The following is a 121,896-nucleotide window of genomic DNA, read 5'->3' as shown; positions in this document are numbered from 1 at the left end:
CCTGATATTTAAAGTGGATCTGTCAAGTCTCCTATGCTAACCTATTTGAGAGCAGCTAAAAAATTGAGATGCTGTCTTGAGGACATATAATTCTCACAGTATATTCATGTAAACACAATGTTGCCAGGGCTCCTAAAAACATCCTGTAAATCCTGCTTGCCTCTATAAGTTTATATGTAGGGAGAAATGTCAATCACTCCATATGGGTAGGGGATAGCAGGACACACATAGTTTTTATCACTTCTGGAAGCATCTGTATAGAAATACTAAGTCAGATCATAAAAACTATAATTCTCCAAATTCAGCTTCACACGCCGTTCTTTTTTTTTCACCCTTTAAATGACAGATCGGCTTTTAGGACATCATTATAGAATGGGAATAGATAAAAATGCATTCAAATAACTTCCTAATCTCTGTGTAATGACAGGGGCACCGGCCGGACACAGTTGAATTGTTGTGCTTCCACGACACATCAGACTATCAGTAACGTCCAACCAGGTATAGATAAGATTCCTTACACATAGTTGATCATTTCTAATAATGAATTGCACTTATGTATTTCTAGATGGGTCCACACCCTGACAATCAGCGCACACTGTCCTCTGTCACGGATTGTCGCTGTCAGTGAGTTGTGTCATGGTGTACAATACGCTCTCTGTTCTCCTTGCGAGTACATGTCACATTATGAGAGGCATTTAACCATTACGGTGATACGGTGGTTTCTGGTACACAAAGGGTTGAGGTTGGCCGCCGGTGACAGCTGTGGTGAGCACTCCACCTCCCAGTGTGTGAGGAAGGTCTGGTAACAGGAGCTGCCTGCACTATCAGCTGTCACTGTGTATTGTGCTTGTTTGCCCTTTAGTGCTGCCTGCATGCTCCGAATCCCTGGTCAACTTCTCTAAGGGTGTGCCTGTATGACCTGTTGTGTGTCAGGAAACTTCCACATCTGAATTTACCTCGATGACCATTCTAATAATAAAATAAACAATCTAAAAGAAGAAAACATAAACAAAACATCAATGTAGAAAAAAAATCAGTGCATGAAAAAAAAACACTTAAAAAAATACTTTGCTTGTGCTATTTAAGGGTCCCATGCTTAAGGTAAAATAAAAAAAAAAAAGAAAAGAAAATAGTGTTTGGTCAGTTTTACATATTCTGAGACTTTTAATACCACTAGAAGTTGCTAAAGAGCCAAAATGAATATAAACCCCGGATGAAACTCTCAGACAGTGTTTGGCATTGAAGATGTTAATAATTATGAACGATTGTTACGACAAGGCCCCACCTTCGTGCTGGGAGGGTGTTGTCGCTGACTGCTACATGCGTATGTCCAGGTAAGCAGCTAAAGGATCAAGTATGAATGCTGCCTGACAAGTCGAGTAGGAAACTCCACGTGAGATGACCTGGAGAAAAAACAACGCAAGAGAGTTTCTTGGCAACATGACAGTGGTCAGTGCAGGTGTTCAGAGATCGAGGCATTAAGAAAGACTGGGAAGTTGTCTATTAGGCTGAGTGAAGGGCAGACACTTGTGTCCTGAGGATTACTGGTCGAGGACATCTACAGCAGCAGGAAAGGGGTGGAGAGGAATTAACAGGACTTCCACTGATCACTGCGAAAATCCTTTCTCAGACAGTCTCTGAAACTCTTGGACATATTTACAGATGTGAGGAGTGACTGAGCAGCTACGAAGATACAAGAATCAGACATTCGGGTCACTCTTGGACTATCTGGATTTAAACAAGATGATGCGATATAAAACAGCGTCAACTGTGACGACCTCAGAGACTTCCCAGAAATCAGTGAGTATAGATGAATTGAGATACACATTCTGTAAAGCCCTGGATTACATAATAATCATATTTATTCCTCAGTTAACAGTCATTAATAGGGCACTGTTTAAAAGATGTGACAGCATGTCATAACACTCTATCAGGAATTAATGCAGAGCAAATACATACACACACATATATAAACATATATATATATATATGTATTTATGTTACTTATATGGCATCAACATAGTCCACAGTACGAATACTGTCATCACTCTTATCGGTCTCTGTCCCAAAATAGTTCTCACAAGCTAATTATTAATCTCAGAAACACACAAGATCAATTTTATTTAATCAAAATTAGCAAATGTATTTTTGGAGTATTTTAGGAAACCAGAGTATTAGGAGAAAACCTACCCAAACACTGGGAGAACTTTCAAACTCTAAGCAAGAACCCAGAGCTGCAAGGCAAGAGTGTCAACCACTGAGCCACCATGCTGCCCATAGAGTTGTATACACTTAAATTCTGTCCATGGACACACAGAATGTCATCAGATGGCAGCACTGTCCCCCTAATCCTCATACACTCACCTGATGATTAGGCTGTTACAGAATGGCGTCAGATCTTTTAAGTGAATTAGCAACTTTTTTTCTATAAACTATTTGAACGTTTAATTGCACATTGCCAACATTGAGGAAGTCTGCCACACAAAAAGCCCACTATATAAACCAGAGATGAGAGTCTCTGTGAAAAGCTGTGGTGGACTCAGTGTAGCCATGTATTATATTGTCATCCATCGATTTCCATGGATGCCACTTACTGCTACATTCTGTCGACAGAGACAACATTGAGCTATCCATGGGGTTACAGCCGATCGCTGGGGATGAAAGAAGCTGGGTCAAAGTGCTCAGCTGCTTCAGCCTAAGAAAAGATTGTCCAAATGGTCTACAAATAATGTGTTACATTGATGTTTAACTCCTTACTTTCATCTTTTAAATATACAATAGATAATAATTTGATAATTATGCAATAATGTAGCCATTCTATGGTGGCTATGGTGGCTCATAGGTCTCAAGGCAAAATCTATTTTTGAATCTCCCCTCCTTACCATGTGCTGGCTACATTACTGGTGTTTTCTTTGTATACCTTAAAGAAGCCCTGCCATGAAGATTTTTTTTAATTAAATCTTTGTATGTAATGTAGTGTGTATGTGTTATTCTACTCATCTACTGGTGCTCTAGCAGGGATCCACCGCCGTTCTGCTCCTCTTCTCAGTGACATCACCGCTCTTCAGACTCTCCTACTCACTCTATGCGTGAGCTGGAAGTCTGTGCTACAATGCAAGCCTATGGGTCTTCTTTCTGACGCTCCATAGACTTACATTGTAAAAGTCACTTCCAGGTCACTCAGAGCGCAGTGTGACCCGGACAGTTTGAAGAGCGGTGACATCACTGAGAAGAGGAGCAGAACGGTGCTGGATCCCGGAGAAGATGGCATTAGGTGAGTATAATAACACATACACACTACATTACATACACATATGCACAGATTAAGTAAAAAAAATTTCATAGGAGGGCTTCTTTAAGACATGGCTATCCATAAAATATTAGTACGGTGTTTTTCTAACACATCCCACACTACATTCACCATTGTTATTGTTTTTTAAATTACTATATTGTACTGAGAACTTGGGCTTTTTTCGTTGCTCACTATCATAGAAAGTAATATGTTATGTATGTTACTAAAATTATTAATTTGTTAATTGCTTTATATATTGCTCTAAATCCCTACAGTGATGTAACTTTAGTTCAGAAGAAACTTGTAGGGTCCAGGTGTTGGGCCTATAAAGCAGACACTTAGGCTATGTGCACAAGATCAGTAATCGCTGCGGATTCGACGCAGCACACTTGCGCTGCGTGCAAACCGCAGAGGCCAGAAGTTACAGCAAAGTGGAAGGGATTTCAAGAAATCCTATGTCCACTTTGAGTCTGCGGCACACCCGTGGAAACTGACATGTGGCGCTTCTTTCCAGAACGCAGCATGTCAATTTCTCCGGCGGGTCCGCTAGTGGGCTTTCCCCATTGACCTAACCTCTATGAGGAAAGTCCGCATTTGGAAAAAAAATGGTGCCACTCATTAGCATATTTAGCGGAAGCTGCCGGCGGCTTCTCTGCAGCGTTGAGGCCGCAGCAGGCTCTGGATGGAGGGAACGTAGCCTCAAATGAAATCTTATCACAGGAACACAATGAGGAGACTTACTAAAGCAATGACACCAGTTTTCTGTTCTGTACGATTTATAATTTGATGCGTATTTTGTAGTAATTAAGTCACCTCCACAGACTGAAAAAAGGATACCATGCAATATCCATTCTCTATAAATATGACACATATGCTTCTGCTATTTCAGATGAAAAAAATGTCATCAGTTTTTAAAAAAGTGCCCCTATGTCTCCTTCTACAGTTCAGCTTTCTTGAAATAGCTCATAGGGATCTTGATAAATCCTGGCTGGGACAGCTTTTTTCCTCCTCTTGTAAAGTGTCCTACCACCTGATAAATACCTGTCAAGCATGCATATTTAATTTAGGAATGTGGGATTGCTGCATCGCAGTGTAGACAATCACTCTGATGACTCAAATTATGAGCAAATTACGTGTACAAAACTCACATGTAAATGTCCAAATTAAGACACATGAATATGAAATTTACCATCTGTGTTGATTCATTTTTACAATGTCAATGGAATTATATTTGAGTTTTTATTTGTGTATGATTACTTCAGAACATAGTATATTACATGTCAATTAATATTTATAAAATGTACACATATTGTTCACGCTCAGATATACATTTTGAAAAGGTATAAAATCTCTATGTATGGCTCTGTGTATTACAAATAAAATGTCATCTGTGCTACATGTAGCCAATGTTCCCTATTTTTAGGCTGATTGGATTATGAAAACTCATTGTCAAATACAATATTAGGGAACCTGGAGTTATTAAAGTAGAGTATCTTGTTTCGGACCCTCAATTCTTAGTAAAAGCAGAGACCTGCACAAAGAACACTCATGGCAAATCTGCGCACCGTTGACATCCTCTCCTTCAATGGTCCAATAAGCGACATTACCATGACCATTGAGTTCACACATAATATGTGTTATTAGTGGGGCCCTATCAGCAGGTCACTCTGTTATCTGCTTATAGGCTAGCAAATAGTTATAGTCTTAAATAGATACCTTCGCTTATGTTACCCACGATGTCCACATAATACCTATAATTCTGCCCATAGAACACAAACAATACTGTCAACTTGTCCACTGATCCCTGTTCACATTGCATCAGCCATTGTTCAGCTATGACAGCTGCAGTCTTTACATAATACCAGCCATACTGCATAGAAAATTCCATTTGCAGTGCCACAAATTACCAGCCATAATGCCACAAAATGCAAGTCACAGTAAATCATCTATAGTACATATATATTACTAGCAATTGCCCACAGAATATCAGCCATATTGATCACACAGAACCAATTATTGCCTAAATCAGGGATGTCAAACTCTAACACAGAGGACCAAAATGAAAAACTTGGAAAAAGTCGCTGGCCAACCAGTATACAGTATAATGGACCCCACATAGTCCTCCATACAGAATAATGGGCACCACATAGTCCTCCATACAGAATAATGGGCACCACATAGTCCTCCATACAGAATAATGGGCACCACATAGTCCTCCATACAGAATAATGGCCCCACATAGGGGTGGTGGTTCTGGTGTCGTGGGCCAAATATAATCACCGCACGGGCCAGATTTAGCCAATGGGCCAGAGTTTGACATGTATGGCCTAAATCTAATACCTGCCAAAGTGAACACATATTGGCTATACGACTTTCATAATGCTAGCCATACTGCAAAAATGAATACACATGACACCAACCAACCCATAAGGGCTGATGCGTAATAAAAACATAATTGACAGATTTGATTTTCTTAATATGGCCTTACACATTAAATAGCTGACGGTTGGATAATCACTTGGCCGATATCTATAGCTCCAGCTCCCATAATCAGGATCCACTCCTGTGTTCTCTATTATTGAGTCCTATAATCAAGCTGGCAGTGGCTTATCTCCAAGCAGAGAACAAAAGGATCAGCTGTTGGAAATGAAACAGGTTGAATCCTTCTATTTCCTGACATTATTTGTCTGGAGAGATTTGTGGGGTTACCATAAACTTTTAAATTCTCTGAAATCGACAGGCTTGGTGACCCTTATCTAATGTGTATTGGAGTCTTTAGAGTAGTGTTAAGGCCCCTTCACACTTAGCGACGCTGCAACGATCCCGACAACGATACGACCTGTCAGGGATCATTGCTGCGTCGCTATGTGGTCGCTGGTGAGCTGTCAAACAGGCAGGTTCACCAACGATCAGGGGAGCAGCGACATCGTGGAAAGAATCTTTCCACGATGTCCTGCTCCTGGTTACCAGCCTGCTGAAGCAGGAGCAGGCTGGTAACCATGGTAAACATCGGGTTACTAGGGGCACACGCGCACCTAGTAACCCGTTGTTTATCATGGTTACCACTCTGCTACAGTGAGCGGGAGGTTACCGCTCACTTTAGCAGGCTCGTAACCATGATAAACAGCGGGTTACTAAGTGCGTGTGTGCCCCTAGTATCTCGCTGTTTATCATGGTTACCAGCCTGATCGCTGCTCCCGCTGGTCACACACAGTGATGTGTGCTGACCAGCGGGAGGGCAACGACCAAAAAATGGTCCAGGACACTTTGCAGCGATCAGTGACCTCACAGCAGGGGCCTGATCGCTGCAAAGTGTCACACATAGCGACATCGCTGGTGAGGTCGCTGTTGCGTCACCAAAACCGTGACACAGCAGCGATCTCACTAGCGATCTCGCTATGTGAGACGGGGGATTTACTCAACTCAAATCCTCAAAGCCCTCTGCTAAGTCATGATTTGAAGATATGTTAAATATGCAATTTTCTGATGCTTTGCTAATAGATCCATCACTTATGCAATACTAAGGAAATCCTGAAAATGTGACCTGTTAGAGGGCCTTGAGTCAAGACTCACTACGTTAGAGGATAACTCCAACCAAACAATTTTAATAAACGTTATATGTTCAAGCCAAAATTGGGAATGGATACAAACAACTACACTCCACCCTCACTGAAACAGAAACATGCATGATATAAAGTAATGTACAAAAGTTTTAGGCTGGTGTATAAAAAATACTGCAAAGTTAGAATACTTTCAAAATAGAAGTGTTAATAGTTAATTTGTATTAATTAACAAAATGCAAAGTGAAAGAACAGAAGAAAATTCTAAATCAAGCCAACATTTGGCGTGACCATCCTTTGCCATCAAAACTACATCAATTTGTCTTGGTACACTTTTTTCAAGGAACTCAGCAGAGAGGATGTTCCAAACATCTTGGAGAACTAATCACAGATCTTCTGTTGAAGTAGGCTGGCGCAGAACCTTCTGTCTCTTCATTTAATCCCAGACAGACTCGATGAAGTTGAAAACAGGGCTCTGTGGGGGTCATAACATCACTTCTTGGACTCATTGTTCTTTTTTATGGCTGTATACTTGGACTTATTGTCCTACTGCAGAATACATTTTTGCTAAACAGACACCTACGTTATGGTATTGCATAATGGATAAGTATCTGCTTGTATTTTTCTCTTGGCCATTCATCTTCACCAAATCTCCAGCTCTATTTTCTCAAATCCAGTCCCAAATTTGCAAGAAACCTCCATACCCAACTGTTGCTTCTAGAAACTCATTACTGTACAGCTCTCCAGCCCTTTAGCTGTAACAAAAGGCAGCTTTTTTGCCAAATATTTACAAGTTGACTTTTCAGTCCAGAGCACCTGCTGCCCTTTTCTCCACCCCAGTTCCTATGTTTTCGTGCATGGCTTTTGGCCACAATTCCACCATGAACACAACTTCTGTCCAAACATTAGATTGATTTAGCTGGGTCCCACTGGATACTGCCAGTTCTGAGCTGGTGGCACTGCTGGGCTTCTTCTGATTTGAAGGGGTAAAGCATGATGTGTGTCTGATCTGTTGCACTAAGTTTCCGAATCCTTAGCCAAGCACTGCAACTGCGGTGCTCAGCGTTGCCCATTTCTTGGTGGCTTCAATGCTGAGAAATACAGGCAGCTGTTTATCCATGATGCAATGCCATCAGGGAAGCATTTTATTGGCTCTCAATTTATTCTGCAGCAGGACAATGACCCCAAACATACAGCTAATGTCATTAAGAACTATCTTCAGCATAAAAAAGAACAAGGACTCTTGGAAGTAATTAAATGACTACCACATAGCCCTGATCTCAACATCATCACGTCTGTCTGGGATTACATGCAGCTACAAAAAATTTGCACAAGCCAACATCCACGGAAGATCTGTAGTTAATTCTCCAAGATGTTTGGAAAATCCTCCCTGATAAGTTCCTTCAAAAACCGTGTGCAAGTGTACCTAGAAGAATTGATGCTGTTTTGAAGGCAATGGGCGGTCACACAAAAGATTGATTTGATTTAGATTTCTCTTTTATTAATTCACTTTACATTTTGCTAATTAAAAAAAATATATAATATTAACATTTCTTTTTTTGAAAGCATTGTTATTTTGCAGCTTTTTTTCCACACCTGCTTAAAACTTTTGTGTAGTACTGCATATGTATCTTGACTAGTTTCAAACTAGCATTTTTTTTATACAACTGAGCCAAACTGATTGGAAACACTCTAAGCTTTTGGAATTTGGTGTTGTTTGAAGAAGCCACAAATGTAGATTGTGTTCTGTGCACAATGCTTTTTTCTATTTTCTATATTTTCTGTAAAAAATAATAATTAGTTTGCATTTTGACAAAATATATGTAAAAAAAAATAATAATCAGAACAAATGGCAGTAAGCACCTAGCACAATTTTAAGCCTCTAGGCTAATAAGTTTGACAAGAGTTCATGAAGAGCATAAGCAGGAGGATAAATATTGACTTGAAGCTTTCTAAAACTACACACTCACACACTTGTACTTTATTTTTCTTTAGAATTTCATGTAAGTGATATGTAAATATAAATTGACAGTCTACACAATCTTATTACATTCAAGTTGACTTGTAATTCTAAGCAATTCTTTATTTCACAAGTGTTTTTAGTGCCTTCCATCAATTCTTAGTTAAACTATTCTCTACTTAAATTAAATTTTTAACATACTGTACTTCTAATTTTTGCGTATATGAGAACTATTTTTGCACTCCTTGATCTTACAGCCCCTATCCACATTGGATTAAAAGTTTTTTTTAATCTCATTTCAATATGTACTAGGTGTAATATTACTAATTACCTCCAGTTAGCTAATCTTTATAGTTTGTTCTTTTCTATTGCTATAGAGTTCCTGGCCGTGCTTGCGCAGTTAGTAAGAAGTTTCTCTTACTCTTGCCGGGTTCTTGAGACCATACATAAATTAGAGCCTGCGCAGTAGCTCCCTGCCCGGCCCCCTCACTCTGGCGTTTTAGAACTGCTGTAGCACAAGCGCATGCGCTACAGCAGTTCTAATACGCCGGAGTGAGGGGGCCGGGCAGGGAGCTACTGCGCAATCTCTAACTATGCGCGCTTCCGAGAGCCCAGACATTGATAAAGACAAACTCCAACGCATGTGCAGCAGGAGTGGTGGCCGGGCAGGGAGCTACTGCACAGGCTCTAATTTATGTGTGCTCCGGAGAACCCTGCAATTGATAAGAGAAACTCCTTTCTAAATGCGCAACTGCAGTCAGGAACGCCATAGTGGCCATAACCTTGGATAACCTGAGTGACTGTGTTACAGTGGATATGGTGTAAGCAATAAAAAAACAAAAACTATAAAGATTATCTAATTGGAGGTAATTAGTAATATTAGTAATATTACACCCAGTACATATTGAAATGGGATCTTTAATATGGGAAAACCCCTTAGTTAGATTAACCTGTTGAACTGTGTATAGGGCCTCCTGACACAAATAAATGTTAGAGGAGAGAAGGAGCGGACTGTTTGAATTCAAATTTGGCAGCAGCTACAAGAGTAGACAGAGTTATATTAGTATTATAGAATACTATTCTTTACCTTCTTCAGCAACTGGCAGGCAGATGTCTGTAGAATCTTATGTATTTAAAGGGAATCTGTGAGTAGGATCAACCTTCCTAAGCCGTCTGTATGGGCATGCAGGTCATAGGAAGCTGAATAAAATGATATCTTGACATCTGCGATCCGAAGTCTTATTCCAGAGAAATCCACGTTTTTCTTATATGTAAATGAGCTGTTCAGGACAATGGGCCGGATACTGATGTGTATGAGAATCTGCCTCCAGAGCTTATTTTTAATAAAAGGAGGCATTTTTTACATGCTGTGAAAATTCTCCGGTGCTGGGAGTGGCAGGCGCATGACCGCAAGTATGCAACTTGAATACATGAGGCCATGGGCCGACTAGACGTGCAAGTGTATTGAGTGAGGCTGGACACGTCTATTCGGAATGCAACCGGAAGTACGCAGTTTGCATACTGTTCCTGACACCGGAGAATTCTTACAGCGCGTAGTACGCAATATGTGAGGATTCAAAGGTCTGCAGTCACATAGAGTGACTGCAGACTTGTGGCCAACTTCTTTAATGTTTAAGTCCTGAATAGTTCCGTTAATGGGTTGTACCAGTAAAAAGATATTGAAAGACGCATGTCAGGGTACATGAGAGAAACAGCTTGACCATGTAGCACTATGTAAAATGAACATATTTCAAAATTTCCAGTTTTGTGTGAGGCCTCAGAAGGGATTGAGACGAGAAGCATTGGTAGATAGGAAAGAATAGGTTACATTCTTATTGAAGCATTCTGTAAAGCATATAGGGGTCATGTAAAAAGTTCTCAGTTCTCATGACTTTGACTTTGCAGCATCTTGTCTACTGCTGTAACTAATAACTTTATTACAAGCCATGTCGCTCAATAGTAATCGAGCTTCAAAAGATGCAAATTACCAGTAAACTTACCCTTTTGGGTTAATTTCCTCAATTACTTTCAAAGCTTAGGAAATAAAACTTTTTATGATTTAAAATCTGCAAAGTATGTAATCATAACTGATGGAGAGATTAAAGCAGACTGTGATGGTAAATCAAGTGATTGTACAGACGTCAGCTGCCGTGATCATCTGCTCTGTGCTGTGCTCAATGCCGGGGGAGGACAGAGGCTCAGTGAATGTCTTAATGAATATTTCAATTGTCTACAATTTTATTTGTTACAGAAGTAATAAGATTCCTGTCACAAGACGAAATAATCAACATGTATTTTATGCTTCAATGAAATCAGAATTTAAATGGTCAGCGTGCTATAATTAATGTCAAAAACAAGATAGAGCACTCATTACAAAAAATACAAAAACGTATATGCTCTAATTTGTTTCAAAAAGGAGAATATCAGCAGATGCTACAGCAAAGCATTGCCTAATCCCAATACATTACAAGTGAATTATATATATTTTCTCCAAATAAAAATTAGAAATCCAAGATGGTGCCTGTGATCTTAGCTGGGATTTGCCTTCCACTATTATGCAGAATCCTCAATGTGGCTAGAAAGGCAGGTCGCCTAATGTATAGGATATGTTCTTCTGATGTTTATAGGGGTATGTCTGGAGAAAAAATGATCAGGAAACTTGACTTGGAAACTTGTGGGATCCTCTGTTCTCAAAATAATTGAGTCACTGTCTGAAGTCTCTGGCAGCGGATTATTCCATTTTCCCCACTCAGAGCACAGAAATGAGTATGTATGTATATAGAAAAAGCATTATAAAGGGGGACATTATATACGGGATACCTCGCTCAGGACTCCGCTTATCAGCCAAAGTGGATAGTTGTTGCAAACAGTAGCTCTCTCTCTGGCAAACATCACCCATCTATGTGTTACATAAATGGACATTCGCCTGAACGATGGGCATGTAACACTACATTTTCCGTGTACATGTATGGTTAAAATTGTTCCTTGTCCCTAATTTAAAAATGTAAACCTACAAAATGGAAGTACTAATGTGTGCAGTTTACATATTGATAAATCAATGCCTTTTAAGAAGTTAATTTATTTTTTTTCTATGGTTTGATGGGGTATGGATCCTGAGACACCAACTAGTGTCTAGAAAAAAGGGGGCACAAGTTACTTTTTGCTCTGCTCAGCAAATGTCAGATCTAATAAGAGAAGTAAAGTCTATTGTATTTAATCTAAATGTATTTTCTTCAGTCTGTCCTCAGCTTTCTTAAAGAGCACAGCTCTAGGGAAAGTAATTGTTCTGCTGCATGTAGCGATTAGTGGAGGTCTCTGCACTCGGACCACAACAACCAAGACTTTGACCCTTTCAGTCTTGAAAAGAAATGTGTTCAGCTCCAGTCATCAGCATGTGAATAATGATTCAGTTCTGCATGGAGCCTATAGAAGGTATACACATGGACACATGTATTAGGTACTGTTGTGTGTGAACATGGGTGAACTACCAAATATTCAGAATAGGGCTTAGATCTGACTATCTTCTGGTTGTGTTAGTGCATTTCTGCGTAGCTTTAACTTCAGGTTCGGGATTGTTGTTGTATTACAAAATAATCCTTCCCCCAAATGTTAGTTCAGATGGAGACTACAGCAGGCTTTCCTCCAGGATTTCCCTGTATTTTCCTGTATTCATTTCATATAGTAGTTTCCCAAGCTTTCTGGGAGAAGGAACTACAGGTCGTGCTGGGTGTGAGAGTTAGGACTGATAAGATGTTAAACTCATTCTCCTATTTAACAATATCAACCTTTGGGCCTCTGGACCTTTGGGGTTCCCCATGGTTTCTGAGTTTAGCGTAATCCTGCAAGATCATAAAAAGGATTTGCTTTTTATTTCTTGACACAGTGTCACTCCTGCCCATAAATTGTCTTTTATTGCTTTTCAGCGGTACTCAGTAGACAATGCTGACCTGCGGTACCAAACACAGCCCATAGACTAATTTGCCACAGTTTCCGTAAAAGGTAAACTAAACACTAAATATTCTGTAGATAATGTCCAATAAATAAAGAGATCGTTTCTATGTGACCCTAGAAATCTGCCCGCTCCCCACTATCCTGAGTATGGCTGTGAACTGGCTGTAGTAGAAGCCTCCCCTGTCCTGTTTGCAGTAAGACACAAAACACAACTAAACTCTACACCATTAACTAAGCCTCACACTTGAAGCATTTACCAGCCAAAAATGGAACTGATCGGAACCTGTCAATAGGTTTTCCCAATATAATCTAAAGTCATCAACTTTAACCCCACTTGTGTCACAAGCCAGAAATCTCTATATAAGCCTCTAACTCCCCCTGCATGTCCAAAAAATGCCTTTTATAATTCTACCATGCAATATGATAACTGGTGCTGTGTGGCCCAATGGGCGTTGCTGGTCTTTGCCCAGCGCCTCCTATGTCCACGCAATTGCATCCTCCTGACTTGGTTTGATGTGAATGACAGGTCCTACGTCATCCACACAGCACTGTAAGTCTCACGCCTGCAAAGTTGAAGCACCGGCCTGCGCAGGTGCGGTGTGCTCTGCCAAGGGGTGTACATAGAAATCATGGGGCCCCATAGCAGAAGTTCTAATTGCTCCCCCCCCCAAAAAAAATTAAACAATTGTCGAAGTCACAAAAGAGCAAATCTCACAACATTCCAGCCTTTACATAGTAATGTTCCTCCTGCTGAAGTCCTAGATTCCTCTTTCATTGCCCCATAAAGTATTATGCAAACAAAAGTGCCCCCCAACACAGTATGATACCACCATGGTGAATTCCACCACATGCACAGTATAATGACCCTACTGTACCCCACGTCAACTCCCAAGGCAAAGTATGGTGACCCCAACACAGTATAATCCCCCAACTGTGACCCACACACAGCCCTCCATACAGTATAATGGGCCTACATACAGTATATGCATGGCCCCCACACCTCACCATACAGTATAATGGCCTGCACTAGCCCTCCAAACAGTATAATCACCCCCACACAGTATGAAGGACCCCACACAAACCTTTACACTGTATAATTGCTTGCATACAGTACAACCGACCCCCACATATTATAATGGCCCCACATAGAATTCCATATAGTATAATGCACCCTCCATATAGTATAATGTACTCCACATAATCCTTCATAAAGTATAATCCACACCCCATAATCCTCCATATAGTATAATGCACTCCCCATAATCCTCCATATAGTATAATGCACACCCCATAGTCCTCCGTAGAATATAATGCACTCCCCATGGTCCTCCATAGAATATAATGCATTCCCCATGTTCCTCCACGCAATATAATGCGTGCACCATGATCCTCCATACAGTATAATGCACCCCCATGGTCCTCCACACAGTATAATGAGCCCACCATGGTCCTCCATACAGTATAATGCACTCTCGTGGTCCTCCATGCCGTATAATGCACCCCGTGGTCTTCCATACAGTATAATGCTCTCCCCATAGTCCTCCATACAGTATACTGCACTCCCCATAGTCCTCCATATAGTATACTGCACTCCCCATAGTCCTCCATGCAATATACTGCACTCCCCATAGTCCTTTATACAGTATACTGCACTACCCTTAGTCCTCCATACAGTATACTGCACTCTCCATAGTCCTCCATACAGTATACTGCACTCCCCATAGTTCTCCATGCAGTATAATGCATCCCCATGGTCCTCCATGTAGTATAATGCACCCCCATGGTCCTCCATGTAGTATAATGCAGCCTCATGGTTCTCCATCCAGTATAATGCACCCCCCATGGTCCTCCATGCAGTATAATTCACTCCTCATACTGTATTATGGCCACTGGTCACTGATTTAAAAAAAAAATACAATACTCACCTCTCCTGGTTTCAGCCGATGCTCCAGTCCCCTCAGCGTGTAGTGTGAAGCGCCGGACATCTCAGAGCATCAAGAGGCCTGTAATAACATCATACGTCGAGTAAGAATGATGGGATTGGAAACGTCTTCTGACGCTCCCTCCTCCATCATCATTGCTCGCACTGGGCCCCCCCTCCAGCTATCAGCATGAGCGTCAGAAAACATTTCCATTCCCATCAATCTACGCGGGCGAGCGGCCGGGCAGTGCGGGTGCTAACGGGTGGAAGCGGGGCCCAGTGCGGTGCGGGTCACGGGTCCCATAGCAGTGGCGTGGCCTGCCGCCATTGGCGGTACACCACTGCATATATGCACATATATATGTATATATACACACACATACGCATGCACATACAGTACAGACCAAAAGTTTGGACACACCTTCTCATTTAAAGATTTTTCTGTATTTTCATGACTATGAAAATTGTACATTCACACTGAAGGCATCAAAACTATGAATTAACACATGTGGAATTATATACTTAACAAAAAAGTGAGAAACAACTGAAAATATGTCTTATATTCTAGGTTCTTCAAAGTAGCCACCTTTTGCTTTGATGACTGCTTTGCACACTCTTGGCATTCTCTTGATGAGCTTCAAGAGGTAGTCACCAGAAATGGTCTTCCAACAATCTTGAAGGAGTTCCCAGAGATGCTTAGCACTTGTTGGCCCTTTTGCCTTCACTCTGCGGTCTCGATTGGGTTCAGGTCTGGTGACTGTGGAGGCCAGGTCATCTAGCGTAGCACCCCATCACTCTCCTTCTTGGTCAAATAGCCCTTACACAGCCTGGAGGTGTATTTGGGGTCATTGCCCTGTTGAAAAATAAATGATGGTCCAACTAAACGCAAACCGGATGGAATAGCATGCCGCTGCAAGATGCTGTGGTAGCCATGCTGGTTCAGTATGCCTTCAATTCTGAATAAATCCCCAGCAGTGTCACCAGGAAAGCACCCCACACCATCACACCTCCTCCTCCATGCTTCACGGTGGGAACCAGGCATGTAGAGTTCATCCGTTCACATTTTCTGCGTCGCACAAAGACACGGTGGTTGGAACCAAAGATCTCAAATTTGGACTCATCAGACCAAAGCACAGATTTCCACTGGTCTAATGTCTATTCCTTGTGTTCTTTAGCCCAAAAAAGTCTCTTCTGCTTGTTGCCTGTCCTTAGCAGTGGTTTCCTAGCAGCTATTTTACCATGAAGGCCTGCTTCACAAAGTCTCCTCTTAACAATTGTTGAAGAGATGTGTCTGCTGCTAGAAATCTGTGTGGCATTGACCTGGTCTCTAACCTGAGCTGCTGTTAACCTGCGATTTCTGAGGCTGGTGACTCTGATAAACTTATCCTCAGAAGCAGAGGTGACTCTTGGTCTTCCTTTCCTGGAGCGGTCCTCATGTGAGCCAGTTTCTTTGTAGCGCTTGATGGTTTTTGCAACTGCACTTAGGGACACTTTCAAAGTTTTCCCAATTTTTCGCACTGACTGACCTTCATTTCTTAAAGTAATGATGGCCACTTTTTCTTTACTTAGAATTTGTATTATGGCAAGAAAAAAGCAGCTAACAGTCTATTCAGTAGGGTTATCAGCTGTGTATCCACCAGACTTCTGCACAACACAACTGATGGGCCCAACCCCATTTATAAGGCAAGAAATCCCACTTATTAAACCTGACAGGGCACACCTGTAAAGCGAAAACCATTTCTGGTGACTACCTCTTGAAGCTCATCAAGAGAATGCCAAGAGTGTGCAAAGCAGTCATCCAAGCAAAAGGTGGCTACTTTGAAGTACCTAGAATATAAGACATATTTTCAGTTGTTTCACAATTTTTTGTTAAGTATATAATTCCACATGTGGTAATTCAGAATTTTGATGCCTTTAGTGTGAATGTACAATCTTCATAGTCATGAAAATACAGAAAAATCTTTAAATGAGAAGGTGTGTCCAAACTTTTGGTCTGTACTGTATATGCACACACACACATATATACACACACATATATGCATACACACACATACACATGGTCTTACCCTCTCTGCAGATAATTCTACATGATGCATTTCTCTGGTGCAGCCTCCCATCTCCCAGGGCCCGACTGCAGAGTGTTCTTGCAAATTGCAGGGCTGAAGGCAGGAGGGTGAGAGCGGAGCAGTAAGATACCTACAGAGCAGGGGAGGCAAGGAGAGTAGGGGCCATGCTGGGAGCAGCCCCTCCTCTGGGACTACAGGCAGGAGTTGGGGGGCGGAGCCTCATCTCCTGCACTTACCGGACAGGACACAGTGCAGCCAGAGGTGAAGAGGTGAGTCCTGACTCCATCCCACTGAACCTCTGGAGGTTCTGAACGAGCCTGTTTGTTTTCAACAGTATCTGCATCCTTAGGATGATTGTGATACGGGATGGAGGGGTCTGATGTTGTTTCACATCGGGTCCCCCTGTCTACATAGCAGCTGCATGGGCTGCCTCTATGTACGATACGCCCCTGGCTCTGCCCTACTAAGGACAGAGGAAAGTCCTATAATGCATATCCACATGCACTTGTAGTGACAAAGCAAAGCACACCTGCGCGTGCCTGTGCTTCAACTGCACAGACGTGAGATATACAGTGCTGTAAGGATGACAAAGGATGCGACATCCACATCAATCAAGACAGGAACATGCGATTGATTTGATAGAGGCAGGCAAGTACCAGCGACACCCACTGGACCGGACTGTGCCAATTAGCATATGATGTGGAAAAATTATTATTTTTTAGATGCAGGGTGATTTGGGGAGTAAAAGGTGGTGGCTTTAGTTTATAATGGGAAAATCTGCTGATCGGTTCCCTTAATCCCTGATTTCTTTACAAGTGTTGTTTTGGAAACAAGTAGAAAATTGCAGAAAGATGCTTGAGAAAAGCTAATGTTGTAGCTGAAATGTAGGACTACTACACTTGTTTGCAAAAAGCTTGGAGTGCTGCCTCCTTCTTGTAATATTTTTGCTCTTATGTGGTGGTCTGTCTTGGATTATCCACCATGAAGCGTGCCCATCGATTGATAGATTGGAGTTCTGTTCGTACTGCTATCTTTATTGAACTAAATAGGATAGGTCACCCCGAGAATAGGTAATAAATATAAAAAGTAGTGGACAATGTTAGGTGTCGGGCTGGATCTGAAATGGGTTCAGAATCATCAGTGGATTTTGTGGTCTCCCATTCCAGTCCAGCCAGGGCAGATGCTGCTCAGCATCACCATTGGTCCCAATGCCTAGCTAGTGCACAAGATGTACAAGATGTCTCTTGGGTCTTTGTTCCTAGCAATGTGAAGCATAGGTTGCAGAGGGAAACAGGGCTACCACAGCCTAAACCAGGATGCACTGCACTGAGCATGCCCGTGGGGGGGCACAAGGATTTCCTGTACATAAACAGTCAGGATCAAAGTGTGTGAGCTGCTCAGTAAGATGAAGCGTACAGCTGTGCTACTTTATATATCTGTATTTATTCTTCCTAGAATATACAGTATATCAGCAATTATCTCTATTATATTCAGTTTTAATTCATCTATGTGAATTTACAATACAAACCTCCCCGATGTCACGGCAAATATAGATGTTCGATTCTACTTGCTGAAGTAATTACTGTAAAAGAGAGAGTAAACTGATTTGAGGGGTATGAAATATTAATAATGTTTAGTACTATATGTTTGTATACAGCGGTGGGCAAAAGTTTTGAGACCGACACAAAGTTTGTTTTTTACAAAGTTTGTTGCTTCTGTGTTGTTTGATCTTTTAGTCAAATGTTTTTATGGTTACTGGCGTACAATTATCAGATTTCATAAGTTTTTAAACTTTTATTGACTAATACATTAAATTTATACAGAGACTCAATATTTACAGTGTTGACCCTTATTTTTCAAGATTTCTGCAATTCTCCCTGGCATGCTGAATATTAGTTTCTGGGCCAGGTCCATTCTTGCCTAATCAGTGCTTGCAGTTTATCGATTCCTGTGTTTTTTCACCCACCTTTTGAAAATTAGCCACAGGTTCTCAATGGGATTGGATCTGGGGAGTTTCAGTGTTATTCTGCTCCCTTAGCCAATTAGTTATCTCTTTTGCCTTGTGACAAGGTGCTCCATCGTGCTGGAAAAAGAATTGTCCATCACCAAATTGCTCCTCGATCATTGGGAGAAGTTGCTCTTAGGGAATATTTAAATACCATTCTTTATTCGTGGCAGTGTTCTTATTAAAAATTGTGAGTGAGACAACTTCCTTGGATGAAAAGTAACCCCACACATGAATGGTCTCAGGATGCTTTACTGTTGGTATGACACAGGACTCATGGTACCGCTCACCTTTTTCTTCTTTGAACAATCACTCTTCAAGATGTCCCAACAGTTTGAAAGGGACTTCATCATAGAAAATAACATTCCCCAGTCCTTTATAGTTCAATCCCTGTAATTGCTGAAAAATATCAGTCTGTCATTTATATTTTCTTGGAGATAAGTGGCTTCTTTGCTGCCCTTCTTAACACCAGGCCAACCTCAAACTGCCTTCATCTATCTGAGCTTGCAGATGCCCTGACACCTGCCTGCTGCCAGTCCAGGGCAAACTCTGCATTGGTGTTGAACTGATTCCATAGCTGGAATCACTTTAGGAGATGGTCTTGGGACTTTCTTGAGCACCCTGAAGCCTTCTTTGCAGCAAATAAGCCTCTTTTTGAAGCTCTCAATTATTCAACAAATGGTTGATTTAGACTTGCAATTAATCTAATCACTCTTCATAGCAATTTAGAGAATGAAAATTGCTAATATAACAATTAAAGTTGCAAACTTTGTGAAAACCCAAATTGTATCCATCTAAAAACTTTTGGCCACGACTATATTGTTCTACTTGATTGTAAGTACTTTCCACATTTATTATATCATTTTACACCATTATTATAGACATCGCAAAGGACACTTGATTAACTGAAAAGTAAAGTTGTTAGAAACCTCTACATATAGTTACATAGTATGGTTGAAATACATACCCATCCGATTCAACAGAGGAATGAGAGAGTTTATAGGGAAGGGGTACAGAAACTACCATAATGCGTGAACCAACTTTTCTCGCCCAAACTTATTTTCACTGCAACAGGGTCAGTGGTAACCATAGCAAAAAATAAAGGCTTTCATACCCCATAAAATTGAAAAAGGATCCATGTAATTTTTAGCTTGTTTTTAAGAGGGTGGCATATTCATATTCAACTCTCTAACATCAAGATCACTACTTTGTCACACATCTTCAGTCCCAAAGGTAATTATATACATTAATCCATTGGTGCTATTTGAGGTATATGTCCATTATTAGCATATGTCACTTTGCGTTCTATGATGGATATGTATGTCATGCTGATCGCATAATACAGCTTCTGTACCGGTGTGATCGGTGGCAGGAGATTGATGTGCTCACTGATACCAGCAGTTTAACTCCTGATATGCCACTGTCAATAGTGACAGCGGTACATCGCTGGTTTGATAGAGGGAGAACACTCTCACTGTCAGCCCATTAGCACCCCCACAAAAAATGAAATAAAAAGTGATTCGAAAGTTATACATGTGCTAAAATGGTACCAATAAATACTACAGCTTTTAAGCTAAAGACAAGCAATATACATTTTTTAAAGTTATAGCTTTCACAACATAATTCAAATATATATATTTGTTAAAAAGTAATTTTTTTGTGCAAAAGTAGTAAAATGTAAAATAATATACTTTGGATATCACTATAATCGGTTCAACCTGTAGTGTAAAACAATATCATTATTTATTGCATAAGGAGAACACTGTAAGAAAAAACAGAATTACTGTTTTTTCACATCCAGCCCCCTAGAAGTTGAAATAAAAAGTGATAATAAAGTCATGTGCACCCAAAAATGGCACCCGTGAAAACAAAAGTATTAGTGGTGGATCTTCTCTGATTATTCACATACCCTGAAATGGGTAATAGTTTAGTGTTTAGCACTGGGGTTATGGGTTCAAATCCAACCAACAACAGTTTTTACTATGCTTGCTCCTACATGTAAAAAAGGAGGGGATATTGGTTCTCAGTGAGTATGACATAAGGGAATTAGACACATGAGCCCCTTTGCTGTACAGGATATGAATGATGAAAGTCCTTGAATAGGGTAATATGCTGGTGCTGTATAAGCACTTGGAAATAAAGGATTATGAATGAGATGGATTCGACCTTCTATCTTTCATTAGCAAACAATATACACATCTATTGGTTTCTCTCAGTTTTGCTTATGAGACTATGTTGGGAATATTCCCTGTGTTGGAGACAATGTTGTACACTGTCACTACTAGAATTTGCATTAGGTAAACTCTTCCATCATGAGCTTCTACGTGTCATATGTAAAAGAAAATATCTGAGCACGTATACAGTACCTCCAGACCCAAGATGAGAAACATGGACACGTCAAGATATTTTAACCCCTTACAAGCATATGACTTACTGGTATGTCATATGCCAGCTCCCTGACTTTGATGCAGGCTCGCACACCGAGCCCGTATCTTTCCCGGCACGTGACAGCTGATCATGTGCCTCTAACAGCTGCACCTAGAGTGGAGCTCCACCCGTGGCTGTTAACCTGTTAAATCCCACTGTCAATTTCTGACAGCGGCATTTAACATGTGACGAAGAAGGGCGCGTCATTCCACACACCCATTGGCGCGCCTGTGATGTGATTGCGGGGTGCCGATGCGTTGTCATGACAGCTGGGGGTCTGCTGAAGATCCACGTTCCTGTTATTACAATCCTCCTGTGAAAGCCAGCCCGTGGCTGGCATTCATAAGAGACTGTTATTTTAGCTATACATAGCAGTGCTCATGCTCTGCTTTGTATAGTACAAGTGATCAGATGATCGCAGCTTTAAGTCCCTTAAGGGGACTTTTAAATGAGGTAAAAAAGTTTGAAAAAAAGTTTTTAAAAATATGAAAAAAAAACACAAGTTGAAATCACCCTCATTTGCCCCATTAAAAATGAAACAATAATAAAAAAATACACATTTTTATTGCTGCATTTGTAAAATGGTGTATTGTAATGGTTTATTGGTAAATGGCGTAATTAGAAAAAAATCGAAAGCCAGAATTACATTTTTTGGCTACTTCAACACTGCACTAAAATGCAATAAGAGGCGATCAAAACATTGTATCTACCCCAAAATGGTATCAATAAAAACACCAGCTTGGGGCACACAAAATAAGACAGCACACAGCTCCATATTCCAAAAAATGAAAACATGACAGGTCTCGGAAAATAGTGACACTAGAAAGTTTTTTCTTTTTACGAATTTCCGAATTTGTTTTAACCACTTAAAAAAAGAAAAAACTATACATATTTGGTATTTGCGTATGTCTACTGACCTGGAAATCATATTGCCAGGTCCGTTTTACAATGTAGTGAACAAGGTAAATAAAAAAAAAAAACAACTGTGAAATTGCACTTTTTTTGTAATTCCAAAGCACTTGGAATTTTTTTCCTGCTTTCCAATGCATCGCATGATAAAATGAATGGTGTCATTTAAAAATACAACTTGTCCCGCAGTAAAACAAGCTGTCATATGGCTTTATTGACGGAAAAATAAAAAAGTTATGGCTCTTAGAAGGTGGGGAGGAAAAATCGAAACTTAAAAAATGGAAAATGGCCATGGTGTGCAGGGGTTAATATAGTTCTCCATAAAATCTGTACCAGTCTTTTGCCAACTCTTGCTATGAAACCAGAAGATAGAAAGTTATACATAAATACTAAGAATAATTACAACACGTCATTTATTTATATATATATATATATATATTATTTTATTTTTTTGCTGACGTATCATCTTCATTCAATACAATATTTTAATATCTCAAACCCAGTAGAAACAGTAGATCATCTGCTTCATTATATTATATAACTAAATGATTAACTGTAAGTACTTTACTAAAGGTAAAATGTATGTGAACATTGAACTATGTGTCATCCCTGGGAGATTTGCAAGTCAAAGTGCGGGGCTGGGATCTGTTTGTTACTGGAACATTACAAATACAGAAACCGCGTTCTGCGAAATGTGGCTCATTGTGACCATGACAAGTATGTGTTATGGAATATTTCAAGTCTTTCTCATTTTAGACCACAAATATTATTTTTCTTTTTAACATTCAGTATCTGCTGATACAATCTTCCTTAAGCTTGATACTATTGTGTCTCTTGAATGCCGGCCCTGGAATTAAATATTTTGGGTGTGTATTTGTTTTTTAAACAGCAATATTTACATTTTTTTTAAAGAAATGGAAAATTATAATGTTGTAGAAATATCCATTGAAAATATGTTTGTATAAAGTTAATTGGAAAACATGTATAAAGTATATTTTACTCCTTTTCCAGCTTGCACTTTATGCCCATAGAAACAGATTATATACTCAGAAGCCAGTTTGTCTAAGGTAAACCTGATTAATGCAAATATCAATCCTGCAGCAGCAACTAAGATATAATGTATATAGGACACAGACATAGTCATGGACTGGATGCTGCCTGACAATGTGGTTCAGTATCTCACATACTGACTATAGGCTTGTGCGCACAATGTCTTAGAAGTGACCTGACACGTTTTTTAGGAGGAAGATGCTTCAGGACACCATGACGTCTTTTGTCCTGCAGCGTCTTTTTTGGTGTCTTTTTGGTCATTTTTGGCAACATCATTGGTCGCTGACTTTTTTTTTTATAAACAGGTATTAAATAAACCAGTGAAGCTACTTGAAGAATGGTCAGGTCACTTCTTTTAATGACTTCTCGTCTTTGGGAACCTGAAGCGGATAAACTAAGCTCAAAAGATGGAAGACATGCACAGCAAGTCATTTTTACATTACAATTAGTGTTGAGCGAGGGTGCTCATTTAACCCTTTAATCGAGCACGCTTGGGTGTTCGCAGAGTATTTTTGGCGTGCTTGGCATCTAGGTTTGAGCCGCCGCGGATGCATGTGTCACGACTTAGGCCATGGCCCCACTATCAGTATTTGGTCAGTATTTTTTCTCAGGAGTGGGAGTCAAAATCAGGAGTGGGTGATAAATGCAGAATTGGTGACTTGTTTCTATTATACCTTTTCTCTGATTGTTCCTCACCTGGTTTTGGCTCCCACTCCTGAGAAAAAATACTGATCAAATACTGATAGTGGGGCTGTGGCCATAGGGACCTGTCCTTGATCCATTGAGTCTCCAGTTGGGGTCCCAGAGATGAAACCCACCAGTATCTATATGCCAAAACATTACCAGACTGAAATACCACATATGATACAGACATTTAGATGACATTTGAGAACTTTCTATCTGCATTGCTATCATCTCTACAGAAGTCAGTGAAGCCTGAAAGATATGGAAGCTCTAATTTTGCTCCACACCTGTAGCAGTATTTAATGAACTTTTTGTTTGTGGGAAAACCCCTTTAAATAAAGACAGACACTTCTATATTCCATGTTCCTATTTATCTACATATTCTGATATCTCCAAATGCAGAGGCCCTATTCTTATCTCACTTCCTTTATGGAATTTATTATATGATTACAACTTCTAGGGTAGACCATACTTCCATAACTCCTTAGCGCACTGTGAACATACTGGCATTGTTTCTGTTTGCATCATTCCATTATCTTATATTAAAATAAATTTAAATATTATAAATTACAGCGCCATAAGCTTCAAATGTTGAAACATGCTGGAATAGATAACTATACTGAGCCCAACTGAATATCCCTTCCTGCCTGTGACTGCTATGCTATATATATTTGTGCCTGGGTTATAGGAAGGCACAACTAAGGCGTTTTTTCCTTGTTAATCTGCTTTGTATGTGATCAGATCAAAGCCTGTGGTCCGCAAAATGTCACCGTTCTACTTTAAGGCAACATTTACAGCTTTATTGAAACCTTTATGTGAGAATGTCCTGCAACGATTCAATTGACTAGTAAAGTACAAAATCTCCAGTCAACCAAATACGACCAAGAACTTCTTACTTTTAGTCTTCACATAATAACTCATTGATGTACAATTACAACTGTGAATTCCAGATTCCAATAAGAAAAGGGCAAAGGAATGATGTCACCTAAAACAGAAATACTGTGTTTGGTTGACTGAATTAACAGATTTTTGTGTTTTTGGTAAAATTATCATACTGTTATGTACTGACATGGAAATTTGGAAACGATAGAGTGCGGGCATCCATGGATAGTTTTTATACTAGCTACTTCGCTTAGCAGTTTCCAGGGAACTCTATGGTGCTCATCTTTTCACCTCTGTACAAGGATCTGGCCTTCGTTGTGAATCAGAAAATACAGCATCAGGAGATTAGCTGGGGTCAAAACCAGAGACAGAATGAGATGCAAAGTCAACAGGCAAAGGATGGGTTAATCAGTCCAATGTCAATTCCAGGAACCAGTCCAAAGGTAATCTAGTGGTTACGATCCGGTCAGAAATCAGAGTAGCTTAGCAGCATTCACACCAGGAGCAATATGAATGCAATTAAGCCAGTTTCACACATCTGGGTTTCACAGTCCAAGTACTGACCACAATATGGAGCCACTCACTGTGCCTTCGAAGCAGTATTCTTCACCTCACATTGAATTGCACCACTTTAGTAATTAGGATGTATATAGTCAAAGTTTGCCCTTCAAAAACTGTCAGCCACTTGTTAATTACTGTGTACACACTCCATGTCTGCTCTCCATCGGATAGCCTGTTTCAATTACCTGTTCACAGCAGGGGTGCAGGCAGAGATCCAGGGCCCCCAGCCTTTGATCTGTATAATTATAGCTCCATATATGACATATCTATGAATCTGTTGAGTTTGGGTTAAGAGACTTGGGGTCAGTCTTTACATAGTGGTCCATACTCGGAAACCATTTGCGAAACCAGCACTACTGGCAGGGAATGAATGTCAGTGGCAATTTAAAACAGAGTGATGGTCTTTGGTCAATGGTATTTACAACTAGTACCCATTGTGAGGCAGTGACCGGGATCGTATACGAGGGACGTTATATATCCCCCAGAATGTGTACAGAGACCTATTAAATCCATTGGAGTGCATTGCAGTCACACACACAGCTGCGGCTGCAATGCAGGAATGAAGGTGAGCATTGATCTGGTCAGACTATCTGGCTAAGGCAGATTAAGTAAAACTTAACAGGGCCTTCATTTCTGGGAGGAGGTCACAGGAGGAAGTGGGGCGGCCTCCTCCCTCCAACCCGGGTTTTCCAGTGGCTCTTGTCACAGATCCTTTAAAAGCCCTGCACTAAGGATTAGTGTTGTTCTGTATTGGAACCTGCTAGGAGCTTAGCAGGAAAGCTCAGCAGGATTGAGTGTGGCTGAACCCACGCCCTGGGAAGGCTCTGCACCTGTCAGGCTCTGAGCGGCCCGGCGTGGCCGTTGCCCACGGCAACCATTGTTTAAGGACTCGTGTTAACCCGGCTGCGAACCGGAAGACTTTTCTGTTTACCCGTGAGTCACTGAATAAAGCTGTTTATGTTGGACTTGCTTGGGTCACTGCCTCAGTTACTGAACGGTGTGAATACCGCCGCCTTACAGCTTGGTGGAGAATGCGGGCATAGTGACTGAGGCATACCCCACCGGCAGCTGCATGACTACAATCCGGCCGGCCACCTTTCAGCCTAACCCCGTGGACAAAATGGAGGAGCTGTTAAAGCAGCTGGTACTTACCCAGCAGCAGCAGTCTCAGCGGCAACAGCAGGAGCAGCATCAGAGTCTCCAACAGCAACAGCAGGAGCAGCACCAGAGTCTCCAACGGCAACAGTAGGAGTGGGAACAGCAGCATAATCAGCAGCAGCTACTGTACCAGCAGCAGCAAAAAAAAAAAGAATTGTTGCTGCAACAGATTGCGGCCCTGCGGGTGACGCCGACAGCACCAGCCTCAGAACGTCGCGAGGCCCGGGACAAGGTTCGCTCAGCGTTGAGGAAGATGGGACCGGAGGACGATGTGGAAGCCTTCCAGACCATTTATGAGCGCACAGCAGAGCGGGAAAACCTACAGGCCGGCCAGTGGGCAGAAGTGGTGGCTCCGTTTCTGGTCAGCGATGCCCAAAAGGCATACTTTAACCTCAGTCAGGAGGACGCCCAGGACTACCAGAGGCTCAAAGGTGAGATCCTTGCCCGACTGGGGGTCAATACATACGTGAGGGCTCAGCGCGTATTTTCATGGGCCTATGTGGAGACCGACCCGCCCAGTCTCAGGCTTATGACCTCCTGCAGCTGGTAAAGAGGTGGCTCCAGCCTGAGACTTTGTCTCCAGCCCAGATGGTGGAGAGGGTGGTAGTTGACCGGCTGGTGAGGACTCTGCCAGCCGCTATCCAACGTTGGGTGGGGCAAAGGGACCCCGGCACACTCGATCAGGTGGTAAGCCTGATCGAGCGCTACTCGGCCACTCAGGACTTTATCCGGGACTCTGCCCCCTCGCGGCTGTCATGCCGATCACTTCTAACCCAGGAACCGGGAAAGGGGTCGCGTCCCTCTGCTGAGGACAGTCAGCACCATACCCGTGCTGAAGGGGTACCCCGGAATGAGAGTGGCAGGAGACCGGTTCTCTCCCAAACGGTCATAAGACCTAACAGTACCTCCACCATTAGGTGCTGGCGGTGTCAGGGGCCGGGACATGTGGTTGCTAACTGCCCCCTGACTACGGACCCATGGACTGCGGGTATAACTGCCGGGTCTCAATGTACGCCCAGACCGTCAGCACTGCAAGCGCCGACCCCCCCGGACAGTGAACCCCAACTGTGCCAGGTACTGGTTAATGGGTACCCCGCGGAGGCCCTCCTAGATTCGGGGAGCCTAGTGACTTTGGTACATGGGTCGCTGGTGGCAGGAGACAACCCCAGTAGATGGACAGTCGGGGTTGTGTGTATCCATGGGGACCTCTGAGAGTACCCAACCGCGGAGGTAGTTTTGTCCACGCCATGTGGAGACATAAAACATGTGGTGGGGGTGGTAAAAACTCTTCCCTATGGGACTGTGTAGGGAAGAGACTTGCCCCTGTTCTGGACTCTGTGGAAAAACAAAATCCACTCTCCCCCGGTAAAATGTGTTACAGGCGCTGTGCCCGACAAACCTGAGTCAGGAGTACCTGCCGTAGGGGTGTCCAACCTAGGGACAGAGTGTGACCCCGATAGGTTTCCCCTAGAGGTGCTGGCAGGAGAGGTCGAGGAGACCCCATAGATCCCCGAGCCGGAAGTGTCCCGGGGCACGTTTGGGACCGCTCAGCTACAGGATCCCACTCTGACTCGGGCGCAGGAAAGGGTAAATGGCGTAGCTCAACAGCCCGGTGCAGATACTGTATTTCCACGCATGGTAGTCAACGGTGAGTTGCTCTATAAGGTAGACAAAATCAGGGACGAGGTCGTGGAACAGTTAGTGGTACCTCAGTCATACCGTCGATCGGTTCTGGAGTTGGCACACACACACCTGCTGGGTGGACACTTAGGGGTTAAAAAGACTCAAGAGCGTATCTTGCAGCGGTTCTTTTGGCCGGGGATTTACACAGAGCTCCAAAAGTACTGCGAATCCTGCCCCGAATGTCAGTTGACCACACCCACCACAAGTTTCCGTAGCCCATTGGTACCTCTGCCAGTGATAGAGGTACCTTTTGAATGGATTGCAATGGACTTGGTAGGGCCCATTGTAAAATCCGCTCGTGGCCACCAACATATACTGGTGGTCGTTGACTATGCCACCCGCTACCCGGAGGCTATACCGCTACGCCACACCTCGGCGAAACTGGTTGCACGGGAGCTGTTTGCCATGTTCTGTTGCCTTGGACTACCTAAAGAGATACTGACGGATCGGGGGACCCCTTTTATGTCCAAAGTGACAAAGGAACTGTGCAAACTGCTAAAAGTAAAACAATTGCGCACCTCGGTGTACCACCCTCAAACCGACGGGCTAGTAGAACTGTTCAATAAAACCCTCAAGTCCATGTTAAAAAAAGGTGATTTCTAAGGACGGAAGGGATTGGGACATGTTGCTACCCTATTTGATGTTCGCCGTCCATGAGGTACCCCAGGCTTCCACAGGGTTCTCTCCCTTTGAGTTATTGTACGGCAGACACCCTAGGGGTCTGTTGGACGTAGCCAAAGAGACGGGGGAACAAGAGCCGACTCCACATAGGTGTATAATTGAACATTGGAGTGCATTGCAGTCACAAACTCACCTGCAGCTGCAATGCAGGAATGAAGGTGAGCATTGATCTGGTCAGACTATCTGGCTAAGGCAGATTAAGTAAAACTTAACAGGGCCTTCATTTCTTGGGGGAAGCTACAGGAAGGCAGTGGGGCGGCCTCCTCCCTCCAACCCGGGTTTTCCAGTGGCTCTTGTCACAGATCCTTTAAAAGCCCTGCACTAAGGATTAGTGTTGTTCTGTATTGGAACCTGCTAGGAGCTTAGCAGGAAAGCTCAGCAGGATTGAGTGTGGCTGAACACACGCCTGTGAAGGCTCTGCACCTGTCAGGCTCTGAGCGGCCCGGCGCGGCCGTTGCCCTCGGCAACCGTTGTTTAAGGACTCGTGTTAACCCGCCTGCGAACCGGAGGACTTTTCTGTTTACCCGTGAGTCACTGAATAAAGCTGTTTATGTTGGACTTGCTTGGGTCACTGCCTCAGTTACTGCACGGTGTAAACACCGTCACCTTATACCATGCAATCAATTCGTTTTGTACAGTACATCACTGCCATGTTATTGTATTTATATTCAGTAGCTTTTGAACCTTTTAATTAATGTCAATACAACCATAGCTGTAAGGCTATGTTCACACACGTTGGGTTTTGCAGCGTATTTTGCTGCAGATTTTAAAATTTTCAGCTGTGTTTTGCAGTACCAGCAAAGTCTATGAGAAACCAGAATTCTCTGTTCACACATGTTGTTTTTTTTTTTTTTTGCTGCGTATTTTGTGACTTGGTTGTGTTTTTGGGAAACCGAGCATGTCACTTCTTTCAGTGTTTTTGCATCAGAAAACGGACCCGCGTTTTTTTAGCGTTTTTTCACCTACGGGAAGTAATGGGTGGTCAAAAAAACGCAGCAAAAACGCATCAAAAAACACAACAAAACCTGCCAGAGAAAAGTTAGCAGCAGATTTGCAGCAGAAAAAAACACAATGTGTGTGAACATAGCCTAAATGTAATGAACAAACCTGCACTCTCAGAACATTTAGGTTTTCATGAGTATACCGTAACAGTATAACTTTTACTGCAATAGATTGGATACATTTAAAACATTGATCAAAACATTTTCAGCAGTAGTACCTTTTCAAAAGGTGGCAAATTTTAACCAAATCATAAAGCAGGCTATGCACTAAACATTTTAAACTACGAAAAAAAGCAGTTTTACACCCTTTTCTGCCTGTTGACTGCTGGTGGCTTTCCTGATATAACCTACATTACAGAAGCTTGACCAAACACAGATATCTGTGTAAAAGTAGATTTTATTGTCTGTTGTAGTCTACGGAAAGTCATTCATACCAAATGACAGATCTGCAGCCCATCAATGGAAGCTTAGACTCAACCACAAATGAAGAAAGAGATAAATCATTGATTTGTCATTTTAATTTATTGCGTTGTTGTAGAAAAAAGGCAACCTTCATGGACTGAGCATGAACATTAAGTTGTTTGGAAAAAGACTATCTGAAAATGTCTGATGACCTTTAAAATTTGGTTTAACATAGATAACAACATTATATCCAGCCCAATATGAATCATCTCTGTGATCAGCATTATATGGAGTTGAACATTATGCTGTTAGCAATACACCAAACAAGAACATTTTAAATAGCTCAACCCAACTAATAGAACAAGTGGTTTCTTCAAATGCAATACACAGTATCACTTTTTATGACTATTGCCATCTCAGAATGATTTAACCGCCTCACAGCAAGCAACTTTAGTATTTAGTAGACTACATTTGGCTGTTATGACCCACCGCAAATGAGATGCATAGCCAGACACCAGCATTTGGTAGTGTTATGGAAGAATCTTTGCACAGTTCATCATGGGCAATACCTCCAGTACACGAATATACTAGGGTTTGCAAGCTGCAACCGCATTCCTCAAATCCCACCAAAGATTTTCTATGGGGTTCAAGGCTTGCAACTGTGATAGTCACTCCCTAATATTGCAGGACTTCTGAAACCAAGCGTTAGCAGACCTTGAGGTATGCTTGTGACCAGTGTCCTGTTGAAAGGTCCAATGAAACCCATTCTTCAGCTTCCTCAAAGAACGCATGATGTTTTCTCTTAGGATTTCCTGATTGATTACATCTTGACCACCATATACTGCAAGTTTTCAATGCCAGAGGAAGCAAAGCAGACCAAAACTATCACCAAGCCACTGCCATGTTTCACTGTAGGCAGGAAGCTCTTTTCAGCATATGCTTCATTCTTCCTCCTCTAGACATACCGCTGGTCGGTAGACCTGAAAATTTTCATTATTGTTTCATCACTCCACAAAACAGAATTCCCAAAATCCTTTGACATCTATATGTTTTTTTTTGCATAATAGAACTAATTTTTCTTGTGCTTTTGAGTCCATCTTGGAGTTTGGGCATGGAGCACTTCAGCATTTACTATGCGCCTAACTGTGCTAACAAAAACCTCAGTGCCTGCTGCCACCAAATCTTGCTTCTGATCTTTTACAGTCATTCTAGTTTTTGATCAACTACATCCTCCGGGATCTGGTGGCAGACAATGATATATTCCTTTTTCTTCCCCCTCCAAGTAGTGTAGCCAGTATTTCTTAAACTTTGAACTTAAAAACTAAGCTTCCATCTGCATCTCTAGGAAATTCAATGTCTTTGTTATGTTTTTGTATCCTTTACCTTGTTTGTGCAGGGCAATGATTTTTTTCTTAACTTTTTGGACCACTCTCTTAAAGAGGTTGTCCACTACTTTATCATTGATGACCTATCCTCAGGATAGGCCATCAATGTCTGATTGGTTGTGGTCCGACACCCGGCATCCCTGCCGATCAGTTGTTCTTGGTGTCAGCAGGAAGGGCTCAATTGCGAAGCTGCTCCACCTTCTAATAGTGGCCGCGGCAGGGTATTGCATGTCTGCACCCTATTCAAATCAATAGGAGGCGGATGTGCAATACCCTGCCACACCCACTATCAGAAGATGGAGCAGCTCCATAATTGAGCACTTCCGGCCAGCAGCTGTCGCCGCCCAGAGCCGCTGATCGGCGGGGATGGACTCTGGCTGATCAGACATAGATGGCCTATCCTAAGGATATTCCATCAGTGTTAAAGTGGTGGACAACCTCTTTAACTTAGCCATATTGCTAACATGCAATCAAATGTCACAGTCCACAAACCTCTAACCTGTCCAGGTATTTGTTGTGTTTTATGTCAAATACACCTGCTGCAACTAATAAAGCCATTGATTACTTACATAAGGTGTTCTTGAGAAACACCTGATTGGTAAATGTGTGCTTTTATAAGACATTGCACTCAGGGGGTGAATCATTCTGAGACTGCAGTAGTCAGTAAAGATGCCATTTTGTGTTGAATTTAGAGAAACCAGATATAATAGTTGCTGTATGGAGCTATGTATAATGTTCTTGTTTGATTGGTTAATGCAAACGGAAGATAGTTTGTACATTTTGCTTATAAAACTAATTTTCAAGGGGGGGGGGGGTTGAATAATTTTGATTGCAACTGTACCTCAAGTAAGATATGTTTATCAAAGGGATTGCTTTTGTAGGCTTTCTAGGTATGACCTATTAATAACAATGGACTGGTTTAGGCAGGACTATAATGAAGGTCTTACAACTAGAAAACACTTCATGTAATTACCGTAACTCTAACAAAAGGGAAAACTATGAGTAATGTTGTAATGCCTTTAGATTAAGTTCATTCATTCTCTTAGCCTCTGATGTAGAATTTTAATTGACCAAGCTAAACCCTTAACGCGGTATTTACTAAGCCAATAAAGCCAAATAAATTGATTGTAGTTTAATATTGTTATAGAGAGGAATGTGTTCACTTGGGGAAATTCTTTTTTATTAGCATTGTATATAGATGTGAGAAGTTTAGAGTTTACATGGCAGCTCAGCTATCATTATACAATATCAGGAGCTCTTTTATATTTGCAGCCATAGGAAGGTAAATGATGGATCTAACCCTTGGTAACTGCTACCCGAAAAAAAAAAGCTGCTTTGTTCCGGCAACATCTGACAACTTCCGTCCGGCACCGGTAACCGTTGATCTTGAGGATGTCGGGTGTCACACTCCCACTGATCAGATATTAATGGCCTATTGTACGGATATGCCAGCAATAAACAAGCAGTGGTCAAACCCTTTAAATACATTACAAGGAACTCCAGCAACTTTCTTGCAAAACATGACATTGAGTTTGTGATATACTGTAAGATAGGCTGAAAAAATGAAAGAGTGAAGCCTAATAGACCATTTACACCTAGTATTAATATACAGGGAGTACAATCGATCATTCCTGCTTCTGTCATTGTTTATATCAGTGGATGTGCTCTCAATCGTTGGCAATTTTTAGGCTTGCATAAAAAAATGCGATCAACTTCACATTCTTTGCTCGTTTGTGGGCAGATTGCCAGATATGTTTACAAGAGCAATAATCAGGAACAAGTCCTTATTGGCATTCATATGGCTGATCATCACAGCAAAGAATGCTGTGAGATTCCAGCTCTGAAGCCTGAAAACTTGTAAATGTATCTCTGAACTCAGAATAGGTGCAAAATAAATAAGGCAATAAAGGGAAGAACAAAATTAGGATTATAGGCTTACAAAAACAGCTAGCACAGGGGCAGCACAATGTTTCACTAGTTAGTACCGTAACCTTGCAGCGCTGGGGTCCTGGGTTTATATCTTACCAAGGACAACATCTGAAAGGAGTTTGTATGTTCTCCCCGTGTTTGTGTGGGTTTCCTCCCAGTTCCTCCCACACTCCAAAGACATACTGATAGGGAAATTAGATTGTGAGCTCCAATGGGGACAGTGATGATGTCTGTAAAGCACTGGGGAAATTAATGGCGCTATATAAGTGATTAAAATAAACAGAAGCCGACTGGCGGTCTTCTAATTGTTCTGTGGCACTTCCATGCACACACAACGATTTGTAATACATTGCGTGCACTTAGGATATCAATGTTCTTGGCAGCGCATGTCCTGTTAATACAGGACGAGGTGCTACTGAGAACAATGATTTTTAAGCAAACCTGAAAATCATTACACCCAATGAATGACCTTTTTCTCATTTGTTGGGTGATTGTCAATCTGTTTACACTGGCCAGTTATGGGGAAACTAGCGATCCTATAATTGGCTAGTGTAAATGCACAGTTACACTGATGCGCAGTATTAATGAATCTGAATAGCTTCTAGGCCGCCAACATGTTGTACGACTGATAATATCACATTCCACTGTGTTTTTTTCTATCAAACGTACCTTGCCAGACCTGTCGTGCGCTATATTAATCATGTGTGGCATGTGGCTCTTGGAGCGCAGTGCACACCCTGGAATGTCCCTGATGCATATTTGTACTTGTGGTAGACTTTACCTTCCTTCATTTGATAAATCTCAGCTTTGTTTTTTTCCCAAACCGCACACAGTAGACAGAGGCTTCTGTGTCAGTCACCCGCAGTAAGCTGGGCAAGAGGATTATATTCTTTGAAATGCTGCTTGTTTGCGGAGTCGTTATAAGTTGTGCCCTGTCTCCAGCTGAAACCATATTGTTTGTCAGTAAAGAACGATAATAACTGGACACTGTGAAAATTATTTATTTCTATACACAGGTAGGACTAACGATAGTCTGACGACAGTATAAAAAATGAAACAGTTTTAATTCATCTGCTTCATTGTGTGTTCTGACAAATACAAGCTCCCGACAAACCTCGCATCAATGTGTTTGCATAACCAAGGTATCCCTAGATAATTAACATGTTCCCCCTATGCGTCTATAATTGTTAATGTAGTGAGGATAGCGTCAGACATGTAGAAGACCGCGTTCTATGCAATGAGCAATATACTGTAGACAATAGCAATGAGTATATGCTGGATGGACTGACTACACCGGTCTCAATCCGAGTCACTCTCTGGATGTGATGCTTGTTTGCAGACTATTCACAGTCTATAGTACGTGCAGGTCTAAATGAATCACTAATACATTTTACGTGGAGATTCCCATTCGCTAGATGCATACAGAGTGCTGACATATTTTTAATCATCATAAACATCCTGATTCCTGAATAATTGGGATGGTCCCAGTACTAAGAGTTGAGTGTCATAATCTTGTGGAAGAACAGATCCTGCCTGAATTTTTTTTTTTAACTAGTAAGCAAAACTCAAGGCAAGCGTGATGCAATGCTACGGGAGAATATATATGTTCAATATCACATCCGATGGAGCATGTCATGATTTTATTTCCCATGAATTCCATTTCAACTTATAAAAAGAAAAATTGGAGGCACGCTGAGTAGAGGCCAATAGCAGTACCAGATGCATGCAACATCCCTGAATAATATCTTATTAATAGGTGAAGCAAATATGTAATTCTGATTAGATGGTTTATGGGATCATTAAAATGGCTGCCCATAATAATAATAATAGTAGGAACCAAGACTTTTGTTTTGATGTTTGCCACAGTTTTTTTTTGTCCTTTATTAAATTTCAGTATTTGCATCAATTACATATACATACAGGAAAAATATTATTGTATTATTACTAGTTTTATTATTATTATCATCATATGCGGGAATGTAATGTAAGCTACCATTCTGTGATCTACAGGGGAATATCTGTCGGCTACGTCTCACGCTACCTGTCGAAGGAACATCAAAAACGGAACAGAATGATTTGATCAAGGAGAATCAATTACATGTAAGTAAACTGTTAATGATGATCCAATAAAGTCGCTGGCAGAAATGAGCAACAGACCATAGAATGTGAGTAAATGAATTTTAGGCTTAACATATTTTTTGTTTTAACTATAGTTAAATTTCAATTAAATTAAGTGGATATTAAAGAAGTTGTCCACTACTTTATATGAACCCCCCAATGTATCCCACCAGGGCCCAGAAGTGTTTTTGTAAACACCTTGCGGTACCTTTTCTGCCTGTGAGCGGCGCTATCGCTGGCCGCTCAGAGGCATCACGTGACCCTTCACTGATGTCACGTCAAGTGAGGCGTGACATTAGTGATGATCTCCCCCGCACTTTTCCAGTGAATGAGGAGAGGGAGATCGCGCGGTGGATGCCGGGTGAGACGCGTGGGGTAACCCCGCCCACAGCCCAGCAGCCACCGGTGGAACGCAGTAGTCAGTACCCTGTGCTGCAGCCGAAACTTAACATGACGTCAGCGGATGTCAGAGTCGGCTGCAGCCGGGGGTCACGTGATGCCTGAGAGCGGCCAGTGATAGCACCGCTCACAGGCAAGAACAGCAGCACAAGGTATTTACAAAGACACTTATGGGCCCTGGGGGAATACATTGGGGGATCATATAAAGTAGTGGACAACCCCTTTTAAAGTGGCAACTGCAGTTTGAATTGCTGATATAAAAGGTGAAAGGGCAATTCCTAATTTCCAAGCTCTTTGAACAACACGCTCCTCCATCCCATACGAACATGAAGGAATATGGTTCTTTGATATTCTGGCATTTATGCACAAAATCAATTCAGAGATTCAAAACACACTTCATAACAAAGAATTGGAGTGAAACACTGACAAACCATGCCGACTCACTCAACGTCAATTCTGAGCTCAACACAAAAAATGTTTACAAGGTCAAAACACATTCCTCAACCAAGTTAGCAGCTCTTTAATTGTCTGTGGTCATCAAGAATGTAATAATATAACTCAAGCTTCCTTGTGCTCTTGGCAATGTTGGAAGTGTAACGGTGTGGGTAATTTTTAATTTATATTTTAAGGGGTTGTCCTAGGAACATTACTCTCAGAATACATACTGTATTTAAAATGGTGGAAGCCAGCCAAAAAAATAGTGAGTCCCATTGAGTTTATACTTCTGCCCCTGATGCTCAGAGGCCTCATGGAGATATAAGCCAAAGGGCACTGTCCAGTGTTGTGCTTGACCTTGCAGCCATCTAGCAAAATGACATCATTGCATTGTCCATCAACTTTTTGCATTATCTGCTCATGCACATAAAGCCTAAGAATCATTACATAAAGCAGTCAGGTGATGACCTCACATAGAGGTATTGATGTAATATAACAAAAAAACTGTAGCAGGGGTAGAAACTTATATTATCATTTTATAGAAAGAGGAGTTGTCCACCTTTAAAACTATTTTTTTCTTAAATGCTTGTATTTTTGGCTAAAAATGTCTTTTGTAATTTGGTTTCATTTAAAATGTTGCACTGTTTGCCTTCTATAGCCTCTGTGTTACATTTCTACAACCTCTGGGTTGCCATCTATTGCTGACTGCAGAATGAGCTAACTGAGAATCCATTGGTGAACTTGTTCTGAAGGTCCAATGGGAGAGTTTTGACAAAATTATGTCTTTTTTTTAGTTCTTATCAGCTGATTTATTAACACAGAGCACATCAAAATTGCATGTGCAGGGAAACAAAAAGCCTGTAAAAGCCAAACAGTGCAATTTTTTTTTAACAAATCCAAATAGAAAAAGAAAAGATTTTTAGCCCAAAATACATGCAGGCAGAAAAAAAATCTTTCCAAAGGTGGAAAACTCTCTAGGAGGGATTGTTTTTTCTTCTACCGATTTCTTGTTGACATTCTAAAAAAGAGTGAATTGGAATTAAAAAGTCCCTTATTATTGTATTGACTATTGGGGAATGATTTCAGTGTTTCAATAAATTATTATTCTTTATTTTAACAGTTTTGGCCAAGATTACAAATTTTAGGAGGCTCATAGCTATAGTAATACATGGTATCAGAATTATCAGCATTGGCATTGTATAACCTACAATTGTGTTATGTAAAACAAGACACATACAAGTCGCTCTTTGTTTCTTTATTGGCAATCTGCTCCTGTTTGCTTTTCTGCACAGTTTTCTTCCGGTATAATATTTATGTGTCCTTGCCGTTCTGTTTGTTAGTTTTGGCATTAATTATGTACAACACTTTACCACAAAGACAATAGGATAAATACAAAGCAATGGACAATGCTGAAGCCTATGAATCTGGAGGGGGCTGGCCGTCCCTGTAATGACACTACACTGCCTATTAGCCACATGTCATTTTAATGGATTAGTAATTTATTCACATACAGTGGTGGCCAAAAGTATTGGCACCCCTGCAATTCTGTCAGATAATACTCAGTTTCTTCCTGAAAATGATTGCAATCACAAATTCTTTGGTATTATTATCTTCATTTAATTTGTCTTCAATGAAAAAACACAAAAAGAATTGTCCTAAAGTCAAATTGGATATAATTCCACACCAAACCTAAAAAAGGGGGTGGACAAAAGTATTGGCACTGTTTGAAAAATCATGTGATGCTTCTCTAATTCGTGTAATTAACAGCACCTATAACTTGCACACACCTGTTAGGTGCCACAGGTAATAACTAAATCACACTTGCAGCCAGTTAACATGGATTAAAGTTGACTCAACCTCTGTCCTGTGTCCTTGTGTGTACCACATTGAGCATGGAGAAAAGAAAGAAGACCAAAGAACTGTCTGAGGACTTGAGAAACCAAATTGTGAGGAAGCATGAGCAATCTCAAGGCTACAAGTCCATCTCCAAAGACCTGAATGTTCCTGTGTCTTCCGTGCGCAGTGTCATCAAGAAGTTTAAAGCACATGGCACTGTGGCTAACCTCCCTAGATGTGGACGGAAAAGAAACATTGACGAGAGATTTCAACGCAAGATTGTGTGGATGGTGGATAAAGAACCTCGACTAACATCCAAACAAGTTCAAGCTGCCCTGTAGTCCGAGGGTACAACAGTGTCAACCTGTACTATCCGTCGGCGTCTGAATGAAAAGGGACTGTATGGTAGGATACCCAGCAAGACCCCACTTCTTACCCCGAGACATATAAAAGCCAGGCTGGAGTTTGCAAAAACTTACCTGAGAAAGCCTAAAACGTTTTGGAAGAATGTTCTCTGGTCAGATGAGACAAAAGTAGAGCTTTTTGGGAAAAAGCATCAACATAGAGTGTACAGGAAAAAAAAGAGGCACTCAAAGAAAAGAACACGGTCCCTACAGTCAAACATGGCGGAGGTTCCCTGATGTTTTGGGGTTGCTTTGCTGCCTCTGGCACTGGACTGCTTGACCGTGTGCATGGCATAATGAAGTCTGAAGACTACCAACAAATTTTGCAGCATAATGTAGGGCCCAGTGTGAGAAAGCTGGGTCTCCCTTAGAGGTCATGGGTCTTCCAGCAGGACAATGACCCAAAACACACTTCCAAAAGCACTATAAAATGGTTTGAGAGAAAGCACTGGAGACTTCTAAGGTGGCCAGCAATGAGTCCAGACCTGAATCCCATAGAACACCTGTGGAGAGATCTCAAAATGGCAGTTTGGAGAAGGCACCCTTCAAATATCAGGGACCTGGAGCACTTTGCCAAAGAAGAATGGTATACAATTCCAGCAGAGCATTGTAAGAAACTCATTGATGGTTACCGGAAGCGGTTGTTCGCAGTTATTTTGGCTAAAGGTTGTGCAACCAAATATTAGGCTGAGAGTGCCAATACTTTTGTCTGGCCCATTTTTGGAGTTTTGTGTGAAATGATCAATGATTTGATTTTTGCTTCATTCTCTTTTGTGTTTTTTCCTTGCAAGCAAATTAAATGAAGAGAATAATACCAAAGAATTTGTGATTGCAATCATTTTCAGGAAGAAACGGAGTATTATCTGACAGAATTGCAGGGGTGCCAATACTTTTGGCCACCACTGTAAATACTAAAGTTAATCCAGCCATGAAGACATATACACATCCGTACTCACCAAGACTGATACAGTCTGAAAAAAATATTTATTACAAGAATACTGTTTTCTTCTTTTCTCTTATCAAAAGGTGACGTATAATTGTATAGAATTGTATAAGTAATACCCTTATTAAGAAAAAAACAGCACTTTAGAATTGGGGAAAGTAGTAACATAACTGAATAATAAAAATAAATGAACAATTACACACAACAGTAAGACATCATATGATATATCTGTTTTTCTAGAGGAGGAGGCTGGTCACAGGTTCCTCCACCAGCCACCATTTTATAGATATAACTGTTGGTCAGTTTGAGAAGAAAGCTGCACTAATAAGACAAAGTGGCAACCTCTTTATCTGAGAATCTGTCAGTGAGCTCGTCCTGACATCTGTAACTCTTTTATCTGTCTTTTTCTGAGCTCCTCTCACATGATTTATGGCCCCCTGCTAAATTAAATTGAATCTGCAGGGAAACAAAAAACCTGTAAGAGCCAAATGGTGCAAAGTTTATAATGAAATCCAATGTCAAAAAATATTTTTAGCCCAAAATAAATGCATTTAAGTAAAAATAAAATTCCCAAAATGTGGTTAACTCCTTTAAATATAAAGATTTTAAACTATTTCCTAGCACAGTGACATATTACCACAATGCCGCTGACTTGTATTTATCTGTGAATCAGAGCTCATGTTCCCAGGGGAAGCAGGGAAAACACGTCACCAGAAAGCTCTTATCAGTATAGCTGCCTCTAACTACGAGATGAAGGCCAAATATATGGACCATTTATCAACATTTTATCAGAACGTTAAAGATCTTTTCAGTGTGGGAATCTACAGTGATTTAGGTCATGAGTTGGTGAGCAGGATAAATTTATTTATATTAATAATGGCATCACTTCTACAATTTCTTAAAGGGAACCCGTCATGTGAAAAAATGCTATTAACCTGCAGATATGGGGTTAATCTGCAGGTTAATAACGTTCTGAAGCTGCCCAGCGCCTGCACTTAAAGCCCCACTGCCGGGAGGAAATGAGAGAGCAGCCGCTGTAACCGTACCCCCAGACACTGACTGACAGCAGGATCAGCATTAGTCAGTGTCAGGGGTGCGGTCACAGCCATGGCTCTCTATATACAGAGCGGTGACTGAATCTGCATCAGCACCACCCCTGTGATTAAAATTTGAACGCTGTGGGGAGGAATAAAGTTAATTTCCTCCCGGCAGAGGGACTCCAAGTGCAGGCGCTGGGCAGGTTCAGAACATTATTAACCTGCAGATTAACTCTGCAGTTTTCACGTGACAGGTTCCCTTTAAGTTATTGTTACAGCTATACAAACAGACTGAACTATCCTGGAAAGTTTTAGAATATTTTTTCAAAGAAATAGCAACACATGACTAGAATATGTGAAGTAAAATTAGCACTATAGCACTATCAGCAGTATAGCAGTATGCTATATAATAATAATTATACAGTGCATATAATAATGCTATCTACTAAATACTATCTATTACAAATACAAACTAGAAATTTCTCCTTCTGCCTTCATCTGCCCATAGGTATTATGATCCACTAAAATAAACCAGAATTTGTTCCCATGCTTTTAAGACAATTTCTGAGGCAGTCACTTATATTGTCTGTTATTTCACCTCGTGATTACAGACTAGCAATAATCTTCAGGAAGTTTTGGGTGCTGCTGTATTTCACTGCACTGTTCTGCTTTGTAATGAGTGTATATGTGCGCACGTTAAGTATTTGCAGCAACTCTTTCTGCTGAAAAAAAGTGTTGGCAACAAAAAAGCTGCATAAAATATGTATGTTTTTGCCACATTATTAGGCATATTTACGTCTGTTTTTCTTGATTCTTTTGAAAGGGTGAAAAATGCTGCAAAAATGTTGAAAGAATTGACATTCTGCAGATTTGAAAAAAGGCTTTAATGGTTCAAATCCGCAAGGAAAAAATAAGCTGAGATGTCAGAAATATCATTCACTTTGCTGGTACTGTAAAACGTTGCATTTTTTTCCGCAGCAAAAACAGGCAGAAAAACATGGCAAAAATGCAACTTTTTTGTCTCACTGACACCGTACTGCAAAATTTCTGTCTCATTCTAGCAAAACATTTAGGTAATCTCATCCATACTCTGCAAAAAAAACATTCTGCGTGGAAATTTACACTTAGTGCAACAGATTTTTTTTTCTATCACATATAAATGTAGCCATAAGAGTATGTTCACATAAAAGACTTTTTCCGTCATTTTGCAAGGATCTATACACAATATGATTTTTAACTTGCAGGTTTTGTTACAGATTAAAATTCACATTGCAGGTCAAATTCCATGATTCCTTTTTTTGCAGTGTGTTTGTTTTACTGTGATTTTCTACAACTTTTGTGTACGCAAGTCTGTGCAGAAAGATCCACAGCATATCCACTATGTGTGACCATACTCTAAGGTATATTTGGGAAGAGGAGGTCCAGACAGAGAGAACCGCTCTATGAAGTACATAGAAACGACATACTTTGCATTCATTCTCCTGACAATGTTCAACTTCCTTCTGGTTAAGTGGGTTAGAAGTTAAACAAGAAGCAATGAGTGGAATGTAAAGAGCGCTGACGTCCAGGCAAGGAATCTTCCTTAGAAGTGGATATCATACAGTCATATTAGGAAGAGAGACTGAAGCACAACAGGCTCCATGATTAATACTTTATTTAAGATTATTTCAATTAAACCACCTATAAGCACTTTTCACTTAAATTTCCATGTGCACTGTAATTTAAGGGAGGTAGAATCAGTACCAATACAGCCATATGACAACCCCTTCATAAATACTATACTACACTCAACTCCCACATCAGTGCCGTTATACTGATGCCATTGCCAGCGCTGGGTTTCTCAAGGCTTGCATGACATTATTATTCTACGTGAGTACTGCAGCCAGATAGCAGTTGGTAATAGGCTGCAGTTCTCACACACATCTTTCGGATGTCCGAGTTTCATCCAAAGGAAGTGAGAACACAGCAGGTCTACAGTGTCCATTTTAGGAAAAGATCAGATATCAAAATCAAACATCAGAATGATGTCAGTTTGAGGCTAAATACCCTGACAAGTGATTCTGACAAGTGACTTTTACAAGTGACTTTTAGAACTGTAATAATAATAAGAAAATGTCACTGTTCGCTGATGGGACTTGAACCCAAAATTCTGTGTCCAGAAGCCAGTGCACTAACCACTGAGCTATAAACTCAGTTGGAAAAACCTAGGCGTTCTATTTGGTTATATGATTTTCAGTGCAAACCTGTCTGAAACTGATTGGGACTTATGCACAGACTGCAAGCAAGCCAAATTCAAATCATGTGTGAGTCTGATGTGTGACTTTCTTCAAACATCAGAATCAGAATCACAATGACTTTTAGTCACCCTGAGTATTTTCATGTTTGATCTCATAAGACAAGAAAAGCTCACAGGCAGTATTACTTGACTGTATAGTGCAATGGTAAGGCATCAGCCTCTGAAACTACAATGTCTGGGTTCAAATCCCATTGGGAATGAACACTGTACAGCTCAATAGCTGATTGGCTTAACCATGTCACACAAATCTCGAGAGATTGGGCGCCGATATTGCTGGAATGCCACCAGTATAGGAGGTGAATATAGGGTATTTTTTTTTCTTTACATGAGCTAATATAGTATTTAATAATGGGTTGTTCAGGTCAGCCTCCAATAGATATCAACCACAGTGTGTATTCAGTATGTGGTGCGGCAAAGCAGGATTGCATGAAAACGCTCCGAGAATATTTTCTACTGTTGGATTTTAACATGAGCTAATAGAGTCAGTCTTTTTTAACCCTTTTGGCAAGTGCCAGTACTACACTGCATTAAAAGGGACCTGGCTTTTCAGTAAACGCGTTTTCCCTACATTTTGCAGATTGATGGGACTCACAGATTATACAAAACGCTACTCCAAAAGCAGAAATAATGCATACTGGCTAGAGAAAGAATATGTCATATCTCCCCATCTAGTCAAAATGGACAACAACATGCAGTGGGTCACCTAACATAACACCTATGCTTGGAAAAGAAATTTTCCAAATACCACTTCCGAGTAAAAAATACCAATTTTATTAACAACAAATAGCGATTAAAAGATCATAAACAGATAATCACATAGAATTTTTTTTTAAATATTGTCATGAGGAAAAGGATGAGACAAAAAATTTATCAAGCGCACAGAGACAGAATGGACATAAATATTCTGAATTACAGTAGATGGTAACAGTAATATCTCCCATACTAAATAATGGAGCAAGCCATATGGTGCAATTTGTAACTAGAATAATGTCCACAAGTGTCCATGGATCACAAATAATTCAGACTAGTATGAAGAGAGTAACAGAAAAGTACTAGCATAGTTGCAAGCACCTAACCTAAATCATTATGCTTACCCATCAGGAGTATGGATAGGTTCTGTCTTGTGCCACCGATAACGCCCCGACGTGCGTTTCGCACACCCTGTGCTTTCTCAAGGGGACTCACAGATTATGACTAATAGGTAGGCCATTATGCTTTACATACAATAATCTTTCATATGTTTAATAGGCCATTATGCTTTACATACAATAATCTTTCATATGTTTAATTGGCCATTATGCTTTACATACAATAATCTTTCATATGTTTAATAGGCCATTATGCTTTACATACAATAATCTTTCAAACGCTTAGAAAACCATTGGATGTTAACAGCAAGTGCAGAATAGATCCATAGAGCTACAGTGTGATAAAGATGTATCTTGTGTGAGATGTAGCTAAAATACATATAAATATTTGTCTGTTCCTAAATATTTATAACATGGCAAACAATGATTCCTATTATTGATGTAGCTTATGTAGCTCAAAATTATTGGAAAGCAAGCTTAACGATATTTCTGTTACTAGAGTGCAGGTTATTGTGGGAGCTTAGATGACAATTACAAGGCCAAAACCACGTTAATACACAAGGTTTACAGGGGAATGGAGCTAAACCACTGTCTTTTTCTACTGGGCAACTAGCAGAATTATAAACAGCAGATACTGGAATGGTGGTGCCAAAGTCGCAGTTGTGAAAGGATCAATGTGCATGTCTGACCAACACTTCAATCACTTCTATGTGCCTGATGGCGGTAGCCATTCTGTCCGTTCCCATAGAAGTAAAAGTATTGGTGGTCACCCATGCACATAGCTCCATTCAGATAGGAAATGTTGGCATCCCTGTTCTGGGACTGGTTGGCTGCCCAGTGATCATACATTTACCCCCTATTGTTAGATGATCAATATATTTAGTGGTAAACCCCTTTAAATAACCGAACAGCAAAAAAAATAAAAATAATAACAACTCACATTTACTATAAGGCTAATATTTATATTACAGGATTTTTAACTTCTATATAAATATTTGTTATTTTTACAATGCATTACATATCACATTTCAAAGAAAATCAGTACAGCAGCTACAATAGCCATGGCTACCCCTGGGGCTATTACGGGCTTTTAGTAATGGGAATGACTTCTACGGCAGGTAGCTCCATTGTAACTTTATAAGACAAAATTACTACCTGTCAGGAATAGCTTTCAGGCTTTACAATCATACTACATTATTTTATGCTTTTACCATTTGATGGCATGCAAACAATCTGAAAAATAACATTTTAAACATTTTTTAAAAAGCAGGTCAACAAGAAAAAATGCTTTGCTCTTAAAAAAGGGAAGAAAATCCTGAAGATACTCAACTACGTATATGCGTAAAAAAATCCAAATAATAAATATTTCCTACAAAATTAGAGTCATGGATCTCCAAACTTTAATAAAAGTATTCATTTTTATTAGCATACTATATAAAAATACGAGCTCAATAAGAAGTGAATAAGTAATAAGTAAATAGCAACCAAAAGAACAAAATTATAACACAATGAAAGGTGGTATAAAATACACAGTGAAGATCCCAAAGAAAAGGGAGGAAGCAGGGACGTACATAGAAATCATGGGGCCCCATAGCAGAAGTTATAATTGGAAACCCCCCACCCCCCAAAAAAAAGAAATTAAACAATTGTCAGGGTCACAAAAGAGCAGATCTCACAACTTTCCAGCTTTTACATAGTAATTTTCATCCTGCTCAAGTCCGAGATTCCTCTTTCATTGCCCCCTTAAAGTATTATGCAAACAAAAGTGCCCCCCAAACACGGTATGATTCCCCCATGGTGAATTCCTCCACATGCACAGTATAATGACCCTACTGTACCCCACCTCACTCCCAAGGCAAAGTATGGTGACCCCAACTGTGACCCCCACACAGCCCTCCACGCACTATAATGGGCCTACATACAGGATAATGGCCGGCACTAGCCCTCCAAACAGTATAATGGCGCCTACACAGTATGATGGACCCCAAACAAACCTTCACACTGTATAATTGCTTGCATACAGTATAATGGAACCCCACATATTATAATGGCCTCACATAGCCTTCCATATAGTATAATGCGCCCCCATAACCCTCCATGTAATATAATGCATTCCCCATAGTCCTCCATAGAATATAATGCACTCACCATGGTCCTCCATAAAATATAATGCACTCCCCATGGTCCTTCATATAATAAAATGCTCTCCCCATGATCCTCCACCCAATATAATGTACAACCTATGGTCCTCTATACAAGTATAATGAACCCCCCATGGTCCTCCATACAGTATAATGCACCCCCATTGTCCTTCACGCAATATAATGCGCCGACCATGATCCTTCATACTGTAAAATGCAACCCCATGGTTCTTCATACAGTATAATGCACCCCCATGGTCCTCCATACAGTATAATGCACCCCCATGGTCCTCCATACACTGTAATGAACTCCCCATGGTCCTCCATACAGTATAATGCACTCCCCATGGTCCTCCATACAGTATAATGCACCCCCATTGTCCTTCACACAATATAATGCGCCGACCATGATCCTTCATACTGTAAAATGCAATGCCATGGTTCTCCATACAGTATAATGCACCCCCATGGTCCTCCATACAGTATAATGAACTCCCCATGGTCCTCCATACAGTATAATGCACTCCCCATGGTCCTCCATACAGTATAATGCACCCTTATGGTCCTCCATACAGCATAATGCACCCCCATAGTCCTCCATACAAGATAATGTACCCCCATGGTCCTCCATACAGTATAATGCACCCCCATGGTTCTCCACACAATATAATGCACCCCCCATACTGTATTATGGCCACCGGTCCTGGTTCCACCTGATGCTCCAGTCTCCTCAGCGTCTAGTGTGAAGTGCCGGACTTCTCCTACCAGCAGGTGCCCTGTAATGATGTCACCGCGCCTGTTGCACTGAGACGTCAGACGCCAAGGAAGAATGATGGGGGTGGAAGCATCTGCTGATGCTCCCTCCTGCATCATCATTGCTTGCACCGGGCCCCCCCTCCAGCTGTCAGCACGGGCAATGATGAAGGAGGAGGTAGCATCAGCAGACTCTTCCACCCCCATCATTCTGTGCGGACGGCCAGGCACTGTGGGTGCTAACAGGCTCCATAGCCGTGGCGTGGCCTGCCACCATTGGCGGTACAACACTGCATATATGCCCACACACATATACAGTATAGACCAAAAGTTTGGACACACCTTCTCATTTAAAGATTTTTCTGTATTTTCATGACTATGAAAATTGTACATTCACATTGAAAGCATCAAAACTATGAATTAACACATGTGGAATTATATACTTAACAAAAAAGTGTGAAACAACTGAAAATATGTCTTATATTCTAGGTTCTTCCAAGTAGCCACCTTTTGCTTTGATGACTGCTTTGCACACTCTTGGCATTCTCTTGATGAGCTTCAAGAGGTAGCCACTGGAAATGGTTTTCACTTCACAGGTGTGCCCTGTCAGGCTTAATAAGTGGGATTTCTTACCTTATAAATGGGGTTGGGACCATCAGTTGTGTTGTGCAGAAGTAAGGTGGATACACAGCTGATAGTCCTACTGAATAGACTGTTAAAATTTGTATTATGGCAAGAAAAAAGCAGCTATGTAAAGAAAAACGAGTGGCCATCATTACTTTAAGAAATGAAGGTCAGTCAGTCCGAAAAATTGGGCAAACTTTGAATGTGTCCCCAAGTGAAGTTGCAAAAACCATCAAGCGCTACAAAAAAATGGGCTCACATGAGGACTGCCCCAGGAAAGGAAGACCAAGAGTCACCTCTGCTTCTGAGGATAAGTTTATCCGAGTCACCAGCCTCAGAAATCGCAGGATAACAGCAGCTCAAATTAGAGACCAGGTCAATGCCACACAGAGTTCTAGCAGCAGACACATCTCTACAACAACTGTTAAGATGAGACTTTGTGTAGCAAGACTTCATGGTAAAATAGCTGCTAGGAAACCACTGCTAAGGACAGGCAACAAGCAGAAGAGACTTGTTTGGGCTAAAGAACACAAGGAATGGACATTAGACCAGTGGAAATCTGTACTTTGGTCTGATGATTCCAAATTTGAGATCTTTGGTTCCAACCACTGTGTCTTTGTGCGACGCAGAAAAGGTGAACGGATGGACTCTACATGCCTGGTTCCCACCGTGAAGCATGGAGGAGGAGGTGTGATGGTGTGGGGTTGCTTTGCTGGTGACACTGCTGGGGATTTATTCAAAATTGAAGGCATACTGAACTAGCATGGCCAACAAAGCATCTTGCAGCGGCATGCTATTCCATCCGATTTGCGTTTAGTTGGACCATCTTTTATTTTTCAACAGGACAATGACCCAAAACACACGTCCAGGTTGTGTAAGGGCTATTTGACCAAGAAGCAGAGTGATGGGGTGCTACGCCAGATGACCTGGCCTCCACAGTCACCAGACTTGAACCCAATCGAGATGGTTTGGGGTGAGCTAGATCGCAGAGTGAAGGCAAAAGGGCCAACAAGTGCTAAGCATCTCTGGGAACTCCTTCAAGATTGTTGGAAGACCATTTCCGGTGACTACCTCTTGAAGCTCATCAAGAGAATGCCAAGAGTGTGCAAAGCAGTCATCAAAGCAAAAGGTGGCTACTTTGAAGAACCTAGAATATAAGACATAATTTCAATTGTTTCACACTTTTTTGTTAAGTATATCATTCCACATGTGTTAATTCATAGTTTTGATGCCTTCAGTGTGAATGTACAATGTTCATAGTCATGAAAATACAGAAAAATCTTTAAATGAGAAGGTGTGTCCAAACTTTTGGTCTGTACTGTATATGCACACACACATATATATATACACATACACATATACAGTACAGACCAAAAGTTTGAACACACCTTCTCATTTAAAGATTTTTCTGTATTTTCATGACTATGAAAATTGTACATTCACACTGAAGGCATCAAAACTATGAATTAACACATGTGGAATTATATACTTAAAAAAAAAGTGTGAAACAACTGAAAATATGTCTTATATTCTAGGTTCTTCAAAGTAGCCACCTTTTGCTTTGATGACTGCTTTGCACACTCTTGGCATTCTCTTGATGAGCTTCAAGAGGTAGTCACCGGAAATGGTCTTCCAACAATCTTGAAGGAGTTCCCAGAGATGCTTAGCACTTGTTGGCCCTTTTGCCAGCTCACCCCAAACCATCTCGATTGGTTCAGGTCTGGTGACTGTGGAGGCCAGGTCATCTGGCGTAGCACCCCATCACTCTCCTTCTTGGTCAAATAGCCCTTACACAGCCTGGAGGTGTGTTTGAGGTCATTGTCCTGTTGAAAAATAAATGATGGTCCAACTAAACGCAAACTGGATCGAATAGCATGCCGCTGCAAGATGCTGTGGTAGCCATGCTGGTTCAGTATGCCTTCAATTTTGAATAAATCCCCAACAGTATCACAAGCAAAGCACCCCCACACCATCACACCTCCTCCTTAATGCTTCACGGTGGGAACCAGGCATGTAGAGTCCATCCGTTCACCTTTTCTGCGTCGCACAAAGACACGGTGGTTGGAACCAAAGATCTCAAATTTGGACTCATCAGACCAAAGCACAGATTTCCACTGGTCTAATGTCCATTCCTTGTGTTCTTTAGCCCAAACAAGTCTCTTCTGCTTGTTGCCTGTTGTGAGCAGTGGTTTCCTAGCAGCTATTTTACCATGAAGGCCAGCTGCACAAAGTCTCCTCTTAACAGTTGTTGTAGAGATGTGTCTGCTGCTAGAACTCTGTGTGGCATTGACCTGGTCTCTAATCTGAGCTGCTGTTAACCTGTGATTTCTGAGGCTGGTGACTCGGATAAACTTATCCTCAGAAGCAGAAGCAGAATTTGTATTATGGCAAGAAAAAGCAGCTAAGTAAAGAAAAACAAGTGGCCATCATTACTTTAAGAAATGAAGGTCAGTCAGTCCGAAAAATTGGGAAAACTTTGAAAGTGTCCCCAAGTGCAGTTGCAAAAACCATCAAGCGCTACAAAGAAACTGGCTCACATGAGGACCGCCCCAGGAAAGGAAGACCAAGAGTCACCTCTGCTTCTGAGGATAAGTTTATACGAGTCACCAGCCTCAGAAATTGCAGGTTAACAGCAGCTCAGCTTAGAGACCAGGTCAATGCCACATAGAGTTGTAGCAGCAGACACATCTCTTCAACAACTGTTAAGAGGAGAGTTTGTGCAGCAGGCCTTCATGGTATAATAGCTGCTAGGAAACCACTGCTAAGGACAGGCAACAAGGAATGGACATTAGACCAGTGGAAATCTGTGCTTTGGTCTGATGAGTCCAAATTTGAGATCTTTGGTTCCAACCACCGTGTCTTTGTGCGACGCAGAAAAGGTGAACGGATGGACTCTACATGCCTGGTTGCCACTGTGAAGCATGGAGGAGGAGGTGTGATGGTGTGGGGGTGCTTTGTTGGTGACACTGTTGGGGATTTGGACCATCATTTATTATTCAACAGGGCAATGACCCCAAACACACCTCCAGGCTGTGTAAGGGCTATTTGACCAAGGAGGCGAGTGATGGGGTGCTACGCTAGATGACCTGGCCTCCACAGTCACCAGACCTGAACCCAATCGAGATGGTTTGGGGTGAGCTGGACTGCAGAGTGAAGGCAAAAGGGCCAACAAGTGCTAAGCATCTCTGGGAACTCCTTCAAGATTGTTGGAAGGCCATTTCCGGTGACTACCTCTTGAAGCTCATCAAGAGAATGCCAAGAGTGTGCAAAGCAGTCATCAAGGCAAAAGGTGGCTACTTTGAAGAACCTAGAATATAAGACATATTTTCAGTTGTGTCACACTTTTTTGTTAAGTATATAATTCCACATGTGTTAATTCATAGTTTTGATGCCTTCAGTATGAATGTACAATTTTCACAGTCATGAAAATACAGAAAATTCTTTAAATGAGAAGGTATGTCCAAACTTTTGGTCTCTACTGTATATGCACACACACACATATATACACATATATGCACACATACATATATGCACACACATTACACATGGACCTACCCTCTCTGCAGATGATTGAATATGATGCATTTCTCTCTGGTGCAGCCTCCCATCCCTTAGGGTCAGACTGCAGAGCTTTCTTGCTAATTGCATGGCTGAAGGCAGGAGGGGGAGAGCAGAGCAGTACAATAAAGAGCAGGGGAGGCTGCCAGTAGAGCAAGAACCATGTTGTAAGCAGCTGCTCTGCTCTGCTGGAGCCCGAAGTAGGTGGGCAGAGCCTCCTCTCCTGCTCTAAATGGAGCAGACATCGAGTCATCCTCTGCACGACCAACATAGTGCAGTCAGAGGTGAAGAGGTGGGTCCTTCTCCTGACTCCGGGCCCACCAAATCCTAGCCTGGTTGTTTTTAACTGTATCTGCATTCCTGAGGATGCAGACACTGTTGAAATTGTGATGCGCGATGGAGGGATCCGATGCTGTTTCACACCGGGCTCCCCTGTCTCACGGGCCCCATAGCGGCTGCGTGGGCTGCCGCTATGGACGGTACACCCCTGGGAGGAAGGACAAAAAGACACTGCTATATGGATAAAGAAATATATATATATATAAAAAAAATTGTCTACAGGCAGATAGTCTCGTGACACTTATCAAACACATACATGTACATACATGTATAATAACAACGTAAATACATGCATGAATGAATCACAAGTACCCAATCAGTGCCTTGTAAATAGTATATACTGTCTATGGAAACCCAGAAAATTTAGCTAACAATAGTGTTAAAGAGGAACAACCTAAGGTATACTGGAGTGAAGATTCCTAAGTAACCAAAAAGACAATAAGAATGAATAAAAAGAGTAATTACCCATAATACGTGTGTCAGGATAAGCACTTCCTGCACCAGGAAGAACAACCTTTATTAGGCTATGTTCACACATCATGTTTTTTTCAGAGTTTTTTTTTCTGCAGAAAAATCTGATCTCTTGGCAGGAGGTTGTTCAGGATTTTTCTTGCATTTTTGCTTATTTTTTGGTGCGTTTTTTCAGCATTTTTTTCACTGTTCTTTTGTCTCTTATATGCATATACATAAAGTTGAGGGAAAAAAAATCTCATTCTGGTTTTGGCACAAAAAACGCTGAAAAACTTTACACCTGCATTTTTGGTGTTTTTTTTCATAGTTTCTTTCACCACCCATTACTTCCAATGGGTGAAAAAATGCTGAAAAAACGTTGAAAGAATTAACATGCTCTATTTTGCAAAAAAACATGCAAAGCACAAAGTCCTGAACAAAAAAAACTATGATGTGTGCATGAGATTTCTGGAATCTCGTAGACTGCTGGTACGGCAAAAAGCAGCTGAAAATTTGCATTAAAAACACGCATCAAAAAACGCTGAAACTTCACATATTCTGGGAATGTCCAAAACTTAAGAGAGATGTCTTTTTACTATTGAATAAAATCAATGAATCTCCAGTAAAAAAAATTCTCCCCAATTGGTTCTCCTTTTTCTGGAAGCAGATGACCTCCCTCAAAAACTTAGAGCAAATTGGAGCACAGTTTCTTTACATATTATTTCTCTTATAAAAACTCGTATTGCGTCAAAGTGAAATCTCCTTAGCTTTAAGGAATAACTCTCTACCTAAATATAATTCCAAATGGTCCTCTTGAAATGCAATTTTTCCTCCAAGCAAGAGAAGCCTCTTTATATGATTTTTTATTACTTTGCCAGAATTCTTTTAATCTATACTTCATTCTATGTTGTTTTTTTGCACTTGGTATGTTAACTTTGTGGTGTGTTTTTTTTCTCTCTCCTCTTCCTCCCTACCCCATTTTCTCTTTTCCTTTATTTGGTTGCCTTTCCTTTCTCTGCATCCCTTTCCTGACCCCTTGTCCCCTACACTGTAAAAATCTCCTAATAAAAAGAATTTTGGAAAAAACGTTGAAAAAACCATGATGCGTGAACATAGCCTTACTATTGTTAGCTACATTTTCCGAGTTTCCGTAGACACTACATACTGTTTTCAGTGCATTGATTGGGTACCTAAAGCACTGGAAACAAAATGGGTTAAACTCCGTTGCTGTCAAAAAATGATGAGAAGACAGGAATCAATTTTTGCGGTTTATTGGTCAGCGCGTTTCAAAGTTTCACACTTCTTCATCAGGACAAGACCATGGTATTACCGTGGTTTTGTCCTGATGAAGAAGCTTGGAAGATCTAAATACGTTGCCCAATAAACCGCAGAAATTGATTCCTGTTCTCATCAGCGCTTGACAGCTGCGCAATTTAACCCATTTTGTTTCCAGTGCTTTTGATTCCTACTCGTGGGTCTGCAGCAGCCTAAGTCTGTTTCAGTGGTTATGTGCACACAACCCGATCAGGTGAGCAGGATAGTGCATATTCGTTCAAAAACATCTACCCAGATAAGATCCTATTGCGCTTTTTGTCCCTTCCAGGTTTTTCTCCTCTCTGATTGGATACTTGTGATTTATTCATGTATGTCTTTACTTTGCTATTCTGCAGGTATCCGTTTGACAAGTGTCTCGAGACTATCTGCCTGTAGACAATTGTTTTTCAATATATTCCTTTACCCATGCACCAGTGCCTTTTGTCCCCCCCCCCTTTTGTTTGGGATCTACACTGTGTATCTCATACCACCTTTCATTATATTATAATTTTGTTCTTTTGGTTGCATTTACTTATTACTTCTTCACTCCTTATTGGAGATCGTGTTTTTATATTGTATACTAATAAAAATTAATGTTTATATAAATGTTTGTTCTTAAAAATTAGCAATTGGGCAAATACACAGTGTCAGTGTAATTGCATGACACAACTAAACATCATTTTTATTGAAATTTTTCTCAGTAAATCTAAAGAGTTTTCATCGGAATATTTGATGTGCACAACATATGCCTCCATTTAAGAACCCAGGTCCGATGGTAGCGATATTTTTGGTAAATCCTGCGTTCTGCTCACAATGGGTGCTGTGTGTCCACTATACAGATGTAGCTAAGGATTTCATGACTCACAACGCACCATCTTAATAACTTGTCGCAGAAGGTTGTAATCACTTAAGAGGATTGAGATAAGTAAACAATGAAAAACCCATTGGCCAATGTCAAGTTAGGTGTCAAATTTCACTTTTGTGCCCTTAGATCCCAGTGCCATGTTATCTGAGTCAATGTAACCTTTGCTAAATCTGTATGCATTAGAAACTTTAGGGATATGCAGTACTGTTTCTAACATGTCAGCCATATGTTATATAGCTCAAACACCATAATCGTCTCACTGCTCATTTATACCAATGTTATACAGTCTGTTTACCCATGGCTGGTATTATACCATTTCATATCTTATCAATATACAAACAAAGTATGTTCCCTGGTATACAACAACGAAGCAGGGACTGGAGACCGCCCAGCCCAGCTCCTGGGCATGTATCAACTTTGTGTGGTTTAATAAGTTTAATATCTTTTTTATTTTTAGTGTTTTGGATAATGTATCGGAAAAGAAAATAATAACCCAACATTATATCTTTGCGTTTTATCTGGTAATATTGGTAGCAGTGATATTAGTAGCAAATCTAGAAATAATGATAGTATTGACAAAAAACATAATTCTACTTATGGAGGTTTTGAATTGATTGATTGATTTAGCCATACAGATTCTAATTGTTCCACCACATGGCGGTGAGATGGACTATGGCTTTGTTTGCCTGGTCAGATTACTTTATTGTCACTTTGTAAAGTAGTGAGAAGAATTTTGTACTATGGTGCTCGTCTATCAGTTCATCTATAATTTCGTAGAAACTCCACTTCTGAATACTTTAGTAAGATGGCTATTTGGTTCAGATTGTACTGTAATATTTCTCAACATATTTGATAGTGATATCCATACTTGGAATATACCACTTGCATGTCCTCTGCCTGAGGTCTGGAACCTTTAACCACACATTAGATATTTGTTGTCTGATCCAATTTTTGTAAGCTCTCATCACAGTCTTGTGTCTATGGCCCATCGTAGACATTTAATTACATCAGATCCCACCGAAATTATATATTCGTAGATTGCGTTACATCGCTATGAGAAAAAAATCCAGTTCATGACAGAATTAAAGGGAATGTGTCACTTTGGAAAATGCTATTTATCTGCAGATATAGGGTTAACCTGCAGGTAAACAGGGTGATCTGCAGTGAAAGTGCGGCTACAGGGAGAAAATAAACTTATTTCCTACTCGGAGCCACCGGCTGTCAGTTGTAGGGGCAGTGCACGAAGCAATTATAGTCATCACTCACAGCACTTCTCACTATACTGTAAGCGGTGGATGTAAGCACGCCCTGGCGCTTTGATTAACAGCTCGCTGTATACAAATGCACTGCAGTGGCAATCAAAGTGCCAGTGGCTTCGAGGAGAATATAAGTTCATTTTCTCTGAGTAGTCACACTTTCAGAAGGCAGCTGGGAAACACTGGAATGCCATTTACTTACAGATTAACCCTATGTCTGCAGGTAACCTTTTATAGGTGACCAGTTCTTCCCTTTAATTCATGATTCTCCGCCTATCTTATTGATTTCATAAGAAAATTCTGCATGGTCTGATCCTGCGACTATGCACCCTTCCATCTGTCCCCTTACGGTTAACTTACGGCACATTAGTAAAATGTAAGGGAAGGAAGTATGACTGCAGGATCAGAATATACATGGTTTGTATATGGCCTGTTACCCTGAACAAACATAGGTCTAAATATGAGCTGTAGGATCATAAGATATTTTAATGAATGTGTTGTAAAAGTGAAGGTTTTGGTTACCAGCTTGCAATAGTTCAACACAAAGCAATTCTTATCAACCTCTTCCTGTTGGAACAAATTTTTGTTTCCACATTTATTTTCTCCTTCCTGTTTTTATAAAAGTCAAAACTTTTTTTATTTTTTGTCAACTTAGTCATATCAGAATTTTTTTTTTTGCAGGAAAAGTTATAGCTTTAAATGATAATGCTGGGGTCCTGGGTTTAAATCCTACTACATCTGCAAGGAGTTTGCATATTCTGTCTATGTTTAAGTGGACTTTCTCCCACAATCCAAAGACATACTATTAGGGGATTTATTAAACCTACAAAAATCTAGAAGCTGAAGCCATCATACTTATCATAATAACAATCTTTATTTAATCAATCTAAAAAGTATATAAAAAATAATGAATAAAAGGGAACAACAAGCAGATTAAGCACCAGTAGCAGGTGATACTCATTCATTCCATCAAGGGAACTCTAACTCCATATACTGTATATCAATATATCCAATATGAGCATAAGAAATCAAATATTATGGTATAAAGTGCATTTGTGCTAAAAACATCAATATTTAGCCAGACCACATAAGCCAGTAGTGGCAGGTGTAATAATATATGGGTTTTAAGTATTGATATCTATATATTTCCAATACACATTATAAAGTGCCTCATACAGCTAGCAGCATATATAATATAGATGCCTCATTGAAAAGTGCTCATAATGGTGCAGAAATTATCTCTATCCACTGACAAATAGATATACCCCATATATGATATAAGGCAAAGTGTATAAATTGAAGAGAAGTGTGAGGAATATCTATATCTTACTTTTACATATTATAAAGTGCCCAATGCAGCTAGCAGCATATATACCCAAATTCACAAAGGCAAGTGCCTCACTGACAGAAACATATAAACATGCAGAGGTAATTACTATCCACTGATACATTGGTAACCCATGTGCAAAATATATGGCAAAGTGCATAAAGTAAAGAGTAGTATAAGGAATATCTTCTACCATATAGGACAGAGCATATATACAGTGTAAGACAGAGTGCTAGAGATGGAGGGTATGACCTATTTATGGTGTCATTGGCCCCGACGCGCGTTCCGCGGTAAGCTTCTTCCAGGGGGAAGTGTCTCCTATTCGGGGACACTATTAGGGTATTTAGACTATGAGTCCCAACAGGGACAGTGACGGTCATTTCTGCATGTATAATTTTATATATGTAAAATAATATTTTTAAAAAATTGGGAAAAAAATCCAAGTAGGGGTTAATGTGGCAGCAATTTTGGCATCTTGTTTTTTTTCCTATGTGCTCTACTATATGGGTTAAATCATTTTATAATTTGATAGTTTGGACCTTTACAGATATGGCAATTTATTTTCCCTTGGAGTGAGAAAAGGAGATTGATTTAACGTTTTCTTTTTTTTATATACTTTATTAGATTATTTTTTTAAATTTATTTTCTCTTTTTTTCAAACCCCCCTAGGGGATAAGAATCTTCTTGATTGCTTGTACAATATGCAGCAATACTTTAATATTGCTATATTTCGTCAATTTACTGATCACCTATAAAGCTCAGCCACAAACTGGGCTTCAAAAGGAGTACAAACATGTTGGCCTTGGTAACCCTATCGGCACCCCATGATTGCACTGCACGTCGGTAGTGTGGGGGTGATAGGTAGGCTATGTAACTGCCCCCATCTGCTCTAACTACTTAAATACCACTTTCACCAACCATTGTGGCATTTAAGTTGTTAAATAACAGCGACCATACCACAATCCGATCATGTGTGTAAGACGCAGGTGCCAACAATGTACTTGACATGTCTGAAAGGGATTAATTAAACACCTATTCTGATTATTCCCTAACTATACGCTTCAAGGTCATTTTGACTTACCTATGTCAGACCAGACATCTACTGGGCCTGTAAGTATTTTTAAAAATCATTACATATTATTTTTTCCAAGCCACTCTAACAGTAGTATCAAATATAGATAAAAACAAGGTGAGTGTGAAGATTAGCACAATCCTGAGATTTTATCCTGGCTATGGGCTGACAGTCCACTTTCTACTTACTCATTGGCACATTTTTATGACATGAAAGAACACCACACATCATGACAAAAGGAAGATACCTGTGAAAAAGTCAAACTGTATTTGTACTTTTTCAATTGTTGTCTGGTATTGTTGTTTTATTTAAAAAGTTGTTCTTGCCAAACAATAGTTGCGCATTACAAGTCTAACAAGAGACATCAAGGCAGGGATTGATGTGCCAACGCTCTGCAAATTTTGGTTCATTAGTTCTGTTGCACTGTAGATATCACACATCCATGGAAAATAGAGGTACAGGTAGTATCTGTTTTTATGTAACAATTATTTTGATTATTTCTCTCGTTTGATCACTGGGAGGGTAAGCATTGAGCAATGATAGGGAATAAACCTCTTTGTCCTGAACCTCTTTGACCTTAACACACGGAAACTTACGGCAGGCGAACCATGAACAAATCGTTCAGAAAGCAGCAGTGGCACATTACCTACTGTTCCTCCTAATTATAGACAATAAGAGGTGCGTCTTAATCTCCACTGCTGTCAAAAACTCTGAATAAAACTGTACAATAAAAGTGCAGGGATTATATAAGGATAACACTGATCTGGTATATTTCCTCCCATCCTAATTATAGCAATATAATCAGGGAACAGGTATAGTTTGTTTTAGGCTTGGTTGTATTGAGAAGGAAATCTGGAATTACGTCTATAAATAGAGCATAGATGTATATAATTTTGTATTACATAATATTTCACATTAGCGTAATGTATTTTTTGTACAGGATGAATTATTTGCTTACTACAAGCAGTTCCTATTCCATGTATTTATACACGATGAGTCAAGAGCTTGATGATGGCTGTTCACAGAGAAAATGTGCTAATTATCATTGTCATTTGTACTATACAATTATTATAAGATGATGTCTGTTCTTGGTACATCTGGAAGAATTCCTTTTGAGTGACAAATTATATCTGACTTTCAGTTGAGACTATTATCCACATTATCCACTTTAGGAGTGAATTAGTACTGTATATTATATATAAAGAATGTAGTATAGTGTAGAGTTACAATAGAGTTTACCTTGTTACATAGAGAATTGCTGCTCATTACAAGGAGATTTACAAACTATGACTAGTAGGTAGAGATCATAGAATCATGTTGGAGCTGGAAGGGACTTCTAGGATCATCTGGTCCAACCCCTTGCTCAATGCAGGATTCACTAAACCATCTCAGACAGATGTCTGTCCAGCCTCTAATAAGCAATTCGATTCACTAGACCCTGGTCTAGTGGCCAGTATTCCATGACCACCATACAGGAACCCCGTGATCCAACCTTGTGAGCCTATTAATCTGGAGAAATGCCAAGGATTTCAGCAGATATAAGGTAGTTCACCAGGTTCAAGACCGGTGGCCATGGAATAGTAACCTGGACTCTGGAAAAGGTTCCTGTGAATCGATTCTCTAATCTCTACTAGTAGGCAATTCAGTCAACAAAAAGGGGGATGTGGAGAGAATACTCTAACAATTGCAAGTATAAAAACACAGTTATATAAACCCAAAATGTGACTTTAAAACCAGAAACAAAACATGTACCCTTGTTATATAAGATGCGTATTTCCAATTCTACTTATAAAAGATCTGTTGTGATTGACCATTAATTTACAAAGCCATGTAATTTCAAAAAGGCATGTAGACGTTGTATAACCATAGTAGATAAAATGGAAAATTAATAATTAGGATTGCCAAATTCTGTTTTATTTTATTATGAATAGTTGAACAAAAGGACAAAGCCTGAAACGGTTAGCGGAAGAGCAGGAAATATTAAATAACTTTGGAGAGTTAGTTTGCCCACGTAGAGCACCTTCACTTTCTTTTTAATCAAAGGAGACAATATTAGGTTTTCTAGTGTAAAGTAACAATTTTTTTTAAAGTGGCTTGTCACACATTTATGGTATAAATGTGCAAAGTTCCGTCCTCAAAATAGAGATGGGTCCCAGCGCACATTAGTGGCATATTCTGTGGATAAGATGGGAATACCCCTTTAACCATAATGTCCACCACAAGCACAATACTAAAATTCCCCTACTGTAGGTCTACCCATTACTGTATGTGTACCAATGTCAGTACCCAGTTTCACTCTTCTGTTCAACGCATGTCATTTAGTATATAAGGTCAAAAATGGCATAACTGTGCTTTGTCCCACCCCCAAGGTACTTCAAAGTACAATTATGTTTCTAAAGCTATGTTCAAACATGGAAACATATTTCTGCAGGTAAGTTGTTCACAAATCTTCAGCAAAATCCTCATGTACAGAGTCTGCATTTGTATACACAAGATATAAGCTTGCCCTAAAATATATGCAGGATATTCCACCATTTGGATTGTACTGTATTTTGTTGCAGACTTTCAGTGCAACGCAGTGCAAATTTTCTACCCAGAAGATCCAAAATAAACTCACTACATCCATATATAATCTAATTAAAGAATGCATTCTAATTCTTAGTAATTATGATGAATGATAGAAACCTGAAAATACAATATATGCAAAATTCTATTGTCTGTAAATTATAGAGCATTGCAAGTCACCAAGAAGAAAGGAGCTGTAGGGACTGTATGGGTTCTGCTGAAAGCATAAGACCTTGTACCTGTCAATTAATGAGAACCTGTCACCTGATTTTCCCAATATAAACTAAAGCCACTACCTTTATCTGCTCTACTACTGGAGGGTATTGACCTGTATCTAAGCCTCGTAGTCCCCCTGTATATGCCCAAAAAAACTTTTTATACTAAGGGCAGAGGAAAGTCTTGTACTGTGCAAAAACTGAAAATCGCAAGATCATGAAGGGTTAAGAAGTGGTGTGTCAAATTTATCAATGAGCAGGAGCCGCTATTATAAATTTGGTGCCTTTTCAGACTGTTGAAAGCAATGATAGAGGAGGGAGCATCACGCTCCCTCTTCCATCACTCCCCCTCTGCGTCTGATGTTTCAGCGTCATTATAACACGCCCGCTGTACCGAGATGTGCAGAGGATCTGACGACACCATGAAGAGACAGGAGCAGTGGGAACATGGACAGAGGTGAGTATTTTTTTATGTGTGACCTATTATACTGTATGGAGGACTATGTGGGACCTATTATACTGTATGGAGGAGTATGTGGGGCCCATTATACTATATGGAGGACTATGTGGGGCCATTATACAGTATGGAGGACTATGTGGGGCTCATTATTCGGTATGGAGGACTATGTAGGGCCCATTATTCTGTATGAAGGACTATATTGGGCCATTATACTGTATGCAGGACTATGTGGGGCCATTATAAAGTATGGAGGACTATGTAAGGCCCATTATTCTGTATGGAGGACTATGTGGGGCCCATTATTCTGTATGGAGGACTATGTGGGGCCCATTATTCTGTATGGAGGACTATGTGGAACCATTATACTGTATGGAGGACTATGTGGGGTTCATTATTCTGTATGGAGGACTATGTAGGGCCCATTATTCTGTATGAAGGACTATATTGGGCGATTATAATGTATGGAGGACTATGTGGGGCTCATTATTCTGTATGGAGGACTATGTAGGGCCCATTATTCGGTATGGAGGACTATGTGGGGCCCATTATTCGGTATGGAGGACTATGTGGGGCCCATTATTCTGTATGGAGGACTATGTGGGGCCCATTATTCTGTATGGAGGACTATGTGGGGCCCATTATTCTGTATGGAGGACTATGTGGGGCCCATTATTCTGTATGGAGGACTATGTGGGGCCCATTATTCTGTATGGAGGACTATGTGGGGCCCATTATTCTGTATGGAGGACTATGTGGGGCCCATTATTCTGTATGGAGGACTATGTGGGGCTCATTATTCTGTATGGAGGACTATTTGGGGCCCATTATTCTGTATGGAGGACTACGTTAGGCTCATTATTCTGTATGGAGGACTATGCAAGGCCCATTATTCCGTATGAAGGGCTATATGGGGCCCATTATACTGTATGGAGGACTATAAGGGCCCATTATACTGTATGGAGGACTATGTGGAGCATTACACTGTATGGAAGACTATGTAGGGCCCATTATTCTGCATAAAGGACTATATGGGGCCTATTGTACTGTATGGAGGACTATGTTGGGCCATTATTCTGTATGGAGGACTATGTTGGGCCATTATTCCGCATGGAGGATTATGTGAGGCCCTTTATTCTGTGTAGAGGTCTATGTGGGGCTCATTATTCTGTGTGGAGGACTATGTGATCATTGGGGCCATATGCTTTTTACTGCTCTTACGTAACATATTTATTTTTCCAGTATGCCGGAATTTGTGATTATGTGTTTATTTTATTCTAAGATCTATTAATTAAAATGTATTTTGTTTGTGGGACAACCCATTTGTTTGTTTCCATACGAAAAGGTTCATTGCTATATTTGAAAAACTTCTTCAATTGTAGATTTTTTTTAAATAAATATCAAGGTTGGCCTGCGACTTTGTCCAGGTTTTTAATTTTGGTCCTCTATGTATTTGAGTTTTACATCCCTGGTTTAGTAAAAGTTTATATGATCTATAGATTAATCTGCCCCATTATGTCTCGGTTAAAAATACAAAATTCTTAGAGCTCCTCTCCTTTATTAGCTGGCGGCCGGGCCCTCCTCTTCCTCTCTGGGTTCGGTTGCTGGAATCTCTTGGAAATCTGTGCAATTTGACTCTGGAGTGAAAACTCTGGCAGTGGAATCTTATTTTTAAGACAGTCTCGTGTGTGTGCCAATTAGTCAGTGCTTCAAAATGGGGAAAATGAAAGAGCTGACTGAATTTGAACGTGGCATGATAATTGGCACGATCCTTTCAAGCAAGAGCGTTGCAGAGGCTGCAAAGCTGCTCGGCTTTTCACGTGCAACAGTATCTCGTGTGTATCGAGAGTGGTCCAATTCCCAAACAGATGAGGACAAACAGCAGGCTAGTGCCCCGAAGCAGGCGGCTTAGTAAATGTTCCAGCGTACCCTAATCTCCACATCATCATGCTGAACAATACAGGAACTTGAGAATCATCTAAAGTCCACTTCCTTTATCCATGGCTTACAATCTGCAATCTGTCTACCCTGATGGCCAACTATACAAGATTCATTTAACTCGATGAAGTACTCTTACATCATGTGACTGTGGACTCCTCTCGGATGCCCTTCTTGACACTTACACCGGCCTACTGGAGAGTTTGGTAAAATGTGTGCTTGCATAATTATACTATTCAGCCTGTGCACAATATTTAGTAAAGTCTTTCCATTCCCAAACCATATCAATCTAATCTGTGCAGTTGGGTCTGAAGTTTCAAGAGTGGGTTTGGCTCAGTTATTCCTTATGTTCAGATATGTGTAATTATTAGGTATTGTGGCTTCCACCCCCCCCCCCCCCCTTTAGCAGACAGTGGGCCTAAACATTCACTGCGAATTACTTCTGGCTGCAGCATTATTTCCAAATGCCAGTGATAAGTCTCTTGACTTTATGGTGCTGAGATGTATTGCAAGAATGGGGACCATGCACTTAAATTGTTGGCCTAGGAGGCTATCGCTGATGTGAAGTCTCGCACATAGTGGTAAATCTGTTACATATTTAATTTCTCCCTATGGGAAAGTCTCATGATTTTGCAGCCATTTCAAGAATTAACTAAAACAAAATGTAACTACAAGTTGGTGATATCTGAGGATTCTCACTACAAATAATGGCTGTAATTTCTCCTAACATAAGCTAAATGTCATGTTGTATTGCCTAATAATTGTGCCTGCTGGGTCCAGTGCTCAGTACATTACCCTGTAATCTCCAGTAGCCTGATGGCCAGTGTCAGGAGTGTGGGATGACTGCTATGAAGACACAGGCTTGGGATATATTCAGACACTGCCATTAACTGCACTTTCTAACTATTTCTGACAGCCCCTTAAAGGTAAAAAAAAGCTTAGTAGGGGCATTGATGTAGTGAAAACTGCAAACCGCTTGCAGTGACCCCCTCCCCATGCATCCAGTGCACAGGCCGCACCAGAAGCAATGACTACCCTATTTCTGTCACATCCACTGAGGCATTGGATGTTTCTCTGATGCACAATTCTGTCACCTGATGGCTGCAGCCAGTCAGAGGCCTTAGTGGTCCTGTGACACTAGTGATGTCATCACTTTAGTGCAAACCACTGGGGTGGTGGCCTGTCCTGGGCTCACAGGTGAGTCTTGTGCAAATATAAATCTTGCGGTCAATTTGGTTGTAATGAAGGCTGCTTCACAGTAAGCAACTACATGTGCAGGGACCATGCAGTATGGCACCACATGTTAACTGATTTGTAAGAGAACAATTTTATTTCAAGTTTTTATTTGGATTTGTTTCCATCTAAATGGTTAGATCCCTGGGTTAGTCCTGTCTTCTGCCCACTGAAATACTGGTAAACTCCTATAGCACTGGTTTTGTGTGCTTGGATGGTATATCTATGCACCTCTAGGACAGCAAGAAATGGAACGGTCTTATTACTTAAATGCTAGATCAATCGTTTTATGTGAAGTGTATTGAATTGTTTTGTTTGTGGACCAAATGCTCTTATTCTGTGTGCCATTGTAGAGCTGAATATTCCAATTTTGTTTGAAAAACTTTTTTTTGCATCCTTGACTGACATGAATAATAAAATAAAATTTCTGGAAAAAAAAAATACACAATTCTTAATACCAAGTAAAAGATATACTTGTTTGGAAAAATGCATCTTAGGAAAGATGTCTCAGTGGCTATCTAGTATAAGTGATTAACTGGCTATGGGATTAATCATTATGTAATTGATGTGCAAATTTGCTTTAGGAATTGAAGATAATAGAGGCATTTAAGATAATGTCGGCACAATGGGGTGAGCATGTGATCTGTGGCAGTATACAATGACCAGCAGATGTATTGTACTATCACTTGCAGTAAATGCAGAACACTATGACATTTGATATGGTCAATGTTAGAGATACAATGTAAGGTAGTAAAGGTTGATTGTCTGAGTAATCTAACCACACACATACTTAACATCCGAGGAAAAGTAGCATTAAAAATTAAATTTTCAGATTATTTAAGAGTACAGGAAAACAATGGTTAAAGCTAATAAATAATAATGGTAATAAATAATGGGCCAGGCCGGCGTCAGGGTTGTGCCACTGGTCAGAACTGAGCGCTCTCCTAGGCTGCTAACAGCGGTAGCTATGCCTCTGCAGCTTGGGAGAAGTGCAAGAATACTGAAGCGATCCTGCCAGCTATAAAACACAGAGCCTGCTTGCGCCGTGCTCTCTTTGCCAAGGTTACCGACCACTCTTGAGACTGCTGGGTGGATGGTAACCTAGGTAATGTGCTGTAAACTATAGAATTAAAAATTACCCTATTCTTAAGAAAGGAGAGGATTTTTCATAATATAATAATAATAATAATAGTTTTTATTTTTATAGCGCCAACATATTCCGCAGCACTTTACAAATTTTAGGGGGGACATATACAGACAATACAGAATAAGCATATCTCATATCGAAAGGAGTGAGGGCCCTGCTCGCAAGCTTACAGTCTATGAAGGAGTACATTGCAAAGTTGCTAGTTTTTACAAACACTTTGCAATTTTACCCTTTTATTTTATGAACTTGAGACAACTCCTTTAAGTATTGCGTAGCCTGGTGTAATGTAAACACTTGTATATAACCTCTGTCATATATTGTAGTAGATTGACAGTGTTTTCCCAGGCATGTAACCATGCTTCTATAAAACTAAAAGCCACCATATTATCTTTTTACACATCTGTTTAGTAAATGCTACATGGCACTCCCTAATATTTCACATCAATGTGTTGTTCTTTTCAAATGGCATAAAGCCTATCCTTTTATTATTAATAACTATGGAGACACGAGGTCTCCCGTGGGCATAATACTACTCTGACAACACAGGGTGATGGTAAAACAGTGTGGCTATATTTTATTGAACCACCAAACAAAAAATAAAGATATAGAACAGTCCCAGAAAATACCCCAGGTAGTGCAAAATTATAGGTAAGCTGCAACTTCGGAACTTCCAGGGCTAACTACCTCAACCAGTGGCACCCCGCTTTGGGCGGACACTCACAGAGAGGAGGTAGCGGCAAGCTTAGAAAGCTGACAGTCCATTGAGCTACAGGGCCTGGAGACCCGAGGGTCCCACCCTGGCCTCTCTGAACAACTCCATGGGTTCCAGGTGACCAGATGGTCCCAACCTGGCAACCCCAAACAACATAACCATGGGGCCAGGTGACCTCATTGTCCCAACCTGGTTTCCCCAAATGTATCCATGGGTTCTCTGATGGTCAATGGAGCAGATCTGTATCCTTCCAGCCAGGGCCGTGTACCCTTAGGCTGGAATCCTGTAAAATCCAAATCTGTGTCTTTCTGGTTCGAGACATGCTACCAAGCTGCTGCTTTGGAGAGTCTCTCTGATTCTCCTTGCAGCAGGATAGAAAACCCTTTTTATATTTACATATGTGGCTAAGGTCATCATTCACAGGTCAGGGGGAAAGGTTCCGGGCTCAGGTCTTATTGTTTGAGCATTTAATCAATTTACATAGTTGGTATCCCCCTGCTATGTAAATCAACAACTAGCTGGCTTAGTACAATATGTAATTAGCTTATTAACAAACACTTACGGTTCCCCAACACTAAGTTGCTGCTCTCCTTGACCAGCCAAAGAATCACACAGAATTCTAAAGTCAACACAAACACAATAGTGTATTTCTCTAGGCATAACAAATCTAGATGTCTGGCTAATTAAGATTAGAAGCTGTGTCGTCACAATAACGCTTTTTAATTCTCTTTTCAGCTTTATTTTATGTCAACTCGGAAAGGTTTTTAGCTGCATTTTCAGTCAGTTCTATGAATTTACATCATTTCCCTCAATAATATTGTACATTTTATAGATCCTTTAGAAAGTTTAGACCTCATGTGGTTATTGTTAGGCTCAAGCTATGGGGTAAATTGAATAATATGCAGTATATTCCTGTTCATATCATTTTTCTATGTTCAATGCTCAGTTATACAAATTGTCTATGTATATCTAAATCAAATGTATGAAATTTGCATTTTACATTATTGCCTCTTCGAAATACAAGGTTCCATTAATTCAATGCAAATATGATTACAAAAATGATATACAGTTGCCAAAAACCTTATTATCGAAATATGTTATGCCAAGTTCACAAAAGTAATACCAGTGCCAGATCTCTTGTATGCAGGACACCTGCAGCATCTAATGATGTCCATCAGTTTTCCGTTATGGTGTCTGGCACTTTCCTGGAAGAAATAGAACTTGAACTACATTTTTATTCTTCCCTATTAGTTCAGCTACAAATGACATGTGGCAAATGTTGTCAGTGTCTAATTTTTTGTACATTTAAGTAAATCTGTTTTGAGGAACAACTTATGATTTCGGATAATTAAGTTCTGCCATTAAAAACAAATTCCTTTCTCCGTTAAGGTGGACTCCAGACATACACCTGAGAGGAGAAGAAAACGAAATGGCTTCATTTCTGAGAAAAGCACATCAGAGCCGCAAACTTTAGTAAGGACTTTTAATTTCTATACTGCTCTCTTTCAGTAAAACTAGGACACATGTACAGTTCATGGTCAAAGAGGCCTAAAGAGTAACAAAGTAGCTAAACTTTACTTCAGTACATGTGAAGATAAGAAAGAAAAGTGTTTTTATTATCTTACAGGAAGGATATTTTATAGTTACTTCTTCTTTCCTGATCATACACACTCAAAAACTTTTCAAATCTGTCTTCATATAATTTGTTCCCTTGTTGAAGACAGATATCTGCTTCATATAGAAGTCTGTAAAGGTGGGAGAAAAAAAGAGTACTAAAAAAGAAGCAGCTGTAGAGTTTAGTGATTAGAGCCTGCAGAGGGTAACGCAGCTGAACAATAACATCCAAACATTCTCTATAAAAGCTCAATTTTTGTGCTTTAAAGACAATCTTTCACTAAATTTTTCATGTTGAACCGAACACAGAATGTATTAGTGGTTGTAGAGTGGAATAAAAAGTTTTTGTTTTTTTTAACCTTTACCTCTCCGTTCCAGAGATATTAGCCATCAAAGTATTTAGTTCCTACTGAGTTAATTTTCATTAAGTCCAAGTGGGTGCTATCAGTTTTCACCGGGGGCGTGTACTTCTTTCTCCTATATGAATCTGACCAACCGTAAGCAGGTAGCAACAGTCAAAGGAAAGAAGAAAACCCCACACAGTAGCTTAGAGTTTCTCAGTGTGTGAGATTTATAAAGTCAGACAGCCCTGAAATCCTGGTCTATCCAGCATGGGTCAGTGTGGGGAAGGGGCTGCACAGCAGAGTTCAGTTGTGTCATATTATAAATCCTTCCATCAGCTCTCCTTCTCTCGTGGCACTGTCAGCTCTACTGTACTGCCACTACTCCACACTGCCTGTCTGGAGATGTCTCAGTTATCACACGTATGTGTCTGCTGTACTCAGGAGAACTTGTAATTGCCCTGCAGTGAGATCAGGGCTGCCGTTACATCTCACACAGGAGTAACCTGCCTGTTTTACACTACTACTGTGTGAGACATGATGACAGCTCTGATCTCACTGCAGAGCAATGACAAATTACCTGAGCACTACGAAATGTAAAGAGATGTGGCTGGTAAACAATGAAGAGGTAGTGTGTGCTGGTCAGCAGCGGCCCCTTCAGTCGGCTGCTCGGTGGGGGTGCTGGGAGTTAGACCCCCACTGATCTGATATTGATGATCTATCCTAAGCAAATACAGCAAGAAGAGATCTGTAATAAGCTGAATATATTCTCAATAAACTGGAAAGATGGCTACGTTTTTATTATACAAGAATTAGCTTAATATGCATAAAAACTAATCAAACATTCATTAAACAGCTACCTACAGGTATCTGCATGGCCCCATTTTTAACAGATTAAGAGAGGCTACAGTTACAGAAAAAGAAAATATCAGGTAAATATCAGGTTAATCTGCAGGTTAATAGTGTTCTGACACCATGTGGTCACCACAATGAGAGTCCCGCTGCCGGGAGGAAATTAACTTTAGTCTCCCCAGCAGCCTCGGTCTTTCAGTCATAGGGGTGGTGCCGGCATAGTTTCAGTCACTGCTCTGTGCATAGAGAACGTTGGCTGTAAACACTGACTGACAGCCAGTTTATCATTAGGGCTGAGTGTCAGTCTGTGTGGGGGGAATGGTTATAGCCACCACTCTCTATGCCCAGAGCGGTGACTGGAATAAAGTTAATTTCCACCCAGCAGCGGGGCTCTCACCCGGCAGTGGTTTCAGGACCTTATTAACCTGCAGATTAACTCCATATCTGCAGGTTAATAGTGTTTTTTTACATGAGAGTTTCCTCTTAAGCAGTCAGGGTTTCATTTTAACTTTCAGTATAAGGTATCAAAGGTGCCATCTGTCAATAGAAAATAAATTACAAAAATTAAATGTTAATGATTTACTTAGTGCTTGGGTGTTTACATTTACTTAATTAGGAATTCCAGCTCTATGAATGCTTTAAAGAAACCGGAGGTTATATATGCGTTATACATACTCCCGGCCAGTGGGCGCGAACGTACACTTGTGTTGAGCAGCCCTGACTAGTGATGTGGCCATTTAGTGGACGCGGCCTCGCTCCATACAAGCGTATGGAGAGCGAGGCCGCGCCCACTGGCCGTGAGTATCTATAATGCATACATACCCTCCGGTTTCTGAACCGGGAACGGCAAATACCCGCAGCGCACAGTGCGCGTGTGCTGTGGGGATTTGTAAGTCTGCAGTCACACACAGTGACTGCATTCTTATAGATTTGGAACAGACAACCCCTTTAATAATAGCTGCAGGGATGGAATTGGGGCTCATTAGTTTTGGGGTTGGGGGAGGCACTGTTATGATTAAGGTCAATCACAGGAGTTTTACATCAAGACTTGGTTGATGATCTTTAGTCTTTTGAAATTCCCCCTAGATCGACTTTAGAATTATGTGAAAAAGTATTATGAAAGCAAATATTTATCCATGTACAGGTTCCATGGGTGAAGTATCAAACCATGTCTCTGTATTCTTAACTGGAGATCTATGATTGATAAAAAGGTTTAGCTGGTTCCTAACCGGTGACAAAAATGTATGTCGCAACGGGGTCCCAGTTCCCTGTGCGAAATACATTTTTGTCCTGCTGCTCCCATCAGTGCTGTAAATGCGCCTGCATAATCAGCGATAGGAGTTGGGCTGAATTACTTAGCGCTGTTCCTACCTCCTACTTGCTGATCCCAGTAGTTTAATGCTGTATATGCTGTAGCATATAGCGATCATGGATGCGAATGAGTTGCTATGGCAGCCAGTGGCCTAACAATGCCTCCCCCCATGACTGACATCTTACTACTCCTATAAGACCCTAAATCACATCAGTATTTGGTGTGACTACAATTTGCCTTCAAAACAACATCAACTCTTCTAGGTACACTTGCAAATAGTTTTTGAAGCAACTTGGCAGGTAGGTTGCTCCAAACATCCTGGAGAGCTAACCACAGCCCTTTTGTAGATGTAAAATTCTGTCCCTTCGTGTAATCCCACTCAGACTCAATGATGTTGAGATCAGGGCTCTGTGGGGGCCATATCATCACTTCCAGGACTCCTTTTTTTACTTTACACTGAAGATAGTTCTTAATTCAATTGACTGTATGTTTGTTGTTGTTGCCCTGCTGCAGAATGAATTTGGAGTTAATAAGACACCTCCCTGATGGTATTGCATGATGTCTTTCTCAGCACTAAAGACACTAAAAATGGTTAATGTTGAGGACTGTAGATATAATGCAGTGGTCAGCCAAGAAAACTTAGTACAGCAGATGAAAGATACATTGTGCTTTGAAATCAGAAGATATCCAGCTCAGAACTGGCAGCGACCAGTGGAAACCTGCTACCTCCTTATAGTGATTGTAAAAGCCTGGCCAGAAGTGGTTTTCATGAAACAATTATGGCCAAAAAACATATCTTCAACAATGAAACAAGGCCAAGTGACTCAAGCATGCATGAAAACATAGGAACTGGGGTGCATAAAAAATGGCAGTAGGAGCTCTTGTCTGATGAGTCAAAATGTGAATTATTTGGCTGTAGCAGACATGTTTGTCAAAGATCTGGAGAGTGATACAATGAAAAATGTTTGCAGGCAACGTTGAAGCATGGTGGAGGTTCCTTGCAAGTTTGGGGATGTATTTCAGCAAATGGAGTTGCAGATTTTGTCAGGATTGATGCCGCCCTAAGACTATGTTCCCACACATTGTGTTTTGCTGCGTATTTTGCAGCAGATTTTTATGCAAATTTTCAACTGGGTCTAAAGTACCAGCAAAGTCTATGTGAAACCAGAATTCTCTGTTCACACATGTTGCTTTTTGTTTGCTGCGTATTTTCTGCCTTGCTTACGTATTTGGAAAATAGAGCATGTCACTTCTTTCAGAGTTTCTGCAGCAGAAAACGCACCTTCGTTTTTGCTGCGTATTTGCTGTGTTTTTTCACCCAAAGGAAGTAATGGGGGGGGTCAAAAAAATGCAACAAAAATGCAACAAAAAACGCAACAAAGGCTGTGTGCCCACGTAGCGTTTTTCAAGCGTTTATGCTGCGGAATTTCCGCAGCGGAAACGCTTGTAAAACGCTAGGTAATCCGCACCCCATGGTCCCCAAGGGGATTCCGCATGTTCTATGCACATGCTGCGGATTTTTCCGCAGCGTTTATGCTGCGTACAAAAATCCGCAGCATGTCATTTAATTTTGCGGAAGTGCAGCGGAACTCCCGCCATTGACTTGCATTGAGACGCACAGAAACCGCGACTGTACATTTTTACAAGCGGCTTCTATGCGTCTCTATGTGCGGATGGTACCCAGTTCTGGAGGAGAGGAGACTCTCATCCAGACCTGGGTACCATTGTACCTGTAAAAAAAGAATAAAATAACAAATAAAGTTTATACTCACCTGTCCGGCGTCTTCTCTCTGAATGCCAGCAGCGCTGAAGGACCTTCGGTGACGTCACAGTCATGTGACCGCAGGCCCTTCACCGCTCTGTCTCACGATATGCCGGCAGCCGGGAACCAGACAGGAACGAGCGGTGCTGCACACACCGGGGCCTCGGGGGTGAGTATAGCTTTATTTGTTTTAATTTTTACGGTTCACACTGTATATAATCCATGCTGTTTGCATGGATTTATACAGTGTGACCTAGTTGTCAAGCACTTTCCAAGTGATGCTATCGCCTGGAAAGTGCTTGTCAATCTGCATGCGGAAACGCATGTGAACCCGCATGTGGATCCGCATGTATTCTGCAGGAAAAACGCATGCACAATCTGCATGCGTTTTTTTCTGCCAGGGAGATGCAGAAATGCTGCAGAAATTTTCTGCTTCATTTCTGCATCGTGGGCACATAGCCAAAATCTGAGTTTTTTATGCAGCTGTTTTTCTGCCAGAGAAAAGTTAGCAGCAGAAAAAAAAAACAATGTGTGTGAACATAGCCTTAATGCTGCAAAATGCAGGCAGATAATTATCCGTCATGCAATACCATCAGGGAGGCATCTGATGTGCTCCAAATTTATTCTGAAGCAGGGCAATGACCCCAAACATACCACCAATGTTAGAACCATTTCCAGTGTAAACAAAAAGGAGTCTTAGAAGTGATAATATGGCCCCAAAATAGAGACTGTCTGGATTACATGAAAGACGGAAGGATTTTCGCAAGATCTGTGGTTAGTTTTCCAAGATGATTAGAACAACCTCCCTGCTGAGTTCCTTCAAAAACTGTGTGCAAGTGTACCTAGAAGAATTAATGCTGTTTTGAAGGCAAAGGGTCGTCACAGCAAATAGTTAATGTTTCTTTTGTTCACTCAATTGCATATTGTTAATGGGTAAAAAAACTATTAACACTTCTATTTATGAAAGAATGCTTACTTTGCAGCAATTTTTTCCACACGCCTTATACCCCGTTTGAAAAGTAGATTTTAATCAATATTTCGCTGAATGCAAGAACAGCTTCCAAAATTTTGACAAGACTCAGTTTCATGGAAACATTTTTTAATCCAGAACATGAAAGTAAGGTTGATAACATAACTTTCATGACAAAATCTTACCATAGTTGATGCAAAAATGAATATACCCCACATTAAAAACAACTACATGTAGTATTTTGTATGACCTCCATGATTTTTAAAAACAGCTCTTCTAGGCATGGAATTAACAAGTTGACGACATATTGCAATATCTATTTTTTTCCATTCTTCCAGAATGACCTCTTTTAGATCCTGGATGCTGGATGGAGAGTGATGCTCAACTGGTCTCTTCAGAAGTTTACATAGGTGTTTAACTGGGTACAGATCAGAAGACTGGGCCATTGAATCATTTTCACCCTGTTCTTCTTCAGAAATGCAACACATTAATATTTTGGATCATTGTCATATCAAATAAGTGCATATCTATCAAGGGCACTATGAGAAATAATCGCACTTACCTTCGATCAATTAAGTTATTAATGGTTGCCTGAGGAATGATCTGCCACTGAAAGCACTTGGGTACGCAAATCTTCAAAATCTGCTGGCAGATCCATTTGTGATTGCCCAGATTTGTTTGATGAGAGACAAGTCCAAAGATGCTGCAGGCTATAGTTTAGACCACGCTAGGTGCTCACAGTAGCATAAGAAACATGCGACCTTGTGTTGTTGTGTTAAAAAATTGCCTCCTGTGATACATTGAAGAAATGGCCGTACCACAGGCTCCACGATAGATCTATTTTATACTGCAGATAAAATTGTAAGTCACATACCGAGCCTAAGGCATCAAACAGTGTCTATGCAAACCATCAGAAGATGTTTGCATGACACTGCATTATGAGCCAGATGTCCAGTTACAGGTGTTCCATTGACCTCATGCCATTATTTTTAAAGGCTATCATGGTGCACAACAAGACGGGAATGGAGGCTTGAATGGAGATCTATCCTCTTCAGCAATAAATCCCGCTACTGTCTTGTAGGAAATGATAGCCAGAGATTGGTGTGGAGACTACGTGGGCTATGCCCAACAAGGACAACATCTGTATGGAGTTTGTAAGATCTCCCCATGTTTGTCTGGGTTTCCTCCAGGTATTCCGGATTCCTCCCATACTCCAAAGACATACTGGTAGGGAAGTTAGATTGTGAGCCCCAATGGTGACAGTGATGAAGAGGCCTTTATGAGGGAACAGAAGCCGAATTCCCCTAGTCTTCATTCCAAGTACATTAACAACTCAATGTTAAAATGATTTGATTGTGCAACCACTGGTATGGCCATTCCTCTAAAGTGTCCCAGGAGCTGTTTTTCAACATAACAACATCAGACCTCATGTTGCTTATGTTACTGTAGGCAGCCTGCATGACCTGAACGTGCCACCTTACTCTGTCGCATCTCCGGGCTTGTCTTCGATCGACATCAATGGTCATCAATTGTAAATGGAGCTGCCAGCTGCGGATTCTGTGTTTTTTTATCTATTCCTCCCCAGAAAGATTTAGTAAAAGCTAGTGAATAATTTATAAGTATCGCAAAAATGTGCAGTTGAAAAGTACAAGAAAAAGAAGAAAAAAGGGCCAAAAAGAAAATAAAAATGGACAAAAATAATCACAACTGAAGATGCGACACTGCTGTGCATAACTGTGAATGACTACAGAGAAATTGTATCAAATTTACATGTGAATTTTTCTGAATTTTTACTTATACAATTACCATATATATAATTTTTGCTTCTTTTATTTCTTATGATTGTCTTCACAGCACCTCTATTCTGTACCCAAAGGCAATCCACCACCAGGAGCACCTTCTCATGGAGTGGTTTATGGGGTCGTACAAAGGACTGAAAATAATCATCAAAATGAGGTTGTTGTTTATGAATGGTCCTCCCATCAACTGAAAGAAGAAATGAATTACATTAAAGATGTGAGTAGAGCATAGTTGTCTATGTCAGGAACTCATATTCTGTAAGGATAAACATATGAAGTTTTTATGGAACAGGTAGGTACAGTAGCCGTTGTCCAAATTAAGACAAAAAGAGTATTAAAGGAAATTTGTGAAAATATTAGAGATTTTCACATTTCTATAGAAAACAACTGTTTCATAACAACGGGAGAGCTACAGATTGGAGATTGATTTAATGCAACAAAAATCAATTTGTGAATTAGGGAATGGGTAAGTGATACTAAGAAGTCATAATTCTTGAGATTAACTGGATTGTATTCCAATTCTTCAAGCATTTTTCTTTTCGTGACCTAATGCATATATAATTCTTTTTGCACTGTAGGTAAGAGTGACCTTGGAAAAGATAAGAGAGAGAATGTTTGGAGAATATGATGATATGAAAGAGAAAATTAAACGTCTTACTCAAGAAATGAAGGTAACTTCTAAAATGTCACATTGTACTAGAAGCATAATACTTGCTGTCACTACATGTTGAAAACTAACCAGCAATATGAATTTTTCAATCACTAAATGATGCAATGACTCGTTTATCTATATAATACCTTTGTGTTGTGATTATTGGGCTACTCTACTACTGAATCCAAGTAAGAACCCAAGTGTTCCTTCTTTTTGTACATTCAAGATTTAAAATCAAATTTAGTAATTCTAAGAGTTTTATTTTTGTAGAGCAACCAACAAATCATCAGTGGTATTAAAAAGGTTATAGGTATCTGATGTGGTTTTTGGCAGCTCGGACAGGTAAAACACATTATAACCATTTGTTTCATGTATATAAGTCATGCACAATAAAGTACACATGGCTTAGGAAAGGTAATTGGCCTCAGGCACTGCGGAGTGTGAGAATTAGCTGTTAGACAAAGTACTAATTATTATGAATAGAATTAAACAAATTAAAACTATTTTTGTTACATGTAAACAGACCTGCATGTTAAAGAGAATCTGCCAGTATATAAAGTTGTAATAAAATGATACCTGGATATCTGCAATCCGATGTCTTATTCCATAGAAATCCATGTTTTTCTTATATGTAAATGAGCTGTTCAGGACTTTGGGCCAGAAACAGATCTGCATGAGAATCTGCCTCCAGAGCTTGTTTTACATGAAAGTAGGAGTTACCAGTGTGATGTGTAACAGTTCCTAGTGTGATGTGTAATGGCAGCTCTCTGCTTTCCTGATCTCACTGCAGAGCTGTGTGTGATTATACCTGACACATCTGCAGGTTCCTCTCAGCTTCAGCTTCCATCTCACAGGCAGACAGTGTTACAATACAGCAGAGCTGTGAGAGCTGCAGCAAATGTGTTTGTAAGGAGAAAACGTTCAGTTCTACTGTTCTGTGTTAGTCACATGTCTCAGACTTGTAATTCCTCCTTTCATTTAAAATAATCTCTGGAGTCAGATTCTCATACAGATCAGTGTCCGGCCCATAGTTTTTAACAGCTTATTTATATAAAAAAAAACGTGGATTTCTCTGGAATAAGACATCGGATCGCCGATATCAAAGTATAATTTTATTTAGCTTCTTATATACACGGTTTAGGAGGGTTGACCCTACTGACAGATTCCCTATAACCAAAAGACTATCTTCACATTTACAAATATCTGTACAAAATTTCTATTCATAGAGTTTTTCCTTGTTTTAGGTCTCATCAGCTCAACAAGAACTTTTGGAAAATCACACACAGGCACAAGCTTCTGCCATTGACAATCTAGGAGACATTAATAGTTCGCTAAATAGTTCATCAATAGAATTACAGGTATTTTAAATTATAACTGGACAAAGAATTATTTAACTGTCGTAACGAGATTTTTTCATCCACAGTGTGTCAATTTACTGTATGTTGCCAAAAAATGAGGTTTTATTCTTTCCACAATGAGTCAAAATCTGTGATAATTTCAAAACTATGAGCCCAATTTGTGTTGTTTTTTTCTTTTGCTGTGAATTACCTTTTAATAAAGGTGAAGTTCTGTCCCATCATAAAACCTTGTTTAAAGGGGTTGTCCAGTCAAAAGTGATAAGTCTGCGGTCACTCTGTGTGACTGCAAACTTATGAATCCCCCCCAGTACAGGCATTGTGCGCTGCAGGGATTCGCCGGTGTGAGACCCGGAACCGGAGTGTATGTATGAGTTATACATACCCCCGTCCAGTGGGCGTGGCCTCGCTCTCCATACACTTGTATTGAGCGAGGCCGTTCCTTCTAGTCGGATGCGCCCACTGGCCGTCCACGTCACTAGACGGGGCGTGGCCTTGCTCCATACAAGTGAATGGAGAGAGGTGGCGCTGAATGGCCGGGAGTATGTATAACATATACATAGCCTCCAGTCCCGGGTCTTATACCGGTGAATTCCCACAGCGCACATTGCCTGCGCTGGGGGGATTCATAAGTCTGCCGTCACACAGAGGCTACATGGATTTTGAGTATTAACATTATAGGAGACATGCTGGTGAACTACAGCTCACTTGATAGTGAATACGTTCATTCAATGCTTGCCTTCCTGTACTGGTAGTATTATAACACTAACGTGTCATTAACATTGTTATTAGGTATACCACATCAAAAAAGGTGGGGAACCAGTGCGTGAGCTTAATTGGTGATCACTCCCATGAATGACGCTTTCAGTACAATTATCCCATGTATTCATCTTTGTTTCAGAAAACACTAGTAGATATGACCCTGGAAAACTGCAACATTAAAGACGAAGTGAAGAATCTGAAACATTCCTATAATGAATCTGTAGATAACCTGAAAGAAAAACAGCGTTTGTTGGAAGCAGCACAAGCTGAAAACCAGTTGTTAAAGGTTAAGGTAAATACATTCCCTAACCACAGTCATACTGTGCATAGCTGCTACATTCGATTTACGGTTTAGGAGTGCTAAACATAACAGGCTGAAACTCCTGCTCTATTTTACAGTTACTTTGCTGACTGCTTAATCATTTATATGCGGGTTTTATGCAGATAACATTATATATGCAAGTAATTTATTGGCTCGGGAGAGAACAGTCCATGAGATGAGGCCAGCTACTGCTGGGACCACCACTGATCATGAGAATGGGGGTCTGCAATATCCTGTATGAACTGAGCTACAGATGAACATGCTCACCTCCACTCAAGTCTGTAGGACTGCCAGAGATGGCTGAGCTCTGTATTCTGCCATCATCGGGACTGCTATAGACAATGGCATGGTGGCATGTATGCCGGACAGCCTGACCATTCACATAGGGCACGTCAGAGCCTTGTTCTAGGGATCCATCATGGGGGTCACAGAACATAGAACAGGAAACCTGTGGATAGTTAATAATTTGTTATTCTGGTACAACTCCTTTAAATAGGACCTGTCAGTTCTGAGAAAAATGCAAGAAGTTACAGTAGATGAAATGATAAGACCTTTCTCAACTACATGTTATTAGCAAATCAGTTGATTTCACTATTACAGTAAAGCAGGTTTTTATTTCATTTTAGCACAGAGAGCTCAAAATCTGGCGTCATTTTCTTCTATGGGAGGTAACAAATGTAAGAGGGGAACTGATTCAATAAAGCATCTAAATGGGGCCTTGTGTTAGGATCTGCAGGATTTAGGGTGAACTCAAGAATTCATTATTATTAAGTCACTAGTTCATTCAATTCAATAGAAGAAACAATTTACCTTTTCTTTCTATAAATTCACATAAATGTATTCACAAACATGGTGAATCGTTTCACTAATGCATTCCAATTAGAGGGAATCAGTGACACGCAAGTCAGATGGAAAAAATGTCTTCCTTTCAATCAGGAGCCTGAACTTCAATTCATACTTAGCCCCTTCAAGACCAATGACGTATATTTACATAATCGACTGTCTCCCTGCCTTTGATGCGGGCTCCGGCGCTGAGTCTGCATCTTTCCCCACACTTGATGGCTGATTTAATCAGCCATCAAGTCTCTCCAAAAGCTGTTGGTGGATCCAAGATCCACCCGCTGCTGTTACCAGTTAAATGTCGCTGTTAATCACTGACAACAGCAGTTAACACGCACCAGCCGGAAGAGCTTCACAAACCCCACACATTGACGCCACTGTAACATGATCACGGGGCGCCAGTGGGTTGTCATGACAGCCGGGGGGTCTGCAGAAGACCCCGGTGCCTGTTATCATGATGCTCCTGTGAACGCTGGCTCCTGGCTGGTGTTCATAGGAGATCATGATTTTTGCTATACAAATACTATTAAATAAAGAGTTAAAATAAAAAAAAGTTTAAAAAAATATTAAATTAAAACAACACAAAAGTTCAAATCACCCCCATTTTGCCCCATTAAAAATAAAACAGTAAAAATATAAAAAATACACATTAGGTATTGCTGTGTTCAGAAATGTCCAATCTATCAAAATATAAAATAAATTAATCCGGCGTAAAGAGAAAAAATCAAAATGCCAGAATTTTTGGTCGCCTCAACACTGCAAAAAGAGGCAATCAAAACATCGTATCTACACCAAAATGGTAAATGAATAAATCGCCCCGGGGTGAAGGGGTTAATATTGTTATACATCAAACAAGTAATAAGATGTCCTTATTAGTGATGAGCGAGCATGCTCGTTGCTCGAGATTTACGAGCATGCTCGGGTGTTTTCCGAGTATCTTCAGCGTACTCGGGTGTTATGTTTTAGTCACTGCGTGCTCATGATATGCGACTGTTTGACAGCTTTAATACATGTGAGGAATGCCTGTTTGCGACTGACAGCTTTAATACATGTGAAAAGGGTTAACAGAACATACTTGCTCATCACTAGTCCCTATGTATTCTCTATACCAGCTAAAGGAAGAGTTTTGGAAGGGTTAACCTGCATAGCTGTTTCCAACTTAGCTAAAAGGAGGACATAGCTGCTTGTAAAGGGTTCTGGTATATACAATATTTTTTGGAATTTGATATACACAAAACAAGTAAAGTAATAGCAAGCTGGGGTCCATTTTGCTGGATTCTTTTGAGGACTGGTTAAAGAATAGTGATGCGTCACTCCCTATTTAATCGTTTGAGGCCTTGCACAGGTTAGTATAATCTTTTATTATTTTTGTAAGCTCTAACCTCCCCTCTGTTTAGAATGCGTTGGAGTCTGTAGAGACACCAGAACATAATAAACATCATTTTTAGGAATTTTGGCGCTTTTAATTCAGAGCAAATTTAAACTGTTGGCCGATTTGCTTGAATCTGGTTGAAAAGAATTTCAGAAGATTTGCTCATCTCTAACAAGGATCCATTTTACAGTAGAATATACATTTAGCATGAGATAAGAGACTGTCCTGTGTTTCCATGCTGCACTCTCCCCTCCTTTCATTTTCTTGGTTTATATTTGGTCCTCTTTTACTTTGTAAGGTTTCCCAGGAGTTGATAGGTGCTTTTTTAAGGGAATCTGTCACCAGGTTTTTGCTACTTACGGTAATCTCAGAGCAGTGTGATGCAGGGGCAGAGACCCCAATTCCAGTGATGTGTCACCTATTGGGCTAGAGGACTAGTAAACCTGCTGCCAGGTAGTCCAACCACTCACCTACACCGATTGGCAGCTTTCTGTGAACTCAATGCCCAATCAAAAAGTTGCCAATCGGTGGTATGGGCGGGGTTAAACAGAGCTCAGCATTTAGAGAACTGCTAGAACTGCAGCAGTAAAGTAAGTGATACATCGGTGGAATCAGGGTCTTTACCTCTACATTATGCTGCTGTCAGATGAAGTAGAAATACCCAGTGACAGATTCCCTTTAAAATTCAGCTGGTCTTATCAGTACCTTAGTCTCCTTCCACTACTTCCCTTTCCCATTCTGAGTTACTCTTTCTGTGATATGGCAAAGTACTATTCCACTTTTAGCCTACTCACAGTGAGAACATTCCAATATAAACAAGAGAAAATATTAGAATTGGCATTCATTTGTAAAAAGACAATGGAATGTTCCAGATATCAGATCAATGTTTCTCGTCCTTATCTTGAATATTTACTTAGTTGAATCATGTATAATGTTTTTTAACCTTATCTTTCGTTTTATTTTTTTTTTAAAACAGGTAGAGTCTTCTCAAGAAGCTAATGCCAATGTCATGAGAGATATGACACGAAAGTTATACAGTCAGTATGAGCAGAAACTACATGAGGAGGAGATAAAATATGCCACAGACAGAGAAGCCATGGTTGTATGTATTCCTGTAATCAACTGCATGTAGTAATTCTTTTCTACATTTTTTTAAATGTTATTTTGTTGTATGAGTTTTCTGTCTGGTTATATTTGGTCCATAACTTGGTTTTCTCCAGTTTATAGATTAAAAAATGTATAGGGATGTATAACAAATCATAGTTTGAATTGATATGTAAATGGATATGGTAGATCTGAACAGGGGTGGACACAGACTGTAGTGGGCCCCTGTGCAAGAAATTTTTGCCCCCCCCCTTGCCCTTCATAGGGCAACAAAGTTATGTAAACATAACCCCCCCATGTGCATCTCTCACCCCCCCCATGTGCAGCTCTCATCCCCTCCCATGTGCATCTCTCACCCCCCCCATGTGCAGCTCTCATCCCCTCCCATGTGCAGCTCTCATCCCCTCCCATGTGCAGCTCTCATCCCCTCCCATGTGCAGCTCTCATCCCCTCCCATGTGCATCTCTCACCCCCCCATGTGCAGCTCTCATCCCCTCCCATGTGCAGCTCTCATCCCCTCCCATGTGCAGCTCTCATCCCCCCATGTGCAGCTCTCATCCCCCCCTGTGCATCTCACATTCCCCCGTGCATCTCATCCCCCCCCATGCATCTCATGCCCCCCGTGCATCTCTCATCTCCCCATGTGCATCTCACCCCCCCATGCATCTCTGATTCCCCCCACTCCTAGTTAATTAATTGTATTTAAAAAAAATAAAACTTGTTATACTTACCCCCATGCAATCCCTGCAGAATCCTGGCGCTCGTCCACGTCGCTGCCACCAGGTTCTCCTGACTTCCGGCCATGTGACGGCGCCGTCACATGACCGGAAGTCAGGGGAATCATGAAGGCGCTGCCGCAGCAGCGCTGCACTGCCGCAGCACCGCTGCACTGCTACACAGAGGAAAGCAGCGCTGAGATGCTTAGCATGGAGCCGGGGGCCCAGGGCCGGCTCCAGGTTTTTGTGGGCCCCGGGCAAAAGAGTCTCAGTGGGCCCCTTTAAAATACAAAGAGATAGAGCAAAGCCCAATAGGGTTACACCTATAGACATAGGGAATAATAGTAAAAAGGTGGTTCTCACCTGGTTAGGTTGTGTGAGGACACAACTACCATAACATATAAAAGGCAGCTGCAGCGGATCTCCAATAGGTGTCCCACAGGACCAGAATAAATCCAAAGGCGGTGAAGGTAGAGATATACGTCCGCGCCGCTGAAAAATCCTCAAATCAGGAACATATAATAAAATCCTTGTTTATTGGTAAATGCCTACGCGTTTCTGGGTGTTCCACACCCCTTCATCAGGGCACCAACAGATTTTTCAGCGGCGCGGACGTATATCTCTACCTTCACCGCCTTTGGATTTATTCTGGGCCCCTTTAACACATACCACGATTCATGATGCACAGATACCGAAGAGAAATATATATATAGCACAATGCAAAGATTTCACTTCTTACATTACATGAGTGATATCTATTTTAAATTCCACAATAGCTCAGAAACCAACGAATCGCTCCACACAGTATACTGGCCCCCATAAAATGCTCCATACAGGAGACTGGCCCCCATAAAATGCTCCATATAGAATACACCCCCCCCCATAAAATGCTCCATACAGGATACTGGTCCCCATATAACGCTCCATACAGGATAGTGGCCCCCATATAACGCTCCATACAGAATACTGGCTCCCATATAACGCTCCATACCGGATACTGGCCCCCATATAATGCTCCATACAGAATACTAGCCCCCATATAACGCTCCATACAGGATACTGGCTCCCATATAATGCTCCATACAGAATACTGGCCCCCATAAAATGCTCCATACAGAATACTGGCCCCCATATAACGCTCCATACGGAATACTGGCCCCCATATAACACTCCATACAGGATACTGGCCCCCATATAACACTCCATACTCAATACTGGCCCCCATATAACGCTCCATACAGGACACTGGCCCCCATATAATGCTCCATACAGAATACTGGCCCCATATAATGCTCCATGCAGGATACTGGTCCCCATATAACGCTCCATGCAGGATACTGGCCCCCATATAACGCTCCATACAGAATACTGGCCCCCATATAATGCTCCATGCAGGCTGTTCCCCACACATAATGCCCCACGCAGGCTGTTCCCCCCACATAATGCCCCATGCAGGCTGTCCCTCCCCCATATAGGATGTCACCCCCCCTTATAATGCCCCATGCAGGATGACACACACACCCCCTTCCTTATAATGCCTCATGCAGGATGTCACACACCCCCACCCTTATAATGCTCCATGCAGGATGTTACACCCCCCCTCCCTTATAATGCCCCATGCAGGATGTCACACACCCCCCCTCCCTTATAATGCCCCATGCAGGATGTCACACACCCCCACCTCACCCCCCTCCCTTATACTGCCACAGGCCACCATACAATAAAAAAAAAATCAAATACTCACCTCACGTCTCACCTGCTGCCGCTGCTCCGGACTCCAGCGTCGCCGGCCACATCCCGCTCTGCGCTGTGACTGCTCAGGAGAGAGCGCGGTGTAAAGACGTCACTGAGCCCTCTGACCTGAGACGTCACAGTGCAGCAGCCGCGGAGGATGTAGGAGCTGCTGCGGAGGCACGGGGAGAGGTAAATATTGCCGGGTGCCGGGGCCCTGAGCAAGCGGGGGGGGGAGCGGGCGCTGACACCGTTCTCCTCCGCTCACGGGTCCCATAGCGTGCGCGGTGCCCGACGGTGAGAGGGGCCCATCCGGCCAGGCCCCATACTGGAGTCAGGACAGTCATGCTCTGATGGCGGCCCTGCTGGAGGCTGGAGGGGCCCCCTCTCCCTCGGGGCCCCCGTTCAATGAACGGGCTGCATGGGCAGTAGGTCCGCCCCAGGATCTGAAGCCTCTGTCACTCCAGCTCTATTCCCCACCCAGCGTTAACTCCTCTTGCTTGTAAATCCAGGAGTAATGTGTCTAAATCTGTGCTGCTGATGGAGATCTCAGGACATCAAAAGATTTCTTCAAATACTTAGCTTTATTAGTACAGGTTTTAAAAGGCAAGTTTTTTGACCCAGTCCGGCCCTGATGTAGAGATGTATTTACATCCATATTATGGATCTGTAATACTGAGGAGTGGTTTTCTAGGCAGGAAATTGAATTATGTAAGGCAGCTTCTTTAAGGCAAAGTATGGATGCAATATTGGTGACATACAGATAATATAAGGGTATCTATATTTTGGGTACCCTCCATAACTTTATTGGGGTTTCCAACTGCAAACTTAATGAAATTATCACATGCTTCATTTTTAAAATGTAACTGGACAGTGCAAAGACATATTTTCAGGCTGATTATCCCCTGCACAGCTAGTTTGTCCACTAAAACATTATTTATATAGTATTTGTTTTTCAGAGCCAAGCAGAGCAGTATCTCAGGGCCATTGAAGATGCCAGTGAGAAAGTTAAAGTCGCAGAAGCAAAAATAGAAGAACGAGATGCGAAAATTGTAGAACTTGACCGACTAGTTCATAGAATGCATGAGGTACCCGCATTCCTAATTTTAACTCATTTTTCTGGTCTCATGGTCTGTTTGTTGTTGTGACATGTTCTGTTTTATATGGACTACGTGTCTTGAGGTGTATAAATAAAGTGTTCTTTGTAGGAACGAGAACAACTTCAGGTTCAGCTAACAAGGCATGAGGAACGAATTCAGAGACTTGATCAAAAGATGGAGATAACATCGACAGAACGAGCAAGGTAAAATTTAAACTAGCCCATGTTCAATCTCAATTTCTCCACCAAACAACCAACCATCCCTTATGACGTGCTCTGAAGGAACTAGTAAAACTCAAGCAGAACATAATAACATGATATAATAAAAAGATATTGTGTGAGCCAAGGATTTAATCTTCAACTTCAATGCTGTAAAATATCTTTGCAGATTTACTTACATAATAGTAATTTGCCAAATTAGCAAACAAATTAATCATTCCCCACAGAATATATGGTCTTTAAGTCATAATATGGAAACAGCAGTACAAAATATTATTACGATGATCTTTTTATCTCTTGGGTATAATACATCTAGGACAATTAAAGCCTCATTCATTCATCTGTGAATCCTGTACGCATTCTGTCTTTTTCACGGATAGGACGCTCATTAATAATTATTAATGATGCCCTTGTTTTTTTGTGAATCAAGAAGAGTATATCTAGTCTATGAATGGGAGCACTTCCCAGGACTCACATCCAAAGATGATATTTTATATTTTTTTATTTGATAAGTTAAAATAGAGGAGATACAACGCGTTTCGGATGCAGTATATATCCTTCCCTAGGTATCATAAAAACACAGTACAAATCCTACTAGTATAAAATTCAATTACACTTATACATAGTAGCAAACCTTTTATCCCAGCCTTAGAAACTTGATTTGGGGTGTGGACCAGGTTCAGGAACACACCCACTAATTGGTCCAGCCTTTGAAACCACATTCTTATCAACATGGATGCAAGAAAAAAACAACAAAAAAACCCCAAAAAAATCTAAAAAGAAAAAAAAGCAACGCTTAAACATTTGTTTTTTTTGTGGACAAAGAGGTCTGTAAACAAAAAAAAAGGAAGACATGTCATGGACCAAATTACCAATACAAGTCTGTGGGTTCCTGAAAAATCATGGACAACACCACATTGTCATCAGTGTGTAGTCAGTGATTAACATTGTTATGGATAGGAGAAGCTTTGTAGTTCATATATTTATTCATATTAGAAAAGCACTGATGAAACACTGATAACAAATGACACACTGACCAAACACTGTTGAAATTTGATCACAGATGAAAATCAGACTTTTTTTTGCGTACTAGAATAATCACTGACATCTCAGAGGCCTAAGTCAGAGGAACATCTCATCTTCAGTCTTCCTGATCACTGAACCCTAATCCCTTCTCTCACTGTAGAAACATTTGTTAGGAAACTTAGTTGTAAAACTATTTTGTTTTATCATTTTGCCCTGTATTTAATAATGTTTGTTCTACAGGACCCAAAATTTGGAGGAAGCTGCAACAAGTTTACGGGAGCGCATTAAACACCTAGATGACATGGTACACTGCCAACAGAAGAAAGTAAAACATATGATTGAAGAGGTGAGGATATCAGTATGGCTTAAAATGATGAGAAACTTGGGCCTTATTTTTGCAGCTGTGACATTGTAAACTGGTGATCTCCAGTTGGCACAGTTCTCCACCAAATGGTGCTTAGCATATTATTGATCAAAATCTGGTAAAGTCTGGGTTATTCACAAAATATTTCATTACACCTAACTCCTTCTTGACGCATGCAAACTTTCATTTTTGTGTTTTCATTTTACCTCCCCTTATTGCACAACTTTTTAATTCTTTCTTCAATGTAGCCGTATGAAGTTATTTTTTGCAGAGATGTACTCTTGCATGACACCAGTCATGTTAACATACAATGTACTGGAAAATGGAAAAAAATACAAGTGTAGTGAAATTGCAAAAAACTCCAGTGATTCAGACTTTTTTGGGGGTTTTATTTTTGCGGCATTAATTGTGTGGTAAATATTATCTGGCATCATGATTCTCCAAGTCAGTAGGATTAAGGCGATACAAACATGTGTAGTTTTTTTTATTATTTTAGTGGTTAAAAAAAAAATGTTAAAACTTTTTAAAAAATGTTTTTTTTTTTGTCTACATTTTCAGAGACCCGTAACTTATTATTTTTCTATTGATCGAGCTGTTGGATGGCTTGTTTTGCGGTGCAAGCTAATGTTTTTATTGATACCATTTTGGAATAAAAATTATGTTTTGATCGTTTCTTATTGTATCTTTTTCCTGTCCAAAACCCAGCAATTCTGGCTTTTCAAATTTTTTAGGGATTTATATTTTGATAGATTAGACTTTTATGGATTCAGACAGTTATACCAAATTTGTATATATTGATATCTTTTTTTTTAATGGGAGTAAAATGGGATGATTTGAGCTTTTATATTTTTTTTTAAGTCTCGTTAGAGGACTTGAACCTGTGATCATCTGATCACTTATTCTATAATATATTGCAATACAACTATTATAGTATGTAGTAAAAACCATAGTCTTCTATAAAGCACATTCACAGGCTGGGTTTCAACGGAGACCAGTAATGACAGGTACAGATGTCTTCAGCGGACCCCTGGCTGTCATAGCAACCTATTAGCACCCCGTGATTGTGCCCCCCTATCCATGCTCTTTAAATGCTGCTCTGTGCTGTCAGATATTGACAGAAGCATTTAACAGGTTAATAGAAGCAGAAATAACTTAGTTCCACCCACTGTTGTTGGAGGCAGATGATGGCTGTTTTTGTCAGCCTCTGAGCCACTCAGTACACCCATTCCTGACATGTACAAGACAAGTACGATGAAGGCCAGCAAGAGGTTAAAGGGGTTGTCTACTTTTTTTTTTTTTGATTAAATGTTTGTAAATTGGGATAAAAATTAGTTTTGCAATTAGGTTTCTTTAAAAAATTGTCACTGCCTATAGCCTCTGTGTCGATGCAGAATGAGATAAGAATCCATCAGTCAGCTCGCCTCAGTCTCCTGAGGAATTTGTAATTGTTTTGTCTGTCTGTTTCTGAGCTGTTCTCAGCTAATTTATCAAAGTTAAATGGGCCGCAAAATCGAGAGCCTGTAAAACCCAAAAGGTGCCAGAGTTTTAATAAAACCCAATTGCAAAAATTATGTTTAGCCCCAAATATATGCATTTAATTAAAAACAAAACCCTTCAAAACATTTTTCTTGATGATAGAAAGAAAATGAACCCAGCAGATGTTCAAAATCAACACTGATGCTCACCCTATGAATACAATATACAGTATAAACCTTACAATACCACACTTAGAGTGCAGACTGTAGAAAATGTATGCCCGTGCTGTAGTTCAAGGCAACATCGGCTATTTGAATTATTCAGCCAGCAACATTTGTTGAAACTGAACAGATATGAAGCTTGAAATAATTTGATATATGACAAACCTCCCATACATTAGTCAGTACAGCATCTCCCTATTTCTGTTTCCTGAATTTTCACCTTGCTTGTGCACAAAAATTATTTTGGAGCACAAAAATCACAAAACCCATATTCCCAAATAACCATATACTATCCGTTACAGTATATGTACAGTATGGGTCAAAAATCGGGACACATGTGTTCATGCAATGGTTTCTTTGCTCTTATTGGAATGTGCACATAATAGATTCATACTGAAGGCAGCAAAACCACAAAGAGATACATATAGAAAGAATGAGTATAGAAACACATGAGAAACAAACCAGATTATGGGTTTAACCTTTAGCTCTTTTACTCTGATGACAATTTTACAAAACCTTGGTATTCTCTCAAGTAGATTCTTCAGAGTCACCTGGAATGCTTTCCTATGAACAGATATGGTTCCATACAGTGCTGAACGCTATTCCATAAAACCATCAAAAACTATAATGAAACTGGCTCTCATGAGGACAGGTTCAAGAAAGTAAGACCAATAATTATCTCTGCTGCAGAGGATAAGTTTATCAGTTATCAGCCTCAGAAACTACAAATCCACAGCATCTCAGATAACAACCCTAAGATGCAAAGACATCTAGCAGCAGGCACATTTCAACATCAATTCTCCAGAGAAGACTGCAAGAAGCATGCCTTTATGGTGGAGCTGAAGCAAAGAAGCCACTATGGAAGACCACAAACAAGAAAATGCTTGTTTGCGCCAAACAATAAAAGATCTGGATATCAGATCAGGGGAAAGCTGAACTGTGGTCTGATGAGTCAAAACATGAGATTCTTGGAATAAATTGTCAAGTCTTTGTGAGATGCAGAAAAGGTGAGAGTATGTATTGTACATGTGTTGTGCCCTCTATGAAGCATGGAGGGGGAGGTGTGATGGTGTAGTGGTGATCTGCTAGTGACACTGTTGATGATTTATTCTAAATTATAATTACCTACACTCACCCAGCATGGCTACCACAGCATTCTGCAATAATATGCCACTCCAGCTGGTTAGCTCTTAGTGGAACCATCATTTGTGTTTCTACAGGAAAAAAACACCTCCAGATTATGTAAAACACCTCCAATTATGTACAGTAATTGTTTGCCAGGAAGGAGGGATGGATGGTGGTGTCCAATGTCTTAGGTTCCCCAATTATCCAATGTTAACCCGATTTAGATAGTATGGGATAAGCTGGACTGCCGAGTGAAGGCAAAGCAGCCAACAAGTGCTCAGCACTTCTAGGAGCTCCATCAAGACTGTTGGATATTCAATCGGGTGACTATCTGATGAAGATGCTTGACAGAATACTGAGCGTGTGTAAAGCAGTCATTAGAATAAAACAGGGGAGTGAGGGGGTACTTTGAGGAAACTAAGGTTTAACACATATTCCGGTTTGTTTCACACTTGTTTCCTTACTCCTTGTTTCCATATGTGTTCCTTCGTGGTTTTGTTGTGCCCAAACTTGTGGCAGGTACTGTATATATATTTTTTATTACCTTTTTTAGGTTTTACATAATAGTTTTTCAGAATTTTTCACTTGTGATACAGACAAAGCACTCCAAATCCACTCTAAAATTTACATTTTTACTTTGTGACATGGCAGTGTGCACTGACAAAAAATAATTGTCAGCTGTATATTCCAGTTCTTTTCCAGATAAGGGCAGCTCAAGAAAATATCAGGCTTCCTCCTTCCGCTTGTGATAAATTCCATGAATTGTATGCATTTTACAACCATTTTTCTATTTTAGTGGTGTTTCTTTCATGCATTTTGTATGCTTTTTCTTCCTTTAGAGGAGCTATGGGAGAAAGCAGGAAAAAAAATGTTAAACCTAAAGAATGCTGCATCTGGAAAAAATGCCACAAAAATGCACTGTTGGTAGTTACATATTTACCTATTTACTACACGCTAACAGTTGGCTGCACTTTTTAGGGTATGTGCACACGATCGGTATGGGCAGTGCTTTGAACGCTGTATACTTTATGCTTCATCCAAAGCGCTGCACGCAGGTGAATCCGCACATGTTGATTGAACCATGCGGATTCACCGCATTCAATACATTGCACTGATCTCATTTCTCTTGGTGAGACTAGCGACTCCGCAAGAGAAACTGACATGCTGCGGTCTGTGAAGACGCGCCGCATGTCCGTCTCCGCGGGTGATCCGCAGGTGCACGGAGATGCTTAGTGGGGATGAGATTTCTTGAAATCCCATCCGCTATGCTGTAACATCTGGCCGCTGCGTCCAATCCGCAGTGATTACTGATCGTGTGCACATATCCTTATGCTCCAAAAATGTTTGAAAAAGCCCCTGGAAAAATGTTTTGTTTTTTTTTAAATACATTGTGTCGAACCACCTTTAGTGCTGTAGATACAAACTGGAGACAAGCCGGCACTCTTCCTTGAAAAAAACACTTTATTAATCCATGTGCTTAAACACCATTACAGGACGCTCACCTGTAACCAGAGGTGGACACCGCGTTCACAGCGCTTGCTTGATTCCAGGGATACCCATGCAATTCGTTCACTGATGAAGGTCTGAAACAGATCGAAACGTTTGCACAATTTTTGGATTGCTTATTAAAAGATTCAAGTTCATTATCATTTGGAGCGCCAAGGTTTTTTTGCTATACTTAAACACCAGTAAGACACAGTCATTCCTTATAAGGAAGTTTATTTCCGAAACGCGTCACATTTGAATACCTGTGTTTAAATGGAGTTTAAGCACATGGATTAATAAATAAAAAATGCTTTTTCAAGGAAAACGAGTGTTGGCTTGCCTGCAATTTGTATCTTGACCAGGAAAAGAGAATGAACCTAGCAGAGCATCTAGGATGAATTCATTGCAGGTGTGGGGAGCTGTTATCTTCTTTTTTGCATTAGTACTGTAGATAGGTTTGAAATTTTAGGATGCATTTTACCAAATGTTTTCAATGAGCAGTTCTGACAGAGTCCTGACCATTTGTGTCCTTAAACTACACTGATTAAGCTTTAAGAAAAGCTTAACTTACGAGAGAAACATCAACTTAACCTACTTAGTGAACAGCTAGGAATAAGGATGAACAACTGTAACACAAAGCACAAACCAGCGCAATCTCTAGACATCCATAAATCCCCATCTAGTTCACATTTTATAGTTATACATAGGAGATTCAATTCATAACCTAACCAAATATTGGCACGAGACCCCGAGAGGACACATAACAGGCCATTAGTCTTTCTCTCTTTCGGCTGCTGATCTTTCAACAATTTTGTTTTAAACTGGGATTTAGTGTCACATCACAATTCTCAATTCTAAATCTTCCTTACATTAGAATGACATAAATGTAAAATCTATTTCCCAAACAAGGTGTTGACTGAAACTGCACAAACTCTCAGGGTGAATGCACAGCAGAATTCATGTTCTAGTATGTCAACCATCAATCTCAAAAGATACTTTGTGACAAGGCAATAAGATTCAGCTATTGCAGAATGACAAGCAAAGTTATTACTGAGAGGAAATAAAAAATAGAGAAAGGGGATAAGAGGGTTCTAAAAAATGAAACCATATTTATAAAACAGGTGAGACTTTTTGAGGGCACTTTTAAATTTAACATTCAGAAAGGGCATTGTGAGAGAATGAAATAGGTGCAACACGGCTGTCAAAAGACATTTCACTTCTTACCATAGAGGAACGGGTCTCAAAGATTAATTTTCTAATTTTGATGAAGGACATAGTCGCCGATGACCTTTATTTATTTCTTATTTTTCAATGTTATTTGCATACCTTTGTATTTATGATCACAGTTTACATTGTTTCATAGTTTGTGTTCTTTTGTTTTTTCTACTCTTTATATTTTTTTCAACAAAAAGATATCAAGTAAAAATAAGACAATTGGCTTCAGACACTTGATTCGATATTAAACATGTCAGAGCTTGCTCCTGTTCGGTGCCGGAGTCCCTGCTACTATTGACCTGCAGCCACTCTGTGTGCCAGTGTTTGGGGCCTCAGTATGGCATGTGCTGGGACATGCCATAGTGTGTTTGAAATCAGAGGTCTCAGAAATTATTGCCATGTTATGTATCACTGTAAAATGAATATATCAAAGTTATAATTAGTTAAACGCTTTTTTAAAGGACATGTTACACACATCAATTAAATTAAGACACATTCAATTAAGAACAGTTTTCACTGTATAAGTGGCTACTTTTTAATAAAGATATATTTTGTAGTCCATCTTCTCGGTGAGTCAGGAATTGTCATCAGAATCCAAAATATTCTCCAACAATGAAAAAGAGTTATTAATAACTACCAGATGTTATCAGAATCCATTTCTTTTCTTTTTTTTCTTTTAGATTGAGCTATTAAGGAAAAAGGTCCACTACAAGGATTTACTTATTCAGCAGCTTCTAGAAAGAATAGCAATCTTGGAAGGAGAGGTAAGATGAGAGCTGTTAATTGTATCATGTCATAAACACATAATAGTACGATATTAAACCTTAAAGAAGCACTCCTCCCATCAAAGTTTTTATCCTGAAATCATCATATTATATAGCACTGTGTACTTACAATTACTCATTTTGCCTTTCTACACAGTAAATTCTTCTCTTTTCCATTAGATCCAGGACATCACATGAATAAAAACAGACTAACTGAACCCTTCTAAATTGTTTGTAGAAACAGGAAGTCTCTTGTCCCTGCATTTAGCATTTCCCTTTTCAACTCATGACCCAGCTGCTCCCTCCTCCTCTTGCCTGGGATTGTTTCAGTGACTCATGACTCATACAGGGAAAACTGACCTCCTGTTTTTACATAGAGCTTGGAAGGATTTAGCTAGTCAGTTTTAATCACGTGATGTCATAGACCTAATGGAAAAAGGAAGAATTAACTGGGTAGAAAGGTAAAATGAGCAATTGTCAGTACACAGTGCTATATAATATGATGATTGCAATATATTAGGAGGATAAAAATCTTGATGAGAGGAGTGCTTCTTTAAGGACCATGTCTTCTGCAATCTGTATCATTATTAGTGAATTTTGCAGTGAAGATAAGGATAACTTTAGTGCTGCAAAGCCCAGAATGTCTTGGATTTTTATGTGGTGTAAAGCATTCTTACTTATAATATTTGCTTAGAACATCATCCTAAATTATTTGTGTTCTATTTTAGAATAATGAATTACAAGACAAAATGGAATACTTGATGGCAAACCAACCAAAGGAAGCCCCAGAAACCAAAGACGCTTCAACTTCATGTGAACCTCCTCAAATGTAAGTAACGGGCACTTGGAAATAGGAGATCTTTAGAAAACTACTTCTGCGAGAGTGTTGTGAGCATGCTCTGTTACATGTGCAGAGGTTACTGTGCAGTGATAGGGAGGAGCTGTGCTGTCTTCATCATCTGTTGTCAATGATGTGATCCTCGGTAATCTCATTTTTTCACTGTAATTCTGCTTTGAAGATGATGAGATGATGGCTGATACTGTATACAATGTACACAGCACAAGCTGAAAAATACACAGATGAAAAGTGTCAGCCTATTAAATGGTCCGGTGGCCAATGTAACAGCTGAAGTTTATATGGATAGTTATATGAGAAATGTAGAAACACTAACAAAGGTTATTTTCTGGCGATACGTTCCCTCTTAGGTAAGGCTGTACTTACAGCAAGGCGTGTTTAGCTTTCCTTTCATGAGTTAGAAAAGAAGCCATTGGGCAATTTAAAAACTTGCACTGTTATAGTTGAAAATCGCTGCAAGTCACAGCGCTGATATTAGGTCATAATAATAATATATTAAAAATAATCGTAATTTGCAGAGATAAATTGTTCTCTGATAGGGCCAAAAATGCATAAAGCATGACAAAGCCTGTTTTTAGATTATAACATTTACCTTCAGGCTTTATTCAGACATCCGATTTTTTTCACTTACATGAAAAATGAACTGATTTTAATCAGTGTTTTGAATTAGATTTTCATCAATGTTTCAGTTTTTACCATAGTGTTTCATCAGTAATTTTCAAGTATGCAGAGATAATTAAAGAAAAAAAAGTAAAGGCTTCCTCTACTCGATAGGGTAGGTTTACACTAGCGTATCAAAAAATCAATCCAAGTTTCATCCAGAAAAGTGGGATTATTTTTTCTCACTTGTCATCCGTGTGCAAACCATTATTTTTTTACAGCAGGAGTTATTAGTCATTTACAGGACCATTTACAGTTTCCTATGTTACAGAATTACAATGTATCCGTAAAAATCTAATATTATACTATGGCTCCGTATGGCATCCGATTTTTTACACACCCAATTGACTTGAATGGGTGAATCTCATCTGAAGTACAGAAGAAACTAGTGCGTGCTGCGATTTTTTTTTTTTTTGTGTAACATTGGACTGCACTCGGATGTCATCCGACTGCAGTCCGATGTACGGGCACAGAGACAATGGAGAAGATGGAGAAATTAAGCTCTCCATCTTCTCCACACCTGTGCTGCGATTCTCTCATGCGAGAGAATTGGATCACAGTAAGATGACACTCGGATCAAACTCTGGCATAGTTTGAGCTGAGTGTCAATAGCATAACCGGCCCGAGAGAATATATGGCTGTGTGAGTGAGCCCTTAATCAGTGAAAAAATTTGTTCGTCTGCACTGCTCTATTGAATAAAATTGCACTTGGACTGAAAATACGAAAGAGTCCTTACAATGTTAAAAACAGACCCATAGATTTATATGCTTGATTTTTGACTCAAATCAAAAACTGGATTTTTTTGTGGATACACAGTCCAAAAAAACTGAAACACAGACATATGGCTATAATGAGTACATGTTGTAGTAATGAAAAAAAGTAGATAAAACATACATGAAAATCAGACACTTGAATGAGGCCTTAGACATCACGTCAAACTATGGCCAAAATTTGGTCCTCAGGGTGATTATATTTGGCCTGCGACTATGTGGGGCCATAATTCTGTATGGAGGACTATGTGGGGCCATAATTCTGTATGGAGGACTATTTGAGGCCATTTTTCTGCATGGAGGATTATGTGGGGCCCATTATACTGTGTGGAGGGCTGTATGGGGATCACAGTTGGGGCATCATACGGTGTTGGGCTCACCATATTTTGCCAGGGGAGTTCAGGAAGGGGGTACAGTAGGGTCATCATAAAATATGTGTGGAGGGTACTGTGGAGGAATTCATTGTTGGGGTATCATACTGTGTTTGGGGGGCACATTTGTTGGCATCATACTTTATGGGGGCAATAAAAGGGCAATCTAGGGGCTTCAGTAGGAGGACATTTACTTTGTAAGGGCGGCAGCTTTGTGAGACACGCTCCTCTCTGACCCCACCGAATATTAAGGGTTTTTATTTTTTAATAAATATCAAGGTTGGCCCGCGACTTTGTCTAAGTTTATAATTTTGGCCCTTAGTGTATTTGAGCTTGACATTCCTGCCTTACACAATGTTTTAGCAGTTTTTTTTTAATTGTGTAGAATATTTTTTTGACTTGAAGATGACTTGCAAAAGTAAAATGAGAAATGCAAGAACACCATAAAGTGGATGTACTAGCATTTTATAGAGTCGAGAAATGTTTATTCTATTTTTATTGCATTCCTTTCCATAAACTTGTGTCTTGCTTATGACAATCAATATTATGCTAGTAAATAATTCTAAATGCCACTCCTTCTTTCAGCATATATTTGTTTTATCACAGCGTGCTGAACAGAATATAATTGGGAAATCATGCATAGCAAAGTTCTTGGTTTTCAGAAGGTATTTTTTACTAAGCGGCACCAAATGAGTGACACAGAAGTGTGCATACTGTATAGTTAGGGGGCAGACATGGCTTAAACAATACTGCTGCAGTACTTGGTAATAAAGAACATTTTTATAGGCTTTCTACAATATCATTATATAAACTCACCTGGTTTTATCTTTTGCCTTTCCCTGCAGCCGGATTTTACAGATATTGTTCCCTAAATGCTACCAATTTGACAATTTTTCCCCTTGTTACTCAGGGAAAAAGTGCAACCCCAACAACCACAACCCAAACAACCACAACCCCAACAACCACAAACCCCAAAACCACGGATAGTATTGGCCATTACTCAGTCCAGTAAGAAAATGTATAACTACGATCCAGAGGTAGGCAGGTAAGGACTGCTAAGCTAAAGAACACTATATTAGCTGCCTGGGAAGCACTGAGTGAATATAGAAGGTGCTCAGCTATCGTCACTGGTATGTATATGTTGTGTCGTGTTACCCATGACCAGTTCACTGTTAGCTCAGGAGTAAGAATGCTTCTTTTATTGTGAGTCTTGAAGGGCAATGAAGGTGTGTAACCTTTAGTGTTCTTTATTACCAGGCCCACAGTTTTTCCTGTGGATAGCAGTACTGGTTTTGTTATAGTCAGATGCCATAGTATACGTCTACAGCACCGTTATTATGTACATTGTGCTATAACCGTGCGTGCATTTGGTAACCTTTTGTTCTACGGACCCCTGGGCATTGTGTAGTAAGAACAACATCCTGTTCTCTTCACTGTAGTAAGCAACATTAACAAAGATGAAATGGTCCCACCCAAAAGTGCTTTACATGTGTTTCTTTACTCAGATTCTCTCAGCCCGTCGTTCCCATTGTATGTGATCATGGAAAAGCAGTTAACATGTGGAAAAATCTCATTGTTTTAGTGTAGTGTATTTTCTCTTCACAGTTTTTCATCAGATTCACCTGCAAGTACAAACACTACAACTACTACCGAGTAAGTTATAATTTGTAATAAGGATTATCTACGAAATGTCAAACAGTAATAATTTAAAAAAAAGATAAATTCAGATGGCAAGGTCTACTATGATAAGAGGCTATGCATGCTAATTTCCTAAATATTGTATGGAATTTGATCTTCCATAATCTATGACCAGCATGGCCACAATGTGACCTGAAGGGCCACAAGCAATGTGTAGCTCTCTTTCATACAGGTATTTCTCATGAGGCTGGGCAAAACCTAAATGTCCAGCCTAGTCCTGGAGAAATCATTGTATATTTTATTATCAGGGAACTGTGGCTACCACATTTGGTAGGGTAATATTATAGCAGCAACTACTAAGTGGGCACTGTTACGCTGCATGAAATATTTTCTACTTTGACTACTTTTGACTTTATCTCCACAATGCAGAGGTGAAATAAAAATTTTTTATTCCGCTCTGCAGCAACAATCACATGGTGCGTCCAGTTCAACATGAAAAATGTGGTGAAAGGTCCTTTTTACATATAATTACTTTATAATACTCATCACAGTCTAACAATAAGAAATTATTCTGTCTTTTGTCGACAAGTAACAATCTTGGTAGTAAAGATTTTTCTTTGTAGTTATTATACAATTATCATATAACAATCATTTCCCCTTCTTTTTAATAGGATTGATGGGCCCCCCGAGGAAGCCAATGCGAATCGCGCGTCGGGGCTTTTTCTGACACGCACAGGTACATCCGCACTTAATGGGTAAGAACCATTATCTCGCCTTTATACTATTGTGTACTGACCGGTGCTTCCTTATTAGATTGGGTGATACATGCGGCGTATTGTGTAGCATGTCTAGTAACCCTGTTACATGAGTATTATTTACCTGTTTTGACCATTACATGCACTACTCATGTAACATGATGCAGTATTGTCCATCTTACTTGTGATTCCATTTGATTGGTCTCTGTACATGCATGGTTTCATTTTATTCAGTTTTTTCAACAGTCATTATAATATATGTATATATACACTGCTCTAAAAATAAAGGGAACACTTATACAACAGAATATAACTCCAAATAAATCAAACTTCTGTGAAATCAAACTGTCCACTTAGAAAGCAACACTGATTGACAATCTATTTCACATGGTGTCGTGCAAATGGAATAGACCATAGATGGAAATTATTGGCAATTATCAAGACACCCTCAATAAAGGAGTGGTTCTGCAGGTGGGGACCACAGCCCACATCTCAGTACCAATGCTTTCTGGCTGATGTTTTGATCACTTTTGAATGTTGATTGTGCTTTCACACTCGTGGTAGCATAAGACAGACTTTACAACCCACAGAAGTTGCTCAGGTAGTGCAGCTCATCCAGGATGGCACATCAATGCGAGCTGTGGCAAGAAGGTTTGCTGTGTCTGTCAGCGTAGTGTCCAGAGGCTGAAAGCGCTACCAGGAGACAGGCCAGTACACCAGCAGATGTGGAGGGGGCCATAGGAGGACAACAACCCAGCAGCAGGACCGCTACCTCCGCCTTTGTGCAAGGAGGAACAGGAGGAGCACTGCCAGTGCCCTGCAAAATGACCTCCAGCAGGCCACAAATGTGCATGTGTTTGCACAAACGGTTAGAAACCGACTCCATGAGGGTGGTTTGAGGGCCTGACGTCCACAGATGGGGGTTGTGCTCACAGCCCAACACCATGCAGGACGCTTGGCATTTGCCACAGAACACCAGGATTGGCAAAGTCGCCACTGGCGCCCTGTGCTCTTCACAGATGAAAGCAGGTTCACACTGAGCACATGTGACAGACGTGACGGAGTCTGGAGACGCCATGGAGATCTGCTGCCTGCAACATCCTTCAGCATGACCAGTTTGGCAGTGGGTCCATAATGGTGTGGGGTGGCATTTCTTTGGAGGGCAACACAGCCCTCCATGCGCTCGCCAGAGGTAGCCTGCCATTAGGTACCGAGATTAGATCCTCAGACCCCTTGTGAGACCATATGCTGATGCGGTTGGCCCTGGGTTCCTCCTAATGCAGGACAATGCCAGACCTCATGTGGCTGGAGTGTGTCAGCAGTTCCTGCAAAATGAAGGCATTGAAGCTATGGACTGGCCCGCCTGTTCCCCAGACCTGAATCCGATTGAACATATCTGGGACATCATGTCTCGCTCTATCCACCACTATTGCACCACAGACTGTCCAGAAGTTGGCGGATGCTTTAGTCCAGGTCTGGGAGGAGATCCCACAGGAGACCATCCGCAACCTCGTCAGGAGCATGCTCAGGCGAGGTAGGGAGGTCATACAGGCACGTGAAGGCCACACACAATACTGAGCTTCATTTTGACTTGTTTTGAGGACATTACATCAAAGTTGGATCAGCCTGTAGTGTGTTTTCCACTTTAATTTTGGGGGTGACTCCAAATCCAGGCCTCCATTGGTTAATAAATTTGATTTCCATTGATGAGTTTTGTGTGATTTTGTTGTCAGCACATTCAACTTTGTACAGAACAAAGTATTCAATGAATATTTCATTCATTCAGGTCTTGGATGTGTTATTTGAGTGTTCCCTTTATTTTTTTGAGCAGTGTGTATATGTATATGTATATATGTATATGTATATGTATATATATATATATATATATATATATATATACACATAATGAACTGCGCTTATACTAACATCCATTTATGGCCTGTGTCGTTGTCCTCATAATTGTGTCTTCACTAGCCTGGTTGTATGTGTGATTTTTGTATTATTGAAATCTGCTTTTATATATAATAGGATTATCTCAAAATTTTCAACATTTTTATGATACACAGGTTTCTTGACTAATGTTCTACTATTTTTGGGGTGTATATGCTCCTGATGCTCTTTCTTTATTGTTATTATACTCATCACAGTCTGACAATGAGAGATTATTCTAACTTTTGTCGACAAGTAAAAATCGTGGTAGTAAAGATTTTTCTTTGTAATTATTATACAATTATTATATAACAATCATTCCCCCTTCTTTTTAATAGGATTGATGGCTGTAAACCAAATGGCATAGGACCTGAATCTAAAGGACCTCCTCAAAGATCATACACCCCTTATATGAGAGTCTTAGAGTTGAGTATGAAGAATAAAGTGTCCTAAACTCAAGATCACTGAAGAAAAGAAACATTCCACAGAACATCTATTCACTTCTACATTCAGACTTAAGTGTTGGTTTACCACAAACAATTCAGCAATATGGCACATGCAGGCAACTGCAGCAAGACAGTTTTACAGTATCCAAAGTAATCAGGTGCCAAAGTGATCACAAAAACATCAAAATAGGATTTAAAAGCTGTCTCACATTTTGAGCTCTTAGATATGAATTGGTAACAAGAAACCTTTTTTTGTTGCACTCCTCTTTGGGTCTGGAAGATATGCATCTGTCACTGCTATATTGATCCTTTATGCAAATATAATGTACTTCACTATGCAATGATACCCATGTACACACTATCTATTGCTGCACTGTACACTTTTATGCTGCACTTACTCTATATTATTCAAGATTTATAACTCATGAACAAGAGAGGTTTACCACAACCCAATCCTTTAAAGTAACACTCCAGTTTTCTTTTAATTCATCCTTTCACTAGACCCCAAAATATATAACACAGCTAGTATTACCTTACTTAATTGTTTCTTTCTATCAGGAAATTCATGGCATACTTCTTTGTGGGAATTCTATGATTTTATGTTCCCTAAATGGAATCACCAACTTAGTCAATAGAAGTTACTGTATGATGAAATTGCATTTACTATACCACTGGAGTTCTTCACCGGGAGAAGACAGAAGCTCCTATCACACATCATGATGATGACATCACAGCTCCTGTCACACAATTACAATTCAGCCTCCTGGTGTATATTTATAATATATTTCCATATTTAGAATATAAAAGGTTAGTATAATTATTAAGCCATCCCAGCTGACAGAAATAATACTGGCTCTAGCTGGTCAAGAGATATTGTTCTGAAGCATCATGGGATTTATAACAGAGTATAAAGGAATAAATTGCAGAATGAGAGCTAAGAATCATTAAGATACTTTCTGAAGGGAAGAAAACAATAGGCTCAACTGTAGAGAAATAAGTACACTATATATAAAAATGTCGAGTGTAACCAAGCTGGGGGTGTGGTTATAGAAAAAAAGGGAGTGCTACTTTAAAAAAAAAAAAGCAAGCCCTTGATTTTCTCACAAATTTAGGAGTACAAATGATCTAGAAGGAATGGTTGGACTTCATTGATTTAATAAGGTACAAATGTTTAAAGGTGTTGTCTCATGAATCTGGCCCACATTAATAATTTTAGGCTCTCACCCCTAGAAATAAGACCTCCTTTTAAAGGAAAAGAGTTTGAATAACTAACTTATAACAGTACATATATGAACCATGTATTTTCATGATACTGATGTGCCTTATTAAAACTGCATTTTAGCTTTATAGTACTACAGTTTATATGATTATACAAGTAAACTGATTCTGTATTTTTTAAACTTCAGGTCAAATGGTTTTCTTATAAGAGTCATATATATTTTATAGATTTTATGAATCACTGCCTGAAATCATATAGACCAGCGTAACATAGCTGTAGACGTGGAACATACAAAGATTCAGGATAGATATGCCTTAAATAATGAAAATGAAAAAGTCATGGACTCCATTGCCTCACAACTCCATATAACAATATTTTAGGATTGATGTAAAATGAAACGCAGAATGCTGGAGTTCAGTTTGGCTCTATTTATATGGTTTTGAATGGTGTTTGCATGTCCTTACAATGTCTGTGTGATAGAGTAAAGTAAAATTAGATTGTGAGCTCCTACTAGAGCAGGGGCGGATATCCATGTATTCTCTGTAATGGCACTGGAAAATATGTTGCATAGTAATAAGTAACATTCACACGCAATGTAATATTATAGGCGATATTAAGAACTTGCGATGTTACCCCATATATTTGTGGGTTTTGTATTCAAGACAAATGCTTTATAATTTTAATCAGCCATTGCTCTGTGTAGTCTACATGCCCCTGTGAGAAAGGGAAATGTCTTTTGGTAATGAATATCTTAGTTAACACCCAATATTTCACATTCTTCATCAACTTGTATGAACCTTAAAATACATTAAGGGTTTGTGCACACGATCAGGAGCCGCTGCGGGTTTGAAGCTGCGTGCTTATGCAGCGTCAAACCCGCAGTGGCCAGATGTTACAGCATAGTGGATGGGATTTCCAGAAATCCCATGTCCACTATGCGTCTCAGTGCACCTGCGGATCACCCGCGGACATGGACATGCGACACATCTTTCCAGACCGCAGCATGTCAATTTCTCTTGCGGGGTCGCTAGTCTCCGCAAGAGAAATTAGATCTCTACAATATATTGAATGCGGTGAATCCGCATGGTTTAATGAACACATGCGGATTCACCTGCGTTCAATATAACGCAGCACTTTGGACGCAGCATAAAGTATGCTGTGTCCAAAGCGCTGCCTGTCCAGATCGTGTGCACATACCCTTAGGAAACAAAATACTAGATATATCTAGAATCTAGAAATTGCTGGGAACTAGAACATCATCAGAAGCTAATGGAAATATTACACTACATATACTGTAGCTGATAATTATGCTCCTCAACACTGACATTGCAATTCCAGGAAGAAAAAATTGTGTCATTATGAAAATCACAGCATCGATAGACATAGTAATGATATACTAACGATGAAAAAAAATGGAAGCAAAAATAAAATTTCACATCTCAATTTATTCAGTAACAAGTATGAGCACCACAAGCAGAAATATACACACCTACATGCCTTGAAATGCTATTAGTGAGGTTATTAATGGTTGTCTGAGGAATGTTGTGCCACACTGAATGCACTTGGGCAAATCATCAAGATACGCTGCTGGCACCTGCCTTTGCAATTGCTGACCAATGACTTCCCAGATTTTGCTCAATGGAATACAAGCCCGGAGATGTTGCAGGCCATGGTAACACATTTAGGCTATGCAGGTTGCTCAAAGTAACATGAGCAACATGTGGCCTGGCATTGATAAATCGCTTCTTGGACACTTTGCTGAAATGCCCGTATGAATCATTCCATGACCTAATCAATTTTACTCCAGAACAGCAGTCAAAGCTGATAAGTAGTTTTTCTACCAAGAGAATATTTCTATAATATGAATAATCACAAGCAGTAAGGATCTACTTTATGGCTGTGCACAACTGATAGATAATACAGCCATGTACATGAGGCCTTATGTAAATATTTTTCCTAATAAAAAGGAAACTTTTGACTGTGAAAAGCCGGTCCACTCTCCTGCCATGTCTCTTATTTCTATTCCGTTAAATAACAATTCATGATAATTTTTCTTTGAACACTCTGTTGTGCTACACCTCAGTTATTGCTCCTAGAAATATATGAATAGATGGACAACTTGGTGTAAGCCGTTAAGATATGTGTTCCTGCACAGTCTGGCAGCGTCCAATCAGTGCTGCCAGTACCAATCTGTGTAGGGACATGCCCCTTTGACAAAAAAAAAAAAGATGTCAATAGTTGTCAATTTATTTGAAAAATAGAACAAAACAGCTTTAAAGGTTGTCATACGCATTAGGTAGAAGTAGGTGTATGGCTGAACAATGGAGAATGGTTGATCATCTGGTGAACAATTGTTTAACGATGCCGACATCCACATTTTCGCCCATATTGGCTGCTACAGTCATTTGAACTGGTTATACATGACCAATGATACCTGGTTATGGGTATATTTTAATGAGGAAAAAACATTCATGAATAATATACCTACTAATTTGCAACAATGAATATATCACCAAATATGTTGAATTTTGTCAAGGTACACACTGCCTCTTTCTGGTTATCCATACAGAAAACATTATCTATGAGTATAGTACAAATCTTCAGCAGGCGGTAATAGATCTTTTACATTGATCAACCTATAATGCAGATAATTAGATATAAAGATACAGAATATATAGATGTCCAATATATGTAAACCTTGCCCCCAGTGTACATTTATTTATAACCATAATAAAAAGACTATTTGTGTTAAAAACAGATTTTCTACATGTAAATACTGCTGCGTGCCTTAAATGCAACTTTCTTGATATTTTAATATTCATATGTAAGTTTTGATATTTTGCAGTGTTACATTACATTATACAGACTCGATACTATAAATGTAACATCAGTTGAAACATATTTTGGTAAAATGTCTGCAATCTGATTTTTTTTTAAATTACAACCTTACTGCAATAAATATTCTAACTACCTGATATAATTACGGTAAATGGAGTTGTTGTATGAAATGCAAAATATAATACATGAGATTGCAAAGGTATATTTCATGAACTTTTATTCAATATAAATGCACATTGTTTGTTATGGCCAAAGTTTTGTCCCAGGTCCTGATCTGCTTTTAGTCTGGTGAGCCTGTACCATGCAGACTTATGTAATGTGTACAGTAACCTGGCCAGGCAGTGTATATTGACTCGGAATACTAACAATGAGAATAATGTGCATGCTGAAAGAACCTAATTCTTGGAACAATGGGCCCAAATCATAATTTGATATTTATTTAAGTCACTTTTCTTTTCATGTCATGTGGAATTTGCTGATGTTTTTTTATGCCAAATTCTTAAAAATGATGGTTTATGAATTTGGTGCAAATTCAAAAATTCCCTTTTTTTTTTTCTTCTTCATTCAGGTTTTGTGACTTTTTTTTACACCAAAATTCACAAATCCTTTGAAAACTAGCAAAAATGTGCCAAATTGAAAACTCTTCCAGAAATCTTACCCCAGTGTGGGTGGGTTTGTGGTGACTGTAGTGAGACACGCAAAAAAAACTGCAACATTTTATTAAAGTCGCATTTTATAAATCTGTCTGAATCATCCAAATTATGTATATTTTGATGTCTAGGAAAAGTAAAAAGTTAGAGTTGTCGAGGAAAAGTTGTAAAAGTTGTTGAGGAAAAACTAAAATAAAGACTTAAATAAAGAAAGGCAACTTAAAAAATGGAGCAAAACGTATAGAGAATAAGGTGCAAATAATAAAGCCACTATAAGGGAGCAAATTACTCCATAAAAATGGAGAAACAGAAATTATGAATTGGGGCCAAATAATGTCTGTGAGCCAAATCTTGTTGCTTGTTCACTACACATAATATTTTTATGGCAAATGTAACATACAAGAAGAGAACCTGCTTTCAGAATATTGGTAAAACTAAGTAAGACTATTGGTACCAGTGAACTTCTATTTACGTACAAATGTAAATATTAAAAGCAGTTACATCTCTGTGGAACAATCTATCCCTAAGGCTTAGTTCTGATAGTGTGTTGTGCCACCAGAGAGAAACATCTTTAAGGGCCCATTGATTATTCTATGAAGCTTGCCTACTATTCTAGAGTTCCCCATGGGCGTTCTTGCTAGTGGTGTTCACAGCATTTCCCAAAAAGGAGAATTAGTTTTTATGGCTTCTATAAAATTGTGAAACTGCTTCAGAACACTTGAAGCTTAGGCCAGATTTTGTGGCTCCCCGAGTGCCAATGCTGTGAATACTACAGTGACCCAGCATTAGCCGCCATCCACTTGAATGAGTGCTAACAATGTATAACTAGCTTTTACTTCTGTTAGCAGCTGTAGGAAGAATGAACTGTATAGCGTTACCTTCATAATGCTTGGTATTGAATAACTATCACATAAATGTTCACAAAGCATCTATGAATGGAAATAAAGAGAATAAGCACTAAGAAGTTTCCACGTGTGCTTCATCTGAGAATATAGCTCCCTAATACATTAAGTCTTTCTATTTGTGCATTTTCCTCTATAAATCTCACCAGCCAAATGCATAACATATGTCATTGGATAGGCGTTACAGAGCAGAAATATACAGAATTATTTATATTACTCACTTATATAGCGCCATTAATTTCCACAGCGCTCTACAGACATCAACATCACTGTCCTCATTGAGGCTCACCATCTAACTTTACTATCAGTATGTCTTTGTAGTGTGGGGGGAAACCGGAGAACTCTGCGAAAACCCACACAAACATGCAGGAAGGGGGCCCGCCATTGCCTATTTCAGCTGGAAACGCATCCTCAGATGCACATTCAGCTGAAATGTATAGCAGCACAGAGACCGCCCGTCTACCTACACTAGACGTTAGATTGCCCGTGACAGGCAGCACATGGAAGTGACGCTATGCGTTGCCCGTGCTGGCATGCTGAAGTTAGCTGCCAGCTTCTGTGCCTGCTATGTGCCGTGGGGGCATTGTACCAGGATGGGGGGCATTGTACAGAATAATACCAAGAAGGGGCCAAGGATGGGGGACATTATAAAAGGATACTGAACATTATACCAGGAAAAGGCCCAGGATGGGGGACATTTTTATAGGATGCATCCCAGGATTATTATTACTGGAAGGGTCAAGGATGGCAAACATTAATACCGGATGGGGCCAGGATAGGATATTATTACTGGAAGTTGCCCAGGATAGAAGACATTATTATGGGAAGTAGCCCAGTATGAGGGACATTATTAAATAAAGGGCCCAAAATGGGGAACATTATACCAGGTAGGGGCCCAAGATGGTGGACATTCTTATTGCATAGGGCCCAAAATGGGGGTCATTTTTACTGGAAGGGCCCAGGACAGAGGGCATTCTTACTGAAAGTGGCCCAAGATGGGGGACATTACTCTTGGACAGGGCACAGGATGGGGGACATTATTACAGGAAGGGGCCTAGATGGGGGAGATTACTACAGGAAGGAGCCAGAATGGGAAACATTATTACATTGTGGGAGAACATGTGTGTCTTTAAAAGAACTAGAATGCTACAAGGGTCCATAAATCTAGCCAGCATGCAGATGGGGGCCCAGGTCCAAATTTTGCATTGAGGGCCCATCGGACTCTAGTTACTCCACTGTTTAAAGGCACATTCTTCCAAGTGGTGCACTCAGGAAGAACGGGGACTTGGTGAGAGATGCCTGACAAGCTGTCTTGGGTACACCCTGGGGCAGAATGTGATTCTGGAGGTCACTGTAACCAGACTAGACTTTGTATAGGGACATTATGACCATTACTGATCCCTCCAAGAAGATCTACACACGCACTCAGCAGGACAATGAGACTGTGCAGTACTACTCTGTTGGGGTCCAAAGATATAGAAAAGACTCAGTAAAAATGACATTAAAGGGTGCACAGCTGTTTAGAGCAGGGATGTCAAATTCAAATACACAGAGGGACAAAATTAAAGGCTTGGACAAAGTCGCGGGCCAACCTTGATATCTATTAAAAAAATGTCAACAATTGAGGAAGTTTTTCCTTATCATCAAATATAACAATGAACCATTTCATATGGAAACAAACTTAAAGGGCCTGTCCAACGAACAAAGTACATTTTAATTAATAGATCTTAGAATAAAAGATTGGAAAAATATAATATGTTATGTAAGAGCAGTAAAAGCATGTGGCTCTATAGACTAATTTAAATATGTAATAACAAAGCATAAAACCTTGACTAATACAGATAAAAAAGTATGATGCCAACAAAAGTACCCCCAAACACCGTAAGATATCCTCAGAGTGAATTCCTTCACAGTACCTTCCACACGCACAGTATGATGACCCTACTGGAACCCCCCGGCAAAGAATGGTGACCTCATCACAGTATGACTCCCAAACTGTTATCCCCACACAACCCTCAATACATTATAATGGACCCCACATAGTGTTCCATACAGTATAATGGGCCCACATAGTGTGCCCTACAGTACAATGGGCCCCACATAGTGTGCCATACAGTACAATGGGCCCCACATAGTGTGCAATACAGTATAATGGGCTCCACATAGTGTTCCATACAGTATAATGGGCCCCACATAGTGTACTCTACAGTACAATGGGCCCCACATAGTGTGCAATACAGTATAATGGGCTCCACATAGTGCACTATACAGTATAACGGCCCCACCTAGTGTGCCATACAGTATAATGGGCCCCATAAAGTGAGCCATACAGTATAATGGGCCCCACATAGTGAGCAATACAATATAATGGGCTCCACAAAGTGCACCTTACAGTATAATGGGCCCCACATAGTGCTCCATACAGTATAATAGGCCCCACATAGGGCTTCATACAGTTTAATGGGCCCCACATAGGGCTCCATACAGTGTAATGGGCCTCACATAGTGATCCATACAGTATAATGGACCCATATAGTGCTCCACCATATAATTGGCCCCACATGGTGCTCCACAGTATAATCTGCCCCACATAGAGGATGCTGATAAAGTTGAAAGTTCGATGCGATGCCAAGCAGGGACGGGGCAAGTCCATCAGGCATCGCGGGCCAAATTTACTCACCTTGTGGGCCAGAGTTTGTCATGTGTGGATTAGACAATGATTGTGTCCTTTGAGACAAATAATGTCAGGTAAACAGGCCTGCACCTTAAAACTATGTCCAAATGGAGCCAGATGCTACCATGGAGGATATGGCTAAGAAAGCAATTGAGTAGCAGAGTGTAGAGGGAAGAGGACGATGGCACACATTTATACATGCAGAGTACAGCAGGACTAGGGCACCAACCCAAAGTACAAGCAAATTGCCATCTCCTTCAAAGAATTAACAAATTATGTATGAAGAATCTGGTAGGGGTGGGCCAGCAAGGCTTCAGTCACCACTCAGTACATAGTGAGCACTGGCTATAATCACAACCCAGCATCTGTACTGATACACTGCAGAGCCGTCAGTCAGTGCTGGGCATGGTTACAATGTCTGCTCACTATGCAACGAGCAGTGACTGATGCCACACATCTATGACTGATATCCAGAGGGTGCTAGGTGGCATTTCATTTCCTTCTGGCAGTTGGGTTTTCACTGCAGCAGCCGAGCAGCTTTGAAATGCTATTAACCTATAGAATAACCCCATATCTGCAGGTTAATAGCATTTTGGGACAAGTTCCCTTTGACTCATTAGGTACCAAATATTTGATTGCAACAGAGAGGTACAATTTAAAAGAAAAAAACTTTTTATTCCACTCTGCAGCCACACTTACATCGTGAGTCCAGTTCAACATCAAAAATTTGCTCCTCTTTAATTAAAAAGTATTGTTATGTAAGAGGCACTGTAGGAAGCTTTGTAGATAAATATAAATTACGGTACTTTGGTGTCTCATGTATTATTCTGTACAATGCCCCCCATCCCCACACTTAAATGAACAATCTGGAATAACAAATAGTTTAAACCATTTTAAGTGCCTTTCTGGGCACAAATGAGATGAAATTTTCAACATGGCTCCAAATGGCTCCTTAAAAAAGCCTCTAATGCAGGGATGTCAAACTCAAATACACAGAGGGCCAAAATGAACATCTTGGACAAAGTCATGGGCCAATCTGGAGTAATCATGGCTGAAAGTGTTGGAACCCTTGAAATTGTTCCAGAAAATTAAGTATTTCTCCCATAAAATTATTGCAATTACACATGTTTTGTTATACAGATGTTTATTTCCTTTGTGTGTATTGGAACAACACAAAAAACATAGAAAAAATGGCAAATTGGACATAATTTCATTAATTTCTAATATCAGTTTAATAACAGTTTCATATAAATTGCATCCTATTCCATGAAGGTCGACAGCACCTGTATGTAAAGGCTTATTCACATGACATTATTTTGTCAGTATTTTGCACCAGAATTTGCAAAATACTAATACTAATACTCATCACCATCAAAAAAATCAGTCAGATGTTTTTCCTGAAAAGTCGGACGAGTGTCATACACGTGTCATGCAATTTTCATGTGAGTACAATGCGATTTTTATCACCTAGCATTCGAATGACATACAAATGACATGCGAATGCAATCCGAATGCAATGCGATTTTAACATTAGCTTTTACATAGTGGAATTTTCTGTCATTTAACCCCTTAACAACATCTGACGTACTAATACGCGTCTGTGCCCTGGGACTTAAGAGCCAGACCCGTATTAGTAAGTCATGGCGATCGCGCGCGCACAAAGGCTGTGCAGGCGCGATCGCCGCTGGGTGTCAGCTGATTGTCACAGCTGACACCCGATACTATGTGCAGGGAGCGGTCCTGCACCGCTCCCAGCACATTAACCCCCGTGATGCTGCGATCGAAGTCGATCGCAGCATTGCGGGGGCAAGGGGAGGTGATCGCAGATACTTGTTAGAACCTTGCTCTTAGGTTTTTTCCTTTGCTGGTCACATGACCTTGTTGGCCTATTTAATCCTGCTCCGCCCTTCTGGCTTTGCTGGACTTCATTGTATAACTACTTTCTAGCTAGCCTGTGCTCTGTATCTAACTCTGTTAGTTTGCTTGGTCTACGGACCTCTATGTTCTATATATTTTGTTTGTTCGTCTGTCTGCTACTATTTCTGTTAGGAGGTGTCCATTTTCCTCCCAGTCCTTAGTACTTGTAGGGATTCCTTCCCACATCTATAGGTCTCCGTACAGACTAGCTTAGGACTTTAGCAGGTCTGATCGCAGGATCAGGTCCCCTGTTACATCGTAGGGATTCAGCTGAGTTCTATCGTAGGGACAGATCTCCTCTCTTTCCTTAGCTCTGGTAGCAGAACATAACAATAAGTCCAGCCAGCAAATTCTCTAAGGAAAGATTTTTCTGTTCCATCATGGTGTCGGTTCAGGATTTGGCTCATCGCCTGCAGGGACTCTCTCTGGAGGTGGCCGAGCTCCGTCAGCACGTGAGTAACTGTCCTGGAGCACATTTCTTGGAGCCTAAGGTATGTTTGCCGGATTTATTTTTTGGTGAACACCGAGAATTTTTTTCATTTAAAAATGCTTGCTTATTGTATTTTCGTTTGAGACCCAAGTCCTCTGGGGATGAATCCCAGCGCATAGGGTTCATAATGTCACTTTTGCGCAAAGAGCCTCAGGAGTGGGCCTTTTCTTTGCAACCTAGTGATACATGCTTCAGATCAGTGGATAGTTTTTTTTCTGCTTTGGGGCTATTATATGATGATCCTGACCGTGTCGCATCAGCTGAGACTGAGTTAAGACGTTTGAGACAGGGATCAGGTAATGTGGAAAAATATTGTACTCATTTCCGTCGATGGTCTACTCAAACAGGGTGGAACGATTCTGCTCTGAAAAGTCTATTTCTTGCTGGGCTCAATGAAAGGGTTAAAGACCTGCTAATTGCTTATCCTACACCTGAAGATTTGCAACAGGCTATGCAATTAGCTATACGGGTGGATAGAAGACTGCGTGCAAGGGTTAATGAGAGCAAATCCTCTGCTATGTCAGTTTCTGGTTATAAGAATGTGTGTACTAACAGTGGTGAACCGATGGAGATTGGATCGGTGGCACCTCGCTCTCAAGAAAAAGACCGTAGACTTTTTGAAGGCTTGTGTTTCTATTGCGGAAAATCTGGTCATTTGATTAAAGACTGTGAGCTTCGTATGAAGAAAGAAAAAAAAAATGGTCAGTCATGCCCGTATTGCCTGTTTAAATTCCAAGGGTGTATTTTTAGCTGCTTCCACGATTGCTCAGGAAAAATTAATGGAATTTCGGGTGTTTGTCGATTGTGGGTCTACTCTGAATGTAATTGATGGGGGATTCTTGGAAAGACTCAATTTAAAACCCGAACCTTTATCATCCCCCATTGCTGTGGTTTCTGTGGATGGTTCCCCTTTGAAGAATATTACTCTCAAGGTCTGTGAATTTCCTCTCACTATTAATGGTGTTCACCATGAGAAATTGGATTTGGTAGTGTTGAATAACTTGCCTTCTCCAGTAATATTGGGATTGCCCTGGTTAAAATTTCACAATCCTGTACTGGATTGGTCTACCAGTGAAGTTAAATCCTGGAGCCATAAATGTTATGACAAGTGTTGTAACGGGCGTATTGCAGCTTTGGATAGGGGAGAATTGCCTGTTCCTATTCAGGATTTTTGGAGAGTTTTTTCTGAGAAGGAATCGCAGGTTTTGCCTCCCCATAGACACTATGATTGTTCTATTGAATTTGTCCCTGGAGCGACTCTTCCTAAAAGTCGTTTATTTAACCTTACTATTCCTGAGAGGAAGGCTTTGGAGGAATACATACAGACAAGTTTGGCCGCCGGTCACATTAGGCCTTCTAAGTCTCCTGTGGCGGTTGGATTTTTTTTTGTAAAAAAAAAGGACGGCGGTTTACGTCCTTGTCTGGATTTTCGTGAGATTAACAAAATTACTGTACGCAATCCTTACCCACTGCCATTGATTCCTGATTTATTTAACCAGTTAATGGGGGCCAAGTGGTTCTCTAAAATTGACCTTAAGGGGGCATACAATCTGTTGCGCATGAAGGAGGGTGACGAATGGAAGACTGCTTTTAACACTCCTGTGGGTCATTTTGAGAATCTGGTGATGCCTTTTGGTCTTACCAATGCTCCTGCATTTTTTCAGAATCTTATTAATGACATCCTTAGACCTTTGATCGGCAAAAATGTGGTTGTGTATTTGGATGACATTTTGATTTATTCGCCGGATCTGGAGTCTCATTGGCGGAGCGTACGTGAGGTATTACAGTTGTTAATGGACAATTCGCTTTTTGCTAAGCTGGAGAAATGTGAGTTCGCTGTACAGAGAATTAGTTTTTTGGGTTACATTATCTCCAGCGAAGGTTTTGAGATGGACCCGGTTAAAGTTCAAGCTGTACAGGAATGGCCTAGGCCTATTGGTTTGAAATCGATACAGAGGTTTTTAGGTTTCGCCAATTATTACAGAAAATTCATAAAAAATTTTTCTAGTATTGTCAAACCTCTGACCGATCTCACCAGGAAAGGTGCTGATGCGGTTCAGTGGTCTTCTGAGGCCATTGAAGCTTTTGTGTATCTCAAGGAGAGGTTCACCTCTGCTCCCATCCTTATGCAGCCTGATGTGACTAAGCCGTTTTTGGTTGAGGTTGATGCTTCCTCTGTGGGGGTTGGCGCAGTATTGTCTCAGGATAACGGGGATGGATTACATCCCTGTGCCTTTTTTTCAAAAAATTTTTCGGAGACTGAACTGAATTACGATATTGGTAATCGGGAATTATTGGCTATTAAACTCGCATTTGAACACTGGCGCCACTTCTTGGAAGGTGCGGAATTTCCCGTTCAGGTTCTTACGGATCATAAAAATCTGATATATCTTGATGCTGCCAAGCGCCTGAATGCCCGTCAGGCTAGGTGGGCACTGTTTTTCTCGCGGTTTAATTTCTCCGTTACTTACATCCCTGGTACTAAGAATGTTAAGGCGGATGCCTTGTCTCGCAGTTTTTCTCCCATAGTCGGTGCTGAGAAAGAGGAGAACATTTTACAAGAAGGTGTTGTGATAGCTGCTTTGGACTCCGTTTTGGAAGATGAGATTCTTAAAGCACAGGAGAATGCCCCATCTAACACTCCTCATGGGAGGTTGTTTGTGCCTGGGACCTTTAGGAGAGATTTGTTTGTTGAGTGTCACGAATCTCGGTTGGCAGGTCATCCCGGAATCTCTGAGACCAAGAGACTGGTGGGTCGCAGTTTTTGGTGGTCGGGATGGCAGAAGGAAGTCATTAAGTGGGTGCGTCAATGTACTATATGTGCTAGATCTAAGTCCTCACATACTCCTGCTGCGGGGTTGCTTTGTCCTTTGGAGGTTCCCAGTGCTCCTTGGACACATTTGGCTATGGACTTTATAACTGACCTTCCCCCCTCTGAGGGTTTTACTGTCATTTGGGTGGTCGTGGACCGTTTTAGCAAGATGTGTCACTTGGTTCCCTTCGTCAAACTGCCCTGCGCTAAAACTCTCGCTAAGGCCTTTGTCAAGGAAATTGTCAGACTTCATGGCGTTCCTACTGACATTGTTTCTGATAGGGGTCCTCAGTTCGTGGCTCGTTTTTGGCGTGCCTTTTGTGACAGGTTGGGAGTTCATTTATCGTTCTCGTCCGGATATCATCCTGAATCTAATGGCCAGACAGAAAGGAAAAACCAGGATGTTGAGCAGTTCTTGCGTTGTTTTGTGGCAGACAATCAAGAGGGGTGGTCTGAGTTTCTGCCACTTGCTGAATTTGCTCTGAACAATCATACATCTTCTTCTGCTGGTTGTTCGCCTTTTTTTTGTTGTTCTGGGAGACATCCGTCGTTTGGGTCGTTCTCCAAGTTGGGATCTGCCGTGCCTGAGGAGGAGAATTTTTCCGGTGATTTGGAGAGAGTTTGGACGGATGTGCGTGGTAATCTTCAGGAGGCCAACAGAAAATCTAAAGACTACTTTGATAGGAAACGACAGGAGGTTTTGTTCGCTGTTGGTGACATGGTTTGGTTGTCCTCTAGGAATCTGCGGTTGAGGATTCCTTCTAAGAAATTGGGTCCCAAGTTTGTAGGGCCCTTTAAGGTGCTTCAGGTTGTCAACCAATCTGCTGTTAGGTTGGAGGTTCCTACCTCCTGGAGAATTAATCCGGTATTTCATGTCTCTGTGTTAAAAAAAGCTGTTGTGTCGGATGGTGACGCCTCTGCCTCTGTTCCTCCGGTGGTGGAGGACGGGGAATATGAAATTTCTCGCATCCTTAACTCTAGACGGTATAGAGGTAGTTTGCAGTATCTTGTGGCCTGGAAAGGTTTCGGACCCGAGGATAACTCTTGGGTGAGGTCTGATGATGTTTCCGCGTCCAGACTTATCAGAGCGTTTCACAGGAGATTTCCTGATAAGCCTGGTCCTAGGGGATCCGGAGGATCCTCTTAGAAGGGGGGGTACTGTTAGAACCTTGCTCTTAGGTTTTTTCCTTTGCTGGTCACATGACCTTGTTGGCCTATTTAATCCTGCTCCGCCCTTCTGGCTTTGCTGGACTTCATTGTATAACTACTTTCTAGCTAGCCTGTGCTCTGTATCTAACTCTGTTAGTTTGCTTGGTCTACGGACCTCTATGTTCTATATATTTTGTTTGTTCGTCTGTCTGCTACTATTTCTGTTAGGAGGTGTCTATTTTCCTCCCAGTCCTTAGTACTTGTAGGGATTCCTTCCCACATCTATAGGTCTCCGTACAGACTAGCTTAGGACTTTAGCAGGTCTGATCGCAGGATCAGGTCCCCTGTTACATCGTAGGGATTCAGCTGAGTTCTATCGTAGGGACAGATCTCCTCTCTTTCCTTAGCTCTGGTAGCAGAACATAACAATACTCACCTCCTCTTCTGGCTTCCAGCGCTGTCTGCAAAGGCTTCCCGGGTGTTGCCATGACGACCCGATATCGTCATGACAACATCCGGGTCACCAGACAGCAGGAAGATTGTTTGGACATGCGCAGTGCATCTCCAAACAATCTTCTCCCTTTCCAGCACTGACAGCCTGCATGACACAGGGATGGTGCTGCATTCCTGTGCCATGCAGGCGATCAGAGAAAAAAAAGTGAAAGTCCCAGAGTGGGATAAAGTATATAAACTTTCAGAAAGTGAAAAAAAAAATTAAAAAAAAATTGCAAAAATATAAAAAAAAAATAAAAAAAATAATCCACCAAAAATAAAAATATAATGTACCCATCAATAAATATTATTATAAAAAAAAACCAAAAAAAACAATAAAAGTACACATATTTGGTATCGCCGCGTCCGGAACAACCTGACCTATAAAGCTGTCCCACTAGTTAACCCCTTCAGTGAACACGGTAAAAAAAAAAAAAAAACGAAGCAAAAAACAATCCTTTATCACTATACCGCCAAACAAAAAATGGAATAACACGTGATCAAAAAGACAAATATAAATAAAAATGGTACCGGTGAAAACGTCATCTCGTCCCGCAAAAAACAAGCCAACAAACAGCTCCATCAGCCGAAAAACAAAAAAGTTATAGCTCTCAGAATAAAGCTATGCTAAAAAATATTTTTTTCTATAAAATTGCTTTTATTATGTAAAAGTGCAAAACATAGAAAAACGATATAAATGGGGTACCGCTGTAAACGTACTGACCCGAAGAATAAAGCTGCCTTATCAATTTTACCACACGCGGAACAGAATAAAAAAAAAACAAAAAAACAATTCCTGAATTGTTGGTTTTTGTTTATTCTGCCTCCCAAAAATCGGAATAGAAAGCGATCAAAAAATGTCACGTGCCTGAAAATGGCACCAATAACAACGTCAACTCATCCCGCAAAAAACGAGCCATCACATGACTATCTACCAAAATCTGGAAAAATTATAAATATGAAAAAGTGTTTTTTTTTTCACTTTTTCATTTTTACAAATCAATTTGTGAAGCACCTGGGGGTTCCAAGTGATCACTATGCATCTAGATAGGTGCCTTGGGGGGTCTAGTTTCGAAAATGGGGTCACTTGTGGGGGAGCTCCAATGTTTGGGCACACAGGGCTCTCCAAACGCAACATGGTGTCCGCTAACAATTTGAGCCGATTTTATATTCAATTTGTTAGCGGATACCATGTTGCATTTGGAGAGTCCCTGTGTGCCCAAACATTGGAGCTCCCCCACAAGTGACCCCATTTTGGAAACTAGACCCCCCAAGGCACCTATCTAGATGCATAATGAGCACTTGGAACCCCTAGGTGCTTCACAAATTGATTCGTAAAAATGAAAAAGTGAAAAAAAAAACACTTTTTCATTTTTACAAATCAATTTGTGAAGCACCTGGGGGTTCCAAGTGATCACTATGCATCTAGATAGGTGCCTTGGGGGGTCTAGTTTCCAAAATGGGGTCACTTGTGGGAGAGCTCCAATGTTTGGGCACACAGGGGCTCTCCAAACACAACATGGTGTCCGCTAATTATTCAAGCAAATTTTACAATCAAAAAGTTAAATGGCGCTCCTTCCCTTCCGAGCCCTGCCGTGCGCCCAAACAGTGTTTTTTCCCCACATATTGGGTATCTGCGTGCCCAGGGGAAATTGCACAACAAATTTTGGGGTCTATTTTTTCTTGTTACCCCTGTGAAAATAAAAAAAAATGGGTCTAAAGTAACATTTTTGTGAAAAAAGTTAAATGTTTATTTTTTTCTTCCACGTTCAAAAAATTCCTGTGAAGCACCTGAAGGGTTAATAAAGTTCTTGAATGTGGTTTTGAGCACCTTGAGGGGTGCAGTTTTTAGAATGGTGTCACTTTTGGGTATTTTCTGTCATAAAGACCTCTCAAAGTGACTTCAAATGTGATGTGGTCCCTAAAAAAATGGTTTTGTAAATTTTGTTGGAAAAATGAGAAATCGCTGGTCAACTTTTAACCCTTATAACTCCCTAACAAAAAAAAAATTTGGTTCCAAAATTGTGCTGATGTAAAGTAGACATGTGGGAAATGTTATTTATTAACTCTTTTGTGTGACATATCTCTCTGATTTAAGGGCATAAAAATTCAAATTTTGAAAATTGCAAAATTTTCCACATTTTCACCAAATTTCCATTTTTTTCACAAATAAAAGCAAGTGATATCGAAGAAATTTTACCACAATCATGAAGTACAATATGTCACGAAAAAACAATCTCAGAATCAGGGGAATCCGTTGAAGCGTTCCAGAGTAATTACCTCATAAAGTGACAGTGGTCAGAATTGTAAAAATTGGCCTGGTCATTAACGTGCAAACCACCCTCGGGGCTTAAGGGGTTAAAGATAGTGTTCAAAGGAAATAATATTCAATACATGGATAGATAAAAATATGTGAGATATATAATCAGTGCTTTGCGTGTGTAGCTTACTGTTTTGTTAATAAATACATTTCTGAAAATAATGGCGTGGGATCCCCCTAAATTTTATTAACCAGCAGAGGGAAAGCAGACAGCTAGGACTGATGCTTACAGCCTGGGAAGGGGGTAATACCCATGTTGCTTCCCAGGTGATTAATACCAGCCCACAGCTGTATACTTAGCCCTTACTGGTTATTAAAATGGGGGACCCCCCCAAAAAATGATGTGGGCCCCCCCTATAATTAATAACCAGCAAAGGCTAGGCAGACACCTGTGGGCTGATATTAATAAGCTAGGAAGGGGCCATAGATATTGGCCGCCTCCCAAACTACAAACATCAGCCCTCTGCCTCCCCAGAAAAGGCGCATCCATAAGATGTGTCAATTCTGGCACTTGGCCGCCGCTCTTCCCACTTCCCCTTGTACGTTGTCAAGTGAGGTAAAAAGGTTTTGGTTGATGTCGGCTTTGTATTGGCAGCTGACATCAAGCCCATAGGTTAGTAATGGAGAGCTGTCTATAAGACACTCCCATTACTAACCCGATAGTCATATTGTAAATAAAAAACACCCAGAATAGAGTCCTTTATTTGAAATAATGACACAGACTCCTTTATTGAAATAAAAAAAACAAAGTTATATTCATCTTTATACCTAATCTACTGAAGCAAATGTCTCCTGTAAAAGACAAAAAATAATAAACAACCATATCCCTCACCTGTCCCTACCTGAAGATAATCCACTTGTTCAGTGAGGAGTCTAGCTCTGCTACATCTAGTTGTCAGGCTGAACGTTGGCATGATGCTGGCAGCCAGCAGAGATACTGAGATGTGTGTGCTAGTGCAGCTCAGTGCCTCACGGTGATGTGAGAAAGTTGAGCGGAGTTCATAGCCAATGAACTCCATTCACCTCAATGTCAGCCGAGCACCTTGGGAAAGTTCTCACGGCAATTGACACCCAGATTGAGCCCCCTGAATGCCCCACTGTCCTGGCAGTGAGTGGGAAAATTGTGTGGGATTTGGTGCACTCACTGCTATATCAAGGTTATCACTTCTACGTAGATAACTTTTATACTAGCATCCCACTCTTCAAGTCCCTCTCTGCAAGAGCTAGCGCAGCCTGCGGTACTGTCCGTAAAAATCAAAGAGTCCTCCCTAAGACGCTAATTGGGCAGCTGCTCAGAAAGAGTGAGAGCAAAGCCCAATGTAGCGACAACATGCTGGTGGTCAAGTACAAGAGAGAAGTCCTTTTCTTGACCACCATACATGGCAGCACTCCCACTACTGTACGAGGTACCTCTACACAGGTCCACAAACCACACTGTGTACTGGGATACAACAAGAAAATGGGGGGAGTTGAACTCTGATAAAGTTCTCCAGCCATACAGTGCCATGAGAAATGCCAAGGTGTGGTACAAGAAGTTGGCCATGCACTTCGTACAGATTGCAAAGTACAACATTTTCGTTCTATCACGATGTGCAGGCCAGACTGGTACGTACCTTCAGTTCCAGGAGGTAATGACTAAGGTCCTAATATTTGGCAGTCAGGAAGGAGCAGGCCCCAGTACTTTCAATGCTAAAGGTGTTTGCATCGTACGATGCCAACGTTTGGTCGGTGAGGTTCCTCAAACCTCAAAAAAGGAAGGCGGCAAAAAAAGTGCTGAGTCTCTTACAAAAGGGGGATACGCAAGGACACCATTTGGCAATGCAACACCTGCCCCAACAAACCTGGCCTGTGTATAAAAGAATGCTTCAAACTGTACCAAACATCCATGGACTACTAAATTAATTTCTGACTTACACAACTCACGTATGCCAACCTGACATACATTACACAACTCACGTATGACAACCTAACATACACTACACAACTTATGTATGCCAACCTGACGTACACTACACAACTCTCATATGCCAACCTGATGCACTCTACACAATTTATGTATATGCCACCACATTATAAAATTCACATACCAGGAAAACAATAGATCAATTCCAATATAGGGTCACTTGTGGGGGTTTCTGCTATTTAGGCACATCAGGGGCTCTGCAAATGCGACATGACGCCCGCAGACCATTCTATTAACGTCTGCATTCCAAAACGTCACTCCTTCCATTCCGAGTCCTGCCGTGCGCCCAAACAGTGGTTTTCCTCCACGTATCAGCATACTTAGGAGAAATTGAACAACAGATTTTGGGGGCCATTTTCTCTTGTTACCCTTGTGAAAATGAAAAAATTTGGGGCTAAAAGATTATTTTTCTGGATAAAAATGTGATTTTTTTTATTTTCACGGCTCTACGTTATAAACTTCTGTGAAGCACTTGAGGGTTCAAAGTGCTCTCCACACATCTATATAAATTTCTTGAGGGGTCTAGTTTCCAAAATGGGGTCACATGTGGGAAGTTTCCACTGTTTAGGCACATCAGGGGCTCTCCAAATGCGACATGGCATCCGTTGTCAATTCCAGCCAATTTTGCATTCAAAAAGTCAAACGTTACTCCTTCCCTTCCGAGCCCTGCCATGTGTCTAAACGGTAGTTTTCCCCCACATATGGGGTATCCGCATACTCAGGGGAAATTGCACAACAACTTTTGAGATTCAATTTCTCCTGTTACCTTTGTGAAAATAAAAAATTTGGGGTTAAAAAATAATTTTTGTGGAAAAAATGTGATTTGTTATTTTCATGGCTCTACGTTATAAACTTCTGTGAAGCACCTGGGGGTTAAAAGTGCTCGCCACACATCTAGATAAGTTCCTTGAGGGGTCTTGTTTCCAAAATGAAGTCACTTGTGAGGGTTTAGGGTTACATCAGGGGCTTTCCAAATGCGACATGGCTAATTATTCCAGCAAATTTTGCATTCAAAAAGACAAATGGCGCTCCTTTCCTTCCGAGCCCTGCCATGCATCCAAACAGTGGTTTTCTCCCACATATGGGGTATCGGCATGCTCAGGAGAAATTGCACAACAAATTTTGGGGTCCATTTTTTCCTGTTACCCTTGCGAGAATAAAAAAAATTGGGTCTAAAGTAAAATTATTGTGAAAAAAAGTTAAATGTTAATTTTTTCCTTCCACATTCTATTAAGTCCTGTGAACCATCTGAAGGGTTAATAAACTTCTTGAATGTTGTTTTGAACACCCTGCGGGTTGCAGTTTTTGGAATGGTGTAACTTTTGGGTATTTTCTGTCACATAGGCCTCTTAAAGTCACTTCAAATGTGATGTGGTCCCTAAAAAAATGGTTTTGTAAATTTTGAAATGAGAAATCACTGGTCAACTTTAAGTGACAGTGGTCAGAATTGTAAAATTTGGCCTGGTCATGAAGGTGAAAACAGCCTTGAGGGGGTAAAGGGGTTATAAAGCATTCCTAAACATTTTAAGATCTATTATGGATGTAAGGTGGTGACTTAAAAGTGCAAGGCATTGACAGGCTACCCTGTGGTGCCAATGGTGGTGACATGAAGCACCTCTGGGCACAATTAGAATGTCGTTTGCATAACAATGCAAGACCTGGGTTGCCAACTGTCCAGAAATTCCAGGAAGCTCCGTAAAAATAGGGCACTTTTCTGCTCTGTCCGTAAAAAAAATTAAGGTGTCCATGATTTTTTCTGAAGCTGAAGAAACGTATAAAGATTATTTTGACTGTAATTGTCATCATTTTACAGTTTACAGTGAATGCAGCTAAAGTCTTCATATCAGAATTATGGGCTGTAGACATTTATCACTTATAATCAGAATGATTTACTATGGTTTTCCAATCTGTCCGTGACTTTTTTTTATAAGCTGTCCAGAAAAAATAAGAAGTCAAGTTGACAACTCTGACCTAGACACAATGACATCTAATGCACTTAATGAAGAGTTCAGTTTTGCTCCTTTTCTATAATGTAATTGTTAAGGGGACGGTTGCAAACAACTTTATTAAATAATGGAAAGCAACCGAACCCGGGGTCCGCGATGCAGCCTGGTGGACTGCGGCCGAACACCTTCCGGGTGAGAAGGTAAAACAACCAACTTAAATAACAATCCCTTCCGTGTTACTGCACACCGGAACGGGAATAGGGATTCGCACTATCTCCGTTAACTGCACAAGCGATGTGCGATAAATAATGTATCTGTAGTCCTGTTACAGCACAGGGGCTACACAGTAGGCGGTAGGATGCGTGTGTGATACACGCTGGCGTATAAGTGCTCCCAGCCTTCGTGCTACCGGACTGAGGAGTATTTCTTCACGTGGCTTACAGGCGGTGCCGGGAATACGGCGTTTGCAGACTGCTCGGGGTGTATGGCGACCCCTTTGTCGGAGCCAGACTGTCAGACAAAGCTACCTGCCTCCCTCCATCTAAGGCTGCCTATCCCCCGCTAAACCTGC

General features: G+C 40.5%; 1 protein-coding gene across 3 annotated transcripts; it reads left to right on the top strand.

The window, feature by feature from the left end:
* The first annotated feature begins 1,281 nt into the window (after positions 1-1,281).
* On the top strand, positions 1,282-104,596 carry MYZAP (myocardial zonula adherens protein). 3 transcript variants are annotated; one of them, XM_073652978.1, is made up of 17 exons: positions 1,283-1,800; positions 35,518-35,607; positions 67,419-67,502; positions 74,735-74,896; positions 75,258-75,350; positions 76,576-76,689; positions 77,588-77,740; positions 80,959-81,084; positions 84,493-84,621; positions 84,742-84,836; positions 86,118-86,223; positions 92,444-92,527; positions 93,256-93,356; positions 96,096-96,230; positions 96,791-96,838; positions 97,495-97,578; positions 99,846-104,596. In XM_073652978.1, the coding sequence occupies exons 1-17, from the start codon at positions 1,744-1,746 to the stop codon at positions 99,958-99,960; spliced, it is 1,776 nt and encodes a 591-aa protein (XP_073509079.1). In that variant the 5' UTR covers positions 1,283-1,743; the 3' UTR covers positions 99,961-104,596. The 3 variants fall into 3 exon arrangements, with proteins under 3 accessions (XP_073509080.1, XP_073509079.1, XP_073509081.1); XM_073652979.1 differs by lacking the exon at positions 67,419-67,502 and having other exon boundaries at positions 1,282-1,800; XM_073652980.1 differs by lacking the exon at positions 96,096-96,230 and having other exon boundaries at positions 1,284-1,800.
* Positions 104,597-121,896: the final 17,300 nt, after the last annotated feature.

Source organism: Phyllobates terribilis, unplaced genomic scaffold (genome assembly GCF_046119375.1).
Source record: "Phyllobates terribilis strain yellow unplaced genomic scaffold, ASM4611937v1 Scaffold_11__3_contigs__length_659146591, whole genome shotgun sequence".
Classification (NCBI taxonomy): Eukaryota; Metazoa; Chordata; class Amphibia; order Anura; family Dendrobatidae; genus Phyllobates; species Phyllobates terribilis.
This window is presented reverse-complemented; position numbering and strand designations above follow the sequence as displayed.

Excerpts from the sequence above, each read along its gene's own strand:
- MYZAP (XM_073652978.1), top strand. The coding sequence starts at position 1,744 with ATGATGCGATATAAAACAGCGTCAACTGTGACGACCTCAGAGACTTCC. Across the intron at positions 92,528-93,255 it reads TAGCAATCTTGGAAGGAGAG|AATAATGAATTACAAGACAA; the intron begins GTAAGATGAGAG and ends GTTCTATTTTAG. Across the intron at positions 97,579-99,845 it reads GGTACATCCGCACTTAATGG|GATTGATGGCTGTAAACCAA; the intron begins GTAAGAACCATT and ends TCTTTTTAATAG.